Here is a 144,179-nt window from a genome sequence, read left to right on the forward strand (position 1 = left end):
GTAATATAATATTATATATATTGTGTGTGAATGCGAATAAAACAATATAACTAAAACTACCGGTGCTTTTCGGTTGTAGTATTACAATGGATGTGTTTGGAGAGGTAGGGCACACACATATACATACTGTACATACCGACAAAAAATAATATATTATATATATATTACTATAGCAAACATCTGTGTTATGTAAACAATTTTCTCATTCATACACACTTATAATAGACTAAATTTTATTAAATATATATTATATACAGTACTTATTAGAAATATAGTTATACACTATATATATATATATAATCTATGGTATATATATCAGACTAATTTTTTGAAATATATAATTTATTTAATATAGATATTCATCATATATAATAGCACTTGAAATTTGTGGGAAAAAGAGTGGTATTATCTAAAGTGTCGACAAAAATATACTATTTATTAAAAAATAATACAATATTTATAATATTAAGATTAATAAATATTATGTGCGAATTGTATGGTAAACGTTATAATTATACTCAAAAACATATTACTATTATTAGCACATAAAAAGCAGTCAATTATTAAAATACAAAAAAATATATTTAATATATATATATAACATAAAAATTGGTTTTTTAATTAGTTATAATTATTATTATGTGTTAATTATTATATACAGTATTATATTATATACTATTTTAATATATTTTTATGTGAACCAAAATATTCTTACAATATAATAATAATAATACTAAAATATATTAATAATTAAATAAATTAATTTATATATATATGTGTAATATTAGTTGACATTTGTTCATAAAAATAATTGTTATATTACTGCCACACAATACAACTAATACTAATAATATTATAATAAAACAATCGCAATAATAAAAATTATTAATAAATAAATACTTCAATTCTAAAGTAATAATAATAATAATAATAATAATAATGTATTCAATAATTTTATTCATTATAAACTACTATGCGATCAATTTTTGCTTCAACGGTAAGTTATTAACATTTATTATTATTATTAGTATTATTTAAAATAATTATTATACATATATATTTCTAAAATTACCTAATAATTATATTTTATCCATAAATATTAGTTCATATAGTTATGCAACTTTTAAAAAATATTTAAAAATATATAATTATATTTTCATAATTTGCGATAATTAAAAAATGTTTTTATAATTTAAAAAAAATAATATATAATCAAATGAATTTTAAATTGAATATAATATTTTCTTATTATAATATATATGAGTTATATTATAATAAAAAATATATTAAATGAAAAATAACTAGTAATATATATATTTATTGAGTATATATATAAATTTTTATTAATACAGTATATATATAAATATTTAATGATACATTGATTAAATAAAATTTAATTAAAATCATTCCCAAACCAAATATTTCCATATTCATTAGTAGTTTATATTATACATGTATTATTTGTAAACTAATCATATTATTACACAGAGACACAAACATATACAAACACACATACATACTGTACATACATATACAAAGATATAAATAACTAATTTAAATGCATAGATAAAACCTAAATCTAATTTTATAAAAATACCAATGAAATTAAATTAAAAATCTAATTAAAATTATTTTCTCTTATATCGTGTTGTTGTTGTTGTTGTTATTATTATTATTGTATTTTTTGAATTTTATTATTACATTTAATTCCTCTTTATATATATATATATACAACTACTACAGTATATTGTGTATTTGCATACATTCAGTACATGTGTAATACATGTATTAAATGTAGAAAATTCATTGCTGTAAAATAAATTTGTTAAAATATTTTTTGGTACACATTTAGGAATGCCTTTTAATTAGATTTAATTTGGAAAACAAATAATTTAAATGCCATTATAATTAAAGAGCAAAATACTTTATTTAATTCCCTCTATTTATTATTATTTTTGTTTATAAATTAGTATCTATATTATACAATGCAAAATAATAGAGCATTCACTGTATATATATATATATAGAAAACATGTTTGCAATTTTAATTTTCAAAAAAAAAAAAGATTTCAAAGTAAATAAAACAAAAAAAATTTAACTTTTTATATGCAATTTCTATGCAATTAAATTTATTGACTTCATTTCTTCTATACAATGATATCATATATAGATTTTAAAAATAAATAAAAATATACAAAATAAAAAATTTACTAAAAAAATGTTTTGTGTATTTTTTAAGTTAATTTATTATCATTATTATTTTGTGTATGAGTATATTTAATTTTATGTATAAAAAACATTTACTGTACAATTTTAAAGTAACAAATAATTACATTTACATATTTTTATAATCCCACAAAATTTACATTTAAATATATTTGCAGTGTTATAAATATATTAAAATATATGCCTAATAAATTAATAATACTTTTATAAAACAAAAAAAATAACAAAATTTCAATATATTTAAATACATAACGTTATTAAAAGCAAAATAATTATTATGTATTTATTTAAAATAAAATGTATATAAATTGATAAATTTTAAATAATAAATCTATAAAAACCAATATAAATATATACTGTATTTGCAATAATAATTAACCTAATATTTTAGAAAAATTAGTTTTCAGGTCATACTATGAAAAACTAAGAAAATAATTTCACTTTTATTTCAAGTAATATTTATTATAATCAATAAAAACTAATTTTATCCGATATGTTAATACATTATTAATTGACAAATAAGCAATTATTGTATTTTGTTACACTATAATCTATAGTATACTATTTTAAGACATCTAATATGCAAATATAAAAAATAATGAAAACTAATTAGCATACAATTTAAGATTGACATCAAATTAACCATTAATAACATTTTCATATATTATACTAATAAATTTGTATATATACTGTATATTTAAAAAAAATTAACTCTTTATATGTCTATGAAATAAAATTTGTTAAAAAATTACTAATCAATAAATATATTTTAGTTCATATTATAATATTAATAATATCATTTATATTAATATATAGAAACTAATTTTTATTATACAAAGAAAATCACTTAATCTTTTTCTTTGAGATTTTTTTTATAACATTTCATTGATATATATTTTATATTATATAAAATCTTCATGTAATCTAATATAACATGCAATCCACATAACAAACTGCATATAAATATATATCCTACTAATATTAAAATATAAAGCTATAACTTATAAAAATTTATTTATTATATATAAAATTTATTGAAAAAAACTTGATTAATCACTTTTCTAATAAATTGCAGAAAATACATGTTGTTATACATATACTACTATAGCTACAGTATATACAAATTTTTTCTAGTGGCATATAATATAATAATTTATGTTATTTTTATATATTTAATATATATAGAATAATTTTAATATATATATTTGTATATAAATAAAATAAAATATAAGTATTATAAGGCTTATTTATTTACTTATAATAAAATATCTAAATAGTAATAAAAAAATAAAATAATAATTTTTTTATTTATTATATAATAATAATAAAAATTGGAATTTATATATATATAAATTATTTTGAATGAGAATATTCTTTATATATATATAAATATATTTAATATTTTATACAATAGTATTGCTATAATAAAATAGCAGATTTTGAAGTAATTGCTAATAATATTTTTACTGATAAAAATGATTACACTATATTGTTAGTAATAAACATTTACTTTAATATTCACATTGATATGAGATATAATCATAGGTTTGTCTATGATTTATGTTAAGTAATAATCATATCACACAATAAGCCTTTAATTAAATTGAAACACACAAAGAGAGAGAGAGAGAGAGAGAGAGAGAGAGAGAGAGGGAGAAAACTTTTATAACATTTACAATAACAGTAAATGACATGAATTTTTATGATAAAATTTTTCTGTTTATTTTATTATTATTGTTGAGTACTATAGTATTATTTGTTTAATTCATACAAATAGCAACAAAAAAAACTATTTTTTCTTTTTTTATTTTATGTGTTGATGTCATCAAACTAAATAACAACACATTTTATGTGTGAATGTTTTTATATGTTTTTATATCATATATGAATGCCTGGTAATAATTGTAATGTTTTTTGGGATCAAATCAAATGGCTGTCTATTTTTTGTTGTTGATGGGAAATGGGGTGTATAGGACTATATATAACCTGCAAACACATAATAAAATAAGAGAGAGAGAGAGAGAGAGAGAGAGAAAGAGAGAGAGAGAGAGTGGACACACACACACAAACATTGTCATAAAATTTATAGTTAGTATCAATACAATCGACGATATACTACTTGCCCCACAAAATCACATACACATCCCTACAATAAATGTCAAAAAACTATCTATTATTTAAAATTATTGCCTAATCTATACCGGTATATAAATATCAATATAATATAAATGTATGATTAAATACATGCATATATGATAATATAAATATTTTACACTATATTATGTAATAATATTAATGTAATTGTCCATTATATTGAATGGTGGTACCGGGAAGGGAAAGGGGCCACCAAAAAAAAAAGTTATGTACAATGATAGCATTGTCTACTATACTGTATGTGAGTGTGTGTGTGTTTGCAAAATGTTTGGGCAAATAAAAAAAAAAGTCATAATAAATATTTTTTTGGTCAAAATACTACAACCAAGATATACACTACATATTTATAAAAATGGCATTTTTTACGATGTGTTTTCATATATATATATATATATATTATATACTTAGCTATATTGAGAAATTAAATGAATGACAGTCCGTCACGCGCGTCACCTCAAGCGTAGCTCCATTTCCACCGTCAACTCAGACATATAGAAGAGATAGATAGAGGAAAGAGAGGGCACACATACCGTGCGATATAAATAAATATATGACTAGTTTGTGGAGTGTCAGTCCTATCGACACATCTGCATCAGCACTGACATTGTCTGTATACGTACTGTATGTATACAGACATAAAATAAAATATAATGAAAGTCCAGGTGAAGTGCCTGTGAGCTAATCCCTGTGCCGACAATCTGCTCTCTATATCTATTAGCGATATAACAAAACTCTCTCTCTCTCTCTCTCTCTCTCTCTCTCTCTCTCTCTCTCTCTCAAATACACACACTATTGATTGCCCAGACATAAACCATAAGTCTAAACACACCCTTACTATCCATTGATGAAGAAAACTACTATATATTTCTCTATCATCTCTATCTCATCTCATCATTACTTTCAACACCTGAATGCTAGCAAACAGTGTTTACTGTAAACATTAGAAGGAAAGAGATAAAGAAAGAGAGAGAGAGAGAGAGAGAGAAARTGCGACTAATAATATAGTTAATAATAATTGTCATTTATTGTTGTCCTCTCCATAAAATACTAGACACACCGGAAATTGTGACCATTTTTCCGAAACGATACATAAATTGAATGATAAAAATTAAATGCAATGAATAAATGAATGAATGAATTTCTAAAAATTTAGTCAATGTATTCAATGAATGGGAAACACCAAAACATTTTTGTGGTTTCATATCAATAGCTTTGTGGTGAATTGACGGGCACTGGTAATGGTAGTAGTAGTTGGTTGCAGTGGTTTGTTGCTGTTGTTGTTGTGGTTTATGGTTATACTACACATAGATATATGATGTGGTTTTGTGGTTTTATTTTGATAACAATGCTTAAATGGTGACAGAAAAATAGATACTATTGAAACCATACATATACAAACAATTTTAGACTACAGTTCCCCCGTCCATATCACACATACACAGACTCTTACCATTACATAACAAACTTATGGAATATCTCCCGCTTATGTATTCAATATACAGTACAATATTATATATATTAAATATTGTCCGCTATATAAACATAACTAATTTCATTGATATTTCAAGCGATTATAAACTACTATATACTGTACAGTATATACAATATATTTTCTGTATATGACTGTCGCCCCAACTATATGTCCTCACTATGTATTCAGTATTATCTAATTAAAGCAGTGGTACTGTATTAGTCAATTCATACACTAATATATTTATTTAATAATATTAATAATAATATCACATATATTTTTGGATGACTGACAATAAAAAGCTGAGTCTCCGGAAAACAATACTCTCTTTCTTTCTCTCTCTCTCTCTCTCTCTCTCTCTCTCTCTCTCTCTCTCTCTCTCGATGTCTGTGTCATCATAGATATGACATAACATATATTATATCGTATATTATATTTATTATATATATATTTCTATATCTGTCTCTGTATGAGAAAAATTCAATAATAATGATCGTATAGACATAAGGGGTCTCTAACTTTCTCACTCACTTAATAACTCATTCACCCACTCATAGATAGGATGACTTAAAAATTATATATATGTTTCATAGCACAAACTCACTTAATAAAAGGCCAGTAAAACATAAGGATATTAGTGTATATATAAATTTATTATTATTATTATTATAGAAAAATATATAGATTTAATATAAATTGCAATATAAACTTCAAGATTTTATTGCTATATATCATATACACAGTCTATTAAATACAAAGCTGTATATTACACAACATATATATATTGTATATATAAATAGTACAGTTGTATAATATGATTTGATAGTAGTTGAGCAATTGAGTTGATAATAATTTATTGGCCATCAAATGTGACCCTCATATTGATCTAACTTTCCCTGATTTTTGTTGACTGTCTATACTGCATGTATAGTATGTTATATATTTATATATATATGGGAAATAAGTGATTGAATCAGTGGACATTTAATTGAATTTATAGTTTATTCATAGAAATAAAAGTCACTTTATTTAGTGTGTGTTTACTGTATTTATCAGAAAATAAAAATATATTTTTCTTAATGTCTTTATATAATTAATGTTGATTTTATTGATGCTAAAATTTAAAATATTAAAGACAAATTAATTTGCATATATTATAATAAATTTAGATATAGTATATATACAGTATATTCTTAGATTTTTATTGATGAAAAACTAAACTCACAATTTAATTACTAGAAAAAAATACAACTAAAATATAGTATATAATAAAATATACGTTAAGATAGCAATCAATGGTTACGATATATACGCTGATAACACACACACACACACGCATTGTATTAGTATATAAAAATAACATAAAAATAATACAAAAAATTAAAGCAAAATATATTCTGCAGTCGTATTTGTTTTGTTTGTGTAATAAAGTTTCAAAATAAATATAAATAAGACTTTTATTTTTGTCTTTTATTTGGTCACTTTTTTTATATATCATATATAAATTACTAAATAATATTATATTGTATATACAGTACATTGATATTTACTATTAAATAATACACATATACAGCAATCTCCGAAAATTGACTACATTTTTACATCAAAATCAAACAATTAACTTCAATATATATTTATATTTGAAGATAATATATATATATAAAGACTAACAGTATATGATATTAGATAAATACCGGATGACAACATGTAATGTACTTTTTTGTTGTTTTCCTATGTTATTGTTTTATAGTTTATATATAGTGTATATATATATAAAATTGTGACAATTTTATTTTATTGCCCAGAATATTCTCTGCTATATCGAGCGTAACATAACTTATATTAAAATAGTATAACAAAAAAATAAATTACATTTATAGATACAGTATTTAAGGTTTTTACTTATTATATATATTGTATATAAAGTAAGTTATATATATATATTATATCTATTCTGTATATATTGTGGTATTAGTTTTATAAGTTTAAGAATATTCGTGTTATTAATACTTAAGACACGAAACATATATACAATAAATTTGATATATATTTATGTATATATATATAACAGAATTTAATAAGTAATCCGATATATTATATTGTAGTATAGTTTATATATATATATAAAGTTTATTAAACTATATAATATATGATAGATTTATACATGCAATTATTGTTTGTACTTACTCTCTCTCTCTCTCTCTCTCTCTCTCTCTCTCTCTTTATATATATATATATACCGATATAATACACTATATGTTTTTCAAATGTAATTAAGTTTAGCACAACATATCCATACAGTTTGGGGTTTATTTCACATAATAATAGTACAAATGTAGTTGCATGTGATGTGATGTTTAATATTGTTTTTATTGTTTGTTATATATTATATAGAAATGTCTACACAATTCAAGCATTTTATAGTTTGGTGGTATAACTAACTATACACTCAAAATTGTATACAATATAATAATAATAATATTATTATTATTTCTTATATATATATATTTATTACATTTCATTCATTGCATGTCCACAAATGTATTGTGTTTAGTGTGGTATTCAATCTCATAGATACACAGATTCATGACACGACTACTACTACTACTACTACTACTATCATAGACCAAAAAACAACTGTCCTCAACAAAAAATAAATAAATCATCGATTGATATATAGTATTGTAAAATATGGAAAAAAAATTAAATCTAAATAATTTTTATTTGAATTTATTTTATTAAAGTATTTACTGTACATAGATTTTAATATCTTGTCGTTAAACATATTATATAGATATTATCATAAATACAGTAATATTATAATGTAGTAAAAAAGTGAAACTATATACAGTATTGTCTGATAAGGAATTTCATAAAAAAGTTTTTTTTATATTAATATTTAGTAACAATCTTTTATAAATATTTAAAACCACTATATTGTCTGTTATAATAGTGTTGATAACATACTATAATATATATATAAAATTATAGTTTTTATTATATATATATATATAGAGAGAGAGAGAGAATATTGTTAGTATATTAACTATTTTATATATATATATATTTATATACATATTGTCATAATACAGTATCATTATAATAATAATAATAACAATAATGTGTCATATCTTAGATCTTAAATATGTTGAAAAAGCTATTTAAAAAACAAGAAAACATTAGAAATATATTGTCTATTACTTAAATATTTACATAAAAATGATATTATAAATAAATTATAAAAGTTAAATAATGAATTAAATATTAGTTTAGGAATAATACTTTAATATTTGATGACCTAAATATATATATATATATATATATATTTATATACAGTACAATAAAGTTCTAAACATATATTATTACTTAAAAAAAATTATTTAATTAAAATAATCATAAAATAGTTGCCATTAGTATTATAATAAATAAAAAATTTTGTGGACACAATAAATATTGAGTATAATTGTCAAACAATTAATATACAAAAATATATATTATTATTATACTTATTGTAGTAATTTTGAATTTTTTTTTGAATTTTCATATTATAATATATGTTATATATATATATATTGATATATAATATTATGTACATACGTAAAATAAAATAAATATATAGTCGTAAAAATGACATAAAATTTTACTGGAAAAAAATTATATTAATAGTATTAAAATTATACACAGTATTTAAATTAAAACTGGTATTGCATAATAAACTATATACTATATATATATACTTATATATATATATATATATATATATATATATATATATAAATAAATTTATATATATTAATGAGCCATAAATAATTACGGATCCCAACATTAGTAATAATAATAAATAAAAAGTTTATACATATATGATATCTAATATACTGTGTATATATAAAATATATGTCTGATTTTAATAATATTTTCATACAATACATAAATAATATTGATATTACGGTTAATATGAATGTGTCACGATTTTTTGGGGATATTATAAATTATATACTCAATAATAATTTTTAATGTCATTTATTAATTAGTATATTTATAACAATATTCAATATTTCTGTATATATATATGATTTATATGTAGACAAAAATATTAATATTTTTTAATATCAATTTTTGATTTATATATTAACTCAGTTAATAACAAAAAACTTATATAAATTATATAACTTATATATATATATATAAATTACAATATGTTTACAGAATTTCTAAACAAATAACACACACATAGATAAACTAAAATATATATACATTTGATATATTCACTATTAATATAAAATAGTTTTACAAATTCACTGCCAATCAATCATTAAGTTTATGACACATCCAAAACACACCGTCACCTCATATACATAGTATAGTACAGTACATACTGTTAAATATAATATATAATATTACATACTAAGCTAAATTATAAGCTTAAATATGCATATTTTAATTACTTAGCATTTTTATGGGACAACAGTTTTTTCCTGAATCCTATCAATTAAATACACACAAACTGTTAGTTTTATAATGACTACTACTACTACTAGCCAGTGCATATTATAACCGTATATACTGTACATATATTATAATTTATACACAAAACAAAAATTAATTTTTATCATTATATCATCATCATCTCAAATATGCTTGAATGTAATTTTTCTCCCCCCTCTCAAAATAAATGAACAGTCAATGGATATTATACAGTAAATATATTTAGATTAATAAATTATTGAACCAATAATTAAAAATATCTTGAAACTACATATTTGTGTAATTTTATAGATAAACATGTATTTGTATTAATATGTTTGTCTGTGTCTGTATGTGTGTGTCTTTGCATAATTAAAACTTAATTAATTGCAATCAATTATAATTATGTCAACAAAAACAACTAAATATATATTTATATTTAAATGTACTATACCAATATCTACTAAATTAAAATAACCAATAAATTATCTATATATAAATTATATACAAACAAATATAATTTATATGACTTACTAATAGAGAGTCTGCAAATAAATATGTTAGTAAATAATATAAACAAAACATAAAATAACAGAAATATTTTCTTTAGAAAAAAGCAAATATTTAATTTAACAAATGCTTTAAAAGAGAGTGAAAGAGAGAGAGAGAGAGAGAGAGAGAGAGAGAGAGAGAGAGAGAGAGAGAGAGAGAGAGAGAGCGAAAATACTAAAAAATTTTGCCAAAAAATTGATGCAATTTTAGAGAAAGAGAGAGAGAGAGAGAAAGCAAAAAAAAGCTTTAGTGAGGTTTTAAAATTATGGCTAAACTTTAAATTAATGTTAACTTATAGTACAGTATATACAATATATAATAGTTTATGTGAATAGTAAAGACAAACAAAAAAAATATTTGCACACAACAAAAATGCTTTTAAAAATTTAATATATTTATATACAATTTATATAATATATTATCAAATGGTGTGTCACAACAAAAATAAAGTATGTGTGTGTACACTACTACTACTATTAACTAACTAAATGAGGCACTCATTTGTCTATGCTTTTAATAAATTGATTTTTGAAATATTTTGTGTATTTTCTTGTTGTAGTTTTTTTAATAGTCTTTTTACTTTTCGGGAGAAATAAAAACTTCAAATATAAACTAAACAACTATAGGCTAAGTGTGACAATTATTTAGTTAGATTTACTGTTTATATATATATATATATATATATATTGAAGAAAACAAAAATTAAAACACTATATGGAATAATACAGTACACACTTATATTATGCATAAAAATAAAAAATTTACTTAAATTTCTAATGACTTTCTACTAATGGGTGGGTGACTGTTAACTTTGTATGTATGTATGTGTGTGTGAGTGTGTGTGTGTGTGTTTGCATTAAGTTTAAGTAAATAATGATTGCTATTTGCAAATATATGTGTAGTTTAGTTTAGTTTACTGTATTTAAGTCGATGTCAAACAGTTTTCGGGTATCAAATGTATTAATTAATTGATTATTCAACTGTTCTGATCATTAATTATACATAAATTATGATAACATACATACTGTATATTATAAATTAATAGTGTTTTTAAAAATTATGATTATTAACTATTTAGCATAAATTAACAATTTATCATATTTAATTATATCGATGCTTTTTATGGACATAGTAGTATATAATTTTGTTTACATAATTTTTAAAATTGAAATTAATATCATATATCTATAACTAAAATAAACTAGATTTTTTATATATAAAAAATGTGAAAAATATTGTAGATATAATGCTTMAATATATATATATATAAATGTAATAATGATGTTATGATAAATATCATATCAGATATAGTGTATATATATATATATTTAATATATATAAATAATTTAAAAAAATAAATAATTTTATGATTATGATTAAAATAAAAGAGAAAACGCATTATTTTATCAAAAAATAAATAAAAATAAAATGTTTTACATATTATTAATGGATTTTTTCACTTAGAAAAAAATTATGAATTTTATTATTTTTATTATTACTACTAATACTAAAAGTTATAGTCAGCTCATGAAAGCATTAAATTTCATATCACTGTTGAGATCATTAATCAGTGATTGTTTTTGAGAGGTTTACGAGTTGCTTGAAAATCATATTTATTTTCAATGTTTGTGTGTGAGTGTGTGTGTGTTAGTGAGTGAGTGAGTGAATAGTTATTTAAAAGATAAGATTTTATGTCATTTCAAATATCATTAGCACTTTGAAGATAACTATTTTTTATTGACTTTTATTTTGTTGAAAGATATATATAGATATAGATATAAATATATATATATTGTTTATACAGTATATCTAATAGATTTACGAGTATATAATTTTAAATCACATATTAATTTATATATATATATAAAACAAAAAATTTCATAGTATTTTTATGTGTTAAAATAATTTTTTTATTTTCAATTTACTATAAATACTATACTATATAGTATTTTATGTATATTCCCACACAAATAATATAAATTATATCATACATTAACTATAAAATAGATGATATATAATATTTTTGAAAAATAAAATTAATAATCGCTAACACAATTGACCCGAAATATTAACCTTTTAATTGCATTTTTCAAATGAGATTTATCTCTAATAAATAATTTAAAAAAATATAATTACTTTTCATATACACTATATATAAAGTATATATATTTTAGCAATGTTATTATAAAATAAATTACATTGTATATGAAATGTGATAAAATATGATATAACTATTAAATATATGAAAAATTTATTTTCATATAATAACATCACAGCGTTTAACAGTTGACACCATAAATAACATTTATATTTAATTTGCTATATAAATATAATATATATGCAGTATATTTATAACCAAAAAATAAACTGATGTATAAAAATTTATATCATAAGCAATACACACATATATATATATATATATATATATATATATACTGTATATAAATAGATTTTCATAATATTGTGAATGCAATGACAGGGAAAGGGATGCATAGGAAATGAATTTGAATATCAAACAAAATATTTGAACTCAAAGAGTACATACAGTATAATACAGTATATTATTATTATTAATAATATTACAAAATACAGTATTATAATAAAAACATAGAGAAAAATATTTAAACTTATATGTAAAATATGAATATTAATAACAATGATAACGAAATTGTTATTATTATTATTAGAGTTAGAGATTCAAATCAGTGACAAATATATCATATGATAAATAAATTTGATTTTTTAATATATTTATATACTGTATATTAAAATTACATTCAGTGTAGACAATAAATTTATATATAATTTATTTGCATTTCAAGTGATTTCCGTTATTTCAAGCGATAGGAAAATAAATTAGATCTTTATTTTTACATAAAAAATTGTTATAATAATAATATATACTGTAATATATTTAATAATGACAATAGTATTGTTAAATAATATTGCTATAATGTTAACCCTATATTATAGGTTAATGTTTAGGTTAAAAGTCAATAAAAATGTAATTTCAATATTAGAAAATATATTTATTATATTAAATATAATAAATGAAATGTTAAAACATTTTTCTAATTGATTTTAACAATTTTGTTACATTGCATTGAAAAATACTACAGTATATATAGTATTATAGGTTTAAAATATTAATAGTATTTACTTATTATTTATAATAATTTAGAGCATTAGAAACATTATTTTATACTTTCTAATTAAATATATTGAAATTTTTATTAATACAGATTTAGTATAAAAATTTAAAAACTCTAATTAGTACTCTATATAATAGCTATGAGTATAATACATTTTATTTAAAATTATAAATAATATTACTGTAAAACAATTTTTTTTAAGTCGGAATTAAATTTTTAAAAATAAAAAATATATCAATACAGTATATATTAAACTTTCAGTATATAATAAAATATTTAGAATTTGTTGTTTTAAATAAATATTTTTTTAATTAATTATTTTTAAAAACTAGTTTTTATTAATTTTTTTATCATATTACTTACCGATATATATATTAATATTATATCAATAGTTTGGTAAATAAATAAATGTTTGATAAAACTTTTAACACTTTTTATATAAATACTACTTTAACAATAAAGAAAATAATTAAGTTAATTAAACTGTACCAGTTAATTTAAGTGTATTTAAATTTAATTAAAGATATATTCATTATTAATTTTATTTTTATTGGAAAATAATGTCAAAAATATTTGTTACAATTTTTGTACTAAGTATTGAATTCAACAATATAAAAATAAATAATTAGCTGGCTAATCAAAATAAACATTGACATATTTTTGACAAGTTAATATGTATGTGTTTTTTTTATTTATATTATTAATTTAATTTAATTAAATACATAATTTGTGTCTATTAGCGTATAAATAAATTTATGACACTCACTGATTGAATTAATTTTATATTATATATTTTGTGTGTGTGTTTTATTTAAGTACCAATATATACACTGAATATTACTATATACTGTATATATATATATATACCATAACTTTGACTTTATTAAAACAAATTCAATTTCCTTGATTTAGTCTTTAAATATTAGATAACATATATCATTTTATATCATTTTTATGACACATTGAATACACATTTTGCACAAAATTGTAATAACAATAACTAATAAACGTGAAATTAATACTTTAACAATCAACATACAGTAAAAGAAAAAATAATAAATCTATAAATAAAATAAAATAAATGTTTATTAATATAATGTACTTTTATAACCAATCTATGTATGACCTGAATGTCTAATACAGTTTAGATCTCATACATACTGTACATGTGAGCTATGATGATGAGTGTCTAAACACTATGTTGTAAACTAATCAATAGATTGATAGTTGTATGCAATATATATGATATAAGAGAAAATAGTTGGTGAATATTTTTATAAGTGTTTTTATTTTGTGACTAAAAACATACAAAAACTATAAATATATATATATAGTGAAAGAGAGAGAGAGAAAGAGAGACAATCAATAATTTATGTTTTGATTAACGATATTATGACAAAATCAAAGTGACCGTAAAATACCGGCCCATAAGTTATATTAATGCTATTTTCTGTCTATACGTCTAAACAGACACACACACGATGTATGTGTCTGTATATATATAAAATAAATGAGTGAAACAAATGAAAATCAAAATAATATAATAATAAATAATAACTGAGAGTAAGAAAAAATATATAATATCATATATAAATAGTGAGAAAAAATGATACCCAAAAAATTTTTGTTTTTGTTTTTGTGGTCATTAATTATTTCTTAACTATTAGTGTACAGAAAACTAAAAACACAATTAAATATATCTTATATTAACAGACTATAATATCTCAACACATATATATGTATATATAGACACTGTATAACTCCTACAGTAGATATCCCTTTCCTCAATCAACGAGTTTATCATCTATTATTTTGCTCTAGTATTTCATATAAAATATTTGTTTTTTATATTTTAGCCATTCAATCGGCTTATGTAGCTCTCGATTGCCAACACCTATAGTATTGCAGAATATTTTTTTTGTAGAGAATATTCTTGTGTTTGTATAAATATAATAATATATGTTGTATTTGTTGTGTGTCTATGTGTGTATGTATGTATGTATGTATGTGTGTGTGTGTATGTGTTTAAGTAAGTAACTGTATGTATGTATATGATGTTTGTCTATGTGTGAGTGACTGACTCTTGTGAATAGATCTGAAAAATATCCGTTTGTTTTGCCAAAAAATATAAATAAATAAATATAAATAAAATATAGTGAGTATATATATACTTTATATAGTATATAATAAACTACAATTTTATAGACATTGTGCTAACACTACATAATACAGTACAGTACAGTTTATAATGTATATACAATGTTGAGTTATTGTCAATAAAAATTCATTTATCACTGTCTAATATTATATAAACTAACTATTATTAACTAAAATAATAGACACAATATATATATACTGTTTTTTATATAGTTATATACGCTTTCAAATCGTATTAAGCATAGATAGACAAAGTTAAATATAAATTATTTGCCGACAAACAAAAAAATTCAAATATAAGTGAAAGAAATTAGGCATAAAAATAGTTTTTAAAAAACAAAAAACTAATAATAATAAAACAAAGAATTTGTTTAACAGATAAATTTTTTTGAGAGAAAAATTGTTGAAATTATTATTATTTGCAACAAAAAAAATACATTTCATTATTTCAAGAAAAAAATAATAATAAGTTTTTGTTGTATTTCTCAATCATTTGTTGTCATAACATATGTTCAGTAGAGAAAAAAATGTAATGAAATGTTTGGACAGAAAGTTGACACTAATTTTTTGTTTGTTACAAAAATAATAATAATAAAAAATAATAATAAATTGAATTATAAAATACCAACAACAAAAAAATACTAAACTATTGCACAATTTGTTTGAAAAAAACACATTTGCAATTAATAATCATACTATAAATAAATATATTGCATGAGTACAGTATAAAACAAAAATGATAAATGTTTATTTAAGTAAATATCTAACAAATTAGTCGTAAAAATTCATTAAATGTAAATGTTGCATAATAATAATAGTAATAATTTTTAATTATATAAATTTATCAAGTTAATATATATATATATTTTATTTTTGTTATTAAAATAGATTCTTAAAATATCAGATTAAATGCAACATTAATAATAAAAAAATTTAATTAATTATCTAATATTATGCAACATAATTTCCAATTTACGATTATTACGATAAATTTTGTTGTTGTTATTGTTATTATAAGCAATCAACTAAAATATCATTAACTATATAAAATGTTTGTGTGTCTAATAAAGTTTAGCTATAAATAAATTTGAATACATAAATTTATATCTAAATTGATATTTTTTTTATTATTGCATCAAAAAATATAATGATAAACATTTTTCTCAGAGAAAGAGAGAGAGAGAAGAAATTTTTAACAATATTTCTGATATCTTTTAAGAGTTAAGCACTTGTATTGTCTGATAGATTCAATCCAATCGATATCAGAGACCTGAGGCTTAGGTTTTACTTTATTTTTTGTTGTGTAGTTGTATTGCATAATACACACACACACACACACACACACACACACACACACACACACATCCATAGACTAATGGATGGATTGGGCATAAAAATATGGGCTAAACATCAAGTGCTTTATGTTTAAGGCGCTAAACAAATTTATTTTAAGTCAAAATATTCAATTTTTTTCTTGTTGTATATTTATTTGCCAGAAACTATACATATTTTGTAATACATTACATATTATTATTATGTTTACGATATTTGGTTTAGTAATATTCTTAGGACTAAACTTATGTAATTTACATAAATTGTTTTGTGTATAGTAGTAGTAGTAGTAGTAGTAGTAAACCAAACTTAATAAATAATAAATATACTATAAATATAATATATTAGTATTATTATTATTATAAAAGTTATAACATTTGTAATAAATGTGATACAATATAAGTATGGCTTTACTTATAAGTTGACTAATTTTTTTCAATAAATTTTTATTTTATTTTTTTATATACACATTATGGACAATATATTTGTGTGGTATTACTGTAAACACAATATTTGGTGTGCAATAAAAATGACATTTTTTCTTAGGACATAATATTTATAATTTTATAGCAAACATATACATAATATATTTTAAGCAATATAATACACAATAGTAAAATATTATGTAATATATATAAATATAATAATTTAGTATAATATATCATTGAAGTGTTTGATATAAAACTTTTTTTTATTTTCAAACAAAATAATACACCAAAATATTTTTATAAACTTGTATACAGATTTTTTTTAAAAAAAGCAATAATGTGTGTATATGTTTTGTGTATAATGATATAATAGTAGATAGCATATACCGTATAACAGTGCATGAGCTCCGGGAGTGTGCAAAAATAGGGTTGGATAGATAGTGAAAAATTCAATTTAATATTATATTTTTATATTATATATTATAAAATATATATACAGTATATATATAGTATTCTTTAGTTGAGACCATCATCATCAACACCGTTGAAAAAATATATATAACGATATGTTAGGCTATATATACACTATATATACAATATAAATGTTTGATAACTATAACAGATAAGTCATATTATGAGTGCCACCAGCAGTGTGTGTATGTGTGTGTGTGTGTGCTGTATGTGTGACTATTTGTGTACAACATTGCCATAATCATTGAAATCGAGGTCTATTTTGAAAACATCTGCTGAAAAAAATTTGATAAAATTTATTTTTAAGAGAAATCACTGGACACATATCATTCCTATATATATATATATATATATATATATATATATATATATTTAAAATATGATATATTTCTATAGCATATTAATATATATATATATATATATATACAATTTATTCTGTGAAAAAAAACTTTTGTAAATTATTGTGAATCTATTGTATCATTTAATTCAAATTAAATCATATTATTATTTAAATAATTTATTGATTTTAACAGATTTTTATTTATAATAATATTGATTATGTATTGAACTTTGAAGAAAACGAAAACTAATCAATGATCACTAGAAAACTAATAGCAAAAAAAATAAATAAAACAAAATTTATACTATAAATAGTCATTGAATTACTTGATTCAATTGAAAAACAATTGAATACCAACTATACATTATCTGTCGGTGCCGTATATATATAGTATAGAAAATAAGATTCTAACTATTGTGTCATACATTTACAATATGTGTGCAAAACACAACATTTCTCTCTAAAATACAATACAATGATCTGACCTTAATATTATGCGGTAAACACTTTGATACCGGAGCTACTAAAGCCAGTATAGTTTAATATATTGTATAAGAAAAAAAGGAAATACATTATTTGTAATTTTAGTGGACAGGCTTCGGCATCGTCAACATCATCATCATCAGTAGCATCAGCAGCACTGGTAGCTTATAAAATATATATATATATAAATTTATATATAAATATAAAGTTCAGTACCGGTAATGCAATGCTTTTAAAATTGATGATAAATACTCTGTGGATATAAAAAAAATTCTCTCTCTCTCTCTCTCTCTATTTCTGGTGTTATATATGTGTTGTATTATATTTTCAATTTTATAAGTCAAAGTAAAATGATAATAATATAGAGAAAATGTTTGACCAAATAGTACAGCCCTTTAGGATATTATTGGGATTAAAGTATTTTTTTGAATTTATTTTTCAATTATTTTTACTAACATTTTTCTCGGTAACCGTTATTTAGGGTAAAAGTCTTTTCTGTTAAATAATATAAATATATATTTATTTTTTTTCATTTGAACTAATACTAGTTGTATTTATTTTTATAAAATACAAAAATAATATAATACTATATAAATATCTTGTTGTCTGAAAATTTAAAATTAACAAAATAAATATTATAGAAAAAAATTATATTGTTGTAATGCTATTTGTCAAACATTATAAATTTATTATTAATAAAAAAAACTCTAATACTTTGAATGTATTATAATAAATTATTTTTAAATATAATTTATTATTCATATAAATATAACATTTGTTACATTTTCTTAACAATATAGTCAACAACAGTCTAAAATGTTCATTAAATAAAATAAGTTTTCAAAAAAAAGAGATAATATTTATTTTTATTAAAAATATTTTTAACACAAATATAGTATATAATATATGATATGATATACTATATATTTAATCTACAGTTATGCTATATATATATATAACAAATGTGTTTATTTATATTTAAAAAATAATAGTCAAGTAAAAAGACGAAAAAAATAAATTTTTATATTATAAATATAATATTTATACAAAATTTTTTTTATTATTTACAAAAACAAGTTAATAAAGTTTCTAATGTTTAGTATGATATTAAAATGATATATGACATTAAAATATATTTATATACATATAATTATTATTATAAATTATATATTTATGATGCATATATTTATTTGTTTTTTTAAATACAGTATTTAATACGCACACAAAAAAATAGTATATATTGTATAATACTATTTATATAAAATTAAAATTTATTTATTTATTCTATACTATAAATATAATATTAAGTAATATATTAAAATATTTTACATTTACTAATGAATAATATGATTAAATGATTTAAAGTTTTTATAATATTTAGTTATTTAATATTATTATTTATTTTTTTCAATAAAATTTTCTTATTATGTTATTATCTCCATTTGAATTAATTAATTATTTTTTTTGTAAAATAAATATATTATATAAGAAGATTATAAACTAATTATTACATTAGTTTTTTTCCACAAAAAAAATTATTAATAGTTTTTTTATACAAACAAATTATATTAACATTAAAAAATTTATATAAATTTATGACAAATAAATATTTTTGAATTAAATTCAAATAAATTAAACTGAAAATTTTAGAAAAATATTTAAATAATATTATAATACAAGTAATTTGTCATTTGATATAACTATAGTAATATATTAATATACAATTTACAGACATATATACCGGTATATACTGTATGTTAAATGTGCTTTATTTTGCAAATATTTGTATAAATAATTATTTTGTATTTTTTACAAAACAATAATTTCATTATTTAAACTATGACTTTGATGAATGTTATGCCAAATGGCATTACAATAGGGATTTTATAACAACAACATAATATAATATACATATAAAACAGTGTTTAAACAGAAAATTAATATATATTTTCATAGGATTTGCTTTATTTAAAAAAAATAAATATTTTATATAAAGAACTTATATATAAATATAAATTCTTTATATATATGACAAAACCAAATAAAGGATTACAAATCTTTTAAAAACTTTATTATTAAATAATTTACTTAGTATTAAGTCTGACATTTTAAAGAATATATATATATATATATAAGAATATTCTGTACGTAAAATATTTTTATATATAAAATATATAGAAAAGATTTAAATACTTTTATTTAGACAAAAAAATAATATTTATAAAAGAGAGAGAAAAAGAAAGAGAGAAAGAAAGAGAGAGAGATATTCAGATGGCTATAGAGCACCGGGTGATAGCAGACCCATCAGAAAGTGATTTATTATGATTTAACGGCTTTGACAACGTTTGAGGTCAAACATCACAGATCTCTCTCTCTCTCTCTCTCTCTCTCTCTCTCTCTCTCTCTCTCTCTCTCTCTCTCTCTCTCTCACTCACTCACTCACTCACTCACTCACTCACTCACTCACTCTCTCTCTCTCTCTCACACACATACACACATACAGTACATACACACACAAACTCATTATGTGTTTGTATTTGCTTAAAGTGTGTCTAAATTATGAATCATTTATCGATAATCTGTCCATGAAAAAAATCAATTGTTTTTGAATTTATCTTTTAGATCTAACAGTTATCTATAGAGTTGCCTCAATAATAATATTATTTATTTTGAAAACTGAGAACATTTTATATTAGAGTAATATTAAATTAGATAACATTTTACTAAATAATATACAGAAAACAGATTTTAATTTACATTACATTCTATAATACGAATAAATTATTTAAAAAAAAAATTTTATATTAAAACTATACATATTAAACAAATTTAAACTTTAATGTTAAATAGTTTTAGTATAATTTTTTCTTAATGACAATCATTAAAATCATTAAAACATAACAATATATATTTTTTTTTTGATTATAATTTGCTGAACAATCCTTCAAATACTGAGTATATTTTGCAATCCTAGTTATCTATTTAATGATATACTGTATATTCAATATTTAAATAACTGTATAATATTAATCATAGTATATATATATTACGCTAAAGTTATACTTGATTTAAAATGTTATGTTGTTGTTGTTGTTGTCATAAGTTAAATGCTTTGGTAATCAAAAAAATAAATAAATCTCGCCATAAGTCTGGCTAATGTTCAAAACGCCAGTAAAATTTCAAACATGTATTATTATTAAACAAAAACACCAACAATAATGATAATGTTAAAACAATATATAACAACAAAAAAATAGTGAGATTTTGTATCAAACTTTTTATTATATATATAAAGTTTCAAAACATTTAATGTCAACTGAGATTAGTTTAAATATTACCAAAAAAAAGTTTACATTTATTTTAATATTTACTATAAAAAAACTATTATATACGCTATTATAAAAATTTTGAGATATAATGTTATTGTTATATTTAATATATAAACCATAAATATTTTAATTCTCTAGACATTTTAGTATACAGTATAATATTTTATGGCCAAAAAACATTATAAACTAATATTATAGAAAATTATTTAAATATAATTATAGTATTAAAAATTATCTATAAATAAATGATTTATTAGAAGTTCCCTAAATATAGTAATTATTTATATAAACAATACATACTTAAATATATTAATTATAATGAAAAGCACAATAATATAAAAAAAATAATTTGCATAATAATAAACTATTTACCATATTTTATATGCTTAATAAATGAACGTTTGCTTTATATAAATAATTTAAATATTAAGTAATAAATATAGAAATTTCGTTTATTATTTTATTATGTTTTATATTTATACAGTATATACAATGACAATAGTAATTATAATTATCATAATTTTTATATTAAACGTGAAATAATAGAAAATACTGTATAAAAATTTGGATGCGCTTTAATATAAATGATAGAAGTTTTATAGATATTTATATCAATTTATTTGAGAGAAAGAGAGAGAGAAAGTAAATTTATATCTTATTTTATTTTAAAAATAATTTTCTAGTATAATAATATGTATAGTAAATTTACATCATTAATTTTACCTAATAGTTAAATAAAAATATTTTTTTTTGATAATACAGTAATATATTAATAGATATAAGTTTATAATAATTATTAAGTACTTATAATAAATTTAATTGTCAAACAAAGACATGATAATTGAAAAATTTTAAAAATGAGTTTAGTTTTACTAATTAATAATTGCAAAGTTTTTGTTGTATTTATTTTATTTTTCATTTAAATTTTCTAAAACTTTAAATAATAATAGATTAAACATTGATTTATGTCTTACAATAATAATAATAATAAATCAAATAATATTAATAAAAATAAATAAGTAATCCTTAATAAATAAATAAATATTTAATTAGAGATTCATTTACATTGAGTATTAGCAAAATATATCATTAAATTTATATACAGTATATATTTTTTTTATGTTCAACTAAATTAAGTAAACATTTCTACAGTTAATTATCTAGGTATTTACTGTTTATTCACTATACTATTAGTAATGGTCTTATATATATATATACAGTAAAAACTAATGTGAAAAACAATTTTTGTTTTTTTATTAATGATATTTAATAGTAAATAGTAATGTAGTTGTAGTACTAATAGAGCACCGGTAGAACAAAAAAGGTCTATCATTTTTGGGCACCGGGACTATTAATCTAACTACTATTTTTAGATATACTTCAAATCCAATTGAAGTCCAAATTCTCAATTGATATGTAAATATTAGCAATTTATATACAATACAGTAATTTGCTGTTAGGTTAATAGAAAAATAATATACAGTATATATATATATATATATAATTTATATATAATAAAAACATTTATACTATTTATTATTATTATTAAATTTATTAAAATAAGTTAGTTTTTTATTTATTTTTCACATACAATATAAAATAAAATTGTAAACTAATATTTAAAAATATGTAATGTATTGATATACACTGTATTATATACAATATATATATTTTATATTTTATCATAAAAAATCAATAACCTTACAAATTGAGTACTTTTTACATACTGTATATATACTAAACTATTTTATTATATAAATAAATATATTTAGTGAACAAAATAACAATCAAAACATTTTATATCAGACGGAAATTGAAAATCGCTAGCAAAGCAATAGTTTTTTTTTAAATATTTTTTTTATATATTTTTTTAGTAAATATAATTTAAATTTATATAAACATTTAGAATAATAATAATAACAATAATATGATAAAAAAAGGGTAGATAGTAAACTTGTCCCAAAAAAATTTAAAATTCAAATTTAGCAAATAAAATAGTCAATTTATGAGTCAATAATATAAATAGTATTTATTGTATATATTTATTTTTTTTATTCATATAAGGGTTATTGAAATTATAATAATATTCAATAAATTCAATAAATAAGTGCAAATTTGAAAAAAGTGATAAAATTCATTTTATTGATATTTTAGATTTTATTTGTAATATCATACTTAAATATTGAGTACTATATTATTGCAATTAGGATATTAACCTAAAAAAATACTGTTAAACATATGATTATATTACTTTCTTAAATAGTAATGAAATGAAAATTTTGTGATCAATATAAATAAATATGTTAGTTATAAAAATAAAATCTAGTTTACATAATATTTCATTTACTTATCATATGATATTTATTTTAATTATCATATGTAGTATATATATATATATATATATATACAGTATATAATACATGTAAAAAATATATAATGAAATAAGACAAATATATTTGCAATTTTAGCAAAATTAAAATATCTTTAATGAGTTTAAAAAATAAATTAGTTTATATGCCATATTATGTTTGTCTTTTGAATATTGCATATAATGTTGATTATATTTAAAAATTCATTGCATAATAACATAACAAGAAAAATAAATATATTTTGTATTTTCAGCATAACTATACACTTTTCAATATATATATAAATAAATAAATAAGTTATATTTATATAATTTATATAATGCAAACTCAGTTCAATACTCCATACAATAGTAATTCATATATAAGACAAAAATGAAAGAAAAAAACAACAAATTTTTTTTACTGAATTTGATTTTGTTGAAGAGTTAAAAAAGAAATGTTAGTATTATTATTATTATTGATTTATCCACAAAAAATAATACAAAACAATGCAAACTAAACAAATAATGATAATAAACTAAAATATTGTTATATTGCTATAATATATATATAAATAGCAACGCAATTGTTTGCAAATTTTATGACCATATCTTGAAAGATGCTATTAATTTATATATATACCAAATTATTTATATAATTATTAATATAAAATAAAAATTAATTCATAAAATTAAATAAATTTTATTTTATTTTCATTGGCACCGATAGTATGCAATGCAAAAGTGGAGATCCAGTCGCTGTTTGTGCCGCGCTTTGTGGAGAACGGCACCGAAGATTCAGTTATATTGGACTGTGTCTACACATTGGATCCGATAGACGACAAGAATCTGGTAGTCAAATGGTTTCTCAATGACGATCCGGAGCCTATCTACCAGTGGATACCGGAGCTGAATGCCCGACATGCGTCCAAACGGCTGTACGGCCGCATCAATATGGACTTTGCAGTCAATACAGCCGATCCGATGACCAAATATCGGGCACTAAATATATTGAGGCCAACCATTGATTTAAGCGGCAAATACTCGTGTCATGTGTTGTCACTGTCATCACAGGATTCGGAAGAGGAAACTATGATTGTATTTGGTATGTATGACCAGATTAGATACCAGTGCTCTCTCTCTCTCTCTCTCTCTCTCTCTCTCTCTAAAAAAATATTGTTTTTCAACTGTTATAAACTATTTAAATACAGTTAATAAATATATCTTTTGTTATGTTTGTAAATAACTTTTCTAAGCTTTCATATTATTGAATATAAATATATAATATTGATATTTATAAGAAACCCTAAACTTATAAGTTATTTATTGGAAAAAATATAAATATACTGCGCTTATAGCAAATAACATTAAATTGAAAATATATTATACAGTAGTATATTATACGGTAGTTGTTTTGTAGTAATTTTAAAATGAATAATAAATTTAATTTATGACTAAATTTAATGACATTTTACTAGTAGGTTATAGATTTTTAAAGATCCATATTATAATAATAAAATAATACTAAATAATACTAAATAATATCTTTAATATTATAAGAGAGTATATACAGTATTATATAATATATAAGTTATTTTGTATTTGGGTATCGATTTTTTCAGTGATATATAGAATATTCTGTGTTTTTATTTTACTCTTGAGATTCTTTACTTTCTTTTATATCTTATAAATATATTTTATTTTTTTGAATGTCTCTCTCATTCACATTTTATTATATTATTTCTATGACTTCATGAGAAGAGAGAGAGAGAGAGAGAGAGAGAGATGAGATGAGAGAAAATATTTTCTCCAATTTTTCTTCATTTGATTTTCATTTCATTTTATTCATTGCTTATCTTTTTTTATAAATAGTATATAAGTATAAGTTTATATTTATATATTTCTTATATGTGTAATATACTTCTATATATATATATATATAATTTTTCTTTATAATAATAATAATAAATATTAATATAATGAGTGATTCACAAGAATGTCATCAATTATATGACATCGACTATAACTATAGTGTGTAGTGAACCACAACTATACTCTACAGACAGTATAGTTTTAGACTTAATAGTAGTGCGAAAAAAATATTTAAAAAAAGAAATTCAATAAAATATATATATATATATATATATATATTTAATATATATAGAAAAGATTTTGGATAAAATAATAATAATAATAACTTTTTACTAGTTTTGAATATTAGATGATATATTATATAACATATCATATCATATAGAGTAAGACATTGAAATAAAAAATAATAAGAGAAATATAACTTATATACATAACTAACTTATATGACATACACATACATATATAATGACTTAGATATTGAGGAAAAAATGTATTATAAATTTTGTTTTAAAATTATTATGAGATATAAGTTATATATATCTATAATTCTTACTGTATGTCATAAATTGTGAATTTTTTACACTTAACTTATTTCTACTTTTTCTTTAAAAAATGCTGTTTAAGAGGAAACCTTTTTTTAGGACTATGTGTGTGTCTCTGTACGAAATAGACAGTTTAAAACAGGAGATGACATTAAGAGGACAGGGAGTCAGAGAGAGAGAGAGAGAGAGAGAGAGAGAGAGAGAGAGATAAACGGGAAAAGACAGAGAAAGTCATATATATATATATATTAAATATATATTATTCATATATCATATATACGATAAATAAAACATAGATTTTCATACTTAAAGTTATGTTACATAGAAAAATAAATCGGATTTTTTTGTCATTGAGGAAAGGGATGGAAAAACAAATCTCTCTCTCTCTCTCTCTCTCTCTCTCTCTCTCTCTCTCTCTCTCTCTCTCTTGGCAGTCACTTATCACTATTAAGTGATCTGCTAGACTGACTTTCTCCCCCTCTATAATTTTGATCACTTTCCTCCCTTTCCTCAAATTGTTTCTCAAACTCTCATCTTTTTCTCTTTTCCTTCAAAAACAAAACTTATTTAATAATAATAATAATAAAAATAATATTATACTGTAATAATAAAATTTTTAGTATATCATATAACAATATAAATATTAATGTATATCTATTGCACTGATAGCTACACCCAAAACGTTTGACTTTAACTATACGCGAACTAAGGACAAGGAGGAACAGTTGGCGTTACGGACGAGGAAAGGTGCCCATCAGTGGCACTATAAACCGGTCAATGGCCAGTCACCTATGGGACCGATGACACATACACAGGACAATAAATACAACGCCGGCCACTACGGTGAACATCCGTACAACAGCGGCAGTGCTGGAGGTGGTGGTCAACAATTGCCACAATACGCGTCACGTGATCCGCACCATCCGTTTATGGACAGGGATATGGATGACATGGAATGGCAGCCGTCGTCGGCCCAATTGAGCTGTCAGGTGTCCGATGTGTTTCCAGTGCCAGAAATGACAATATATCGGGTGAGCGACGGCGGCGATAGTAAGGTCCAGGTGTTGACCGAAATCGAGCAACGAGTGGACCGTAACGCCAACGGCGCCTACAATGTGACCATCACTAGTGACCTACGCGACTACCAACTGGTCCAACAGTACGGCAGTCATCGAAACAATTACGAATGTCTGCTATTGTTAGCCGACGGAAGCAAAAACAATTTCCAGAGAAAGAAACGCATCACTTATTTAACAGGTTTGTTGTCATCGTTTTTAATGTGTATATGACATCCCTCTGTGTGTATGTTTGATAAATGGACAGTTGTTTTAGTTTTGCTGGACACTCATAAACTCATCATACGGTATAGACATTAGTGGGACACACACACACACACACACACAGTATAATAATGACAATTATTATTATTACAATGCATTAGCGCAAAGCTCCGGGAGTTTTCTATGAGTTGATTAACTTTTTGTTTTGCAGTGCATTTTATTTGTTGTCTTTTTTTCGTTTGTTTGTTTTATTTGGTTTGTCTTTTAGTTTTAGTTAAAGAGTTTACTTTCAAAGAGAGAGAGAGAGAGAGAGAGAGAGAGAGAAAGAAAGAAAGAGAGACTCACTCTTTGTGTTAATAAAGTTTTGGACAATTTATTATCAATAATGTACTCCTAATAGACTAAATTGAGAGTACAGTACTTTATATAATAAACAATATATTATAGTATGATTTTTTTCAGTTAATTTTCTTAATATATCTATATTTAATGTTGTTTTTAGTTTCTTAATTTATTTTTCTTTATACAGTACCATAATATACCAGTGAACCAGATTTTTGTCATACAATTAGCAAAATTATATAAGTTATTATTTCAAACATAATTAAATAAATAGGAAACTTAAGTTATTATTTTTAAACCAAAAAAAAACCATAAAAATAAATTTTAATTTTTAATTATATAAAAGATTAATGTATAGATTTGGAAGATGAGAAAATATATATATATAAGAAAATTAATAATTAAATTTCTTTTCAAAAATTAAAAAAATATTTTTTTAATTATCGCTAATTATATGGAAAAATGTTGTGTTGTTTTTATACAATTTTTGTTTTCTTAATTTCCTATATATTTTAGTCAATGCTAAATAAATTTGTTAAAATTTTCTATATTATATCAATTTATCAGTAAATTGATAAAAAAATTAATTAATTTGCAAAATAACAAATCTTTTTCATTAATAAGATACAGAAGTTTTGCGATACATTAACTACATTATACTGTTTATAAATATATAATCTTATATATATTTATTATAATTATTATCATAGTATTATATAATGTAGTTTATAATTTATATAGTCATCAAATTTTAACTCAAAAATTTTCTACTAAATGTACACTATATTTAATATAAATATATATTAATTTTTAAGATATAATAATTATCAGTCAAGCGTTAAGTCTTAATTAGACGTTATTTTTGATAACAGAATATTCTCTCTCTCTCTCTCTCTCTCTCTCTCTCTCTCTCTCTCTGTTTGTTTGTTATTATTTTCTGCATAATATTGTTAGTTAACGATATAATAATTTTAAGTAAAAATATCAAGAATATGAGATCTAAAATAAATAGCAAATAAAACAATAGATTTTGTTGTTGTATTAAATAGGTTTTTAACAGAGAAAAAAAATAGTTTTAACTTAACAAACAAACTAACAAAAATCGTTAAGCAATGAATAGATAGATAAACAGATAGATAGTTAGTAAATGAAAAGTGAAAGTAAAACTTGTGATAAAAATAGTATAACATATTTTTTGAAATCATATTAAACAACGTATACATTATATATACTCTATATAATATGATATATCTTTTTTTTAAAACAAAATTCTCTGATATTTTATACTTTTCAATTGTTAGACCAGAAAAACAAAATACTAGAAATACTAATACAAACAAAACAAAAAATAAAAAGGTTAAGCACACAAAAACATTGCAAATATTTTTTGTCGTTTCATGTATTTTTTTGGAGACAAATGTTAAACAATATATGATATATAAATAGAGAAACAAAAAAATTAAAATCAAAATATTTTTTTTCACATTCTTCTTCAACATTATCTATCTCTGAGATCTTTACTATAGCGAGAAAACAATAGTTAGATTGATATATAAAAAACCAAAATAAAAAATCCTTTTAGTTTTTTCAGTTACACTGTGTGTGTGTGTGTGTGTGTGTGAAGTGAGATATCCATTAAAATAATTTTTTTTCGTACTGTTGTTTATTTCGGTGACACTCATGACAACATCCCTGTCCTCTGTATATATATATATATATCCTTCTTTCTCTCTCTCTCTCTCTCTCTCTCTCTCTCCTATTCAATGTTATCTAACTATACCGTCAAATAGCAAAATAAAAAGAATTTTATAAAACATTGAAATATATACTGTTTATAATAGATATAGAGATAAAATCTATATATCTTTACAACAATACAATTTGATATGTTTTATATTGTATATAACTTCTAAAAATTTCTATGATTTACTGCATTTGATATGTAATATACAATATATCGATATAACATGAAATTCAATATTTTATAGTGGTATATATATACAGTATAAAAATAGTAAAAAATTATTGCCCAATGAATTATCAATTGAGTAAAAATGTTATTTCATATATATATTATTCTAACAGATGTTTAACACATTTTAAATTTTTTAAAAATATTATACAATTTAAAAAAATATATTTTTATGTAATATTTAAGTTTTATTTTTATTTTAACTTTTATATTATAAATATTTAGTGTTTTTATAAAAAAATATATTTTTATTACATATGTTACACTACTAAATTTTTTGTAATTATTTGATTTTTAAAAATTATTTTCAAAAATAATCTATAATATAAATTACTATATTTTTATAATTATAATAATATTAATATAATTTTTTTGTTGTTTTAATTACAGAGTTTGCTTTATTAAACAACACATTCATCATTGCATCCAAAGATAGCCTCATATTAATGTTAGTATCGTTGATGTCATTACTGTTTTATGGATCAAAATTCACGTAAAATTGTATATACCTATTGTAACACATGTTTTTTGATTATCAAATTTTACACAAATATTTATATATAAATAATTAAGAGAATTAAAATAAAAAATTAATTTATTTACTACTAATAACAATAACAACATAAACAATTTATGTAATATAAACTTAAATTGTTTATATAAAAAAGCAATACTAACTAACAATAATGATAATTAAACAATTAATTAATTGATTAATTAAAAACTAACAACTAGTCGTCGTTAAAATAAATTGGTATAAATTATTACTAATTAAAAAAATACTAAAAGTTGTTAACAACTAGCAAAAAACAAAATGAATAAATGAGCAAGCTAAACTTTTGATGTTTTTTAACATGATAATAATGATAATAATAACCATCTAGTTAACACAAATGTGTATGTTTAAATTTTTAATAAAAATATTTATTATTGTAAATGATTACACGAGAAAAAAAATTTTTCTTTATATAACATAAAATATTTACTTAAAAAAAAGTTTTTAAAATACCTGAAAAATGCTTCCAAATAATACTATAAAAATAAATTTAAAAAAATATTGCTGTTATTTGTGATTAAATTTATTAATTAGTATAATTTAATTTAATTTTGAAACACAGTTTTGATTATTATTATTATTATAAATACTAATAATTACGTTTATATTTATTATTGGCTATTATTTAAAACTACACAAAACTCAAAGCAAAATATAAATCTCATTTTTCTACCCAATAAATAAATAATTTGTAAATACATTGCTATTATAAACTGTACTAATAAATGATAATTTTCAAAAATTTTATGTAAAACCAAACAAATACACAGACAAAAATAAGCATTCAACTAAAAAAATGTAACAAAATTTAAAAATCCTATTAAAATAAAACAAAAATTTTAATAAATATAAATTGTTTTTCAAAAAATAAGATAATTTCTATTATATTATTTAAATAAATTTAAATTTCGATTAAAATTTTAATTACATTTATTTATGGTTATAGATTATTTAATAAATTAAACTTTCTCTAATAAAATAAAAATTAAATAATAAGTAAAACTTTTAAATAAAATTATAAAAAGTAAAATATTTTTATTTTGTTTATATAGTATATAATCTGTATGTAAAATATATATATATATATATATATATACAGAAAAATAGTAAAGATATATATCTAAAGTATTTGGTGACACAGATATACACTACATATATATATATACCGTATATAAGCGATTAGTTAGCAAAAGTGCGGATTCAAAATGATAGACATTATTATGCACTTTATTTATCCGTCAAAATCACATTTTCCTAAACAGTAAACACAATCTCTTTTTCACTAATAATATACGGTATATATACACAGTATATACTGTAATATTGTCAAGTAATCAGTTATAGACAGTTATTGTCAGATAAGCCATTGGAAAATCTGTGTATGTACTGTATATAATGTTGAGTAGATAGGAGGGGGCGAAAGGGGTAAAGATAGTAGTTATTTGTAAGGGAGAGGAAGCGGCAGTTGTCATGTCAAACATATTTGTTGTGATACTAATTTTAATTCCCGGGAGATTTCCGGGTATATGAAAGAGTAAAATAGGATAAGAGAGAGAGAGAGAGAGAGAGAGAGAGAGAGAGAGAGAGAGAGAGAGAGATATCTAAAAACATATATATATTTACTGAAAAAGTCACATCAATTTGATGTATTTATCGTAGTTTGTGTGATCATATTTACATAATAAAATTTATATTACTATAATTTACAAAATAGTAACTAATATTATACTGTATATATATATACTGTATATATGCCAATAATAAAAATTATTAAAAATCTTATCAATAAAACTATGTAATTTTGAAAATTAATATAATAGTTATATATATATATATATTCGTTTAAAATAATAATTTTAAAAATCTTCATTAACAACCAAAAAAAATAACACTAATAGTCAGGCATTTAGGCCCTCTTTTAAATTACATTACATTAAATATTAGTACTAAATGTGATGAAAATTTCTTTTTTTATTGTATACAATATATTGGATATATTTTAGTTTCAAAGTTTCTCCCCATTCAATGTTGGGCACAATTAGCAGATAATAACAGTATGTGTGACATATAAGGCTATATTACTATACAATATATTGATATATATATTATACAACTGGGAAACATTATCATTATCCAAAAAAAATAGCTTAACATTTTGGGGTTAAATTATAAAAGATTGCCACCATTTAATACAAACTATCATTATATAATCACTAAGAGTTTTTCAAATGATAATATATATATTTTTGGATAAAAACTATAAAACTATGCGATTAGTGTGTTTTGATATCAATAACAGTGAGCGTGTGATTACAATGATTGCTATATTTTGTGTGTTAAATTGTTTACAGTATCTAAACACTATTGTGTATATTATAATGTATATATAAAGTTACTGTACTGTATATACACACACTTTTATATAGATGATAAATTTATATGTGTAGTTATAGAAAAATAATAAAATTGAAATACATGGATTTTTGAAAAATAATCAATAAATATAACTTTAAATCATGCATTACTTTAAGTTATACTCTGTAACATATAACTTATAACATAAATTTTAATATCAATAATAAGGATGGCATTGTTTTTTTTATTAAACAAATTGTATGTACTGTATGTTGTTGTGCCAGCAAAACATGTATCTTAATATTAGAAATTTGTTAACAATAAAAAAAAAGGATATAATAATAATACAGTAAAATATAACATATTAATAAATATTTAAAATATTTATAACATATATATATATATATATATATATATATATATATATATATATATATATTGATAGTGTGTATAAATATTTTGTGATGAAAATTTATTATATTACTAACTTTAAAACGTTAAGTGTATATGTTTTTTAAAGACTAGCACACAGACAACCCTACCGGAGCTCTGGTATGTGTATGTGTTTGTGTTTAACTTCTAAACGAGAAGAAAAATCACTTATTTTGTTGATCACTAGCACTGTTATGTTGTTGTTGTTGTTGTTGTTGTTGTATGCAATGGTAAATCCTGTCAACTCATCAATCGATCCGTTCATTTGTTTTATCTTAACAGAAAAAGCTGTGCATTTTTTTTTCTCTCTCTCTCTCTCTCTCTTTCCATGTAATGGAAAGGGATGGATAGGGTATGTAAAAGTATAATAAGTAAGTACTGTAAGTAAAAATGTGTGAGGAAAGGGAGACTATTGGAAGACTACAGTATAAAAATAAGATATAACAGTAATACACATACATATAAACACATTTATTCTGTATATACACACATATATACACACTCAGAAAAAAGTCTACTTATTTCCCAATCCTAATGATTACCAAATTTTTCCTCTCAAATGCCTATTATGTATATACCATTGAATACATTGAATCCGAGAAAAAAATAACTGTTAGACAACCGACAAATACGAGTGATGTCTTGTTTTCTTGCAATGATTTTAGGCAAAAGTTATCCGTAAAAAATCACTGCACTTTTACACCCAATATAATACTCTAGTAGTAGTAGTAGTAGTAGTAGTAGTAGTAGTAGTAGTAGTAGTAGTAGTAGTAGTAGTAGTAGTAGTAGTAGTAGTAGTAGTAGTAGTAGTAGTAGTAGTAGTAGTAGTAGTAGTAGTAGTAGTAGTAGTAGTAGTAGTAGTAGTAGTAGTAGTAGTAGTAGTCATAGTCGTATTTTAGCCGTTAAGCCATTGATACAAAAACGTTCAAACATTAACCATAAATACAACAACAAAAAACAACATTTTCTTATACATAAATCAAATATACAGTATATAAATGATAAAAGTGTTAAATAATAACAAATAATATTATAATAAACTATTTTGTTTGTAATTAAAATTTTATTAGTCTGTAATAATATGTTAAATATATTTTTATATTAAATGTAAAATATATAATTTATTTTTTTCTTATCTGGTATGCATGTTATACATAACCACTAAATTTTAAGACTACATTGAATGTATCACCAAAAAAATGACTGTCCTTTTTATGATTGTCTATTGTCTGATGTCTTTTAGTTTTAGAGACATTCATTCATCGGCTAATCCCTGAGCGCTGACCAACCATTAAATGCCGGAAAAAGTCAAACAATGAGAGTCCAATCAATTTTATTTTATTTTTTTTTGGATCTATCATTGACTATATAATCAATATATCACATAATCATTTATTAATGTACAATACTGTACTGTATATATATAACGGTATAAAAAATTCAATATAAAATTTAATAATAATAAATTTATTTTTTAATCAACAATATTAGAAAAAAATTACTAATCGCTAAATAATTGACTAAAATAAAACTACTACTACTACTACTAGAAAAATATTATTATAATAATAAATTACTAATAAATAAATAACTAAACATTAGTTACGTGTGAATAACTAGTAATTAGATGTGTTTTTGTTGTTGTTTTTTGTTATTTTTTTGTGAACTAAAAGTTGGGGTTTTGCACTGTTGGCTGATTACTATCGACAGTATCAACCAAATTAATAGATGATTAAAAAATAACATATAATTTGTCAAATAACACACACACACACATACATACACTAATCAATACATTGAAAAAATATATTTTACACCAATAATATAAAACCATTGCATTCATTGTATTGGAAAATAAGATTTTCATTTATAGTTGTATGCACTTTCATTATACAACAAATTGTTGTTTATATTAGTCAATTAATGGGGAAATTTTTTTATGTTAAAGGGTAGGCAAAAAGGGTTGTCAAATGTGTTGTCAAATGTGTTGTCAAAATTAATGCAAATTAAATAATAATACGAATAATATAAATTATTTATTTGCCAATCATCTATACTCTCTATAGTGGAAAATTAATTGACAATTAATTTGTGCTCTCTCTCTCTCTCTCTCTCTCTCTCTCTCTCTCTCTCTCTTATAAAGCCGTAATAATAGTAATTATTATTTCTATTTGCTATTTATATTAATACTACACAAATAATAAAATCGCTATAAATCTATAGATACTGTGTATATGAAGTGCCACAATAATAATAATAGTCATCATATGATGTTATTCACGTAATATCGACACTAATAGATAAAATGAATGTCAGTTATATATATACAGTATGTTTGAGTGGGTGAGTGAGTGAGGAAAGAAAGAAAAATTATATAAAACACTAATGAAGTGATAGGTTATGAAACGTTGGGTATATATACAGTATATATATATATATAATCAATACAATAGTATTTTTCGTTGTATTTGTTATGTAAGACTACGCATACCGAGAGAGAGAGAGAGAGAGAGAGAGAGAGAGAGAGAGAGAGAGAGAGAGAGAGAGAGAGAGAGAGAGATCTGATAAACCAACTAATAGGTATTGGTTTGAATAGAAAAAAGACAGTGAAATAAAATTGAACTGAAAGCACAGTTATCTATTAAGAGAAAGGGATGTAAGGCTTGGGTAACAAATTCTTTTACTGCCATTTATCTATCAATTCATTCATTAGTGGTCCTCACTATTACATTCAGCCCTTATACTTGATTTTCGATGCCTTTCCTCTCATCTCATTTAGCTCTTTAACTCTCATTCACTCATTCACTCACTCACCCAATCACTCACTTATATACGTTTTTTGTATTCATTTCACAATTACTTAATTTGTATGCAAATGGAAAATAAAGTTTTTTTGTGTAATAATATGTATAAATTTAATAAAAATATAATAAGATGCCCAACCATTGTCAATTATAATGTTTCAATTTTGATAATATTGATGAATTGTCACATTAATTACTAATCAACTAATTTAAAATGTAAATTAATTCATTAGTAATTAATTAATTATAATATTTTATTTCAAATTTACAAAAAATGTTATTTATGGTGTATTGCTATTAGTTTTGATGAGTAAGCCATGGCAATGAATAGGAAAATATATATATATTTTAAAAATTAATTTTTATCTAAAAAAATGTGGGAGTATTTATTAAATGAATAATATATCATATCTATGATAAAATAAAAACTACAAAAATATGTTAAAATATATTAATAGTTGATTCATTATATATTACAAACACATTTTTAAAATTCATTTACATTAAACATATTGTTTTGTATAACTTTTAGTATACTCTTATGTAAATTGTATAGTAATAAGACATAATTTATCTATTTGTCGATCCCTTATTCAATAATAAATTTTATTTTTATAATGTCTCTCTCTCTCTCTCTCTCTCTTTTGGAAAAAAGCCAACTAAAAACAAAACGACACATCCATTGAGTTAACCATCCATTGGGACAAAACTAACAGTAGTAGTAATCTTACGATTATATAACTAGTGTGCACACAACCTAACAGTGCATTTATGTTGTTGTTGTTGTTGGATCAGTCTAACGATAAGAAAAGACGACACCGATGTATATGTATATATGCTCCTAGAGCCCAGTCGTATAGTGGATTTTATAAGTCAGTTAAGCACTGGGCGGCTAGTAGTGTGTCAGATGCCTAGAGTTCCTGTGCCAAACATTTGGAGCATTAATAATGAATAAATCTCTGGACAGGAATAGAGGGGGGAGAATATATAGATAGTACATACATAAGCACTGAGTAAGTACTAGGAATATACCGAAACACAAAACCGATGAGTAATTCATAGGCCGGGCATTAAATGCTAACTGTGCGGCACACACTTTCCCTTTTTCACATAATAACACCGATTTTTCTCTATTGGTTTGGTTAATACTAATCTACTTGTGCTTTACATACGTATATCATATGTAGTGTTTTTTTCGGAGAAAATTATATTCCAATATTATCTGATAGAGAGATAGAGAGAAAGTGAGAGAAACGTTACATTATTATAATAGACGACATTCCCCAATATATATATATATATATATATTATATAAAGTACTGTATATATATCCCCCTGATATCCCTTGGCTCATACATACATGTAATATCAGTTTCCTATCTAAACTGATATACATATACAGAGACCTACTATAACAAAGCTCTCGACAACAACATCACGAGATGATGTGATGATAAGTGTGGTGTATAGCAAAGTATAGTATACCGTACCACACCATACTCTACCATACTATACCATATAACGTGTTATGTAACACACATTAAACATCAAACAATTAAATAATGAAAACTTTGGTGCTGTAAAAATTATATTTATATATAAATTATATGTATGTGTATGTGGGAAGTATGGGTCAGTGGTGATCACTAGAATACTACATATCTAACATCTCTCTCTCTCTCTCTCTCTCTCTCTCTCTCTCTCTCTCTCACACACATACACATACTCCCAGTGCTCGCCAACAGTTATATATATTGTAATTGAAATGACAATAGATTTGTCGGTAAAACTAGAAAACTAGTGGAAAGTGTTTTATTATTCTAATTTATAGCACCCGACCATTGGGTTTTTGGCTATAATGGCAATAAGCTGCACCTGAGTTCAACAATTTCCAAAACTAACTGAGCGATTGAGAGAGAGAGAGAGAGAGAGAGAGAGAGAGAGAGAGAGAGTGATTTTGATACCAAAATTGAACAATAAATCTGATTAAACATCTTTTAGCTCTCTCTCTCTCTCTCTCTCTCTCTCTCTCTCTCTCTCTCTCTCTCTCTCTCTCTCTCTCTCTCTCTCTCTGACTCATTCATACAGAAACTACACTTTGAATATATATTTAGTGAAAAAATATTTTTAAGAAATAACTATTGAATTTCAATTTATTTTGCGAACGACTTTTTTTGGCAATATTGTGATTGTGTGACTAATTTGAATATATATTATACTCAAGAGATTATATACATAACAATAATACTTTATATATAAAAAGTGAAAAGTTTTTTTGTGGAAGTTTAGATAAATTGAAAGTAATTATAATTATAATAATAAATAAAATAAAAAGATAAATAATTAGCAGTCATTTTATTTTATGATATAAATTATTAAAATTTAATAAATATGAAAATTAAAGTAATTGAGATAATTTATAAAATTATAGTGTATATATGCTTAATGCTAAAAATAAATTATATCTCTAACATTATAAAAAATAAATAAAAATAATATACTTTATATCATTTACTTTTTTTATTTTTTAACTAAAATTTTACTTATTATTGTTATTATACAACTTAATAAATATTTAAAATGTATTATAAAATAAATAACAAAAGATAAAATATAAAATCAAGAAAACATTGTTAGTTTTCAATATTTGTAGTTATTTTTATAAAATTATTATATAATAATTACATTATTTTCATTATAAAAAAACATATATGTAATAGTAATAACATTACTACTAATATTAATAATGATAATGTAAAGTAATATATTATATTTTAGTATAGTATAGTTACTGTATGTTAATAATATACAATCAATCACTGGTTTGTTTTGGGAATAGTAGTCTATTAGTGTTATGTAAATAAGTTCTCTCTCTCTCTCTCTCTCTCTCTCTCTCTCTCTCTCTCTCTCTCTCTCTCTCTCTCTCGTAATGTCTATAAAAGCATTTCAAATGTTTTTACTAGTATTTGCAAAAACAAAACTAAAATTTTTTAATAATGAATTGTTTTTTGAAGAGTGTTTAAAATATTTTTTTTGTATTTTATTTTAAATTATAATAATCATATTTTGTGCGCTTAAGACTATATACTGTATTTAAGATATATATATAAAAAATAACAAGTATTTTGACATATTTTGACATTAAATAAATATTTGTGAAAACCTTATGAGAAAAGATTTGATTATTTTGTAGTACAAAATAATAATAATAATAAATTGTTAGCAATTATTAATTCAAATTTTTTTTGACTAAAAAATAAATTTAAGATTAATATAAAGTTTTATTCAATTAAAAATGGCATATACTATTTATATACAGTATATATAATATAAATTATATAACATTTAAATAACATTGTTTACTTATTAATTAATTAAAAAAGTTATTAAATATATATATATATATATTTAAACTAAACCTGCTTACATAATCTTAACGTCTTAATTATAATTATTTAATTAATTAAACTAAAAACTTTAAGCATAAGAAAAATCTAATATAACATTACATTTTTATCGCATAAATACAGTAATTATTATATTAATATTAGTAATTTTATTAATAAGACTAACAAATTTGAGAAAAAATACTTTACTATACATTGTGTATTATACAGTATATACAGTATTCAACTAAAAACATAATAATTCCCAAACAGTTTCATTTGTTTCTATGTGTTAATACCATACATGAAAATTTCTCTCCCTTTTTTAATTAAGGAAACAAATTCACTGTACATAACATAACACACACTTATACATAGCCGGCACCTCCTTCTACGGGTTGCCTCCCATTCCCTTTGACTGACATCTCATTGCATAGCATTTAGTAAATGAAAGAATTAAAGAAAGAGAGAGAGAGAGAGAGAGAGAGCTATGCAATGGCTAAATGCAATTGAATTTGTCACATGAAATGTGTATTCAATTGGGAATTATTTTTCAATGTTTTTACTGTGACTTCAAATTAAATGAAAGCCAACACACAGAGTGTGGTACAGTAGTAGTAGTAATAGTAGTATTGAAATAGTTTTATTTTGTGAAAAAAATTTATGCTTCAAATGCACAGTTAGTTTTAGATGTCTGAGTCTGAATAGTATTAGTATTCTACAGTAATTTAGTAATAGTAGTCATAATACAGAAATGTATGTTTTATTATAATTTTCGTTTTTTTCTATTTGTTTTTCAAATATTTCTCGTATACTTAAATATATATATTGTATATATTTTTACATTATGTATATATAAATTTGATACTTACGCTATTTTCTACGTTATTTTTAATATAAATTAATATAAAAGAGATTTAAGAAAATCAAAACTAGTGTTAATAAAAATTGTAGGCTTATATTTTTAAAAAAATAGACGTTAATTTATTTCATAGTTTTAATAAAGAAATAAAGAGAGAAAGAGAGAGAGAGAGAGAGAGAGAGAGACTAAAACTGTTAAATAAAATTAAATGACTGAAAATTAATGTCAAGTTTTTTTGCGTTAATATAATAAATAGTATTTTAGTTAAAAAATATTTTCGTACAGAATATTCTGTATTCTGTATATAATATGAAATTTATTTGAGAGATTTTATTACAATTTGCATTTGAATAAAAGATTTAATTTTATTCAACTTATTTCTCTCTTTCTTTTATTATTTTTTTGTCTGTTAATTCTTGTTTAATTAAATCTTTTACTTATTTTTTTAGTAATAAAATAATTTCAATTAAATAAATCTAAATGCTTAATATATATGTACAGTATATTAGGGCTCTTAAAAAAATTAATCTCAATGTTATTAAATATAAAAATAATAAAAAGTTAATATATAGATAAACTACAATATTGTTTTAATTAGTGTGCATTTATTTATTGTTTTACTTAATTATTGTATTTTATAATATTTTTAATATATTTTAGTTTTTGGAATATTAAATATATTTTTAATATAATATAGATTACACATGTATTTATTTGTAATCAATTTTTCAAAAATATATTCATTTTATATAATATTTATACATTATATGTATGTTTGTTAAATAGGTGTGTTTTATTTTAATAATAAATAATTTTTTTTTCATTATTATTATTGTGTTAGAATAACCAATTGTTGTTTTTTTATTAATTATTTTACAATATATTAATGGTATTAATAAAATATGCTGTATATATGCAATGCATATATATATGTATATATTACAATACTAGTATAGATATGAAATAAAATTTATGATTTTATTTTTACACAATGTGTTTATCATTTCAACAACAAAAAATACATTATAAAAACAATAGTTTACTTACTCTAATCTACTATAATATATTGAATATATAGTTTTAAATATAGTATATATATCTAAAAAATACTATTAAACTTTCATTTATTATAATAAAAATATTTTTCTCACTTTCTTTGAGCCCACAATATACTTGATGTGGGGCTATAGTTGACGGGTTTATTACTGGCACTGATATGTCAACTAAACTATATTGTATGGTATATGGATTGGGTTGACACCACTTAATAGAAAGTTGTCTAAATATCGTATGTAATATATTCATGTATTAATATATATATCAAATACTGTATAGAATATAAAGATATTTAATATTTATGACGTGAAATATTCAATGTCCTCTTTATTATTATTTTTTATTATTATATTATGTTTGTGTGTGTGTGTCATGTCATACGTGTCATATAATATTAAAGTCAATATAATATTCAATATTTTCTTGTAATAATAATAATAATAATACTATAGTTGTTGTTTAAATCAATATTTTATGGGTATTTTTTTGTCAACTATTGATATGCAATATTATTCAATAAACAGTATTAAGGTGTATAAATTATATACCTTTATAATTACATATAATAATAGTTTGTTGTTAAATATATATATATATACTATTGGATATTGAGATTTATTATAAACATTTTATTTTTTGATAATATTATTAATAATAATATATTTATTAATATTTATTAGGGTAAATTATTTTCTGACAGAAAATCGTTATTTTATTTATTAGATAATTAATATTTTATAAATTGTTTAGTATTATTATTATTATTAATAATAATTTTTCAATATAAAAACAAAACAAAAATTTAATATATTGATTATTAAATTAAATTACTATAATTTATCTATATACAGTTTATATAATATGTTATTTATCCATTTATTTATTATAAATTACCAATAAATACACAGTATATAAATTATATACAGTTTTATAGTTCATTATTTATTATATCTAATATATAATAATAAAACTTTTGATACTTTAAATTTTAACATTTATTTCTTTTTTTTAATAACTAGAGTTTTTTTTATTATTAAACATTAAACTATAGAGTAAACAATTTTGTTTGATATACAATAAAAGTTAAAAACGTTTTTTTTTTGAAAATTATTTTCAATAAACTACTAGTGCTATAATAATAATAATAACTGTAAAAAATTAATGAATCTTTTAAAATGATGTTTTCAGTTCAACAACAAACGTGTGCACAACAACAACAACAAAATAAAATAAAAAGTTAAATAAAATATTATTATTATTATTGGCTGTCTGTCTGTCAGTCAGTCACTACTATTAGCTATGGATTCTCTTAATAAATAAGAGATACATTATTATCCATTATTTACAGTATATATATATAGTGAACGAGTTGTGTGGATCTGTAGACTAAAAATTATTTTATTTTTAAAAAAAAACTCATCCAATAGTTTATGTGTGTTATAGTCTCCTCTCGTAAAATAAAACTTATTGCTATAAAATTAAACTCAAATTCCCATTAAATTGATTTTTTCTTGTGTTGGGTTTTACTATAGTTTACTATGTATTGTGTATGTGTGCACACAATATATCATTTCATTATCAGTAGTAGTAGTTGTTGTAGTAGTAGTAATAGTAGTATTGCCATTGAGTTCAGTAAAGGAAAACCATTTTGCACAACAACAACAAAAACACAAAAAAATAGTTGAGAAAATAGACACTAATAGTGGAAAGGGAGTGGAAAATGCCTACAATTGTATGCCCGGGTGTCTGTCAAACACATTGGAGATATACTATTGAGTGAAAGAAAGAGAGAGAGAGAGAGAGAGAGAGAGAGAGAGAGAGAGACCTAAAAGTAAAAGTGAGAATAACTAGAAATAAGAAAATAATATAAGAAATAAAAGTGTGTATAAAAACAAAAACAAAAAACCTATTATTAGTTAAAGAGTAGCAAAAATTGTGAGCAAATAATTAAATGTGAATTGTATTGCAATCTATTGTATTGAATTGTATGGCAAACACACACACACACACACACACACACATACACACATACACACATACAGTATATATACATTACACTATTGAAGTGAAAATGTTTATTGAAGTTTTAATGATATTTTTTATTATTACACTAATTCTATAACTAATGTCAACAAATATACTATATTGTAGATTTACTTTTTTTTACTTTTAAAAATTCAATTTAATTTACTAGATTATTATTACTATTATATTTTGTTGTTATTGTAGTAGTAGTACTTTATAATACTATAATATAAATTATCTAGTTCAAATTTGATCAATAACCATGGTGTATATAACCATATAGTTTTTTTTCTTTGTAATAGCAATAGTAAATTATAAACGCAAAAATTATTTAGATAAAAAAATAAATATGTAATATATATATATATATATATATAACATAGATGTTTTATAGCTTTATTGTGTGATATAATAGTATAATATTATATAAAAAATAGATTTTTACAAAGCATTTGCTTGAAAAAATATTAAATGATTTGATTTTTATATATAAATTTAGTGTTCAAATCAAACTATCATTACTAGTGCAGCAAAAGTGATATATATATATATATATAACAGCAAAAAAATAAGATAAATGTTAACAATAATTCACATTTTTGTATGTTTCAAAAATGTATTTTTTGAAAACATTTTTTTATATTATTATTTTTTTGGTCATTTTTTCATTTGGTATTTCATCTATTATATACAAAATATATATAAATACTAAACATAGAGACACACATTTTTTTTGCTGTGGTTTTTTTGTTTCATTTAATTTTATTGACAAATCATTTATTTATCGGTTCAGTGTTTGAAAAATTGCTTACAATTTAATACAATATATCAATAAATAGCTACAATATTTTTAGATACAAATTAAATAACACTTACACAAAAAAATATTTTGTTGTCGTCGGATAATATGAAATGTTTAAATATATAAAAAAAAGTTTTGAACTAAAATTTTTATTGATTTATTAATTGATAGTAGTTACGACATAAGGGTGACGGAAGGGGAAAGCACAGTGCTTTCCCCCATATAACAGTATGACGGAGAATAGGTGACGGAGATCACGTGACTCCACCTAACCTAACCTAAGTGAAGTACACCAATGACGTCACTACTACCTCTACCCAATCTGACCACCTACCCGAACTGACCACCTACCCGATCTGACCACCTACCCGAACCGACAACCTACCCGAACTGACCATCTTACCCGAACTGACCATCTTACCCGAACTGACCAACTACCCATAGTAACCACCTACCCGAACTGACCACCTACCCGAACTGACCACATACCCAAACTGACCACATACGCGAACTGAGCAACTACCCGAACTGACCAACTACCCGAACTGACCAACTACCCGAACTGACCAACTACCCGAACTGACCAACTACCCGAACTGACCAACTACCCGAACTGACCAACTAACCGAACTGACCAACTACCCGAACCTAACCCAACCTAACCTAACAGACCACCTACCTAAACTGACCAACTTACCGAACTGGTCAACCTTCCGATGTATTAGCGGAGAGGGGATAGCGGAAATCATGTGACCTAACATGAGTGTAGATGTAAACAAAATAAATATAAATACATTTATTTTTAAAATAATATTTATAATTTATTTACATTTTATTTATTTACAAAAGCGTTCATTAAATATTTTCTCTCTAAAATTTTTATCTAATACATATGATATATTTTCTTCAATTAGTTTACACTTATATTCATGAATACGTCTGTTAAAAACTATCCAATGCCAGTTAGATATACGAGCCTGTCTTGAAGCATATGACCAAACATACATAGTCTTTATCTGTATTTTGTCATCAAATCTAACTTTCTTCATATTTATTTGTTTATTAAGTAATCAAAGTATTTAAACATAAACTCTTCATATAATTCATTCAATGCTTTTCTAGTATAAACACCAGTCAATATCATTTTCCCTTTTCTAGTGAGAGTTATATGTCTTTTATTACCACAATTGATCCTCAAATGTGGAAATATTTCCAACTCATAATTACTGCTCCAATTAAATTGATTCATCAGTTTCTCTACATTCAAGTCGTTTTTCAGGTTATGTGACGCAGCAATGTTAGTCACACGTAAGTTATGTAATTTGATATCATATCCGAGTTTTTGTATTATGCGAGCAGTCTTTCGTAATGCTATTCGACCATCATTTTTTGATTTTGCACCCACACATACTAGTTTACCAGAGTCGTATATCATAACCGTGGCATTAGGGTTACGATACCGTTTAATTACTCTCACAAATGGGTAATTGTGATATACACAATTACAACAGTTGTTACACAATTTTCTTAAATCAATAAAACCAATCATATCAAAGAGATCAGCAGTCATCGAAACATTAGTTATCACAGGCATATTGATAATGCAAATTGTATTACTATAATAAATGTTGATGTAGTTATAAACTCATAAACTATTGCATCAACTATTACAAAAACAGTTGAAACAAGTTGTTTAACAACTATTGCTTCAATTATTGCAACATCTGTTGCAATAAGTAGTTTAACTACTATTGCAACAACAAATAGTGTATTACACTATCGTAAATCCTGTTTACTCTATAAAATATTAACTTATAAAAGCAAAGTGTATACACTATTATTGTATTAGTGTTTATTAGTTTTGTTATAACTGATTATTATTGTAAATTAAATTTTTCATCATCAAAATGGTTGGCAAAACATTGTTTCAAAAATCCATTTTCACCAAATCTGATGGTGAAAACAAATTTGACAAATTTGTTCGTGTATTGGAACACGAAAACGGTGAAAAATTTGTGGACATCCGACTGACTGTTTGCAATGATGGAGAAGATGTCTTCTACACCAAACATGGCGTTTATTTATATGGTAATGAATTCAAAGAATTGTTGAAAAAGATGGAAACCCAAGACTTTGGTTCTTTTGGAGATCTTCGAGTTATCTCATTCATGCATTTGAAAAAACAATTGTATTGTTTTAGTATCATTAGTAATGGTAACATTAAAAAATTAAATGTCATATTCCCTGAAATTGACATTATATTGTCATTGAAAGATGAAATCATTAAATATCTTAATTAAAGTAATTATTGTATATTATAAAACAAATATTGTAATAAATAAACAAAACAAATTAATTGAATAAAATAAATTTTATTAATAAATAAAAAATGTATAATTATTTACATTTTAATATGAAAACAAATAGTAATTTTTAATCCATTTCCACAATAGCTCACATTTGTGTTGAGCGCATCTCATATCTGATTTATCGGGTATGATACGTTCATGAAAATGACATGAACGGCCTCCATACATTCTCTTTAATGTCTTAAGACTAGGACATCTATACTGATCCAATTCAACGTAAGGTATAGCGCACATGTCCAATATATCCGCCAATTGAGAGCACTTAATTCCAATGTATGGCTTTTCTTTGCTTTTGATTTTCTCATACATCTGAATAATAATTTGTTTGGCATCCATTGTTGAGTTTTTTGTTATCTCAGTGTTTACTGTACGTAACGATAATCCCAATAAGTTGTTGGCCAAATAAAGGTTAGTAATCCGATCTTTCAATTCCATATCTCTATAAGTTAAGTTTGTCTCACACAACTCAGACATTTTACAAGTGTGAGATATTATTGCAATCTCACGGGGGACAAAGATATTGTTATAAACAAAACCTTGTGCGTCCATTACACCACAGATTTGATTAATTTTACTCATTTTACAGATTAAGTTTGTTTACTATAAAAAGTAAATCGTGTTCGTTGTTGAGGGGAAACCCTTCTTCTATAAAATAGCGCTCAATGCGATGTCTATATGTTGACGCAATATTTGCTAACGTACCATTAATTACGTTTACATTAGTCATAACAATAAGAAACTTTTCATTATAAATATCTTTTATTTTAATGTATATTCTATAATAATCACTAAAATTTTTATACACATCTGATAAATGACATTTACCAGTTACATAATAATTTGGCAATACAGTCATTAATGTGAGGGTTAAAACCAAACACAGTTTGGATTTGTTCAAATGATCCGCCATTAAAATAATTAGTTAAAAAATAAATACAATATAATCCACAAGTATTAGAGTATACACTTTGAAAATTAATACAGTTGTAATACCAACCGTTTACAGTATTGTCTTTTATAAAATTTAAGATATCATTATGTAGTGGTTGTAATCCAAATGAATCAAAATATATAATGCTACCATTATTTGTTTTGTATACACTAACCCAATGTTCCCCAGGAGCACTAGCTTTATCTGTATTAATAATAACACCACTATCTTTTGGTATAATATTTGGTAGCATATCTCTAGGATATGTACCATAATATTTATTACAATTTTTAAAATAATTATTTATTTGTAATGTATTCATAGTAATTTATTGAAAATTTTTAATAGCAAATCTTGAGCTCTCTATTTCTACACAACTATCATATTCGCAGAATATGATTGCAGTTACAGTCTCTTGTATAGGGTAGGCAAACTTTAGTTCAACTCGTAAGTTACCTCTAACCACAGTTGATACATAACCACTTTTTGCTACTCCATCAGATAAATCCGGTGTAAAATTGAATCCAAATAGTGTATAACCTTCAGCATACTCTTCCCGTGTTATGTCAATATCTGTTGAGTGTTTGATTTGATTTGCTGTTTCAAATAATCCAAAATATTCACGCATATATTTTTTATTTGCAAAGTCTGGTGTGTATGGTCTGTGTGGATATTGAGTCCCATCAACATAGCATGCAATGTGTCGGATATTGTAATTTTTAAAATAAAATGGGTTCATATTATATGAACCATTATATGCTTCGTTACTAACAAAACCAATATATATTTTTCTAGGAATCACTCCATTGATGACATTATTTAAATAACAATCTAATGTGTCTTTAGCTATAATTGATGTCTTTACTTCCTTTCGTGTAATAAAATAGCGGGCATTAGCACTTTCAAGTGCTCTATTGTGTGCCACAACTACTTGTGGGTTAACAATAGATTTATGCATAAACAATCTTACGTCCATTATTTCAACTGTTGGTATCAATGTTTTATCATAAATTAAATAAAACTTGGGATCTTGTGGGTAAATTTTAATATTCAGTGTGACCCCTCCAAGTAAAGACTTTACTTGCGATGCTAAATCAATGTGCAAATTGCCATACATTTCGACTTCACACCCGTCAGATAATGAGTTACCTGACGGTCGTATACGACTACTTCTTATCTCATTTACCGAATCCATAGGTGTCTCATCTTTATGCCAAAATGCAGTCTCTAAATGTGTATTTCTAGCATCACTATTACTGTTAAGAAGAGTGTCAATATATGACACATATGAATAATTCACTGATGATGTTGTAACAGTTGTTTGACCAATATTTACATCAATTTGTTTAATAAATGAATGCATTAAATAATTGATTGGAGATATTAGTTTCCAGTCTTCTGCTTTAACTTCAGGTGTTGTTGATACAGTAGACTTTTGTAATTTAAATTTTAAACATAAATAAAGTTCACTTTTGCTTAAGTTAATATATTCATTTAAGCCTGTATGTATTTCAAATTCAATAGTATTTGTTGAATTAGATAATGTACTTATTGGACGGTGTTCAGTTTGAACATCACGTTCAATCATTAGTTGTGTTGGTGGTACTCCAAACACATCCATTTCTGGAAGTGTCATTAGAGATGATAATTCGTGTATTGTAGACATTTTTAGTATTTTCTTTGTTTTTTCTTAACTGTTTTACGTCTTTTATAAGATTTTAGTTTAGTTTTAACTTTACGTTTACGTCCTAAACCTTTTTGTTGTCTAACATTAGAAACTTTATTTTTAACATCTGTTAAAATAGTATCAGCTGATCTTATCAACTGATTTGTGCCGGCTTCTTTGAATGATTTACCAGATAGTATATCATTACCAATACCGTTAAATGCATCCCATCCTTTATTTGCTACATATTTTAATGCAGGTTTAATGTGTTTAAATATTTTACCAAATATACCATTACCGGACTGGTATCTATGCCCAGCATAAGATACAATACCGTTACCGGCTTGGATTTTATAGTAATCAATATATGGATTATTCATACTTTAATAAAATGCAATGTTATAGTTACTCTACCAAATTTAAATGGTATAGATAAACCACTATCATCTTTTATAGATATTTCAAGTGTTTCAAATTCATTGAGTCTTACAGGTCTATATTGAGGTCTTTCATAATTTAAATGTACTGTATCTCCAAATTTATATTTACGCGGTATTTCAACTACTCTCAGTAGAGGTGCAAATGTATCACCAACTAGTGATGGGTATACAATATCACTATATAAATATAGTGAATGAAAACCACCACTAATCTCTACAGGATGAAAGCCTTTAATAGTATTTTTATTTTCAATTCCATTGAATACTATATTAACTAAGCTATTGCTACCATAATAATAATTATGTGTAACTTTTCTATCTTTTAAACCTAAAATGTTTTCAATTTCTTCACCCAAGTCAGGAAATATTTTAACTACACTTTCAACTATACCAACATTAATTGTAATAAAATTATTAATCTCATTATAAACTAATTTTGGTGGTTTAATATCAGTAAATAAAGTCAAAATATTGTTAATTTCATTAACTAATTTCTGTGGTGTTTCATAATAACCAGCTTTAAGTGTAAACTTATCATCATATTGATTAGACTTATCACCATATATACGGCCCATTTCATCAAATAATGTAATTTTATGATCATTTAATATATTATACCATGATTTGGTATAAGTTATTTCAGATATACCAACACACCAACTATCATCAAGTTTAACTGTTTTGCCTAATTTTGTTCTAAAATCAGACATTGTATTGTCAAATGTTTTGACATTATTAACTAAAGTAATATATTTACTCATTATTCACAAAGTTTTATTTGTGTATTGTTATCAAAATAACAATTCCAAATAATTTTTTCTTTATCTCTTAAAAATAATAATACAACAACAAATATAATAAATAAAATAAAACACAATATGTTAATTAGTAAACAATTCATTTTTATTTTTAAAATACAGTATCAGAGCCTTTTATAACATTTTTACATAGTTTAAGTTTAGGGTTAGGCATTATATAACCAATACAACTAGTTAAAATAATTGCCCATAAATTTTTGTTGCCAATTTCAAAAGTTAAGTTAATTAAGCTTACAAATATTACAATTGTCATTAATGACATTTGAATAGTAAACAAAATTAATTCAGTTTTACACAATTTATTTAGTATAGACATCTTGAATGCTATCAATCCAACTGTTGTATTCTTCCGGATAGTTCAACCACTTAACAAAATACTGTCTACGACCACGTCTAACACGACTTCTAATAACTCTTTCAATACGGTATAGATTTTCTTTGATCTTTTGGATCTCTTGTGGATAAAATCGCTGTTCAATAATATTTCCTTGTCCATCACTTAGTCTAAACACATATTGATTATCACCTTTTATAGTCTTTACTACAGTAAAGACTTGATCAGTCCAGTTAGGGTAATAACCTTTATCAAATTTAGACATTTCGTACACTTTACGTACTTTATCTCCTGTAGCGACATCTGGTGTTTTAAACTTTTTAGATTTAACATATAAGTTATTGTATACTTGTTTTGTATTTTCTGTAGTCACCTCAATAGGTGACATACCTATAGATCTGTGATATGATGTATTGTATGCTTTAACAAGTTTTTGTAGTACATCTACATATCTTCGCGAACCATTAGCAGTAAAGTATTTAAACATACGTGACTTTAATGTACGATTAAAGCGTTCAACTATAGCACATTTTATTTTATAATCATTTGAGTGAAAGTAGTTGACTCTATTTAATTTTAGATATTTTTGAAATATTTCATTTAAAAACTCTTTACCTTTATCTGTACGTAAAGATAATGGTTTTCTGTTTTTAAATAATGTTTTAAAAGCATTTGTAATGCTTTTTCCTGTTTTAACTTTCAATGGAACAGTAAATGCAAATTTAGAAAAACAGTCAATTACTGTTAAAATATAATTATATTTATCATTTTTATTAGCAAATTCTCTCATATCAGCTAAATCTGCTTCCCATTGCTCATCAATATATGTCACAACAATAGGATTTCGTATAAATTTTCTGTGTACTTGTTTATGTAGAGTATAAGTTAACTCTCCTTTTAACCAATCTTTTACTAATTTTAATGTTATATTTGGATTTAATTGTTTAGCAGTTTTATACAAATTATTTACACCACTAAATGATCCACTATTTTGTGGATCATAATATATTTTATTCAACAACTCATTTATATTTTGATCCATTGTATAGATTTTTTAGATTTAGATTTTTTAACAATCTTTTTATTTACTACTTTTTTAACAACTTTTTTGTTAGGTTTATGAACTTTTGTATTAACTTTGCTTTGTTTTTTAGTTGTATTAATTAAATTATTTTTAATTAAAACTTTTAAAACCATATCTTCTATTATACTTAAAAATGAATTATTAATATGTGGAAAATTATTAATATGTGATAAATTGTTTTTAATATTGCCATCATTTGTAACATTGTCAACAATGTTTTTAGTTACTAATGTGTTTGGTTTAATTTTATCAAACGGTTTACTATCCACACTCATTGTTGAGATATCCATATCGATGTCATCATCACTATCATTAGTAACCAATTCAACTTTTCTGAATGACATTATTTTTTTATTAATTCGTATACAGTTGTTAGTAACGGTATTAACCACATCCAAGCGTTTCCTTTTTGTACAACACTTTTACAAGTTTTTAAACTTTGTTTCCTTTCAAACTTTTTAAGTAAAAGTTTTCTACTTTTATTCAATTTTTTAGTTTTTATATTTCCTTTTATAACATTTAATCCAATTTCTTTTATAGCTAAATATACTTTTGGGTCTTTAGCTAAATAATTCAATAATGTTTTTTGTGTTTTCTTACATTTTATTTTAGAAACAAACTGCAAATCTCTAAAATATTTTTTCAAATTATCAGACATTACTTAGGAATATAGCAAATAATTTTCAATTTATTATTAATTGGTATAATATTTGTTTGTACTCTATATTTTTCAGGTGTATCCTGCTTTAGGTCTACTTTAATATAACCATATTGAACAGATGTGGCGTCAGTATACACTTCTATAAAGTATTTTGAATTTTCCGGATATATCTGTGAAGCTAAACTAATTATCTGTCTTTTATCTCTTGGGTTTTTAAGTAATATCAAATAATGACAATTTAAACTAATTGTTCTCATTTGAGACCCTTGATGAAATATATTTTGTGATATAAATATCACACTTATATTCATATGATGACTACCTTTAGTAAATAAATTTGCTAATTTCACATTATTTCCCAACTCAGTCATCAAATCATCAATAACTATGAGATGAGGTTTAATCTCTTTTACTTCTTCTTCATTGGGTAGGCCTTCAATATACTGTATATCACAATCAGCAATAGATTTAGTGTACAATTCTTGCCATTGACCGTATGCCCACACAATTTTTAACTTATTTGGTATATCAGAAAAATATAAAGTTTGTTTATAATTTTCCAATATATTTCTAAGTAAAACGGTTTTTCCACTACTTGTAGGTCCAGCGACCATACAAGTGAATGGGTGCTTGAATGAAATGTGTTTTCTATCCACTTTAATGCAATTCATTTTAAATAATTAAAACATTGATTTAATAATAAAAATTTATTTTATTCATCTTTTATAAAATTTTATACATTTGATTTTGTATCAAATTTGCATTCACAGGTAGCCAATTCGGACAAGTATTTTACAAGTTTGTTAGTATCTTCTGTTATACCATTTTTATGTCCAATTGCAGTCAGTCTATCGACGATGATTTTCATTCCCGGCTCTGACAACATATAAAATTTCATGTTTTTTAGCCGAATCAATTCAGTTTGAATGCACTGGTCTTGTTTTGGTCTCTTTAACGGTGGCTCTGAAATAATATAAAAATTTTAATATATAATTAATAAAATATATTAATATAAAATACAATACCTTCCAATAATTTTTTCAAATAACTGTCTTTGAAGTGTCGTTTAGCCATAGTTGTAGTGAATATAAAATAATTTTATAAAAACATTGCTTTATATAGTCAATTATGACCTCAATATGTATACTTAGTTTTATATTTAGATATTTATTTATAGTTGATGTAAATAAATTAAACATAAAAATAGTTTTTAATCACATTTTATTTAAAATAATTTCAAATAATTAGTACAATAATATAAATATAAATAGTATTAAATAGTTTTAACATATTATTCATAAAATCCATAGGGGACAGTTTGATATAAAGGGTGTCCCCTAACAATCCTACGTTTTTCAGATACTGCCTGATATATCTTATTTACTTTATTTGTTGTCACGTTGTGCAGTTTATCTGAACGGAAACATAATTGTGGAGCCAGTGTTGTGATTGATGTATTGTTAAAGTAGTGTTGAGCAGTCTCTTTAACTCTTTCAAAGTTTATTTTATGCTTTACTTCTTCAGTGATTGAAATGCCTTTTACTTTAACTTTTTGAATCACACGGCCATCACCAGTAACGACCTGATAGCCATAGTTTTTGGGACCACATGAAGTAAATGAGTTGATATACGACCCTTCTTTGTAATCTTTTTCTATTTCATCGGTCATATCACCCAAGAAGTCTCCGATCGGCGGATCGTACCAGACTTTGGATGGGTCATGTCGGTAAATAACAGAGTCTGTATCAAAATACAATACTCGTCCCTTTGCTGAATTTTCAATGCCGTGTAATTCACGATACAGATGTATACGTGCATTTCCGGTAACCATTGATGCCAATGCAATGTTTGTATTTCCAGCAGATGAATAGTTGTCGTCAATGTATTGGTAGTTGACTAAAATAGTCTCATCATTGGGCATAATTTCTCCTAAAGTATAGTATAATAAATAATTTATATTATTATTTTTTTTAAAATGTATTTTTACCTTTTATTTGTATTTTAGCATCAGATATAATGCTACGGTATGCATCATATGTTTTGCAAAGTTTAGTTTGTTTTTGGTTAGGTCTTTGAGCCAGTTTTCCCCACAAACTATTCAACATTAACTTTGCAATGAAACGAAGACCGGGATTTGGTGACATCTTATCAAAGTCCAAATCCACACCTTCACGACTTTTGTACTCATTGATGTAGTTTCGCTTTAACTCATCATTAGTGCAATTATCAGGCCATCCACTTGCCTCTGTCTTGAGTTTAAGCCATTGTTGTATGTATGGCTTAAATATTTCATTAGTTTTGCGTTCATAATGCAAAACCTCATATATTTTAATAACTTTGTAACCCATTTCAATTGCTAGTTTGAGCTCTTCAGAATACCAAGTACTGCTGAGAGCTCTCTCTTTGTCGTTATGACTACATTTATTTGGATTCATATCCTTTGCGCATTGATTACATAATGCAAATACTAACTTTTTGTTTTCTGATTTTAATGGTAGTACAGGTATGTATAGATCTTTGGGAGGCAATACTTTACATTTGATGAATCCAAAGTAATTGTCAATTGATGTATCGTTGAATTTACTAATTATAGATGGATGACCAATAGGGTATTCGCATTTTGAAAGTACAGTCGGATATAGACTGCACACGTCTTTATATTTGATCACCTCATTACCAGTACAATCAGCGTTGAAGAACAAATTGTTTGTACGACCACCATAAAACGACTCACGAATATTTGCGTGACCTATTTTGTCAATTGTTTTATAGTATGCCATACGTTTTTTGTGGAATGCTTTGAACTCAACATCAGTTGTCAACAGTTTATCGAAGTCGTGCTCCCAAATAGATGTCACTTTGAAACCTCTAGACTTGTAATATGTTACCTAAAAATATATAAATGTAAGTAAAATAGTATAAATACAATTATTTATATAAATACCTTTTCAATTGTTCGTTGATAATCTTTAATAGGATCTACTTGCTCATTGCCATCATAGGTGTTTCTATGACTAAACAGATGGGTACATTTTTGACATCCATGCCAATAGCAACCATTGAACTCAAATATCTCTCCGAGTACACCATCTCGAATACAACCATCAGCATAGTTCTGTCCAATTCTCATCTCTCTACAGATCTTCACACCTCTCTTCTCCTCCATCCAATCAAGCCATACATTGCCTTTGTTTGACTTGTGGCGCCCGTCAATATATCCATTGATGGGTGTGACACCAATCATGTCATCCTTTAGTATTTTAGCTCTAAAATACTCAAGTCCAACACCTGCTAGTGTAAATCTACGTGTGATTGGATCCAATCCGGTGAATCCTTTGAAAAGTTTGCGGAACTCCATGACAGCAATTGTGAGTACAATTACATCATTTAGACAATACTTTTTGATTTGTTGTTCAAAATCCCATAAGTAATTGTTTGCTTTGAAGTCATTGTACCACTCCACACACTCTTTTGATGATCTCATTTCATCAATACCAAAGTGTTTGATATCTGGTATCTGACCCGAGTAGTTGTAGTTTTCTTTTCTGTTGAAGTGATGGGGAAAAATCCTTTACTGACAATGTGTTGAAATCCAAACGATTTAGGAAGTGAAGCCAATGGTTGTTGGAAATAACTCAGTGAGTCGATGAATGACGTGTTGTTGTTTGTAATTTTGAGTATTTTCATACCATTCATAATGATATCACTCGGATCACCAAATTGTCTTTCAAACATTTCCTGGAATATGAAATGACCATCATATCCTCGGAAATTGTGTGCTATGACGTATAGCTGTGCTTTAATTTTTGAAGCTCTGATAGCGACATCTTTGAACAAATAGTCTGAAAACTGTTCAACTACATTATCTTTATAAAATGTACGGATACCATATCCGCACACTTTACACCCATCATTTGGTTCATCGATAGAGACATCGCATCTTTTCGCCATTTGTTGGTAATCCCAACACTTGTCGCAAACACATACTTTGTAATAAAAAAGTAATTTATATATATTATTAATTTTAATATAAATATAATATGTAATAATAACTTACATGAAATAAGAAGATTAGGTTTGTGATCATAAAAACCGTTATTTTGGGCTATTTGTTCACTTTCAATGTCAAAACAAACTATTAGTTTGTTTTCTTTGTCCTCTTTTTCCAACTTTTTTACATTCAAAGGTTTTATATAACATAAATGAGGTGTTTCAGTATAATAAACTTTACATTTATTACATTTGAGGTGATAGCAAACATGTTTTGCTCTTCTATCAGTCGAGTATTCAACATTACAATTAGCGCATGTTTTAGACTTAACTTTGCAGATATTGTTATTTTTATGATTTTGATAACATATATCATTTGCATAACTGCGATTGCATAAATCGCAATCTACTTTATCACCTCCGTTGTCACATTTGGGATAAGTAGAACAGTAGTTACACACATACTTACATGTGTGATTAATTTTTTGATGTTTTGTTAAACAATATTTACACAAATCAGATATCTGTGTGTATGCATTGATGTCTTTAATAAAATTATAATGTCCAGTGTTTTTACTGTAGTCGATGTGTTCAATGAATAATTTGTTGGGAAAGTCTGTAGAGCCTTGAAATAAATAGTTGTCAACATTTGATGAATCAATAATTATTAACTGTAATCCTTGAGAACCGTCAGTCAATGCAATAGTGTTAAGATACTCTTGCATTTGAGCCCAATGTTTTTCTCCGAAAGGTTTGTTGAAATCAAGACCGGCCAAATTACACAGCTTTTCAGATTCTTCTTTTTGATATTTGTCTGAATATTTGTTTGCAGTTATTTTTTGCCATTTTCTATTTCCATGAAGTTTTTGATTAGAATAGCTTTCGAGAAACCACATAACTCCAACCCAAACAGCTCTATAACCGCAACCGACATCTGAAATTATATTAATAGAAATATTTGTAAATATAAATTAAAAATTAATGAATAATCTTTTAAATACCATTTTTGTTATCAATCCTAACAATGCATTTTATACGTTTACTTCTTTCACTTGATGTTTCCGGTGGTAGTTGTCTTTTGTTTTTCATATTAGGTCCAGATCCTTCTAGCGATTCAGTTACATAAACTTTCATTTTAAATACGGAGAGCAAAAACTCTGTATTTGATTGAATTAATCCAAATATTCTGTTTGCAAACTCATTTTTATCAAACTGTGAGATTGCTTTACCACCCATATATAGTGGTTTATTCAAACCCTGTGCTTCAATTACCACACTATAATAATCATTTGGTGAATGATTACGGAACGCCGGTCGTACCAACGACTCATACATCTCATTTATTTGGTCATTTAATTGAAGCAAATTATCTATTGAACCCAAATTATGTTGAAATCGGATGTCTTTACGGTGCTCTTGTCTCTTAAGTTTAATGTATGAATGGGTAGACTCATTCAATACATGAAACTTGACTAATTGTTTAACTAAACAAAAAATTTAATTATAATAATTGCATAATAAGTTATATAATTTTTAATACATACCTGTATTGTCATTGTTGTCATTGTTGTCATTGTTGTCATTGTTGTCATTGTTGTCATTGTTGTCATTGTTGTCATTGTTGTCATTGTTGTCATTGTTGTCATTGTTGTCATTGTTGTCATTGTTGTCATTGTTGTCATTGTTATCATTGTTGTCATTGTTATTGATTGCTATGTAATCGGGTGGTGTATCCACGAGTGAGTCCTGACTTTGATTATATGACTCATCAGCACCAGCACCCTCTTGTACTGGTAAACCATAATTATTGTTGACCAATAAATTAAGGTTCACGTAGAAGTCGTCAGTGAAATCATCGCTAAACATGTCGTCCATTACATCAGGTATTTCGTCATCCAATTGTTCTCTAGGGTCAGGTATTGCGTCGTCCATAGGGACATCCGACTCGACCGTTGACTCTGGGATATGCGCGTTGTCCATTGCGTTGAATTGATCGATAAAAATAATAGTTGAAATACTGTAAAGTATACTTTTATAAAATTTGTTAAAATATTAGATTTTATAGAATAATTTATTATTTTATAATTAATTAATAAAAATAATTTTTATTTTTATTAAGTAATTATTTTTTAATTTTTCTTAATATTTTTCTATTTATTTTCTGAATTCTGAGTTTTTTAAAATTATTTTTTTAAATATTTTAAAAATATTTTTTTTTGAAGTTTTTTTGAAAAGTTTTTTTTTTGAAGTTTTTTTTGAAAAGTTTTTTTTTTCAAAAGTTTTTTTTGAAAAGTTTTTTTTTTGAAGTTTTTTTTTTGAAGTTTTTTTTGAAAAGTTTTTTTTTTGAAATTTTTTTTTGAAAAGTTTTTTTTTTTGAAAATTTTTTTTTTTGAAAATTTTTTTTTGAAAATTTTTTTTTTGAAAAGTTTTTTTTTGAAAGTTTTTTTTGAAAATTTTTTTTTGAAAATTTTTTTTTTTTTTTTTTTTTTTTTTTTTTTTTTTTGAAAATTTTTTTTTGAAAAGTTTTTTTTGAAAGTTTTTTTTGTGCTTACTTTATTTTTTTTTATAAATAATCACAAATTATAAATTCAAGACTCAGTTATACACTGATATCTTCCACTGGCGAGTTAATTTGATGTATGTTTGAATACAATGCTAGCCTCAATCCAATGTATTCCGTACTACAGTCTATAAGACACTAATTTGTTAATTTGACCGCTTAATAGTTAATTTTTCATAATTATTTTTTTATTAGTTTAAACATCATATTTTTAAGCATCTTTTAAGAATAAAAAATTTTAATTTTAATTACAATTAAAAAAGTTATTAACAATTTAAGTTAATTAATATATACAGTATATGTAATATTATTGCAATACAGTATGTACATATTATTTCAATACAGTGATGTCATTATATTACATGTATTGTATGCAATAATTAATGTTAGTTCGGGTAGTTGGTCAGTTCGGGTAGTTGATCAGTTCGGTTAGTTGGTTAGTTCGGTAAGTTGGTCAGTTCGGTAAGTTAACCAGTTCGGGTAGGTGGCCAGTTCAGGTATGTGGTCACTTCGGGTGGTTGGTCAGTTTGGGTATTTGGTCAGTACGGGTGGTTGGTCAGTTCGGGTATTTGATCAGTTCGGGTGGTTGGTCAGTTCGGGTAGTTGGTCATCAGTACGGGTAGTTGGTCAGGTTAGGTTCGGGTAAGGTTCAGGTAGAGGTAGTGGTGACGTCATTGGTGTAGTACACTTAGGTTAGGTTAGGTGGAGTCACGTGATCTCCGTCACCTATTCTCCGTCATACTGTTATATGGGGGAAAGCACTGTGCTTTCCCCTTCCGTCACCCTTATGTCGTAACTACTATTGATAAATCAAAACTAAATCAAAATATTATGAATTTTATAAACTAATAATAATTATTCCCATTAATCAAAAAAATAATATTAGGCCTATTGAATGACTATTGAAAATCTAGACTAATAATAGCACTTGAATTTTACTGTTAAATGGAAACCCTAATCAAAATTATATATTTAATATTTTTTATTATATGATAACACATACTACGGGCATAAATTGTGATTATATTGCAATTATATAGGATTTATTAATAACAAAAATAAAAATAAATTGTTTGTCACAATATATACTGACCCTATGTGGTGGTCAGTGAGCTAAACATAACAATAATAAGATTTCTCTCTCTCTCTCTCTCTCTCTCTCTCTCTCTCTCTCTCTCTCTCTGTTGTCTTTTATAGGAGGTATTAACCGACAAAAATATGTCAACAACTGATCTCTTTATATAAATAATATCGGCTTTTAGTCTTATATTATATTTATATAATTTATATATATATATATATATATTGCAAAGTTTTTTCTGTAGTATTTATTTATCGATTTGTCAATCAAAACCCTTATATATATATTGTATATAACTTATATCAATAGTCCAAATCCAAAACACAAAATTGTTGTATCCATTGGTTTGCTGTCAAACTAATGTTTTCATTGGCAATAGTATTGTGCTGTTTGAAACTATTGATAATATTTATGATAATATTATTAGTTTATTTTATGGGAAGAGTGGGTGAGAGAGAGAGAGAGAGAGAGAGAGAGAGAGAGAGAGAGAGAGAGAGAGAAAAAGTTTGAATTAATAACATTAACAGTATATCAGAGATAAAAATATAAACACATTCACGTATTTTTATATATTATAATTTATAAGTATAATTGAATTCAATGGGTAGGCACTGCTATTATTGACTATAATGGTTAATATATTTTAAGCAATAATAATAACAAACTTAGTCTAATGAAAATTTTTGCCAACAAATCATAACAAAAATTTCATTGTATAATTTTGGCACAGGGATTTATTATAGAAAGAGGACTGGGATCTCATATATATATATATATATATGATATTAAATAGTTAAACATAAAAATTGATTAACCATTGACTCGCTTAGTGATTAAATATAACTGTTTTACACACATACACACACACACACAAACACACACAAACACACACACACACACACAMACACACACATTCATTCATACATATATTAAATCAATTGTATATAAATATAAATTTTCATTTATTTCAAAATATCAAAATTATTATTATTATTATAACTTTTATCTAATATTACTATCTACCCCCTAATCTTTATATACATGATGTAGTGTTAAAGTCCCCAATGCATAGTGTTAAAACAGTTGAGCAACAAATAAGCATTAATCAAAAATGTATATATATTTATATATATATATAACATATATATATGGACACAAAAATTTAATTATAATTTAAATTAATATATTAAATTAATGTACAATATGTACGATATGGTACATTATAATACAGTTTTGTTTTTTAAAAATTTTATCTAAAAGTCTTTCAAAATATACGGCTTTAACGGCTATTTCACAGCACATAACAATAACACATCCCGTTCCCCCTCAACTTATCCAATATATATACTGTATATACCGGTATATTATATAATCTGCTGCCAGTTCTCCCACTTTTCTATCAAATTTCTCTCATGAAACATGAATTTTTAATTTGAATGACCAAATGGCATATTACAACATATAATAGACAATAACAACAACAACAACAAAATAACTAAATATTTAAAACCATCACATTGTATGACAATAAAAATTTGAGTGAAATTTTTTACTCAAACAAAATGTGTGTTCAGTTAGTATAGTTTGATATATAATATAATTTTTTTATTTATATACAGTCAATGTTTTTATTTTTAAAATAAATATATATAATGTTTTTCTGTACAATGGTTTTGTTTTGAATGACATTTTGTTTTGATATTTAATATATAAATGTATTTTTTCTATAATATTTTTTATGCCCAATCTCTCTCTCTCTCTCTCTCTCTCTCTCTCTCTCTCTCTCTCTCTATGTCTCTCTATTTTATTTTTAACTTAATATTCAAAACACATTTAAAAATAGGCGACAATAAAAACACAATTTTTATTTCATTTATCCTTATACAGTATCTACAGTATATAAAATATATCTATTTTTTATATATATTATATTTTAAGTTTGATTTTTATTGACACTTTTCAATATACTTATAGATACAATTTTAATCTATAATATATCGACATTTTTTTAGACAAAATACAATAATTTTGATTTAAAATTTGCTTTAACTTAATAAAAATGCTAAAATTTATAGCAAATACTTTTTAATAAAAAATAAATATTTAGATAATTCATATTAAAAAAATATTTCAATATCTTTTATAATTCATTTTATATATATTACATTTAAATGTAATACAGAAAAAATCAATATTTTAATATAGATATTGTATATAAATATTTTTATTATAATTCATAGCTTTATTGCATTGAACAGAAAAAGGATTACCAGTCATCCCTTACATCCCTTTCCCTTAACTCCCAAATAACATATATATATATATATATATATGTTTATACAGTATATCCGATTTGTTCATGTATTGTAAAAAATATGACATCACATAAAATAGACATTCAAATTTAAATGTTTATAAATATAAATATATCAATCTTAATATTATTATTATTATTAGCATAGCTTATAAGTTATAACTTTAAATGAGATATTCAGACTTATATATATTTGATTATAAATAAATTACAATATATATATAAAACACTTTAAGCTCCCTATGCTATCATATGTACAGTAGAGTTATAGTTTGAAAATAACCCATTCCTCTGTAGAATACAATACTACTGTACTGTATATATGTATTGAGCACCGGTAGTTCCCTGGAGTTGTACAGTTAAGTTGGCTTTAAGTAATCTATAAAAAAAATTGAAACAATTTTCAAATTGGTTTTAAAATATATGATGATAAAAAAAAACTATAATTTTAATATAATAATAATAACATAAATATTTTATATGACACATAATATTATAATTGATATTATTTTAACTATTAAAAATATTTAGTATTTTAATTGCTTGTAAAAATTTACTATACCATAAATTTTAAGCATGTTTTTGAAAACAAAAAATAAATTATTTAATTATATAATTATTTGTTTAATATATTATATAATGTGTTGTTTAATAGCAATAATAAAACACTATATGTAAAACATATTAAAAATGTTAAATAAAAAATATACAGTATATATACAATAATATAACAACTTAAATAGTAAATCATTTGAGTTTATGTTTATTGCATAATAAAAATTATATCTCTCTCTCAAGTTTTGTATTGTTTAAAAATATATATATATTTTGAAGATTTACATTAAATAAAATTTATTTTATATATGTATAATACACTTTGTGTTTTGTAGATAATGTATACTATACTATACTATACTATATCGTCCTTAATCTTTGACTACATAATCATAATAATCATAATAATGATGATAATAAAAGTGTACATAAAAGTAAAGTCAATTTAGTGTAAACTTTTTTACACACAAAAATATTATACAATATATATATAGTTTATATACTGTCTCGCTTTTAAAGATATGGTTTATTTCACAAACACTTTCGTAGACAACAATATACTAATAGACATAAACAACAACAAACATAATACACTGTTAACTCAATCGTAAGTCATATTAAGTTTAGGATATAATAAACAACAAATTTTATTTAACATTATTATTGAGTTAATGCCATTTACTATAAACTATTAGTATAAAGTTATAATATTTATTTATTTTTTTATACTAAACTTTTGACTATAAGTTTCTCTTTCATAAAAATATATTATAAAAGTGTAAATGTTGTGTAAAATTTTTATGGTTGTATTATTTGTTGTTGTTGTTGTAGTCGGTTTTAACAACAATAATAATACCCATTATTTTTATTTATCTAAATAATTTATTTTTTTTAAATAACTTTTTTATGTAAAGTATATACAATTTGTAAGATAGTTATTAAAAAATATATAATAATATAGCATTTTTATGATTATAATTAATTTTTATTCAATTATTTAAGTACAATATAATATAATTGTGCCAAATGTGATGTAAAAATATTATATATTAATATATTTAATAAAATAATTGTTGTCATAAATGGCATACTGTTTATACAGACGAATAGACTTAAATAGAAAATTACAGATAAATAAGTGACAATTATTTGTGTCATCAAATTTACTGTCTATATACTGTATATATATATAATATCAATATAATGTTATAAATATACTGCATATTATACACTATATTTTTCATATCGATTTGATACTATAATTATATCCACAAAAATATGGCATTAATTTACTATCACTTGAAACGGGAAGTAAATATGAAAATTCACTTTTCCTATGCTTTTCACTATAGATTACCCATTCATTCAGTCATTCATTCATTTATATCATTGAATTACTTTCCATTGCAATCAGTCATTGATATATACAATATATTTTTGAAGTCATTTATTAAAAATACTTATTTATTGTACAGTATATATACATAATAACTGTGTATATATCTATACTATACTACTGTATATACAGAATACATATATTTCAAACCATTTTATCGGTGATTCATTTGATTTGATTCATACAGTACAACAATCAGTCGGTTTTTGTGGAGACTTATAATTGATGACATTTGAGAGCTCATTGAGATAGTCGACCATTTCATCTGAATGGCAACATTGAGAGGGAAATGGAGGTAATTGTCGAGAGAAAGAGAGAGAGACTATCAGTGGTAATGAAAAAGTGGAAAAACATACATAACTTTTGTGAACACACATTACAAACAGTATATGTACTGTAATTCATATCATTATTGGCCGCAAACAATACTATATGCAAACTATTGCCCCCATTGTATACACAACATTGTGCCCATGAGATAGACATTTATACACACAATTTCATATTACTTTATATATAAATTTATATACATTGATATAGTTTCTAATATATATAGATGTATGCGATTATTGAGGGCCAGAAAAAAACCATTAAATATTATTGCAAGAAAAAGGGAGAGCTGTGATAGAGAGCACCGATAGTGTTTGGGAGGACCCACATGTTGTTGGCATCGGATATACAGCTATAGTATCCTACAGTACAATGATAGGGGAAATACAGTATCTATCAATATATATATATATATTGATGTGACTCTCAAAAATTGTAAACGATTTATATATTATATATATTGTATATCAATATATTAAATGGGAGACAATACTACTACTACTACAACGACAAAAATTTTGGAGCTTATGTTTCACTATTTCTCTCTCTCTCTCTCTCTCTCTCTCTCTCTCTCTCTCTCTCTAAAACATCATTGTGTTATGACATGTGGCCCTGATTTATGGTCCTCCAGAAGCTCACACACACACACACACAAACGGGTCATACCATTAGGTCATACCATAAGTGTGCGACTATTGTATTAAAAGTTGAATTTTATTTTTTCAAAAACCCCACCACCGTAAAGCAATAAACATTACGGTTTTGTATTATTGTATATTAATTTATTTTATTTTGACAAAGTTTTTGTAGTAATAGTTTATAAACTTTATTTTTTTTTGTTTAAAAAAACGTACTGTACTTTCATAGTTTAGTAATAAAGTTTTGTATATTGACTGTCAAATATATTTAATAAAATTTAATTAATTTGTTTATTAATAATTTCTATCGGTTTATTTTAAATTAATCAAATATCAATTTTTTTTTAAATAATAAAATATCTAAAATTATTATAAATTATTTTTTTCCTGTAATATGTGTTCACTTTAACATTTAATAAATATCTAAAAAAACATATTTATATAAAAAATTAATTTATCTAATATTAATAAAAAAAATCCAGCAAAATTTAATGTTTATATTTTGGATAATATCAAAATAATATGAATATATTATAATATGTAACTTATTTAAAAAAAAGATTTTTCTTAAATACAAAATATCTTAAAAATTTTAAAGATTTTTTTCAAAGTTTGTTTTGCCTCCGAAAGAGAGAGAAAGAGAGAGAGAGTTGACATAAGTTTAGTTAATATATTTATTATATCTATATATACAGTATATTATATGTGAAAATTTTTTTAGACACAAAAAAATTAAGTCATCAATCATTTGACTGTCGGATGAAAAGTTTGTATACGTTTTGGAAAAAATAAATATAAACAACAAAAATTGCAAAATATTTTCAAAAATGAATATTTTTCAACTATTTTATATATAAATAACTGACTGACTATCATACTATTTATTTAGTGATTTAATAGACCATAATTTATAATTAATAGGATTGCATATTAAATATTCATTAAGAGGCTAAAAATATTTAATATTTATGGCACACACAGACACATATTTATCGATACATTAAATTAAGTACTATATAATTATTGTCAAATATGATAATAATTAATATGTATAAACATAAGTAACAAAATTGCATAGAAATTATGATATGAAATTAAACAATTATTAAATGTGTGTGAGTGAGTGAGTGAGTGAGTGAGTGAGTGAGTGAGTGAGTGAGTGAGTGTGTGTGAGTGAGTGAGTGAGTGAGTGAGTGAGTGAGTGAGTGAGTGAGTGAGTGAGTGAGTGAGTGAGTGAGTGAGTGAGTGAGTGAGTGAGTGAGTGAGTGAGTGAGTGAGTGAGTGAGTGAGTGAGTGAGTGAGTGAGTGAGTGAGTGAATGAGTGAGTGAGTGAGTGAGTGTGCAAAATTTTAATTATAAACTTGAAAATACAATTTCTAACAAATTAATTAATTCATAACACACTATGATATATCAGTTTATTTAAATGTTATATTTTAAATATTTTATAATATAATAAATTGATTTTTAAAAATAATAGTATAGTATTGACAGTAAGATATAAAATCAAATAAAAAATTGTTTTAACAAATACTTTACACTAAATAACAATGCTTAAATTTTGTATTTCAATAATCAATAAATTAGCAAATAAATGAAATATATTAAATAAATAAATAAACTGTATAAAACATTATATGATAGATATTAAATCATTTTTAAAAATATCGCTATTAATTGTTGATTTAAAACAGGTTGGCCTGTAACTGAACACCTGCCAAATAGCTTAGTCGGTCCAACTCAATGACAAACATCTTGAGATTACGGCACTGGTCGGCAACGTTTGGTTGGCTTCGTGAACACCGTTCAGCGTCAGTATAGATGGTTCGGTAGAGTTGGGCAATCTGTAAACATATCAAACAATTACTTTATAACTAAATTAAATTTTAAGATCCGATTGATTGATGGATGACATACATCGCCGACCACTTTTGACATAACATTATTTTTGAATGACAAACCAAAGCTACCGGCCTTCATTGTGCCCAATAGTAGCTCCAATTTAGGTCTAAATTTAAGCAAATCCATACCAAATAATGTCACCCTTTCTAGTGTTGAACAGGTAGCCTGTTTGACTGTTTCGTTGAAGTGTTGGGCCCTCCAGTCCTCATCGCATCGCATGCCTTGCGTAATACCTGCCAGTCCTTTGACGGCAGCCGACCTGACCTGAGGTGAACTGGCAGTGTCTAACTGTTTGATTTCATTTGCGCCCAACAGTATGGCCTCCAGACCTTTGGTATAATTGTCGTAAAATTGTTGATAACATACCAGACCACTGGCATTGGCAATGGCGGCCCTCTTGAGTACCATTTGTTCACCAATTTGTAGGTTCTGTTGTGTCAAATCAATCAGTTCCTGATCCGACTTTCCCACCAAAGTGTTTGAACCATTTTTCAGACATTGAATATCAGCCGATCTGTCGCTAATAACTATATATTTTTTTATAGATATAGATTTAATAATAAATAAAAAATTTTAATTTAATCTAATATTATTGATTGCAATAACTAACCCAAAGTTATATATAAAAAGCTAATTAAAACAGTTGCTAATAATTGCATTGTTTTTTTAAATTAGTTTAAACTATTAGTTAATAAATTGTTATTTTTAACTAAATACTGTATATTTTTTTATCTCCTATTGAATTTTGTTTGTTATATACTAGCAATTTTAAAAATTGAATTTGTTTTCAAAACAAGTGTTTTGTATTTCAAAATTTATGATTAATAATAATCAATGACATCTAATTTTATTAACGCACTTAAAAATTTAAAGTTAAATTAAGGAAACAATAGATCAAGGTAATTAAACGTTTAAATAGATTTTTTTAAATATGATAAATAATATATAATAATAAATTGATTTATTAGTAAAAACAGGTTGCACATGCTAAATAAAATAATATAAATCTATTTATTAAAAAAAATATTAGTAAATAACATTGAATTTGAAATTAATTTGACATGGTTAATTGTATTTACGTAGGTTATACTGTATAGCTTACATTTGTACTTGTTAATTATGAGCAAAATGTGCAATTTTATTATTAATAAATATTTTAACTATCAATTTTTTATAATAAAATTTATATGTTACAATTATATAATATTAAATAAAAATTATTATTTAAAAATGATACTAAACTTATAAAATTTTGAATATTATATGAAATATATATATATATATATATATATATATATATATATATATATATATATATATATATATATATATATATATTTAAATGCAATTGTTTTAACTAACTAAAAAATTTTATAGTAACCTAACTTTATAACCAATAAATTATATTAGTAATTATAAATTTACATTTTCTACTTAAAAACTTCTAAATATAATATTAAAGTATTTCAACTTATGATAAAAAGTTTATATAAATACAGTATAAGTAAAAGTAACTAAAATCTTTAAAAATAATTGTAATATAATTAATTCATTTAACAAAAATAATTTCAATATTAGTCTAAATTCTAATCATAAAATCATTTTTAAAATACAATAGACTTTGTTATAAATAATATTTATATTTTTACTTATTTTTAACTAATACTAAATTTTAATTATAATTTTTATATACCGGCAAATTAAATGAATAGTCATATATTTTTTGTAAACAAAACATATTATTATTTTTACAAATATACACAAAAATAAAATAAATAAATGTATTTAATAAATAATTTTTAAAAATAAACAATAAAAAATGTAAAAATAACTTTAAAAATATATAGAATATAAACTGTAGATAACATTAATATAATTTATAAGACATAAATTAATTTAAATTAATATTTTTTGAAAAAAAACTAAATAATTGCAATAAATATATAGACAGATATTTGAAATACAATAATATTAATACTAATTATTATTTTTTTGTGGGAAAAGACTTCATATAAATCTTTCGACAACTCATACAAACGCAAAAACACCGGATTATTTGCCAGCCTTTGGTTTTTTGTTAGGTGTGATCGCCTTTTTTGGCGCCGATTTCGGCGGACTCACTGGTCGGCCAGTATCGGAGGCCACTGTCATAATGGAGTCGAGCGACTTTCGGCTGTTGAGCGCCCGCTTTTTCAGTTTGACGCCCGACTGTCGGGTAAACAAGTATATGCCGACCGCACCGATTAGGGCGACCACCACTACTGTGGCCACTGTGACACCAACGATAATCATCGTAACGTTGGATTTCTTGGGTTCGGCACCACCACCACCATCACCTGCACCGTACTGGCCATCGCCTGCTGGTCCGGCTATCAACCCTTTTGGCCGCTTATTGTTGTTGTAAAGTGAAGTCTGTGTACTTGTAGTATATTTGGTCTTTGATTTGACGGTCATAACGTAATAATCAAAATTGCGAACATTGAGACCCGTTTCCTCCAATATATCGGCTACCGGTTCGTACTGTTTATATATATATATATATATATATATATATATATATATATATATATATATATATATATATATATATATAGTAGTATCAAAAATAAGTGATTACAATAATTGTAATATTTAATTATTGGCTGATTGGTTGTCATATAAATAAATTGTTAATTAAAAATACTAACGTCTTCTTGACTGTCAATTGGATACTCAAGAGATTGTTCTGTGCGGTTGTTATTGTCTTTTAAACGATTATTATCTTTAATATTATTATTAGTATTATTAATATTATTACGATTATGATTGCTATTGTTATTTGTATTATTATTATTATTGCTATTATTATTGAAATATCTATAATTCAATTTAGTATTATTTTGATTGACAGATTTTGATGTGTTAATGGTATTGTTGTTGTTGATTGGATCAGATACCACCAACTTATTAAACAATAAGACAACATATATTAGCTTTAAAAATAACATTATTTTTGCCACATATACTGAATTAATATATCAGAAATTGAAACAAAAAACAAATAGATATTTTTTATGAGTGTGTTTGTAAACTAAAAGTTTTAAATTTAACGAATATTTTTTAGATAAACGAATAAATATAATTATATCAAAAAAAATCAGTTTAAACGATGATATATTTAAAAACAAAAAAAATCACGTGAAATAATTATTTATATCACTTTTTTATTGTTGTGCTGTATATACTGTATATATATAACATTTATTTAATTTAATTTCTAAAAAGTAAAATACATTTATAGCCAATTGTATGATAATATTATCCCAACAATTAGGAAACAATTAGAATAAATGATATAAAATAATAACAATAATAATACACTTTTACGCGCTTATCATATCTGAGAGACTCATATTAGACTCAAATAGAAATCTATTTTTTTTTATTGAATGAATTAATTGAAAAAATTGGTAAAAAATTTTCTAATTTTAAAACTGTATGTTTTGTTGTGTTGTATAATAAAACAAAACAAAAATAGTCTTCAGCTATGAATGGACATGAAGTCATAAATGGACAGCAATTCCAGTATATCTATAATTTATATCTACTATTAATTGTTGTAGTCATCAGCATTGCACTGGTATATCAAACTATGGCTGATTCACAGCTACAACAGCCAGATCTGTACTGTTTGAATCGTTTGGACTCTATTGAGTACATACCGGTCAAAGATATGTACTTTATTACTAGTGGTGGCTACTATTGGTTTATAGCGGCTAAAAGTTTTCCACCAAAAGGGCCGACTGGCAAACTGCCGGAGCCGTTCAAACGAGGAGATGCAGCCATCTTTTTGGACAAACAGACAGTTTGCCAAAACAATGCCAGAGCGCCGAAAGTAGCCAAAAGTCTCACTGAACAGGTCGTACTGGTGATGGAGAGACGGGAGGACGGCTCCAGACAAGTGCATACATTTGATACGAAAACCAGCAAATGGTCGGATCAGCCGAAAAACTTTAATACCAATGATATATTGAAAAAAATCAAAATAGACTCGAAAAGCATTGTTAAAGACATGTTCGGTATCCGGATGTCCCAGATATATGTCATGCTTGACAATCGGTACGCCGGTATCGAGTGGAAGGATGTCTGTTTGGCCGACGGTCAGGTCAATGGCTATCAACAACAAGACAGAGGTACCATAAATCTTCCGTTTTCAGTAACGGTGGATGCGGTCACTGTTGTCAATATGAATCAGTTGCATATATTTCATGGTCAACAGTTTAGGACGATAGATATTGTGGACACACAGGCCGATGAGGGCGTACTCGGACAGTCATCGTCATCAGGCGATAGTCCGTTGCGGCAATTCTTCAAATTCGGTGACAATAAGACAGAGACCGACTGTTCCAGTAGACCTACCGGCGGCGTTGGTGGCGTTGGCGATAACAATAACGATGACAATAATGGTAATCCAAACCAACTGAAATCTAGTGGTGATTCAAATACGGCGACTAAGAAAGGTGATGGCGGCGGTGGTATATCTGGTTTGACAATTGCGTTGGTAGGAGTCGGTGTACTGATAATACTGATAGTGATGGCCGCTTCTTTGACCTTTTTCTTGAGCCGTAAAAAGTCGTCGACTGCTAGTAGTGGTGACGGCGATGGTGGCCACGCCCCTTCAGCCAAAGGTTCCGCCAGTGTTGGCGGTCACGACCTTCCAGCAAAAGTTGCCGTCGGTGCTGGTCACTCCCATCCAGCCAAAGGTTCCGGCGGTGTTGGTCACACCCATAAAGCCAAAGGTGCCGCTAGTGGTGGTCATGTCCATCCAGTCAAGGGTAAACAGCCGCCGCCGCCGCGACCACTCAAGTCGTCAACTGTTGCCCCGAAAGTTAAAGCAAAAGCAGCGCACAAAAAATAAATTGACTGTCAATAATAATATCAGATAATTATTTAATAATATTATTTAACCACTAAATTGAAAAATTATTTTATTTTTTATTATTTTTTACGTATTTTATATTATACTAAAAAATTCAATGATATCATTAAAGTATATTTTAATTTATTTATTATATATTTAAAAAATCATATTTATTTTTGTTCATTTGTTTATTTGAATTATTTATTAGTAAACACATATTTTTTCATTGGTTTTTTGTTAAAAAAAAGTTTAAATCTGATATACAGAATATATATAAACATTATTTGTTATTTTATATTTACTAAAAAAAATACAGTAAATATTTATTACTAATTTAATATATAGCATTTTTTATAAAAATTAATTTAATTTTCTAAATATTTAACAAAATAATTAATTATTTTTCAATTTACATAATTCTTAATTTTAATTAATTAATTGGTTTCTTTTGAATTCAAAAATAAAAACATTGAAAATAATTGCACAATAAAAGTACAAATTTGTGCAGAAAATAAATAAATAGATTTTTTATGAGTAATTGGAAACTAAAAGTTTTAAATTTTATGGATAGATAAATATAATTATAAAAAACAGTTTAAATGATGATATATTTAAAAAAAAAACAAAACACAAATTCACGTGAAATCATATTATTTAATTTGAAATAAGCTATAAAATACTGTAAAATAATTGATATATAAAATGCTGAAATAATACAGTATTCACGCGCTTCTCATATCTAAATAGATTCAATCAAATAGAAATAATAATTTTTTTTTGAATTAATTAATTAATTGATAAAAAAAATTGGTACAGAATTTTCTAATTTCAAAACTATATTTATCGTTGTGTTGTAAAAAAAACAAAAAAATATAGTCTTCAGCTATGAATGGACAGCAATTCCAGTTTATTTATCATTTATATCTACTGTTGACTGTTGTGGTCATTAACATTGCACTGGTATCACAAACGATGGCTGATTCAGAGCAACAACAACAGCCCGATCTGTACTGTTTGAACCGTTTGGACTCTATTGAGTACATACCGGTCAAAGATATGTACTTTATTACCAGTGGTGGCTACTATTGGTATATAGCGGCTAAAAGTTTTCCACCTAAAGAACCGACTGGCAAATTGCCGGAGCCGTTCAAACGGGGCGACGCAGCCATCTATTTGGACAAACAAAGCGTTTGCCAAAACAATGCCAGAGCGCCGAAAGTTGCCAAAAGTCCCACTGAACAGGTCGTACTGGTGATGGAGAGACAAGAGGACGGCTCCAGACAAGTGCATACATTTGATACGAAAACCAGCAAATGGTCGGATCAGGCGATAAGCTTTAATAGCGATGATATACTGAAAAAGACCAAAATAGACTCGACAACCAACGTTACTGATATATTCAGTATCCGGGTGTCCCAGATATATGTCCTGATGGAAAACCGGTACGCCGGTGTCGAGTGGAAGAACATCTGTTTGGCCGACGGTCAGGCCAATGGCTATCAACCACAAGAAAGAGATACCATAAATCTTCCGTCTAGGGTAAAGGTGGACGCGGCCACTGTTATCAATACGAATCGGTTGTATGTATTTCATGGTCAACAGTATAGGACGATAGATATTTCGGACACACAGTCCGCGGAGGGCATACTCGGACAGACAACGGCATCAGGCGATAATCCGTTGCGGCAATTCTTCAAATTCGGTGACAATAAAACAGAGGCCGACTGTTCCAGTAAGCCTACCGGCGGTGACGGAAATGGCAACGATAAACCCAGCAACGGTGCTAATGGTGACAATACTGATAATCCAAACAAACCGGACTCTAGTGGTGATTCAAATACGGCGACTAAGAAAGATGATGGCGGCGGTGGTATATCTGGTTTGACCATTGCGTTGGTAGGGGTCGTCGTAGTAATAGTACTGATAGTGGCGGCCGTTTTGTTGACCTTTTTCTTGAGCCGTAAAAAGTCGTCGACTGCTACTAGTGGTAATGTCGATGGTGGCCAAAACGGTTCAGCTAAAGGTGCTACCGGTGCTGGTCGTGTCCTTTCAGCCAAAAGTGTGGCCACTAAACAGCCGCCTCCGCCGCCGTCACGACAACTCAGGTCGTCAATCGTTGCCCCGAAATCTAAAGCTGTGCCCAAAAAATGAATTGACTGTCAATAATATTATCAGATAATTATTTAATAATATTATTAACCACTAAATTATAAAAATTATTTCATTTATTATTATTAATTTTAATTATTTTATTTTACAAACAAAACTTCACACATATCTTTGAAATATATTTTTTAAAACTTATTTATTATATATTTAAGAAACTATTAATTTTTTTAAATTTCTTTATTTCATTTGATTTATTAGTTAACATATTTTTGATACATATTTATCTGCTTTTTGTTGTAAAAAGTTTTAATCTGTATATATCTTATTTGTTATGTTATATTTAATAAACAAAAATACAGTAAATATTTATTAATTACATTTTTAAAAATAAAATAAATTTAATTTTGTAAATATTATACAAAATAATTGATTATTTTTCAATTTACATAATTTAAATTTTAATCCATTCTTTGGGTTTTTTTTGTATTCACAAACAAAACATTGAAAATAATTAAAAGTATTTGTTTTATCTCTCAGTGATTACTACTTCAAACTTTTAATCCTTTTAGTAAATTTCAACAATATTTCATACATTTAGTTATACAATAATATCTAAACTTCAAAATAATAATAATAGTAATAAACATAAGACTAGCAAACAAATGTTATTACATTATAAATAAATTTAAATTTATTTTTAAAGCATTTATGTCTATATGTATTATGATATAACATAATATTAGTTTATAGTATTAGGGTTTTGTTTACAAATAATATTTCAAAACCAGTGTTTTCTAATATAGTCTTATGGTTTCTATAGATTTGATAACTTTTTTTTAATGATAATTTGATTTAATTGTAAAATTGTAATAATGTAATAAACATATTACTAAAATTTCTGTTTTAAATACAGTCCAAAATAATAGTGTTTTTAATATTTTATTGATTAGACAGTAGATATTTTTCATGAACTTTATTTTGGAGTAATTAATTAACATTTAACTATTAATATAAAAATATAATTAAAATAATTGTTTCTTTTTTATTAATTTTATAACTTATTTTATAACTTATATAATTAATTAAATGCCAGTGATATTTTTAAAATTTAATCTATCATTTTAAATTAATTCAGTCAACAAATTATTCTACAATATATTGTATTAAAAATAAATTTTTTATTTTTATTATTAAAAAAATAATATCAAAAATTTATTTAATTTTATCAAATAAAGTGATAGAGTATTTTAATTTTATTGAATGCATATCATGTATTGTAATAAATAGATATATCAATAGTACTGTATATATATATATATATATACTGTATATATGGTATGGTATGATCAGCGCAGACCTATTCGTCACTATTTTTTTTATTGTTTTTATATAACACTTTGATTGATGATTGTCTGCAAATAGCATTGAAAACTATATTATTTCCCTAAAGATTGCAACAAAACTATTAAATATTAAAGTCTCTAATAGTTTCCCAGTCTTCTTGACTCTCTCTCTCTCTCTCTCTCTCTCTCTCTCTCTCTCTCTCTCTCTCTCTCTCTCTCTCTCTCTCTCTCTCTCTCTCTCATTCAATATCAACAATACTCTACACAATACAATACACTAAAACATTTATCAGTAAAATTGAAACCATAATCTGAATATTGGTGTTTCACATTCAGCACCGGTATTACTACTCACATACACACTTAGCAGACATACATAGGATCTCCCTTTCCTTTATGATAGTATAGTCAGACAAATGATTTTCTGATGCAAATAAGTCTCTCTCTCTTTCTTTCTTTCTTTCTCTCTGCAGACAATATGATACAGTATGTGTGCTTTATATTAATTTGGTAAACACTATGCAATTTAATAATATTATGTGTATAAGTATTAGTAAAAATTTTTGCTTAAATAGGCATAAATCTATAATATATGGACATTAGTTTTAAAATGTATATATAAAAGCAAACACATTATATATTAATATTAAATATATATACAGTAATAATATTCAGAATATGTATATTAATATATAATATCTATATTAAAATATTTGTGTGTACAGTATATCTGTTATGTATGTGTTTGATATCTCAATCATCATTTAAATTATGATTGTATTGAATATTATCTTCAATTACTTATGTCTCGCCACCTAATAGATGGATATTTATATTATTGCATTTATATATCGTTATAGTTATTATTATTATTATTTTGGTATAATTTTATATTTAAAAAAATTAATAAAATAATAGCACATAGATTATTATACAAAATATACTAATAGTTATGACTTAATGTTTGTCTTTTTATTTTATCAATAAAACTATTATTTTACTAATATCTAATACTATACGATAAAAATGACATTAAATTATTTTTTATAAAAAAAATTTCTTATAATAAAATGCAGATAAATATGATAAAATAAATATTTTCAATTTACAAAAAAATAGAAAATAAAATATAACATATTTTGATTTACAGTCAAACAGTTTACTTTTTTTAATATAAAATATTTTAACATTATCAAAATGCTTTCTCTAAAAATTTAATATTCAATTTAACGTATATATATATTTTTATTTTTTTAATAATCTAAATTTTATGCATACCTTTAAATAAATAAAAAAAATTATTAACTAAAAATAAATATAAATTCAGTGATAATGTTTTGCATTGAATACAATTGAATATTTTAGATTTAATATATATATATATATATAATATAAAACATAAAGTTATACAATATGATTAAATTATAATAATAATTACTCTATTATTACTATTATTATTACATATACTGTATATATATTTTTATGTGTATGTATATACAGTATATGTATATATATTTTTTGCTAAACTATTACAAGAATTTCTATATTAAAACACTAATAAATTTTTCAAATACTTGGGTATAAATTTCAAATGCTATATTAGAGACTTATAATAACTGCTGTTTATACTATTGATATATTAGTTACTAAATGTTTTAAAACATTTTAATCTATTATACACTGACATTATATATTTATTTTCATATATAATATTATTATTTCTTAAAATACTTTAAAATTACAAGTATTTCAAAATATACAGTACATTACATTATATACAAATATACTACTGTATATGTTAATAAATAATTTAAACTTTACATACAATATATTTACTGTCATAAAAATGGTTTTTTCAATTTCTCTCTCTCTCTCTCTCTCTCTCTCTCTCTCTCTCTCTCTCTCTCTCTCTCTCTCTCTCTCTCTCTCTCTCTCTCTCTCTCTCTCTTTCTCTCTCTCTCTCTCTCTCTCTCTTTCTCTTAAACAAACATACCGTATGGTTTTAAAATAACTACCATTTTTTAATGATGCATAATATGTTAACATAAATATTTTAATTAATTTTGAAAAAAATAAACAACATTAGCATTACAATATTTGTTATGTATATATATATAAAAAATTATTTTATATTATTTTATTGTTTTGTTTTTAATTTTTTTTGTATATAACATTAATGATGATAACAATGTCTCAGTCTATAACATATTATTTCCGATACATAGCCAAACATATCTATTGGCTATTAATAAAATTGTTGACATTATTAATAACATTGGGATCGTATTACGCTTACGCTGAATATACAATAGTCATACTATTGATTCAAATATTCATTAAGTCCATGTGCTCCAGGCAATTTTACATTGACTGTGTCGATAGTATTTATCAATTTTATTATCGATACGCATGTTTGCTCATTGACTATTGGGCTAACATTAAGGTATGTCGTTATAAATATATTTTTTTAGATAACCAAAATTTTTAAAATAAAATAAACTACTTATAAATTATTATAATATAAGTTATAATGCATTAACTAGAAAATAAAATAAAATATTATTTAACCTTGACACTGGCACTGGGATCATTTTACTTTCTCTCTCTCTCTCTCTCTCTCTCTCTCTCTCTCTCATGTAATTAAAAATAAATTTATTATCTAATATATAAATATAGATAACACTTTATGGTGACATTGAACTGGTAGACAAACTACAGGCCAATAACGTACTGGCCTTATGTAACCATCAGTGCGGGGTTGACTTTTTTAACGTACATTATTTGCTCAATAGATTTGGCAAACTGTCCCGGGTCAGGCATGTTACTACCGAACCATTTCAGTATATACCATTGGCGGGACACTCATTTTTTATGGTATATTCAAAATCAATTGTCAATTTGATAAACAAACACTATTATGTAATCTTATATATATATATTTGTATTATATATATAATATTTTATAATAAGATAATTCTATATAGCATACAAAACAATTAATATAATTACAGTATTACGATATTTAGTAATTAATTATTAAGTAATACATTATCGAAGACCAAACATTTAAACAATTTATCATTATTTTCTACAGTATTTCTATATATATTTCTACTGTAAGTGTGTGTGTATTATATTATTTAAACAAATATTATATACAGTAATTTGATGACATATTGATTAATAGACCACTAAAATTTAATATACAAATAATTGATTACAATTGTATTGAATACAAGTTATACACTCTATATACTACGGTATAATAATAATAATACAGTATTGTATATAATATAAATTATAATTATATTATATATTTGTTTGAAGCATTCATGTATTTATCTGAAAAGAGGAAAGGGAGATAAATTTGATCCGACACAGATGATCAAAACGTTGACATACCTCGAAACCAATAATATACCGGTGAGTCTAATATTGTATTGTTGTCCACCCCAACCCATTTACCCCATAAACTTAATATTAAAAGCATTATTGCCATTTATTGTAGTAAATAATATTAATTAATTAAATAAATAAAAATATACTCACCTATACAATAAAAATAGGCTATGTATACATGTACATTTAAAAAATACCAAAATAATAATAATTAAACAATAAATTAGCTCGGTCAATTAGCCTGATAATGATAGCATATAATATAAATAATGCATTTATTATATACTGAATATTGAATTATTATAGAGTTGGATAGTACTATACCCTGAGGGAACTTTCTATGATAAGGTCTATACTGATGTGTTGGCCGATAATAGACGATATATGAATAAAATTGGTGTCCAGCCATTCAAGCACCTGCTTATGCCCCGTTCCCGGGCACTTAAAACCATACACAAACAATTTGGCCACCGATTCGATGCCGTCTTAGACATCACAATAGTCTATCCTAATACCAGAGCTGGCAATGGATTGAGACGATCGACGCCGTCTCTTATCGGTAAATGTTATTAAACATAGATTACAGTATATATATATATTTATTTATATATATAAATTTTTGCAGAGTATTTCAGTGGATATCATAACTTAGTGGACATACACGTGCGGCTTATCGATGTACGACAGGTGCCCAAAGCGGAGGAGGAACTGGACAACTGGTTGTACGAGTTGTACCGTCAAAAAGATGGTCAACTAAGCCAATACTACGAACAGAATAGGTCCATAAGCGAAATATTTGACTGTCCACCGGGACAGGAATATCGTAGCGATCCCCGGACTACCCTACCCAGTCTGCTGGGCACTAGTATTGTTATTGGATTTTTAATACCGAACCCTTTATATATTTATAATATAATTGTGGCAATAGTTTTAATCATTACTCTCATTGAAGTGTTTATAAGTTTTAATTTTATTAAAACTTATTAGTAATAAATTATAGATTGTTTTATTATTAAAATATAAATTACTTATCAATAATATCTGTTATTTAAAATTTATATTTTTATTTGTTAGTCTTAACTAAATGTTGATAATTATAGTTAAATTTTAGTATATTTTATGATATTTAAAAAAACATTTTAGTATTATACTTAATATTATAGTCTAGTTTTTAAAAAATTTATTTTAAAAAAATGATTTTTCTTAATTAAACTACATTTTATAGAAATAAACAAATTAACTGAAAACATTAAAACAATATTATTATAAAATTAAATAAAACATTCATAAAAGTTTCACAAAAATAATAATTTTTATTTTATTTCAAAACAACAATTTTGAATACATTTACTTGAGTTTTAATACAACAACAAATATATTTAATATACTGAATCTAATACAGTAAATGAATATTTTTTTTATCTAATAATTTTATAAAACAAAAAATTTGTAATATAAAATAATAATAATAATAATAATAATAATGTTATACTAAACTACTAGATGTTTAAGCACCGATAGTCAATGAGTTTGAGTCAAACTATATTTATTTTTTCCAACCATTCCAGCCGTTGTTCCACGAGTTGGATCCGAGACCGCTTCTCCAGCCACCACCCAATCCTCCTTTAGCCCAACCATTAGTCCAACCGCCACCCAAACCGGAGCCGTAGTAGACACCGCCAGTATTACCTGACCATCGGGTGGTCGGTGCTGCCCAAACACTTTTACCAGTGGTCCATCGGGTGGACGGTGCTATCCAGGCACTGTTGCCCGACCATCGATTGTTACCGTTCCAGGCCCAGGCATCGCTATCCCAGCCGTTGTTCGAACCCCACGATTGGCCACCGTTCCAGTTGTTCCATGCAATCGGTTGTCGGCTCCAGCTGCTGCCGGTCCAACCGTTACCGCGACCCCAACCCAGTCCACTCAATCCCTGTCCACTACTCCAACCGTTACTATTCCAGCCATTATTCCAACCATTATTATTCCAGTCATTATTCCAACCGCCGTTACCTCTCACTACCCAATTGTTGCTGCAAACAGCTATACCCATGAGAGCCGATAATAACTATTTTTTTTAAAATCAAAAATTAAATATATAATTTATATATATATAATTATATAACATACCAATATTTTATATGACATATTTTTTTATAATATAAGCACAAATAGTAAATAATAAACAATTATTTTATATTATTATTAAAGTTTGTTGCAAATGATATGGTTTCTTATTCAGACAACCCCTTTATATATACTCAAAAAATATACAGACATTTGAGCCTTGAATTTGAATATATATATAAAAAAATCATTTTAATTTTTTTGTTAATCATAGAATTATAATAATTTTTTTGGGTACATGTTTTCTATAATAAAATATATATTTTATTTTAAAATATGCATTTATATTACAAGTATATACCACACATAACCTCATGTACTTTCACTATCTATTGCCTTCAAACAAAAACAAAAAAAATAATAATAAAATTCAATAAAAAAATTATGATTTAAATAACTCAGTGAAAGGTGATATGCTTTTATTATTATATAATAAATTTTTATATTTTAGTAATCTTATACATAAAGATATTATCAATGGGAAAAGTCTTCACAAAAAAACCACACAAACATTATCTATTTAATTAATCCAATGATAATCACCTAACAATGTCATATCATATATGCTCATTGTCACATATATCAGTACATACCCGGGTTTGTTATCTAACTGTGCATTTACTTAGTGTAATACAGTAGCTTATTATTAATATTATACAAAACTTATATATTGTGTATGATATTCAATGAATTTTAATTAATTAAATTATTTTACTACTATATCAATTAAATATAAATTTTATTTTCAAAAAAAATATTATTATAAATAATGTAATACTGTATTAAATAAGTTTTTTTTAAAAATAATTACAATCTAATTTACATAATAAGTTTATTTATATTTATATTAAAATACATGAGTATTATTTTTTTTATTTGTATTAATAAATTTTAATTAATAAAAATCAGAGTCATTAATTTATTAATAATATAAAGTACAGCCAGAATATTTAAATAATTGGTTTTAAATATAGTATATATTTACTGTATTTAAAAACATTATGTAAATTGTGTAATTTAATGGCATAAAAAATTAATTAGTAATTTATAAATTCAAAATAATAAATAACTTATTAATTAACAATATTATATAACTTAATTTGTTTAAATTGAGCAATTTTTACACAATTTTTACATCATGCAACATAATTTTTCGTATAAAAAAAATAAAATAAAATCACAAAATAAGTTAATGACAATTTTGATTTATTTTATTATCATAATTCAAATAAATTTAATTAAAAAAAACAATTGAAAACAATTTGTTTTTACAAATAAAAATAATACAATCATATAAATTAAATAAATGAGGTTTTTATTTGTCATTAAAAAAAATTTTCAATTAACATTTGACATTAGAAAAAAGTATTTGTATTTATAAATGACATGACTTTCAATATTTTTTTTTTGGGAGAAATATTTTTTTTAGTATCGTTGGGTCAGCACCAGTAGCAACAAAAAAAAAATTAACGGATGCCAATTGGTGTATCTATTTCCAGGCCAAACGGTTGTATCCAACGTTGTTGAGTCCGTAGGTGTAACCACGGTTCAGGCCGAGACCGCCTCCGAGACCAGTGTTGTAGACGACGCGGTTGGTGGTATACGGGTAGTAGCCGCTGTAGCCGGTGTTCGGGTACCATCGGCTAAATCCATTGGCCCAGGCGTCCGAGTTCCAGCCGGTATTGGCGCCCCATTGTTGGCCACCATTCCAGCCGGACCAGTGCGAGCCAAAGTTGCCATGATCGCCCCAACCGCCCCAACCACCATTGCCGCTCCATCCGCTACCACCGTGACCTCCGTGTCCGCCGCTTCGTATTATAACCTGGCTCATGGCCAAACCCAATAGGGTAGCTAAGATCTGGACACCAAAAAGAGAGAGAGAGAGAGATTTTAGTTAAAAAATTATTATTATATTAAATATCAAACATTTAAGCAAATAATTGAATTTTCTATTTACCAATAATTTCATCATTTTTTTCTATTGAAGTTAATGTAAAAACTTTAGACACAAACAACAAATGCAACTATTTATTTGTGGACTCGGATTGTGTGCCTCTTTTATATTTATAGTAAACACAACCGAACCCATCAAAAACCTTGGCATTGGGTTTTTGTCTCATAATTTATTATATTATTATTATTATTATTATTAGTTTTGATCTATAATCTTAAGTAATCTCTCTCTCTCTCTCTCTCTCTCTCTCTCTCTCTCTCTCTCTTACCAATCATTTTAGGAGTCAGAGACTATTACTACTACTAATACTACAACTATTTACTACTACTAGTACTAATACTACTACTACTACTACTACCCCCTGAAAACCGGTGACAAAGATAGAGTAAGTGAAAGCTTTACTTTCAAATTAATTGGCTATAGAAAGCTCCGGGATGTGAATCATTGACTAATGTATAAATTATATTGACTGTACATACAGTATACTATATATATACTGTATATAGAAATAAGTGAAAGTAAATCTTTAAACCACATATTTTATTGTCCAACCAATTGAGTTGTTTTTTGTTATTTTATAAAAAGTAAGTTTAATTAAATCGCTTTTTTTATTATTATCTGATAAATAATTAATAATAAATCAAAAATAATTCGATACTAATGTCGTGCAAAATACTGATAAAGGGTTTTTTTAACCAAAAAAAATACATTTAAAAATATATTATTGTATTTTTTTTTAATATGCAATTTATATACAATTTTAATAAGACTTAACTTTCTTTTAAATAAAAATAATTTAACGGCTAATTGAAGTCATAAATTATTTATTGTATAAAAAACTGTCGTTTAGTGTCAAACACTTTACTTATTTTAAATTAATTTTTAAATTTGTTTTTAGCCCTTTTTTATTATCTTTTAATATATCTTAAAATTTACCTGTATATAAATGTATACAGGTGCAATGAAATGAAATTTTAGTATTAAAAAAATTATGATTATCAAGGTAATATACAATGAATAATCTAAACTAGCTATCTTAATATTAAATATATGTACGTGCCAAATATATTTTATAAACAAATGAAAAAGTTTATATATATATATAATTTAAGTCTTAAATATTTAAAAAGATTATTTTATATTTTAGTTTAGTTTTTTATACTTTAAATTACATATAAAACTGATTTTTATCATATATTAGTATATAATGTATATATATATATTTATCGTACAAATAATAATGAAAGCAATTAATCTATATTTATGGACACACACACACATATATACACACAAATGTATTACATAAGTTATCTGTCAGTCACATTAGGTTAGGTTAGAGAGAGAGAGAGAGAGAGAGAGAGAGAGAGAGAGAGAGAGACTAAATGTTTCATTATTATTGTGTATTTGGAACCGAAAATAAATTTTCTAGACGTAATGCTTTAAAATTTTTATAAATATATACCAATAAAAAAATAAAATTTACTATATTTGACATTTTATTAGCTCACCTGTAAGGTAAATGTCATATTCAAGGCTAGAGACGACTCTACTATTATATACCTGTCCTTTTCTGTATTTCATTAGTTAACTTTATAGTTATGGGTATCCCATAAGTAAAAGTGATTTATATTGCAATCAGTTAATTACAAAAAAAATGACCAGTTTTTGTGGGGTTAAATTATAATAATTTATAATTATTTTTATAAAGTTAACTAAATGATTAATTTGTAAATAAATTGAATATTCTTATACAGTGATAAAATTATTTATAGCTTATTTTATTTGTGCTAGTTAATTAGTTAATTATTTATTTTTTAAAATTTTGTTACATATAAATCCAAAAATTGTATTATAAATTATTTAAATATTACTCATAAGCAATTTTTTTTCATATATAATATATTTTTATTAATATTTAATATAAAATGCTTAACTATTATAAAATTTTAATCAATATGATTAAGACATTTATTTGTAAAAATAGTTATACTAAAAAGTAAATATAAAAATTGTTTTTAAATTTAAATTATAAGATAAATCAATTTCTCACATTTTAATAGCTACTGTATTGAAATTGCCCTGAATTTTACAATTAATTATAAATTAAAATTTTATTTTCAAAACAAAATGTTTATACTATAAAACATTAGTATAGTTTGTTTATATAAACTACAGATACTGTATTGAAACTATGAGAGAGAAAGAAAAAACATTGAAATTGTTTACAACTTTGTTGACAATAAATGACAATTAAATTAATACATATAATATATATATATTTTAAAATAAATTTTATAAGATGTTTGTTATGACCTTTAATTTTTGTGTTCAAATAAATTGTATAAAATAATGATAACCTATTGAAACCTTTGAAATATCATTAAAAAAAGTCATTTTAATATTATTATAAAATTCAATAAAATTCAAGTTTCAATCAGTTTTATCTTAATCCAAATTTTCAATCAATAATAATATTTTTTTTATTTATTAAAATATAAATTATTTAATTTTATTTATGATAACATCTTTTTTAAAAAATAAAATAAAATAATAAGAGAAAAATAACTTTAGAAAAATATGGTCATAAATATTAATGATTTTTTTTGTTTCAATTGTATAATATTGAAATATAATTTGTTTAAGCAATAAGTACAAAAATAAACTATAATATAAAATACCTGTATAATAAATAACTATTATATTTGATATTTTAAAATAATGTATTAAGTTAAACCGTAAAAAAATACAATTATAATAATAAAAAAACTATATTGACATTGAAAAACTTAATAATATTTATTATTTATACATATAATTAATATTACTTTCTATGTTTAAATACAACAATAGCCAGCACTAGAAATATGGCCATCCAAGCAATAGTGGACAGGTAGCCTAAAAATACCCACATATAGCCAATATGATAGCCTTTTAGCATAATGTTTCGCAACGCTATGATGGCCAGTGTCTGAGGTAGACAGTAGCTGACCAATCTGAGTTCGTATGGCATTCCCTCCAATGGCCAAATGATACCCGATATGAGTAGAAACGGGTAGAAACAGCCCAACGCTACCATAATTGTCGAGTTTTCTGTCTTACAAAACGCCGATATTAGCAAACCTTGGGATTTAAAAAAAATACAATTAATTGAAAAACCAAAAACATTATTTCGCCACCCGATGGGTGCTCTTACCAAATGACATGCCGGCCACGCCCTGCATCAGCACCAGTACTATCACGTATAATATGTTACCATTGTTTGGCACTTCAAACACCAGAAACGTAAATATCATTAACAATATTGTCTGGAGTGTGACTATGAAAAACTGGACGATCACCTGTGCGACCAAAATTTCCGTCAACTTAAGTCCGGCTACTATTGATCTTTCCATTAGGCCTTCTTTGCGCTCAATAACCAGAGTCATAGCTGTCAGTCCCAATGCCATAAAATAGATACACGACATGACAATACCCGGTGCAATGTAGTCACGAAACTTCGGGTCAATCGAACCAAATACAGGCGGATCGACAAACTCGACCAACGGATCAAAGACACGGATCTGACGTTTGGCCTGCGATTTGCTGACAACATATTTGTTGATCACTTCGCGCAAGAAGTCAAACTCGGCGTCGATCAGCACTTTGGTTATTGTTTGTGTTATTATCATATCTTGACAGACAAACAGACAAACAAAACAAAAATATATATAAATATAAAACAATTATTTTTTTAATTATTATTAAAAATATCTGTGCTCTTGAAGAAAAAAATAATGATAACAATAATTACCGCTAAAGTCACCATAAAATTTAATGGTACTTTTGTCGATATCTTCATCACTGGTCAGCTCTTTATTGTTAAACCGTTTGGCCAGACTTGCGGTAAATCCATTTTGAATGATAATAGCGCCGTAGACGCCATTGTCGTCGTGGACAGTCTCCAGTGCCGTCTTATTTGATCGGAAATGTTTCTACAGTATCGATATATATGATATATATAGGGATAGGGATAACAATCATAGATAACACAGATAATCACAGTTGTGATTGGGAACTAATAGACACACAATTAGCTATTCACAGGAGACTACAGTACCGGTAATTGATTTAAAAAAAACACTTACAAATGTGATTGTCTTGTTGTCCACTTGTCGGAGAAATGCTGGACTCAAAATCATTGTCGATAACGATGAGTTGTCGGCCGATACCGACTGATCATATTCGCCGTTATAGACGGCAACCGGTAGACCATAGGGTTTTGTACCGATACACAAGCAAAATATTATGATAATAATAGTTGGCAATATTGTCTGAAATATTAGTAGACTATTGGAAGCATACAAGTGGTGGTAGTGGCAGTAGGAGGGAACGGTATGTATAAAAAAATAAATAGAAAATACTGTAATTAGTCATTAGTAAAGAAAATGAAATAATTTTTTTAAAAAACAGTTTTCGTTTTACGGTTTGTTTCGCATAACTCTCAAAAAGTTTTTGTGTGTCTGTGTCTTCACCCGTTGCATAGTCGACACCGATGGCAGACTCTTCATTGGCTGTCCATTGACTGTCATCACTGTCTTATCTATCTTAATCATTGTATTGCCCTGACTGTCGTCAGTGTAGACATCATCAACAGTGTTAGTCATCTTATTTCTTGTGATTAGATAGCTTTGTGGCAATTGTATGCCATCATCGTTGCTGTTGTTAGTATTGGTACACATCTTGAGAAATACCTGTTCTAGTGTACTGATCCCGAAATGATTGAGCAAATGTTTGGGCGAATGCTCGACAAGTATTTTGCCGGATCTCATCAGTGATATCTGATATACAATAAAAATAATAGAAAAAAACACTGATAGGAACTGGATATTAAATTATGACTCTGGACTGACCATATGAGCCCGTCGGGCCTCTTCAATATAGTGAGTGGTAATTATGATTGATGTCGACTTTTGTTGAGATAATATCACCAAATGTTTCCATATCCTATAATCAAAATAACAGTTAGTTATAATAACTAAGACAACATCGACAGTAACGGTATAAATATTTTAATACCGTTCCCTTAAGACGGGATCGGTGCCCACTGTCGGCTCATCCAATATGAGTAGCGGAGGATTGTGTACCAGCGATAGTGATAGAGAGACCCGGCGTTTCTGTCCACCACTTGATTTTGTTTATAATAATAATTAGATAAATATAATTTCAATTAAATTCATACCTTAAGGTATCTATACGTCTTTCCGGATCAGGTAAGTCCAAGAAGTCGACCAAAAACTTAATACTCGATAGTGTCTGTTCATCAGTCATACCATAGATTTTGCTGAAGTATTTGAGCGCCTCATTCACTGTTATCTCCTGAAAGAGAGCTAAGTCCTAATTAAATTTAATAAACAAAGAAAAAAAATTAAATTTTTTAAATACATTTTCAACAAATATATAATTTTCAAATACTTGTGGCATAAATCCGACCCCTTTGCCCGGTATATGATTAAGAGGATCGCCATTAAGTTTATCATTGACTTTGACGGTACCCGACTTGGGCTTCAATATACCCAAAATCAGTTTCAATAGTGTAGTCTTACCGCAACCACTTGGACCCAGTAAGGCATAACTGTTTGGTTTTTATTAATTAAAAAAAATACAAAAAATACTACCCTCCCGCCGCCCCCGGCTTAATCATACATACATAGCACTTTTAGGTATCGACATATCTAGCTGATGGATGAACTGTTTGTTGCTTCTGCCATAGGAAAAGCATAGCTCCCGTACCTTAACCATCAGGTGATCCCAATCTAATGATCCAATCTTATCAGACATGTCCTCCTCCTCTGATGACGGATCGTCGTCTTTGTCGGTCACCGATGAGGGTTCCTGTCCTTCACTGTCCACCACATTGTGTTTCTGTTGATAACATACCGGTGCAAATGAATCATATGAGTTATTAATGCCGTGCAATGTTAGCCGCTCTCTACTAGAGTTTAACATTATTTTTTTTTATTTGGCAGAGATTATCAATTCATACAATTATATAATCAATAAAAATCTATTTTTTCACTGTTTTTTTGTTGTTGTTGTTATCTTTATTACATCAATAATAATACTAATAAATGAATTAATAATTATTAATTACCAAAAATTTAACTAAAACTGCTTTAATAATAAAAAACACTGAAATTATTTATATATCATAACAAATAATTAAATATATTTAGTAGTAAACTATTAATAATAATTATTTGTTTTGAAGTGTGTTTTACTGATTAGATAATTACTTAAATTATTAGTTTATTTTTGCATTATATTATCTTTCTTTATACTGTATATTGACATACAAAACATATTTTAAAAGTTCAACTATTATTGAAATAATAATATTAATTAATTAGAATAAATAATATATTTGATAATTAATATTTCAAATTTTTATTATCATTTATATATTAAAATATTTTAATAATTATCTTAATTTATAGTATATATACACTGTATTAGTGAACAAAATATTATTAATTTAGGCTAAAATACTGATACCATAGTGTGTTTAAATCTATTGAGATAATTGTTGTTTATTTTTTTAACTAAAAATATTAGATATCTTAATATATTTTAACTGTCAATATACTGTACTATAATATATTATACAAAATATAATACTTATATAATACTATATACATGTATTTTTTTTATTTATAACAGATAAAGTGATTTAAATTTGTGTTTTTCAAACAATTACTATTATGTAATACTGTTATATTTCTATAAAACTATTTAAACCTTGTTTTATTTCATAACATTGATAATATAACATAGCATTTAACAACAAAAATAAACTTTATATCTAAAGAGATATTTAACTTAATTTTGTATGTGTGTGTAAATAATATAACTTTGTTTTTTCAATAATTATAACAAATTATTATTGGTTTTCTCATAACTTTAGGCAATGTATCTTATTATAGTTTAAAATGATGTATACTAGTTATAATTTTTGGTAAAATAATATGCAAACATACACAATTTAAACATTATGTAGTATACAATGTATATATTAATAATTTTTTAAAAAAATTGAAGGTTATTTTCAAATATAAAAATAATAATTTATATTTTGGACAGCATAGAGATAAACTGTATAATGAGTGTTGAGAGCACAGGTATGCTTTGTCGATGAAATTGTACATTAGATTGATTATATGGTAAGATTAACATAATAATTAAATTTACCGTACAATCAATCTATTTCAAAAATAATAATAATAAAATAAATAAAACTATTGCTTAAAATACGAGTACATGTATATAATTTTGTTTATATATATATACGGTACTGTATAAACTACTATATTAGTGAGGACATACCTTTCGAGCACCGATAGTGTGCACATTAATCTCGGTATCAATTTTGTCGCCCAACTTTCGCTGTTGTTCCACATCAATGACAACCTGTTTATTGGTGTCGGTATTGTCGGCTTGAATTTTGTCAACAGTTTGTCCGTACGGATCGTTAAGTTGTTGTTGAGTTGTCGTCATCATCGGTGTCGTCATGTCTTTCATTTTCTTCTTATTTTTCTTATCTTTTTTCTTCTTTTTATTCTTATTGTTGTTGTTATCGTCAATATTATCTAACAGTTGTTTCTGTCTGACACTGAACCGTATCAATCGCCTACCGGTCCGCTTATCGGTATGATTGGCGGCCGACTGTTCGGCCAATTTGATAGTAGTGGCCGTGGCCATTGTCGGTAAATTATTGGTCGGGTCATCATCGTTTCTGGTCTCCATATATTTATTATATATCACATATATACACACACACAATTGATAACTATTTTTTTAAATTATTTATTTGCCACAATTATAACAAAATTAATTTTTGTTTTGGTTTATAAATCTAACAAATAAATAAATATTTATCTTATAAAAACATATTGTTATATCAATCGATTGTCTTGAAGTCAAGTTATATAAATCACATTTTTATATTTATACACAAATAAAATAATAATACAATACAATGAAAATTCAAATTAATTTTTTTTGTTCAATTTTTCATAAATTTAATTAATAATAATCGCGCGATTGATTCAATAATTTTCTTATATTTTTATATTTATAATATTTTTTTTAATCTAAACAACTAATACAATATAATCGCGTGATTATCTTTAAAAAACAATTAATTCTATCATTTAGTTTATATATTTTTAATTGATTTAAATTTGAATTTAGTTTTTAATAATAACAGTAGTATTAATTATAATTAAACGATTTTATTGGCTATAAAACTCTTAGAAAAGTTGAATACAGTAATTGATAACATCAGCACCGGTTGGTTATACTGTACTTATAGTTGGTTTCACTAATGATTAAACCATTGAAAACAGTGGCCAATAAGCCAATGGCCAATCAAGTGTCATCATCTACTACTACATCAACAGCGACGGCGACGACGACAACGACAACAACAAATGCATTTCGATGTTACGTTGAGATCAATCAAACCAATCATCGACTGATATTTCCCGAAGTGATCGCCAACAAAGGTCAGTGCATATCGTTTGACCGGATTCTGGCCAAACTTGAATCAGTTGTCGGCGATGTCGTTGACTTCAGGACTCATTTGTTTGGCTATTTGAACTCAAATAAGAGCCGACAATACTTGTCGATCACTACGAAACGGTTCCGAGTGGCCAATGCCTCGAAAATTTTTGTAAAACCGATTCACAGCAAACAACACAACAACAACAATAATAACACCACCAGACCTGTGGTTGTGGTTAACACCTCTGGTGGAGATAATAATCGTAAAGCTGACAGTAAGCTTAGTAAGCTTCGGGATGAGTTACAAAAAGAGCTTAATTTGTGCGAAATAATAGCCCTGGCATTGGCCTTACATCCCGATGAACAGGTCCAGTGGCCGACAATTGCCAGTGTTATGCGCGTTAAGGGACATCCTATCAGATCAGATCAACACTGTCGCCAACTGTTTATGTATGTCATCGACCGATACATGATTTCACTGTCCAAGAGATGCTTTAGTAAACAGTATTATTTTTTTGGTAATAATAAGTCATTGAACGACAAGAAACAGGAGATCATCAAAATCTTGGACTCGCTATCACTGAAATCGCTGGTCAAACATCACACTTGGAAATCGATTGAACGCTTGAAGACTATGGCCATCGTCCGCGAGACTGTCCAACAGCTGGTGGACCAAACGTCCGACAAATTGATTGATTGTTGTCGGCCAACAACTCTCACTGGTTGTCGTCAGCATTTGCCGATGATGTCCGGCGACCACTGATATATATATATAGATATATATGAAGACAAAGTTATTTATTCAATCAAATCTTATATGAAAACTCTGAAATATTTACTTTATATTTTGTTGTTGTTTTTAATGATTTATTTTGATTTACTATTAATTAATTATTTTTAATTTATATATATTTTTTAAAAACTTTTTAGTTAACTTTCTTATATAAGTTTATATTCATTAATATACATATAATATATTAATTTTTATCATTTACTATTATTTTTGTTTTGTTTAATAAAAGCTAAATTGAATTCAATTTGAATGCAATAACTTTTAATAATTAGTATTATAATTATTTTTATATTTAGAAATTAAATCAATGCTTTTTAATACTCTATGTGTACGAGTTTTTAAACAAAATTTATGACATAAACTATAATATTTTTGATTAAAAGTTTATAAATGTTTTAATATATATATATAAATTAAATAATTTTAAATTTTAATATTTATTTTTTTTATATTTAATAGTTATATTTATTTAATTAATGATCAAACAATTGAAATCTACTAAATTAGTTAAAACCAAATATAACATCATTTACAGTATTAATCATCGTTTATCTTAATTATTAGGATATATCTAAATCTGTATATACAGTATAAATACTTTTGTGACTAATTGCAATTTATTGTAAATAATATAAGATAAATATTAAAAAACAAAAATGATTAAAAATTGTTGTATTGCACTGTCAAACATAAAGTTATAAATCATAGTTTATGACATTATTTTATTATGATTTTTGTAGAGATAGTTGGAAATTATTTCATTACATAGTATAAAATAATAACGGATATAAAAGTTTAGTAATAATAATAATAATAAAATGCATATATATATTAAATTGTAGTTTCCTTTTATTTTTTAATACATTTATAAATATGAAAAATATAAAAAAAATCTAATTCCCATATTAAGTAATTTACAACAAAATTTCAATGTTTWTATATATAAAGTATAAGTAGTTTTTTTTAGAAAATACTAATAAATAAAAATAATTAATTTTATGTAATAAACAATTATTTAATCAATTAATCAGTTAATCCAATATTATGGCTCAGATAACCAGTGATCGTATAGTCCAGAGTAAGCTCAGTCTCAAAGAAGTTCAAAACAATGTCTATTTGTCGACCTTTTTGTTGGGACGTCTACTACAACACAAAGACAAACAACTGATCGTAAAATATATTTTAAATAAAATCAATGAAAAATTATTATAAATTGTTTTTGTTTTATTGTAAACGTCGCCCAAAAATAACAAATAACAGGTCGACTGTCTGACGGGCTGCCAATGGACGGGCAAAGAGCTATACGAAGTATGTCTCAGTTTGGCCGACGCTTTCATCAACGAGTTTGACCTGAATATCGGCGATACGGTTTGCTTTTGGTGTCCCAATAGTGATGTCCACTCGATTGCCTTTTTGGCTACCATTGTCTCGGGCGCCACATATGTGGCCATTGATCTTAATTATTCATTAAGTAATAATAATAATAATAATAATGTTATTAATATTCAATAATTGTCATATAATTATAAAATCAAAAATTTCAGTAATGTCTTCAAATGATTAATGATAAATATAATATAATAGATGACATCCGGAGAGTCATAAAACTAAGTTCAGCCAAATTTCTTATCTGTTTGTCCGACAATTCACGTCAAGCGCTGACACTGTTGAAGGAATCGACGACATTAAAAGTATGACCTATCCGTATAAGAGATCTGAAGATATATAATAATTTTTCCCGACAGCACCTGTTCATCATCGATGGTAATACTGATGATTGTGTCTACGAACAGATAAACTGTAATTTTCTGATGCAATTCATGCGATATAAGTACAAACCAGAAGCCGATTCACTGACCAAACCGGTTCCGATACCGGTGCCGGTAGCGGCCACTGATATCTGTTGTATGCATTTTGTCAAACAGACCCGCGACGGTGTACCCAATCAATTGATACCAATCATCAGAACCAATGCCAATCTAATTCAATCGGCCTCACAGTTGCACGACTCGCAGATACTGGCCCTTACGGATGACGACTGTATTGTTGGCCAACATTTTGCCGACTACTTGGGTGTCGTACTATTTTGTCATACATTAGTTTCGGGCACTAAAATTGCATTCACCAATAGCTACTTTACCCGTCAGAAAGCACTGGGATTTGTTGGCAAATATCGTATAACGTGTGCATCAATTGATTTATCGGAATTGCTTTATATGTTGCGAAACGATGTGGATATTCATAATTATAGGTATAGTTAAACATTATAACTAAAAAAAATTTAGTTATTTATTATTTTTATCAGTAAATCCAGTATTGATTTCTCCTCATTGACTGATATACTACATACTGGTTCACCATTGCCTCACTCGGACTGTATCGTTGAGGAAGTGTTCAAAAAATTGTGTCCAAAATATTTCAGATCAAGTAATAGTAAATTAGTTTTTTTTGTGTTAACAATATCGACAGTAATTATATTTTATTAGTCTACGGGACGCCTGAAACGGGAGTCATATCGTGTAAGTGGCGAGTGATGGCCACTGAATGTGTCTATGTTTGTCCGACCAGTTATTTTAGTGTCGGATATCCAGTTCCCGGCGTTCAGATTAAAGTAATACATCCGCAAACGGAAAAGCCACGAATGGCCAACAAAATCGGCGAAATTTGTGTGAAAAGCGCCCAAACTATCGATAAAACTCGTAATCTATCGGTCGTTACGCGCAACGCCTTTACGATTGACGGCTTCTACAAGACTGGCGACGCCGGCTATTACGACAGCGATGGCCAGTTGTATGTCGAGTGTAGAGTCAACGAACTGATCTACGAGGGCCAGGATGTGGTGAATCCACAGAATATTGAGCGACTATTCAAACAACATTACGCCGTCAAAGAGGCTGTAGTTATCGGTGTCGACAACACTTGTGGTGGCCAGGAATCCGACGGACAAATTTGCTGCGCTTTTGTCGAGTTAGCCAACAAACATACCGTAGTTACTGGACAGACATTGAAAGAGTTTGTGGCCACTAAGGGACGGGAATTGAAAGGCGACGTAATATTTATCGATGAGATACCACTTACATACCGATCTCAAGTAAACCGTATGGCATTGCGTGTGATTTATAATAATTTGCACACATATTCACTCATTGAAATGCTATAAAAATTTTAGCAATTATTTAATTTTTAAAAAACTATATATTATAGTGTAGATTGAAGTTTAGGGATGCGAATAATAGGAGGGGAGGAGTTGGGATTGTAAGGTGTAATTCAATTGATAGGGACTCGACTATCGACTAAACTATAAATATAATAAATATATAACTGATACCATATAAAGGATTTAATTGCTAATCAATTATTTGTGCAGCAAAAAGAGATAAATAATTATTTTTAAAAAACAAGTTATTATCTTTTTTAAGTTTGATTTGTTTATGTGTGTGTATATATATATAATATTTAAATAATAAAAATATTTATTTTTTTAGTTGATTACTATATTTTATTTATAATATATCATATATTATTAATATTTGTATACCTATTAATACTGTATATAATTATAATTGAAAATATGAATACTAAAACAAAATTGTCAACAAATAAACAAACAATTAATCAATTTGTCAATCAATAAAACAAATCAATTGATAGGCTATTTCTTTTGACCAAATGGTTTGGTGAGCTTCGGGTCGGGAAATATGATACCATTTTCATTGATTCTGTTGTAACGTAACACCAGATTAGGGCCGACGTTATGAAATTGTTTTAATACTTTTTGATTGATTTGAGGCAAATAAATGTTTTGGTAGTTGTTTTTAAATTTAAATGCCGGTAACGAAAACTTGCCGCCGGCTTTCCACTTGTAATCCTGTTTGCTGGTCAGTTGGGGTATCGGAAATATCGGATGATTTGTATCGTAGAGATAGATAAAAGGTCGACCCAAATGTTTGCCATCCCTGTCGAAGTTGTAGCGGATTTCGGCGGTTAGCATATACTGATAGATAGTATTGGGATCCGAGTATCGGCTATCATCCAAACAGATGAATACGTTGTAGAAATCGACAAAATTTTTGTCGGTTATATAATTGTCGGTAAGCGAGAACAGTATATATCCGATGATGTCCTGTTTGTTTTTGTGTCCAATAATCAGTGCGTCAGTAATGGCCGTCAGTGGCATCAGTGGACAAACTGTGGCCGGTAAGACTATTCCATGTGGCTCCACATCCTGGCATACCTGTGCCCAATCCATAGAGACAATATTGGTGGACAAGTCGGACAAACGGAAATAGCCGGATACGAATGTCATGGTTTTGCCGACATCTTTAGTTAAATCTCTTCGACTGATTTGTATATCATTGACACCTTCGGCAACAATAACCAGAAGCTGATAGTAGGGATAAAACGATGATTTTGGGACAAGGTTTTTAAACTCGTCCTTAATTCCCGTAGCAATGCTTATAGTTCCCTCACATATACAGAAGCTGTCCGTTTTGAGTAAGGATGTAAAAAACGATTTGTCTGAACCAAATTCTGTGACCGCCAATAGGGCGTCGTTGGCCACTAGAAATACATACCGATTTGACAGCGAAGGCCCAGTGCTTACGCCAGTCGGATCATCAGTACAATCCTGAGCTATACGTTCGCCTATTGGCATATTATAGGGGGCGTACAGACCGCACACACTATGTGACTGTCGATACATGTCGATAACACGTGCAATATAGCGATGAATATTGACCTTAGTCTTATCGGTACGGCTACTACACACGCTTAAGTAGAGTGAGGCCGCATAGGTACTACAGGTAACTACAGGAGCCGCTATATCTTTATAGTCGATAAATCTAACGGTTCGTTGGGAACGTTGTTTTTCTTTACTGATCAATAATTCCAAATAAATACCGTTTCGATAACTGCTTGGTGTTGTGTTAATCGGTAGGCAATCCGATGTCATTAATACAGGAAATATTGAGTCCCTATACAGTGTTATCATTTCAATGTTGCGAAATCCAGAGCTGACACTCGCAATGTCTAACAACACCAGAACCAGTGTATTGTTTTGCTCTTCTGTCCAACCAATGACAGCACCGGCCACGAAATTAGCGGCTAATTGTGGCAAAACTACTGTACGATTGATCATAGCATCGGTAGTCAGTTCTCTGGGCTGTTGTGTACCAAATACCGGTGCCACCGGATCTATATTTTGATCGTAGGTTTGCTTGTATGGATCAACTGTTTGGCTGTCTCTCAACATTAACACTGGTCTACCCGTACTATAGGATACTGCTCTCGGTTTTGGATATAAATCTCGTATCGCACCGGTATCTGACATTTTTTTTAGCTGTTTATACAAATAAATTGTTTAATTTGCTGATTAACTGTTGATATACTGTAAAATCAGATTTTTAAATTTAAATCACGAGAGTATTAAACAATACGTTTCAAAAAAAAATACTAGTCTTTAGTTACTTTTGGGGCTTCGCTTTAAATAATGTTTACATTACATAACATACTGTAGTTACTGGACAGACATTGAAAGAGTTTGTGGCCACTAAAGAACGGCAATTGAAAGCCGACGTAATATTTATCGATGAGATATCACTTACATACCGATCTCAAGTAAACCGTATGGCATTGCGTGTGATTTTTCATAATTTGCACACATATTCACTCATTGAAATGCTATAACAATTATTTAGCGATTATTTAAATTGAAAAATAAATAACTGTATATTACAGTATAGTTTAGATAAGTTTAGGTTTAGATATGCGAGTGTTATATGGGGGTTAGGATTGTTAGGTTTAATTCAATTGATAGGGATATCGACTAAACTCTACCTATTATAATAAAAATATAATTGATACCATATAAAAGATTTTAAGTGCTAATTAAACAATTTGTTTGCGCAAATAGATAAATAATATTTATTTATTTTTTAAAAAACAAGTTGTTGTTTTAAAATATTGATTTTTATCTATTCATATAACAATAAAATTGAAATTTTGGAATAACTATTTTTTTGATTGCAATTATAATAAGATATAAATAAGTAATAATATATTTTTATTATACTATTTAATGTTATAAATATTATTGTTTTAATAACTAATTTATTTTTCATCTACTTTTTTATTTGACATTTATTTTTTCTTTTGTGTTATGTTTAATTTTATGGTTTTAGTTTAATTTTTAATTTATTAATTAGTGGTAAATATTTTAATTGAATTGTTTTTAGTTTTAATTTGTTGTTAAATGTTTATTGTTTTTGTTAAATTTAAATTTTGTTTTATATTAAGTGAATTTTTTGTTTAGTTGAATACTATATACAGTATATATATTATTTGTATTATATATTACAAACATTTTTATTAATTAAAAACTATTAAATTTTTTTTGGACCATACGGCTGTTGGATGAGCTGCCGGTCAGGAAATATGAGACCATTTTCAACGATACGGTTGTAACGCAATACCAAATTGGGACCGACATTACGAAATTGATCTAATGTTGTTTCATTGATTTTTGGCAAATAAATGTTTTGGTAATTGTTTTTATATCTAAATAACGGCGACTCAAACCTGCCGTCTGCTCTCCATTTGTTTTCCTGTTCGCCGGTCAGTTGCATCACTTGAAACACACTGGTATTGTGCAGATTGATGACCGGACGGCCTAAATGTCTGCCATCATTGTCTCTATTGTAGCGAATTTCTGCATTCAACACAAACTGATAGATAGTACTGGGATCGGAGTGTTGGCTATCATCCAAACAGATCCAGACATTGAAGAAATCGATAAAAATTTTGTCGGTTTTATAATTGTCTGTAAGAGAGAACAGTAAGAATCCTTCCATTTTGTATTTGTGTTCAATAATTAGTGCGTCGGTAATGGCCGACAATGGCATGTGTTGGCTAAATCTGGCCGGTAAGGCTATGCTAATTGGTAGTAAATCATCGCATACCTGAGCCCAATCTAGAGTGGCAACATTGGTGGACAAGTCGGACACACGGATAAAGCCGGTCACAAATGTAATGGTTTTGTTGACAACTTTACTGTAATCTTTTCGACTGATTTGTAGATCATTGACACCTTCGGCAACAATAACCAGCAGTTGATAATATGAATAAACGGCTGGTTTTGGGTAAAGTTTTTTAAACTCCTTATTAATTCCGGTTGAAATATTTGCATTGCCCTCAATGATACAGAAGCTATCAGTTTTGAGTAACGATGTAAAAAACGATTTGTCGGAACCCGATTCGGTGACCGCCAATAGGGCGTCGTTGGCCACTAGAAATAGATAGCGATTTGACTGCGAAGGCCCGATACACATATCAATCGGATCATCAGTACAATCCAGTGCTATACGTTCGCCTATTGGCATGTTATAGGGGGCGTACAGACCGCATACACTATGCGACTGTCGATACGTGTCGATAATACGTGTAATATAGCGATGATTATTGACCTTAGTCTTATCGGTACGGCTACTACACACGCTTAGGTAGAGTGAGGCCGCATAGGTACTACAGGTAACTACAGGTGTCGACTTTAAATTTTTATAGTCGATAAATCTAACGGTTCGTTGGAAACGTTGTTTTTCTTTGCTTTTCAATATTCCCAAATAAATACCGTTTCCATATCTGTCTGGTTTTGTATCCATTGGCTGACAATCCCATGTCATTAAAACGGGAAATATTGAGTCCCTATACAGTGTTATTACTTCAATGTTGCGAAATCCGGTGCTGACAATCGCAATATCTAACAACACCAGAACCAGTGTATTGTTTTGCTCTTCTTCTGTCCACCCAATGACAGCACCGGCCATGAAACTCGCGGGTAATTGTGGCAAAACTACTGTACGATTGACCATAGCATCGGTAGTCAGTTCTCTGGGCTGTTGTGTACCAAATACCGGTGCTATCGGATCTATATTTTGGTCATCGGTTTGCTTGTATGGATCAACTGTTTGGCTGTTTCTCAACATTAACACTCGTCTACCCGTACTATAGGATACTGCTCTCGGTTTTGGATATAAATTTCGTATCGCACCGGTATCTGACATTTTTTTAGTTGTTTATACAAATATACAATTATTTAATTTTGCTGATTAACTGTTGATATACTGTAAAAATCAAATTTTAAATATAGTTTTTCAAAATCACGAGAGTATAAAACAATGTGTTAAAAAATAATATTTAATATTGTAATATATTTTATTAATAGTTACCAATTATTTTTATTATTATAACTAATTTTTCAATATTACTAATATAATATTTATCTAAATTTATATTTTATATATATAGAAAAATTTATTTTTTTAGTGATTAATTAGTTAATTAAATTTTTTAAAAATTAATAAAAGATAATTGCAATTAGTTTTTCATTGCATTTTAATTCAATCTTAATATATCAATATATAAGTAATTTTTGATGAAAAAGTTATTATTAAGTTATTGTCATTGACTTTACAGTTGATTAGCTTCTCAAATGCTATTAATTCATATTTTTGTTATTTAAAAACAAAATTTATTTAAATATAATCTAAATGATATAAAATAATTTATTATTTTACATACATAAATAATTTAAATAAAAATTCATTAATTAAACTAACTAAATATTGAATCAAAATTTTTTAATATAAATAAAATACTATATATATAGACAGTACACACGATATTTAAATACAAAAACAAATTATTAGTACTTTTTCAAAACAAAGTTTATTAAAAACTTATGAACACATGTTTGTAAACAATTTTATTATGTTTGCGATATCACAGTCTTGTTATTTTTATATTTTGTTTAAATATTTATTAAATGTAATTGTGTTTAATTAGTAACCAACACTTTGGTGGTATGAAACTTAACAACAAAAATATCCGTTAAAATGTTAATTAGATAACAATTATAGTAATAAAAAAAAATAATTAACATATTTTGTTAGAAAAACTACAAAATTTAAAAAAAAAATAATATATCAAAATATATAACTTTTTCACTTAATTTATAAACCAAATTTGATAATAGCTCTTGAAATAAATAATAACTTATTTTTAAAATTATTAATTATTTCTTTTTAAATTAAAATAATTTATTATTTAAAAAAATAACAATAATAAGTTGTCAAAACTTTACTAATTAGCAATTAGACTAAAGTGTATGAATGATAATTTTTATCGATTTTTACAACACAAACAACATTAATTATAATACATTATATTTACATAACTTTTAACTTAAACGAAAATAAATTTTTTCGACAAAAAAATAGTATAAAAAGCAAATACTTTTACTTTTTTTATTTATCAGTTGCATTTCATTTGCTTAATATTTCATTTGATTGATTTATTTATTTGTATTATACATAAAAAAAACAAAAATGTTGTCAAAATGTTTGTGTCTCTTAGCTGTTATTGTGGCCATCAGTGGCACCCACTATGACGGCGGATACTCGACATCGCACCGACAACAAGACAATCATGGTTTGTATATACTGTATATATAAAATTATGCCATATTTTTACATTTAAAAGTTTTTAATAATTTATAATATTTTTAAGGAAATTACAAGTTTGGCTATAATATAAAGGACAAGGAGGGCGGCGAAAATTCACGAGAGGAAAAGGGTGGTCCACACGGAGGTGTTGTCGGATCATACAGTCTGTATACTCCTAAGGGTGGCAAACGTACTGTTCACTATGTGGCCGATAAACAAGGATTTCGAGCACATGTCGATACCAATGAGCCGGGAACTGGTCATCAGGACGCCGCCGATGCCATCTATAACGGTGTAGACAACACTCACGGCTATAATAACGGCAATCAACATACATACAATCAACATCAGAGCCATAATGATTACAACAACAATAATAATAATAACAATTTTAATGGTTATAGTGCTCAGGCATACCTTGGAAATGGTAACAATAATTATAATGGCCAGGGTAGAAACTTGAACAATAACAACAACAACAATAATAATAATAATAATAACTATGATGGCCAAGGACCTTTGATCAACTTCTAAATTATCCAAATTGATTATATTGTTAACAATTATAATGACATTACGGTAATAGTCTAATGACTGACTAACTAAACTAATAGTGTATTGATTTATTTATTTATTTTAAAATAAAAGTATAAGATTAAAAACATTTTGTTATTATTATTATTAAAAACTGTGTATTAAAATATTTATTAAAAAAAAACAAACGAAATAAACTAAAAATTTATGATCAATATATGCTACTAATAATTCTAATTAATTCAAGCGGTAAAAATTTATTGTATTAAATTTTTTCCAATTATTTTTACTATTATTACTACATTAATAGATTTTCTACTGTATATTAAAATTTATTATTTATTAAAATGTAATTTTCTATATTAAATATATAATTGAAACTATCGGTAATTGCAATTGTCTCGCCCCAACAACAATTGATTAAATAAAATTTAAATTATTTTAATTAATACATTTAATTTTTATATTTTGAATATATTATAAATAACATAAAATCATATATAAGTTACTATAAGGTGTGCACTAAATATTCATAATTGACATAAAATTTGGTGAACTATTATTATAATAATTATTATTATTACTGTATTTAGCAAATTATGCTACTATTGATTGCCATTATTTTGACTATAATTGCTTCAAACGTAACTCAAGGTCTACCGTATTGTGACATCAAATCGTTGGACAGTGTCTTCAGTGTCGGTCATCTCATCTATTTTATTCGTTGCGGCGAAGTCTGGACTTTTGACGATCGCATTGATGGAGGACAGGGAGCTTTTCTCAGGGACTACTCGATGCTGGCCTATGCGAGACATTGGTTTGGAGGTCAGTATTGCTACTAATAATCAGTTTATTAATAACAATAGGTGTTTATCCAAACAACAACAAAAAATAATTAATTAACTAAATTAACAGAAAATGTGGCCAAAACTGATGGGAAATATTCGGACGAAAAACTACTGTTCAATGGCTTTTCGTTTCAGGGAATCAGTTGTCTGACACATGCGGATGACTTTAACAAAACATGTTTCCGATCGACACAGGCCTGGGATCGACTAACCATTATGTTTGACCGGACACATGCCGTTCCCTTTTACTATCGTTATATCATCGAAACAGATGACGAATTAGTCAATCCGTTAGGTTTTAAGAAACGACAAGATTTACGAGAAAAACACGGATTTTTGCCGCGTGTCGACCGCTTTTTCGGTATCGGCAGTGATCCGACAAAACGTGAGATTGTCAGTGCACTGTACGACAACCTACTGGACATCCTATATATGGGTTTGTTTTTTTTTGGTTGCACTTTCAATATCTAACTTATAGTTTACAACAATAATCGGTTTACATACCTGTCCTCTCTTCCTTTTGTTCAAACAATAAATAGGAATAAAATACAACAAATACTATTGTATAACACATTTAAATATGAAAAAAATGATTCACGATATCCGCGAATGGCCTAAAGTTAAAGACCAGGACTGGGAGGCTTACTGGCGACTCGGCAAATGTTTTACCGGCAATCTTATAGGTATGTTTGCCTATAGGGGCCAGTCGTACGCTGTCGGACGTATACTATACACTTCACGGGTCTACGAGGATCAGGTGTACACTATGGAGACCAGCGAAGATCAGGAGATGATTGAAATTCAATCGTTGGTCAGTTTGTATAAACTGTTTTTAATAAATAATGAATAAATTTTTATATTTATTTATCAACAGTATTACTCGTACACCGACAACGACAACAAACATCGGGTCGATGTTCACAATCTGAGGACATTTTTCGGATGTATTAACGATAGTGTAAACAATGTCAAAGACAAACAGACACTAAAACGATCGGTAATCGAGGAGTACATACCCGGCGATGACCACTACTGGATGAATGATGTGGTCGATGACGACGACAACGACATCGGCGAAGAAGTAGTCAACATCTTCGGCACAATCGGTGTCACCAGTGATGCCATATACGAGACACTGACACAGACGGCCATCATTTTTACTGTTATTTTGTTTGTGTTGGTAGTGATCAGAGTCTGGTTGAGACACACCCTCCGATGTCCGCCGCCGACCATTGATATGAAAACAAAATGATTTTTTTAAAAATATTAAATGATTTATTCAATGTATACTATTTATTTGATTTATTATTTATAGTTTTAGTTAACTTTCTTGTTATACTAAGTTTTTCTTTATATTATTTTTTTTATTAATATATATATACTGTATTTTAAAGTAAAATTAAAATTAATTTGAAAAAAATAATTGTAAATAATTTTAATTGATTTGTTTATATTAGTAAATTTAATGTATAAATATTTTTATATAAATTATAATATTTATCTATTTGTAAAAATGTGATTTAAAACAAAATACTATAATAATAATAATAATAATAATAATAATAATAATAATAATAATAATAATAATAATAATAATAATAATAATAATAATAATAATAATAATAATAATAATAATAATAATAAAATATAACAAAATTTACAAATCGATACAATATATATTAATTTTTTACTTTGTCTTAAACGATAACAATTTTAGATTAAAAAAATAGTATAAAAGCAAACACTTTTACTTTTTTTGTTTATTAGTTGCATTTCATTTGCAAAATATTTAATATTACTTATTAACTGTATTTCTATTACACTTAAAATCAATTGTCAAACAAACAAAAAATGTTTTCAAAAAGTTTATACCTTTTGTCGGTTATTGTGGCCATCAGTGGCACCCACTATGACAGCGGATATTCGACATCGCACCGATTACAGGACAACCATGGTTTGTATTATATATATATATTATATATATATATATATATATATATTATAAATAATATATTATGCCATATTTTTACATTAAAAACAATGACTGTTTTTGATAAATAATGGTGATTAATAATTTATATATATATTTAAGGAAATTACAAGTTTGGCTATAATATAAAGGACAAGGAGGGCGGCGAAAATTCACGAGAGGAAAAGGGTGGTCCACACGGAGGTGTTGTCGGATCATACAGTTTGCACACTCCTAAGGGAGGCAAACGCATTGTTCACTATGTGGCCGATAAACAAGGATTTCGAGCACATGTCGATACCAATGAGCCGGGAACTGGTCATCAGGACGCCGCCGATGCCATCTATAACGGTGTAGACAACACTCACGGCTATAATAATGACAATCAACATAACTATCATCAGAGCCATAATGATTACAACAGTAACAACGACAACAATAATAATAATTATATCAATCTTAATCATTATAGTGCTCAGGCATATTTGGACAATGATAACAATAATTATGATGACCAGGCTCAGGGTTTAAATAATAATAATAACTATGATAATCAAGAAACATTAATCAATTTATAAATTATCAAAAATTGTATAAATTATTACTAACAAAATTGTTACACAATATTGTAATAATTTATTTAGTTGTTTTTAGTAGTTATTTAGTTTAAATAAAAGTACAGATTAAAAAATTATTTAAAAAAATATCATGTTTTAAAATACTCAAAAACAAAAAATTTGTTATGCTAATTATTATACTGTAAAAATTTGTCGATTAAATAAAACAAAATTTAAATTAATAGTATTTTATATAATTTATTTATTTACGACAACAAACATCGGGTCGATGTTCACAATCTGAGGACATTTTTCGGCTGTATTAACGATAGTGTAAACAATGTCAAAGACAAACAGACACTAAAACGATCGGTAATCGAGGAGTACATACCCGGCGATGACCACTACTAGATGAATGATGTAGTCGACGACGATATCGGTGAAGAAGTAGTCAACATCTTCAGCACAATCGGTGTCACCAGTGATGCCATATACGAGACACTGACACAGACGGCCATCATTTTTATTGTTATTTTGTTTGTGTTGGTAGTGATCAAACTCTGGTTGAGTCTCATCCTCCGATGTCCGCCGCCGACCATTGATATGAAAACAAAATGATTTTTTTATTTAATATTAAATGATTTATTTCAAAATGATTTATTCAATATACTATTTATTTGATTTATTTTTTATTAACTTTCTTGTTATACTGTTTTTTTATATTATTTTTTATTATACTTACATACTGTATATATTATAAAATAAAATTAAAATTAATTTGAAAAAAATAATTGTAAATAATTTTAATTGAATTGTTTATATTAGTAAATTTAATGTATAAATTGTTATTTTATAAATTGACATTAAATAGATTTTACATAAATAGATGAGATTGTTTAAAAATTTAATTAGTGTCTAAATACAATATAAATTAGAGCAATTAAACAACTTTTTGTTGTTTTTTATTAGTTTTATTAACAATATTATAATTATTATACTGTATATACAAAATTTATAGATTAAAACTAATTAGCAATTAAACAAAAATAAAATATTTTTATATAAATTATAATATTTATCTATTTGTAAAAATGTGATTTAAAACAAAATACTATAATAATAATAATAATAATAATAATAATAATAATAATAATAATAATAATAATAATAATAATAAAATATAACAAAATTTACAAATCGATACAATATATATTAATTTTTTACTTTGTCTTAAACGATAACAATTTTAGATTAAAAAAATAGTATAAAAGCAAACACTTTTACTTTTTTTGTTTATTAGTTGCATTTCATTTGCAAAATATTTAATATTACTTATTAACTGTATTTCTATTACACTTAAAATCAATTGTCAAACAAACAAAAAATGTTTTCAAAAAGTTTATACCTTTTGTCGGTTATTGTGGCCATCAGTGGCACCCACTATGACAGCGGATATTCGATATCGCACCGATTACAGGACAACCATGGTTTGTATTATATATATATATATATTATAAATAATATATTATGCCATATTTTTACATTAAAAACAATGACTGTTTTTGATAAATAATGGTGATTAATAATTTATATATATATTTAAGGAAATTACAAGTTTGGCTATAATATAAAGGACAAGGAGGGCGGCGAAAATTCACGAGAGGAAAAGGGTGGTCCACACGGAGGTGTTGTCGGATCATACAGTTTGCACACTCCTAAGGGAGGCAAACGCATTGTTCACTATGTGGCCGATAAACAAGGATTTCGAGCACATGTCGATACCAATGAGCCGGGAACTGGTCATCAGGACGCCGCCGATGCCATCTATAACGGTGTAGACAACACTCACGGCTATAATAATGACAATCAACATAACTATCATCAGAGCCATAATGATTATAGTGCTCAGGCATATTTGGACAATGATAACAATAATTATGATGACCAGGCTCATGGCTTAAATAATAATAATAACTATGATAATCAAGAAACATTAATCAATTTATAAATTATCAAAAATTGTTAACATTAAAATTATTACTAACAATATTGTTACACATTATTGTAATAATTTATTTAGTTGCAAATAAAAGTATAGATTAAAATTATTTAAAAATACAATGTTATAAAATACTCAAAAAAAATTATGCTAATAATTATAGTGTAAAAATTTGTCGATTAAATAAAACAAAATTTAAATTAATAGTAATTTATATACAATTAACTTTAATGTATGAATTATTGTTAAATTTATACTAATTAAAGTTTTTTATGAAATCATATAAACAATTTTTGTCGATAATTGTATAGAAATGCATTAAATTTTATTTATAAAACTAAATAATAATATTATTAAACAGTAAATATTTTATTAATACCCTATAATATTATATTATACTCTAGTTTAATATACAATAAATTTAGTTTAACTCAAATATAGTAATTAATACCAAATTATTTAAATTAAAAATATTATTAAATTAATTTTTAAATTCTGCAAATAAAATCATAATTAAAATAAAATAAATTATAAATAACTATATTAATTTATAGAGTGGATTAATTATACACAAAAAAATATAAATAAACTGATAAATGCAAAATAATTAAGTAATTAATTATTGTAAATTACAATTTGTAATATAAATGTATAAAATTTATTTACAGATATAAGTTTTGCGGTATAAAATATACAATAATTTTATTACCCTTATTTGTGATAAGATATTTTTACAATTTAGTATAGATTGAAAGATATGAAAATTCCGGTAATTATATAATAAATATGCAAATAATAATTATTATTATGACATGTATAGTATTTAAAAGTATATTAATAAAGTATTATTGTTATATCAATTTATAAATTTTTTTTAAAATATTGGTCATTAAAAAATAACAATTAATACAAAATAGTTTAATTTACTATATATTTAATAAAAAAAATACATCAATATTTAGGAATATTCGCTAAATAGGAAATTCGTTTAATTAATTTAATAACAAAAAAATCAATTATATAATGAAATGTTTATTTAAATTAAAATAACCTATTAATTAATATAATAATATGTTGTCAAAACTTTACTAATTATCACATAGACTAAAAATTATAAATGATAATTTTTATCGATATCTACATCAAAACAATTTACTACTAAACATAATATATGAATATTAACATAATTTTTAACTTTGTCTTAAAAGATAACAATTTTAGACAACAACAAAAAATGGTATAAAAGCAAACACTTTTACTTTTTTTTATTTATTAGTTGCATTTCATTTGCAAAATATTTGATTTTATTTATTACACTTTAAAAATCAATTGTCAAACAAAAATGTTGTCAAAAAGTTTGTGTCTCTTAGCAGTTATTGTGGCGATCAATGGCACCCACTATGACAGCGGATACTCGACATCGCACCGATTACAGGACAACCATGGTTTGTATAAAAATATTTTTAAATTAAAAACTATAGCTGAATTGATAATTAATATGATTAATAATTTATAATATTTTTAAGGAAATTACAAGTTTGGCTATAATATAAAGGACAAGGAGGGCGGCGAAAATTCACGAGAGGAAAAGGGTGGTCCACACGGAGGTGTTGTCGGATCATACAGTTTGCACACTCCTAAGGGAGGCAAACGCACTGTTCACTATGTGGCCGATAAACAAGGATTTCGAGCACATGTCGATACCAATGAGCCGGGAACTGGTCATCAGGACGCTGCCGATGCCATCTATAACGGTGTAGACAACACTCACGGCTATAATAACGACAATCAACATACCTATCATCAGAGCCATAATGATTACAACAATAATAATAACAATCTTAATGGTTATAGCGCTCAGGCATATTTGGACAATGATAATAATTATGATGGCCAGGGTATGGGTTTAAATAATAACAATAATAATAACATTGATGGTCAAGGACCTATGATAAACTTTTAAATTATTAAATTGCAATAATTATAACTGATACTAACTTTAAATTATTAATTTTGTAAATAAAATCAATATTAAAATAAAATATTAAGTATAAATAACTGCATTAATTCATAATGGTACGATATATACAAAAATAAGCTTAATAAAATTTATTTATAGATATGTGTTGTACGATATAAAATATATCATTTTATTACATTTATTTGTAATAAAATATTAGTACAATTTATAAGTTGTTACGAAAATATACCAATAACGGTTATTATAATATATATATATATACTGCATATCAAAATACAAATTAAAAAATAATAATTATGACATCTACGGTATATAAATATATTAGCATATATTAATACAGTATCATTGTTATATCATTTGATAAAAAAATATCAAAATATTCATCATTAAAAAATACTATTGAATACAAAATAGTTCAATGAATTGCATAATAAAAATATATAACAATTCATTTAGAATAATACATCAATATTTAGGAATATTCGTTAAATAGGAAATTCGTTACACAAAAAAAATAATAATTAATTTAATTTAAAAATAGGAATCAATTATATAATGAAATGTTTGTTTGTGTTTATCAAATAAAAAAATGAATGAATAAAATTGTGGTGAAAAAATATGTTTAAAAATTTTGTGCAATAACATCAATGTGTAAAAGACAAGTCATAAAAAATAATATTAATCAAAATTAATAATAAAAAACAAACAATAGTTTTGTAAATATATAAAAAATTATTAGATGTATAAATGCAATATAAATTAGACAATTCAAACAACTGTTTGCTGCTTATTATTGATAGTTTTATTATTATTAGTAATCTTATAATTATTGTTGTTATTGTTATGTTGTTGACCACCGACTTTGTTATCATCGGTCAACATATACAACAAGTGTTCAATTGATTCGCAATTCTTATGGCAATCTGGAAGTGACTTCAAGGTATCGATTACGTGATCAATCATTTCATCCAATTTTTTAATTTCTTCATTGGCTTTCACTTCATTTTCTTCCCAAACCTTTCGGTTTCGGGAATATTTTGAACCCAATTTGTCAATCATTTCTTCTTTGACATCAATGGACTTCTTCAACGAACTGTTCTCACGGTTTACCCGATAGAGAGTGTCTTCGGTTTCCTTAAGACTGTCGGCCAGTATTGTCCGCTCAGATGTCAAGAATTCAATCGTCTCTTTTGACTCTTTGATATCTGATTCCAGTTCTTTGATCTTTAGTTCGCATTGTTTTAATTTCTTTTCCAATTCAGACACTCGCGAGTCGTCGACTGATGAGTTGGTAGGACTTACGTCTTATATATACAAATAAAAACAAAGTAAAAAAATTTGTTAGCAAATTGTCATTAAATATAAACTAAAACTACTACTACTTATATAATGTCATAAAACTACTGGCAATTATAATAATAATAATACCGGTAATATTATATAATTATTTTGTTTGTCAAAATGCAGTATCAATCATTTACAAAACTATTATTTGAATATTATATAGTCATATAATAAAAGCTATTAACTTTTAGCTTTAAGTTTTTAAAATTTATATAATACATATATATTTTACTAATACATATACATGGATGGCATTTAAAATCCACTTATTTATTGTTGTTTTTTATAATAGCAAACAGGTATATATATATATAATATATAAAATATATGACACATACCTGTGCTCTTTTATTGCCTGTAAAAACATATATAGCCTAACTTTTTTTAATAATGTAAAAACTTGTAAAATGATTATTAAATTCAAAAGTCGTGATTATTTTAATACATAAGACGTGAACTGCAATACAATAATGTTTTGTATGTTTTTTTTATAAGTTTTATAATATTATATATATAACACAAAACAAAATTAAAACAAAACCCAAAACAAAATAGCAAAAAAAATCTGTTTTTAGCAAAAAATTAAAATTAATGTAAAATATTTGTGCATTTAATTAAACATTGTTTATATGTATGTATGTTTCACATAATAATAACAATATTATAATAAAAAACTATTTTGAATATAACACATATATACTTTACAATAATACCCTGAAAAACAAATCATAAATACAATTATAAACATAACTAAATTTATAATAATAGCTAAAACTTTTTTTCTTATCAATTGTGTGAATAAATACATAAATAAATAAATAAGAGAATAACACAAAAATGCATATTAAAAATATTTGCTAAATAAATTCACATATTTTTTAAATATCACAATAACAACACAAATCATGATTTATAATAATAATTTAATAATTATTATAATGTAAATACAATACACGGCACCACAGTGTGTATATTATTTATCTATTTATTTGCAAATTAAATTATTGATGGATTGGCTAATAATAATTTTTTGATGCATAAAAAAAATTAATGAATATAAAAATATTTTAATGGTATTTTTTAGATATCATATACATTTTATACTTACCATAACTTAATAACTTTATATATATATATATAAATAAATAAAATCGTGCCAAACATATGATAATCAATACAAGACAACCGCAACTAATATGTCATGTCATAACTTATAAGTCAATTACTAATAATCTAATTGTAAATGCATTATAAGTTATAAAATAATAATAAAAAAAATACATCCCAAAACATAATAATAATAAATTATTAATAATACATCAAACCATATGTCTAATAATGATTATCATATGAATGTCCAATCAATTGGTGTATTAAATCTTAACTATTATGTTGTTTGGGGTTATTCATCATACCATGACTCCTATCATAGGAACTGGTCGTCATATAGTTTCTTGACCTCTGCGGTAATCGTAGACTTCGAGTACGGGTCAGATTTGTCGTGCGGCGCATAATAACTTCATGGCCAGCGCCGGTACCATTGGTAGACGTACTGAGACCGCTGTCGCTGGTGTCCCATCGGGATAGTGCTTAATATATTAATACAATACAATAAAATATCAAATAGAGGTTAATATCGATTGAATTATCAAAAATTTATTTATTTTCTATTTCTTTCGTTCAAAAAAATTATAAAATAAGAAAAGGATATATAAATTAACATAAATTAATGCCATTCATGTCATTCATATAGATATATAAGTTAAATAGTTTTATTTTTTTTCATAATACCTTTTCAGTAAAATTATCAGTAATTTATTTAATATAAATTATACTGTAGTAAACCTCAATCTTATACAGTAGTGTTTCAAAATCAATATAATTTATATATGATATTTATATCTTATTATATTAATTGTAATAATAATAATAATAATGACAACTTAGAAAAAAGATAATTATAATAATGTTATCAATACTATACTAATACAGTATTTCATAATAACAATACACTTTAACATTTTCAATAAAAAAAAAAAATTATTATAATATGCTTATAGTTTGTGCAACTAATAAGTTATTGAATTTATTATATTACTTATAATTTATTAAATAATATATAATAAGATATTTATTTCCTGATATATAAGTTTTAATATTTTCATTATATATAATCAAATATATATATTAAAAAAAATTATACAACTTTTTCCTCCCATATTATTATTACGTTATTTAAAAAATACACAAAAAAATTGATTAAATAATGTATTAAAAAAAACTAAATACAATCTATTGTAGGACTGTATTGTAATGTATATTATATATTATAAACTCTGTATAAATACAATGATAAACAAATATAAGTAAAATAATAATAATAATAATAATAATAATAATAATACACTATATTTAATGAAACATATAATTAATCAATCAAGATCATTTAACTATATTACGATTAACTTTTTTTATTATTAAGTGATACAATCATATATATAAATATTAATATCATATTAATCATTCAAAAAAAATAAAATAAAATAAAAACATATATAACAAACACACACAACATATAAAATAAAATACAACAACAAAACTATCAAAAAAAAACTTTTGTTTTTAACATACAATTAATCATATCATTGATTAATTCATTCATTCATTCAATGATATCCTAATCATTTAAATAATTTGTTTAAATAAAATATTAATACCCAGGTCATCATCCACACAATACAAATATATATATATATAAACATACCTTTTTGTTTGGCCAGTGAGCTAATAGTTGAGGCCATTAGCCGAGAGGACGGCGATATGTGCGGCGACAACGGCGGGTGCGCGCCATTGCTTAGCCTGTTATTAGTCGACGGCATTGTCGTTGGTGTTGCGGTTGGGTTTGGGTTTACTGGGAACTGGACTTTACAATAGGTTTGGCACACAACACAAAACATACAGTCATTCAATAATAATATTAATTATTATTTCGTTTCACAATAAAGACAATATGTTATTAATAATAAAAATAATAATTAGTTTATTATAATTATTACGTTATTATTATGACTGAAATCAATTGTCGATTGTTTTTGTTTGACTCTCTCTCTCTGTCTTTCAATATGTGTTTGACTACTATTACTACTACTATAATACTAACTCAATGTATTTAATAAGTTTTGTAAGTATACAATGCATTCATAAAATATTTGAATACATTTATTAAGAGTAGAGTAACTGAAAGCAAGTGTCCAACACATGCATGCATTGAGTGATAGTAAGAGAGAGAGAGACTATAGTGTGTAGTGTATAGTGTATTGTGTGTTAACTGTTGTTTGGGTTTCATTAGCGCCTATGCATTGATGTGTTGTTTATTATTATTATTATTATTATAATTCAAAATATATATGTCATGCGTACTGCATATATACATAGTATGTGTATGTACTAGACGTTTATGTGTGTATATGTATATACTATGTATGTCTATGTATGTATGATGTATGCACTGAGCTATAATTGATATGATATTTACAGATATTACGTGTGTTTTTTTGTTACGTTTGTATGTTATGGTGAAAAAAACATGAATGTATTGTGTAAAGTGATATTAATTTTTTTTTATTAGAGTACAGTAACAGTCAAATGGTTTGCATTACATATGCATTACATAGTATTAAATAAAATAAACTTACATAACATTACAAAACTTAATTAACTTTTTTTTAGAAAAATAGAAAAAAAAACTAATTTTCTTGTTATTGTTGTTATTGTTTAAAATGTTGTTAACAACTAAACTATGCTTTTTTGTAGAGAGAGAGAGAGAGAGAGAGAGAGAGAGAGAGAGAGAGAGAGAGAGAGAGAGAGAGAGAGAGAGAGAGAGAGAGAGAGAGAGAGAGAGAGAGAGAGAGAGAGAGAGAGAGAGAGAGAGAGAGAGAGATTGTTAAAATTATATTAAATGCTTAGAAAAACAATAATAATTAAAAAGTTTTAAAAATTAACATGGACATTAACAAACAAACAAACAAAACATATTATTATATACAATGTAGATAAACAAAAACTATAGATTAAAAAAATTATATTTTATCTTCTAATTAATGGCTCTATTTTTGTAAGCATTTAATTGTGAATTTTTAAAAAAATAATAATACTAACAGTATATAAATAAAATAAATAAATAAAAACTATTTTTAAAAAAGTTTATTTAACTTTTTCTATTTGATAAAAAAAATAATTAAATAATAATAATAATAATGTATAATTAAAACACATAAATAAATACAAAATGTATCGATCAATTTGTTGTTAGGCAAAACAAAAATCAATTTTTTTAATTATCATAAATTATTATATACTATCAATATTAGTATCAGTTAATAAAATCAAATAAAAGTAGTTTTTATTTATTAATAATAATAATAAGAAGAAATAAAACTATTTTACATTTATTTGTAAACATTAATAGTTTTTATTTTATTTAGTTTTTATCGAAGAAAAAAAATGTTTAATTTATTTAATATTAATTTATTTTTTTACACTATTTATATATCCATATAATGATAGTTATTATTATTTCAAAGTAAAGGTTTTAAATTGTTGTGGTTTGACATCAAAAATAGCTATAAATAACACATTATATTCTTCAAACTTTTATATTAATAACTTGTATTATATTATTATTATTATTATGGGATGTGTCTCACTTTGCTATCATTAAAACTATCTTTTTTAAATTAAATTACTAAATAATTTTATTTATTATTTTTTGTTGTATTTTTTGATGCATTAATATTTTTATTTATTTGTTTGTTTTATTTTTTGGTTAGTTTGTTTGTTGTTTATTCAATATCACTGCTAACTTGTTGTCAATATAATTTAAACATTTATTTTTTTAAATAAACAATTTATTTGTATGCAATTTATATATTTTTATTAAAAAAATATACCTGTATTTTTAAAATAGGCTATCAATATAGCAAAAATAATATAAAATAATATTAAAAATACATTAATAATAACATCTTATAATAACACAATGCATATCCTTAAGCGTGTAATAAAAAAATTGTTTTTCATTGAACTATTATTATTATTATTATTGAATACTGTATATAGTATACTACTATTATATTATATTATTTTTTTGCTTTATAATTGAAAATAGTGTGAAATTTTTTATTTGAATGCAAAAAAAATAGTTCATTATAATGTGATTCAACATTTTGATTTAATTTAATTTTTTTACACACACACACACACACACACACACATACATACATAGTATTACATGTATTACATACACACCATATAAAGTATATTATAAATTATATTATGTATTGGTGAACATCATATATTATAATTTAGTATTGTTTTTTTGTTGTTGATGAGGTATTGAATTTATCAACAACAGCAACAAAAATGTTAATTCATAATTACTGTATTATCATAATTGTTAATATACATATAAATAATTATTATTTATTAATTTATTAAAATTTCTAATAGTATGTGTATGTATATACTGTATATAATATTTACTATAACTGTATAAGTTGTGTAAATTAAAATTTTATTAAAAAAAATTTTTAGGTGACTGAATTTCAAGTGAATTTTAAAACAATTTTTTATTTTGCTGAAAAAACTCATTTTGTATATATCATATATTGTTATTATAATTATAATAATTATAATAAAATATAATATAAATACTTATATATATATATAGTTTATCCCTTTTAAAAATATTTTTGTGTAAAAGTTGTTTCTTTCGGATAAAATATTAAATGCGATGACTCTTTTTGGGGTCAATTTATTATTATTTATTTTTTGATGGCTATATAATGTACTAAATATATTGGTTTTTCAAAACAAAAGTTTTTAAAAAAAACGGATAACTATATGGGAAAGGGCTAACAAACAAACAAACAAAATGTGGTGCTTATTATTATTATTATTATTAGTATTATTATTTTGTTTTGTTGTTATTGTTAGAAAACTAAAAGATTTTATTTTATTAGCTCACAACTCACAAGTTATATATAAATAATCACTTAATATAAAACTTTTCAGTTGTCTCTGAAAATTTTTATTTGAAACAATAGCCCAACAAAACACATACAGTATTTTTTTTTTGTTAAGTATTATCTTTTAATACATATGTTTCTATTTTTAACATTATTATCATTATTATTAGTAGTAGTAGTAGTACTGCAATAGTTTTTGTATTAGTGTTATCCTAATAATACTAATAATAATAAAAACACTGGGATTTTATTAAGTACTGGTTTTTTTTGCAAACATAATAATCAAATATAATAATAATAAAAACAACAAGTAATGGGTTAACTAACTGTTTCTCTTAGTCTTTAAGTAAATAAGTCTTTACTGTATATTAACATACAGTATAATAATGATGAAAAAATGATTATATAAATTATTATTAAACAAAACATAATAAAAAAAAACTTTCTGCACGTTAGCAATGTTTGTATTTTATTTTTAAATATATTTATTATTATTATTTTTACTATTATTATTAATAATAATAATATTATTGTTCAATAAACAAATAGTTTTTATCATATTTGCATAATCAAAGTTCAAGAATTTGCATATATATTAAAAATAAAATTCATAATTTATTCTCAAAATAAATATTATATTTAATCTTTTGACAACAAATACTACAATTTCAAATAATTTCATTAATATATTAAGTATTTTAAGCTTAAAGACATCGATGACATATTTTTTCTAGAGATTTATCTATCATATTATTAATAATAATAATTTATAATTTTATATATTATACAATAAGAGTTGTCTGTTTTTATTATCTATAGGCGCTTTGATGGACTGATAATTAACTTTAATTTTTATTTTAAATTTAGTTTTCTCTTATTTAAAACTCAAATCTTATCATAATTTGTAATTTAATATCATATCGATTAATAAACTATTAATATTTAGTAGTTTAATATTAAAACTTTTTAGTTAAAAACTTTATTTCATAAAAAAACTAACTTTTAATATCATTTATCACGGTTTATAAATTAAATATTAATATTTTTTATAGTTATTAATATATATAATTATAATTTATTTTAAAAAACAGATAATCAATAAATAGAAATAAAATAACTTTGAATAGGAAATAAGTAAATAAATCAATAATTTTTAATTTGTATTAATTTATACTAATAATGTAATATTAAAAATTATTTTTTCTATTAAATTTGTCTTAAGTAAAAATATATTAGTAATTTAAATAATTTTTTTTTATAAATTTGTGGACACATTAGAAATACAATATTTAGTTAATTCAGTTGATTTAGTTAAAAGATTATTATTAAATACATATTACTGATTAATATAGTTTAATTAATTATATAATTAAAACTAAATAGTGTATAAACCTTTTATTTTTTTGATGATACCCCGAATAAATAATTTTTTATTTAATTTAATAACCATTTAACTAATCAATTTTTATCTTTAATTAGCTTTGTGTTACAGTAAAATTATTTATTTATTTATTTAAAAAAAACTAAATTTTATTATTATTTTTATTAACAGATTAACATATTATAATAACATAAGTTTAAATTTATAGCTTAATATTAGCATATTTGATGCCCTATTGTGATTACAAATTGATGCTTTAATTGATAATAAATACAGTATATATATATTTAAAAATTGAAAAGTATAAATTTGATTAATTTTTTTTATTATTTTTATTATTTTAAAAGTAATTAATTTTCCATAAAACTGCTAACATATAGCAACATATTTGTTGTTTTTAAAAAATTAATTTTGGTATATATTTAGAAATAATTTTTTTTAAAAAATATAATTATTTTCTATTATATTATTATTACTTCTCATTGGCATTGATATCATTTTTTGTTTTGTTGGGTGTGTATTGCTTGTTTAGGTGTATATGGTGTGCCATTTAAATAAAGGTATCAAACAACTCAAATAGGGGGGTCAACCATGACTGATGATGGATACGATCCGGTGCTTCATCGGTGGGCGACAAATCAGTCTCCTCACAGGCGGCGCTTCCCAACTTAAATTTGCCACTATATTTGAGGAGGTGAGGGGTGAAAGGTCACACAAAATGGACAGAAATTTAATATAACAATTTAAAAAAAAGTTCAATAAGCTTGACAGTGTGTTCAATTGAAACTAGAAGGGGGGGGGGTAGGAGATGAGGCGGTATTTACCAGAAAAGTAGTTCACCGATTCCGTATAGCCGCCGGAAATAAGTGGCTAAATGGACAGCCGCTTCGGGCACCTCTTCAATAGATTTTTGTCTCCAGTGGTTGAAAGCACTAATTTTTTTAGAGACAACACAAACAAAACACATTTTAATCATTGTTATTACCGGTATATACAATATATATATATATATATATATATATATAGTTATTGCCATTCCCTAATTAATAGACTACCATTACCACGTATAGACACACATACATACATATGGACTTACCAGCAACAGTACATTTGTCTGTCCTCATGTTTTGCGTGATCGGTAATCCAAATGAGACGTTTGTTAAGTTGTGTTTTATACCAGTGCAGCCTTTCCAGATGCATATTGACTCTCATGTTTGTACCGGTAAAGCCCATTATTTCAATGGGATTGATACACCAATTCATATATGTAAATATATGGGTCATACCTCCTGATATGACCATCACTTTGACCAGAATTTTTAATGGATAACGAATCAATATATAGAGAAACGAATAGAGACCAGAATAGACCAGTTGTCTATTGGATATATATATATATGGGAGTCAAATAAAAGTAACAATTTTAGTAATATATTAATAAATATATAGTTTATATTTTTTGTAGTGACGGCAGTGTGTGTGTGTGTGTGTGTGTGTGTGTGTGTGTGTGTGTGTGTGTGTGTGTGTGTGTGTGTGTGTGTATGTATGTTTTTCAGATATATGATACATACGCGCAAAATAGGAAATGTGCGAACAAATCCTGCGGCAAACCAAGATATGGACTGCCGACCCGATCGATTTGCATGAGTCGTTCATCGAGAGCTCTGGCCAGTCCACTCAGTGTACCCTTTTTGATTTTTCGTGACCCGGTGCCGATAACATTGCCAATTTTGCCGCCAGCTTTATACAGTTTAGGATTGCCCTCTTCATCATAACCATCGCCTCCTTTCTTTTTCTTTCCTTTTCCGTTTTTACCCTTTTTGCTGCTATCATCTTCTTCATCGCCACCACCGCTGTCACCATCATCTTCATCGTCTTCGCCCTTCTTTTTGCCTTTTTTGCCCTTTTTGTCACTGTCTTCATCCTCGTCGTCGTCACCGCCTTTGCTCTTGGCTTTGGGTTTCTTATCTTTTTTGCCTTTTTTATCACTGTCTTCATCGTCATCGTCGTCGCCATTTTTTTTGCCTTTTTTATCGCCACCATCTTCATCATCATCACCGCCTTTGTCTTTGCCTTTTTTGCCTTTTTTGTCTTTCTTATCACCACCATCTTCGTCATCATCACCGCCTTTGTCTTTGCCTTTTTTGCCTTTTTTGTCTTTCTTATCGCCACCATCTTCGTCATCATCACCACCTTTGTCTTTGCCTTTTTTATCTTTTTTATCGCCACCATCTTCATCATCATCACCGCCTTTTTCTTTACCTTTTTTGTCTTTCTTATCACTGTCTTCATCGTCATCACCTCCGCCCTTGTCTTTACCTTTTTTGTCTTTTTTATCGCTGTCATCGCCATCACTGTCGGCATCTTTTTTTGCGCCCTTTTTATCATCACCACCACCATCTTCATCGTCATCTGGTTTGCCCAGTTTGGCTAAGTTTACAAAAAAATAAATAAATAATATTAAAAATAATTTTTAATTAATAGTATTCATATTTATGTTTTATATATTACACTCTATAATATCACTATAAATATCTATATCAATATACAATATATAATTTTATATTAATTTAAATAATAAATTTTTTTAATTAATAATTAGTTTGTATTTAAGTTAAACGGACCTTGTATCAACAGTAAACATATTAGTAATAAAGCAAATATATAGAATTTAGGCTTAAAATTAAAAACCATTTTTGTTTTTCAATTTTTAATGATATTTTAATAAAATCATTTTTTTTAAAAAGCAATCAAATTGTGTAAAAATATGGTATTCAACAAAATGGTTGTCCCTTTAGTACATATGTATGTGTTTTTATAGTGTAACTAAATTATATATTATATAAATATAAATACTATAATATATGTTGAGATATAATTTACTTAATAATTATTTTAATTGATTAAAATTGTTTACAATAATTAAAAAAAATTTAATGATAAATGCGCTAAATTTAAAGCCATCGACAGAAATAGTAAAACATATTACTTACCACTTTTGCCCCCTTTTTTCTTAAGGCCTCCTGAACCACCTTTTTTATCAGAACTTCTTTTTTTAGGTTTATCTCCCTTTCCTTTATCTTTTCCATCTCTTTTACCACCCTTTCCGTCGCCGTCTCCATCTTTATCTGCTTTTCCATCCTTTTTATTGTCATCTTTACCATCTTTTTTATCATCTCCGCCGCCATCTTTACCATCACCACTGCCTTTGCCTCCTTTTCCATTTTTATCTGCATCTCCACTGCCATCATCTGCCGCTTGTCCTTCACTATTTTCCACTTTAGGTGTGTGCTGGTATTCCAACTCTATTTCCCGTTCACTTTCACTATTATCTGGTTTACCGTAGATCGGGATAAACAGTTCGCACACTAGAAAAATACATAATACCAGAGTCCAGCTATGCCGGCATCTAATGTCTTGGAGTGACATTTATTTATATATATTTTTTGTTGTTCACTAATTTTTTTTTGGTGGATAATACATACATTTAATTAACTAATTTGTATGTATAGTACAATACTGTATATTTATAAAGCAGCCATTATTTTATTCAATATATAAATTTATATACAGTAAATATATTTAATTAATTAATTATAGTGACCAAATAATTTATATATATATATATATATATATAATTTTAGCATATTCAATTAAATAATATTTTTTAAAATTGAAATATTATGATACATAACATTTTTAATAATTTTGTATAGTTTAACAAATTTATTTTTTAACAATAACTTAGTTAAAATATAGTGTAAATTACTGATAATTGCTGTATTTTATTTTAGATATAATTTTAAAAACATAACTATAGATATTAAAGTTACTAAATAATTCAATATTTCATATATAATTAGAAGTATTCAATAAATAATAACTACAATTTTGATATATCTATATTCTACTTATATTTTTTTAACTTATAAAAAAATATTTAAAAATATATATATCTTAACTATTTTATTTTTTACATAATTTATAAAAATAAATTTTTATTACATTAATTGTAAACGTTTTGGTCACTATAATAATTAAAACAATCTTTATTTACAGATAGGTTTAATGGCAGTATAAAATATTTCAGATATACCTATATGTATGCAAAGAGTGTAAATTAATTTGCATTAAAATTTTATTTTATTATAATTTTTTAGTTAAATTTACTGAATTTATCAAAGATATAAATTATATAAAAAATTTCATATATATATATTAAGTAAAATTATTTTTTATTAATTAAATTATAGAACATTTATATTATTTAAACCCATAAAAATGTCAGTAAAATAAATAATTTATTAAACTCTCTAAAAATTCATATAAATTGTTTTTTTTAAATATACAATAAATTTTTGTAATAACACAGTAATCAACAACAAAAATATAGTTTTATTTTTTTTAGATATATTTATCAAACAATTCAAAAACAACGGTTCCCATAGACTGTGGCACCACTCGGTCCGGTTCTTCGTTGGTTGGCTTCAAGTCTACACTTTTACATAACTCTAGTGATCTGTAGCTCCAACTTATATATATATTTAAATAAAAATAAGTAATAATACATTAAAAGATATTAACTATTTTCATGTATAAACTTACCAATAAACCCATTCATCAATTTTGTACAATCGGTTAAAGTATGATTCAACAAAACTTTGGGCCTCCGGTACCTCTTCAATACTCTTGGACTTGTAATCTTGCCATGCACTGGGAGTATGATAATAATAAATTTTTTTAAACAGTACAAACACATTAGAGGGGACAGTCATATTATTATTATAGGACTGGGTAGGTTAGTATACATACCAGCATGCATATTTTCGTCTTTCATCGTGTCGGGCCTTATCGGTGATCCACATAATCCTTCTAATAAACTCTGTCTTAAACTGTGCCAATCGTTCAATATGTTGATTAATTTTGCGTCCCTCACTGGTAAAGTCTAGCCAAGCTATCGGATTTATACACCAATTGCCATAATTGGCAATATAGCTTATGCTTACCAATAGTAACATTGTTTTGCTTAACAATTTGAACGGATATCTGATAATCAAATAGATCATTGCGTACAGTCCCGAGTAAATCAATTGTCTATAAAATAATAATAATAATAATAAATTAATGCAAAAAATAATAACTACTTTTTTCCTAATGATAATTATAATTGTTTGTTTTTTTCTTGAAACTATACTTACGTACAAAACAGTATGTGACCGGGCAGGTCCTCGGGCATAGACAGATGAGGATTACCAAAATAGTCAACCTGTGACAGCCGATCGTCCAGTGCACGGGCCAGACCGCTTAGCGTACCTTTTCGGATGGTTTGCGTACCAGTGCCCACAATGCTGCCAATTGGACCGCCCGATTGGTCAAAATTTCCATTATTTTGTAGACCTAACTCATTGGGATCAGTGCTACCAATGATGAATTGGTCGATCAATAGGAGTGCACTGAATAATAGTGATAGTCTTTTCAATTGCTGTTTGAACGCCATTTAAGTATCTATTTATTTATTAAATTATTTTTTTTAATTATATCATTTTGTTTCATAATTTCTATACATATAATATATTTAATATTATTATTATTGCAATTAGTTAGCATATGGCTGTAATAGTTTCATTCATTTTTATTTAATATAGTTTTTTTAATTAATAATAAAATGAAACAAAAAATGATAAATTATTAGTTTATTTTAATATTCTACATAAAAATATGAATAGAGTATTAATTTTAGTTTTGTTAGATTTATTAATTTAAAAATAATAGTTTAGATACTATTAAAAGTGTAATTTCTATACAGTTTATAAAAGTTAATTTTTAAAATATAAAAAATTTATTAAAACTAATATACAAATATTTTTAATTATATAATAATAAAAAATTTTAAAACATTCAATAATACAGTATTATAGATGATATAACTCAATACAATATTTTTTATATATTATTACTACGATTATAATATTGCAAAAATATACTCTTATTTTTTTGAAAAATTTATTTATTAATACAAATATTGATAGATAAATACAATTAAATTATTATTTTTAAAAAATATATAATAAGTAAAATATACTTTAACAATATTATCGATAAAAAAAATATTTTATCTGAATATATTTTTAATTTAATTTAGTTAATAAACATAATTATGTATTTATCTAAAAAAATTAAAAAAATTTCTCCCCTCCCCTCCAAAAAATACAATAACATTAAATTTTATTATAGAAATTCGGTAAACATTTGTAGTACTAGTGTGGCCCATGACCGGGGCATCATACGACTTGGCTCCGAATCTATAGTCAAACAAAAAAAAAATTTTTTTTTAAAATTTATCATATATTTTTTTACAAAATTAAATATATTTGAATTACCATCATATTCAATATTATCGCAATAATCATCTTGTTGTTTTGTAGTAAATTTCCAACAATAAACTAACTAAAATTTACAAAATAATAATTAAACAATAATAATATAAATTAGTAGCCTGTTATTAATTAAAATTAAATAATCTATAAATAAATTTGATAATTAAATTTAAGTATATTAGCGTAATTATATAAATTACACTTTAAATTTTAAATTTAATTTTCAAGTGAAAGTTGATATTCACACATATATACACAGTATATACTTTATATTTTATAGATTAATACAAACCTCATGTAACTTAAAGTATGCCAAAAACCATTGTTTTAGGAAATCCTGTGCTTCCACGGGTACTACCTTTATGGACTCCTTTTTCCAATACCAATAGGAGCTACACACACACACACACATACACAATCAAATAAAAATAAAACCGTATTAATCAATTGATGACTACTACCAGTGCACCACTATGTGTCTACTAACCAACAACTATGGTGCTGTATCTCTGAAAAGGACTTGGGCTTATCCATGGTGTTGGCCAGTCTTATCTGAAACTGCCGGTGCAGTCGTACCAAATCATCCTGTTTGCCATTGATTATACGACCCTTTTTAATAAAGTTAGCCATACTGAATGGATTCAGACAAAACATGGCGTTTGTCGGTACAATAGTCAGGGCGGCGATGGCTATCATCACTTTTAACAGTATTTTATGCGGATATCGTACAGTACTGTAGATTATGCCAACCGCACCCTTGACTAATGTTTGGCTAGAAATAATGATAATTATTATTATTATTTATCACATCAATTACAATATATTCACTTAATTAACTTACACACAAAACAATCCCATCGAAACAAGACTATAATAATAATAATAATTATTAAATATCTGTATATCAAAAGGTCTATAAAAAAATTCAAGCATTTTTGAACACATACTTGTCGGGTAGTCCGGCATATTCCTCGCCAATCGGAAAATAAGAGACAACAATGTCATCAAAAAAGGACAGTCCCGCCTCGACCGGTCGTTTCTGATAGTTGGTCGGTCCTTTGGGTTGGACAGCGCCGGCAATCTTGGCCTCTTTGGCCGTATACTTGCGCTTTCCTTTCTGATCTTTGCCCAGTTTTTTCCAAAACTGTTTGGCAAACTCTATCTCTCGCGGACCATATTTTGGCGATTTTCCCGACGACGACGACGACTGGACGCCATAGTTTCGCGGTATAGGTCGTCGCTTAACATTTTTATGATCATCACTGTCCGATTGTCCGCAAATTAGGACCCAAACCGGTAATAGTAATGTTAGTAACAAAATATTTTTATATAACATTCCGATAATATGTATTTGGGATTGTATTAGTAAAATACTATCATTTTTTTCGTTTATTATTATTATTATTATTACACCTATATTTTATTACTATATCTAATAATAATTTTTTTTAATATGGTGGTGAAAAATTAATTTAGTATTTTAGTTGTATAGTAAAAATTCAATGGTAGTGTATTACATATAATTTAGAATTAATGTTAATTTAATAAAAAAAACATTACTTATGAATTTATTTTAATAAATATACATAAAATTTAATTGAAATTATTTATTATTACATTTTTGCCAATAATAACAGTAAAATTATATTCAATGGTTATTAATAAATATAATTATTTAATTAATAGTAAGTCATCTATAATATACAACAATAACATTTAATAGATAGTTAACGATAGATTAAAAACATTAGTACTATTGATTACAGTTTATACATAATATTTTTAAAAATATGTGTATAATTTATATGAACAAAAATTTTTTCCAACTATTATTTACCTTACAATAAAAATGACCATAATCATTTTAACATATAATACAAACAACAATAAAAACAAACAAAAACACAATTATCTATAGAAATTCAGTAAACATTTGTAATACAAGTGTGGCCCATGACCGGGGCAACATGCGAGTGGGCTCGGAATCTGTTAATTTTTTTTTTGGTAAAAAATAAAATATATAATAATAAGTTTTTTAAAAAAAAATTCAATTAATAATAATTTATAGACCACTGACCATCATATTCAACAGTATCGCAAAAATCATTTTGTTGGGCTACTGTAAATTTCATACAATAAACTATCTGAAATTAATTAGACATTTATTATTAATCCATCTAATTTTTAATTATAATTATCAATCACAAACATTAACAAACCTCATGTAACTTAAAGTAAGCCAAATACCATTGACTTAGGAAATCCTGTGCCTCTTTGGGAACTGCTTTTATAGACTCCCGTTGCCATTGCCAGTAGGCGCTAGACATACATTACATACATTAGGTGAAAAAAAGCAAATAATTATTTATTTATTTTTTTGGGTGAACTACATGTGCGACAAACTACATGTTTCGTATACAACAACAACAACTGACCAACAACTCTGTTTGCGAATCTCTCCGATTGTTTTGTACTTATCCATGGTGTTGGCCAGTCTAACCTGAAATTTTTCGTGCAGTCGTACCAAATCATCCTGTTTGGTATTAATTAAACTACCTTTTTTAATAAAGTTTGCTATACTGAATGGATTCAGACAATATAAGGCATTTGCCGGCACAATAGTCAGGGCGGCGATGGCTATCATCACTTTTAACAGTATTTTATGCGGATATCGTACTGTAGTATAGATTACGCCGATTGCACCCTTCACTAATGTTTGACTTTTATATATATATATATAATAGTTAACAAAATAAACAAACAAACAAAATATCCACACAATTAGTATCAGTAATTTGAATAGTTACTTACGGGTTAATAAAAAAAAACAATATATATATTACACGCAAAACAATCCCATTGAGACAATACTGAAATGGAGTAAAATAATAATTAATATTTTTTTTTTAGTTATTATAAGATATTATTAGGTAAATATTATTTAGCTATATATTCAATAATATTTAGCTATATATTCAATATTATTTAGCTATATATTCAATATTATTTAGCTATATATTCAATAATATTTAGCTATATATTCAATAATATTTAGCTATATATTCAATAATATTTAGCTATATATTCAATATTATTTAGCTATATATTCAATATTATTTAGCTATATATTCAATAATATTTAGCTATATATTCAATAATATTTAAGTTATATTAAACTAAAATCAACAACAAATAATAATTATACAAATTGATTATAACAATTAACTGCAACTTACTTATCGGGAGCACCGGCGTATTTGTCACCTATAGGAAAAAATCCGGCCACAATGTCATCGAAAAACGACGTTCCCGATGGTGGTGACAGTTTCTGATAGTTGGCCACTCGGAATTTGCCAGCATTGGCCGCCTCTTTGGACGTATACTTGCGCTGTCCTTTCTGGTCTTTGCCCAGTTTTTTCCAAAATTGTTTGGCTATTTCTATCTCTTTTGGCCCGTATATCGGCGATTTTCCTGACGACTGGCCGCCATAGTTGCGCGGATTAGACGGGTTTCGTTGTCCATTGATTTCCGATATACCGATCAAAACTAGTAATATAATAATTAAAATGTTTATACATAATAATATCCTGATATCCATTTTTTATAGATAATTTTGTTTGACTTTATTTGATTTTGAAATATCCTATCATTTTGTTTAATTACTACAGTGTAGGTATTAAATAACAATTTTTAATATATTTCTTTAAAATAAAAATATTTAGCATGAATTATTAACATGGCTGTTGTAATTTAATTTTTTAATTAAATTTTTTAATTTATTATAACATTCAGCGTTATCATTGTATAATCATTTTATTGTAAAAAATATATATTTAAGTCATATTTGTTTTTTATGAAAAATTATTTAACTTAATATAAATTTGATTAAATTATAGTTAATAAATTTTATTTATTTAAGAAACAAATAACAAAAATTTAAAAAACAATTTAATTATTTATTATTAATTTTTGTCAAAAAATTGATCATATTATTTATTTATTTATTTTATACACGGGAAAAAAATTTGCAAATAATTTTTTTGCACACAAAAAAAATCTAAATCTAGAAAAATTTGGTACATTTTTCCAGAAACAATGTTATCCATGATCGGGGTAGTACTCTAATTGGTTCATCATCTATAAAAAAATTTAAAAAAATAAAATGAGATAAATTATCATATTAAATTAATATAATTGTTTTGTTAATTATATGTGTATGTATGTGTGCCGTATGCACCGGGATGTGATTATTATTATTATTATTATTATTATTACCAATATATTCAATGCCCTGGCACAAATCCGATCCATCTTGATAATCAGAGCAATATACAAGCTATATACAAATATATATATATAAATATATTTTAAAATAAAATAAATTGTTTAAGTATAAATTAAATATATATATATATATATATATAAATGACCTGGTGCATCTTGAAGAAGCTGGCAAACCAACGGGCGGCAAACTCTTTGCCCTCATCGGCTATGGCCTCAATTGACTTGCGTTTCCATTCGGCAAAACCGCTGTTTGGAGGTCACCAACAACAACAACAACAACAAGAAAATAAACAAATTTTACAATTAATTAATATTTTTTTAACTATATGGGACATCATCATTATCAGGAACACCCAACCCACCCCATCCCACATGGGAGTGCTTATAAAGTAATACCTACCAGCAAGCAACTTTGAACATATCCTCTTTTTTGATAACCTTATCCAATAGATTAGCCAATCGGATCTTCCATTCCTTATGTATTTTTGCCAATTTATCGTGTGATCGGTTGATTATTTTACTTTTGGCAATAAAGTTGGCCATAGAAAACGGATTGGCACAGTAGATAAAGTTCATCGGTATCCAAGTTAATGCAGATATGGCTATCAGCATCTTAAGCATAATCTTGTGTGGATAGCGGACAGTGGTATACATGATGCCCAGTGCACCCTTGATCCAGAACTCTCTGTATATTTATGATGATAAGTGATGAACGATTAATTGGTGGGAAGAGATAGTGATAGGATGGGTGGGGAACGGGTAGGAAATATATTTTTTGTGGTTAACATACTAATAGATAAGTTATTAGAGATGGGTGTAGTTTATAATAAAATAATAATAATAATAAACACAATTATATAGACATTTTGGAAATATTTTATATCATATTCAGTATATAATAATATAATAAGTACTTACACACACCACTTGCCCATTGATAGTAAACTATAAGCAAATAACAATAATACAGAAACAAAAATTAATTCAATCAATCGATGATTATATATTATAAAATAATAATAATAATTAATATCTCAATATAATACAGTAATAATAATAATAATAATAATAATAATAATAATAATAATAATAATAATAGCAACTAAAATAAACAAATAGTCTACCCATCAGGCATTCCTCCATATGGATCACCCATTGGTACATAATAGTGTATAATCTGGTCGAAAAACTGCATACCACCGCTGGCCGCCATCTTCATGCCACTGGCTTTTGGCGGAAGTGTTCCCATATGGTCAGGACCATTACCGCCGCCGCCACCGCCGGACTCTTGAGCTTCTGTTGGCTCTTCTTCCTCCTCATTAGATCTAGACTTAGGCTTAGACTTACTCTTAGACTTTTTAGACTTGGACTTAGGTTTGGGCTTAGACTTAGACTTAGACTTAGATTTTTTAGACTTAGACTTGTCTTCTGAGTCTTCCTTTTCTTCACCCTTTTCCTCTTCTTCATCATCTGCGTCATCGGCCGACGCTTTCAGCATTTTATCTTCGTCTTCATCTTTTTTGGCCACTTTTTTGGCACCTTTTTTGCCGGAGTCGACATCCATTTCCGCAAACTTTTTGCTCTGATCTTTCATAAGATTGGCGTAAAACGCTTTGGCAAACTCGACCTGTTGTGGTGACAGTGCCTTGAGTTTGCCCTTATAGGGCTTAGGTTTAAATGGTTTGGGATCCGATTTGGGCGGTCCATCATCTGATTTTTTCTTGGCTGGTTTATCAGCAATGACCACTGTCAGTATCATATGAGTGATCACTATGACGGCCACCATAAAACGGTAGCTAAACATATAGGTAAATAACATTTTTTTGATGACACCGGGGAGGATGGCGGAGGGGTGGGTGGGTTATAGTTAAGAGTTTTTTTATATATAATAAAATAATAGATGATAATACTAAACAATAAGTTTAATTAACATACACAGTATGTGTTGTCAACCATTTATGTAATTAATTTTTGTTGAGTAATTAGTTTTTTTATTATTATTTAAAGACAGCAAAATGAGTTGAAAAATATTGCTATTAATTAATAATATATATAGAAAACTAAATAATAAATCAAGTAATTTGAGATTATATTTAATAATATATTACAACTATTAGTAATTAAAAAATTTATAAATAATTAATTTGGCGCAATATTATAAATTTTATTATAAATAGTTTAAAATCGAGTTTATAATAGCAATTAATATTTAACATTTTTAATCTCAAATTTCATCTAAAAATAAATTCATTAAAAAGATATTAAATATGCTATAAATTAATAATTAAAAAGTATTATCTCATAATTAAAATACATATAAAATTATGTATTAAATAACTACTGTATTTATAACACTATTAATAACAAACATGTATTATACAATAAAATTATTTAATATATAAATCTAATATACAATATTCAGTAGCAAAATAAATCCACTAATAAATTGTATAAATTATTTATTGATAATTATTACTAAACAAAAATATTTAAATCCTATTAAACTCATTTTATCAAAAACTAATGTACATATATAAAGGATCATCACTTGTAGATCAAAACTATTTTTTGATATAAAACACTAAAATTTTAACTAAATTTTTCAAGATATTAGACATCATTTTCTAAAATAACTGTTTGATCAGCAAAAAAAATAAATAAATAAATAATAATTAAATTATGTTTAAAATATATGTTATTTTGTTGATAACAGTTGTACTGTTAGTAGTCGTACAACAGATTAGTTGTTTGAAAAAAATGATTCCCAATAGACATGAATGTCTAGAATTAAGATCAGCCGTCGAAACATCGGGAGGTGTGGGAGGTATTAATTAAATGGTTATACTAATGAAAAAAAATACTTTTTTTATTATATTAATATATAAATATAATTATGTATTTAAATAAATTATTAGCTGGTTTTGATCGATTGGCAACAATCAATGGTGTGGTCGTCGATGTCATACAAAAGCTCTACAAAGACTGTATGTTGGCTGAGGAGGGCATCCGATTCAAGAGGTATCGCAAACATAACTTTTATCGATAATAAATATATGTAAATAATTTATCAAAATATCTATTTAAAAATATATATAAATTATTTTAATTTAAAAAGTCAAAAATTTATGTCTAAACTAAAATATAAATGATTATTATATAATATTCAGGAAAATATTATAACAAGATATTTAATGATAAAAATTATAAAAAAATAAATTATATATAAAAAACATAATATAATAATTATGTATTTTGGAAAAACATAAAAATTAATACAATAAAATTAATTAAATATTTAAATTAAAAAAAAACAAAATGATGATAAAAATTATATATCATTTATTTTTAAAATATCGTTATTACTACTATTATTATTGTTGTTGTTATTAGTATTGATAGTTTGATAGAGACATATATTATTTTGTCTTTCAATGACTTTAAGTTGTATTTCATTAACAATTAGTCTTTTTGTCAAACTATTTGCCAAATACTTTTGTAACTCAATTATAGGCGATTCAAATAATACATAAAATACAAAACCAGTAATATATGACATGACTGTAATGTGAGTGAAATTTATCAAAATATTATACTGAGATACATCAGTCAAGTGTCGTCGGGTACCGACATAATACCATATCAGCCAAGCGTGACATAAATACACTGAATATGTAAGCCGTCCTAACGGTATGAACGGCTTCATTGATAGCAATTGGTTGACCAGACCTCCATTGCCAGATACACACAGCCATATCATTAGTGATGTACACACCGACCAAATCAGTTGAAACATTTGATAGCCAATAGTACCGACTAATGGCGTGTAGTGGCGGCCGTACATCCAATAAACTTTGTCCCACAATGGCATACAATAAGCCAATAGTATTGTTATCCATATCAGTGTCAAATAAGTCTATTGCCATAATATTTGAAAATAAATACAATTACATATAAATAAAGTAAAATAAATTTAATTAAAAAATAGTTAATACTTTATTTATTTTAACAGCTTTATTAGTATATATAACATAACCAACTAAAGTACCAATAAAGTAGACTGTTCCGTACGACCCGGGTATTTTATGTATTGTAAAACTAAAGTATCGTTCAAAATATTCACTGAAAACAAATTATATATATATATTTAATTCAATTCAATTGATATTTATTTTTAATTGTAAATAACTCACGTGCGACCAGTGTTTATGAGAGCCGGAGGCAGTTCATAGATATACCAGAGTGTCGATGAAATTACTAGAAATGTCATAATAAATATCACATTCAATGTTATACCAAACTTTTTATTTGCCAAAAATGCCAAAACTATTAAAATTGCTATTATGTGATATTGATAGTCAAGTGCTATGAACCACGTATGGATAGCGCACTAAATTAAATTAAATTTGTATTTTAATTGTAATTAACAGGTAATTATTTATATATACATACCATGCGATCGGATCTATAGAGGTTCTGTATTAGCAGCATATTTAGCCACCAATTGTCCATACATTTGCCAACAGTGTCGCCCACAACCTCGGACCAGACGGGACCCAAACCGGTCAGTGGCAACAAAAATGTCAACAATATAAATATCATTAACTGTGGCCAAAGTCGGGCCAAACGTAATACAATGTATCCAATGATTGAAAAATTTTTACGATTATTGTTTGTAACAGTTAAGCATATATAGGTTGTTAAGATAGCACTAAAAATATTAAAAATTAATTTATTATAATTATTTTATTACTAATTATAAAGTATAAACCTAATCAATAGGAAAGTGGCGATACCATAGACTCCATTCAATAAGGGTTGAGCCATGAATTGTGTTAATAAATGTTTTCCGTGAAAACTTTGGGCTATTTTTAAAAATAAATACACAGATATTTTAAGAAAATTTACTAATTTTATAATATTATAATTTTATAAGTAAATAATAACCGGCCAATTGGTTGTTATTCCACAGTATGGTGTGTCCATATAATATCCAAAGTATAGACAAGACTCGTATACCGTGAATACACGACAGATCCGATGATGAGGTCGGAGCTAGCAATCGATGAACAGATCGATTCAATGAAAATATTTTTATAAATTTATATCCATTTGAATTCTCTAATATAATATTTATAAAAAAAATTATATATTAGAAATTAGTTAAAAAAATAAAAATAATAAAACAATATAAAACCAGTATTTACTTTGAAAGTCATTAATTGTACCCAAAGTACACATCACACAGAAAATAACTATAAAAGATCTAAAATGTTGGAAAAAAAGTTAAATTTTTGTTTTCATTAATACCAATTGTCTTACATTGCAAAAACATGTATAGGTTTTAAAGATAATTTGGATTTTAGTTCACAATTAACTGACTTTAGTTGAACTCCTGATTTAGCTGCCACTGTATTAATACATATACAGTAGTGTTTACTATTTTTATTAATCTTATTTTATTACTAATATTATACCATATTTAGCCATTGATGAGATCTCATTAGTATTACATTTATTTGGCGTACAAATGCCTAATCGTAATGAAATCCAATAGAAAATTGACGCCTCTTTTGCAATAATATTCAATGCATTGTTTGTTGTGTTAATTTGTGAACTATTATTAGCCGGAAGTAAATCATTAATTTGATGAAACAAATTGTGTTGTTTGGCCATCGGTTCGGGTAATGGAAACTTGAAGTCTAGCAAACAATACTGAGCTGATCCTAACACCTCATTATCAACAATAGCCAAACATTGATCATAGGCTCCTAAGTCGGTAACTGTTCCTTCAAATATACCTATTATTTTCATCAAAAAATAAAAAGATTTTTAAAAAAATTAATATTTAAAATCATTTTTTATCACTCAATTAACCTATTGGTGGTATTGTTGGCCAGGAATTGGCCATCAATAGTGACCAGTCTTCTAGTCTAACGATAGCATCCAGAGTTGCAGATAAACTTTGTGAACAACTATGCGATACATTACTTGATTGAACTACTTCTTCGACAAATGGCTTATGAATTGCGACAAATTCTTTACTCCAATTGTTTGCATATAGACTCAGATTTTGCCACAAATATAGCGATTGATTTTTCGGTTGATTTTGTGACACAATTACTAAAGTATTATTTAATGTCACAAAAAATCCTATCAGTAAAACACTGTTAAGAAACTTTGTAAACATTTTTTTTTTTTTGGTTTTCTAATTTCAGATTTTTATTACATTAAACTTAATGTTAGTTTAAAATTTTGATAAAAATATATTTTTTGATAAAAAGTGAGAATTTTTATTAGACATATATATATGATATTTTTTGTAAAAATATTTAAGTACTATTGACTTAAGCATGTTTGCCAAACACTCAAGTAGACAATTATGGTGTGGGAAATACCCTAAATGACATTTACTTATCGCAACTCATCTCAAATAAATATAAAAAATATTTATACAAATTGTCTCAAAAAAATAAACAATATTTAAATTTATTACAAATAAAATCTAAACCCACTTACAAGTTAGCATTGATTGTGGGCCGTACTTAACACTAGCTTTACAGTTATTGTTATTGATATCTAATATATTGTATAATATTAGTAATAATTGAAAACAATTGATGAAAAGATTTCACACTAGTTATGAAAAAAGTTTTTTCGTATACAAAAAAAATTACAACTAAATTGTAATTATTATTTCATAATAATTATAAAAATTATAGTAACATTGAATGATAAATAAAAATTATATTTAAAAAATAGTATTTATTAATAAGATATAATAATTCTGTAAATTTTGTAAAAAAATATAAAATAAGCAAAATATTTAAATATTTAAGTAATGAAATATTTAAATTAAACTAAAATCAAAATAGTTTCTTTGAAAACTATTTATCATTTATTTTAATTATATCATTATTATTATCGTTGTTGTTGTTAGTATTGATAGTTTGATACAGACATATATTATATTGTCTATCAATGTCTTTAAGTTGTATTTCATTAATAATTAGTCTTTCATTTAATTTTGTCAAACTATTTGCCAAATACTTTTGTAACTCAATTATAGGCGATTCAAACAATACATAAAATATAAAACCAGTAATATATGACATGACTGTAATGTGAGTGAAATTTATCAAAATATTATACTGAGAGACATCAGTCAAGTGTCGTCGGGTACCGACATAATACCATATCAGCCAAGCGTGACATAAATACACTGAATATGTGAGCCGTCCTAACGGTATGAACGGCTTCATTGATAGCAATTGGTTGACCAGACCTCCATTGCCAGATACACACAGCCATATCATTAGTGATGTACACACCGACCAAATCAGTTGAAACATTTGATAGCCAATAGTACCGACTAATGGCGTGTAGTGGCGGCCGTACATCCAATAAACTTTGTCCCACAATGGCATACAATAAGCCAATAGTATTGTTGTCCATATTAGTGTCAAACAAGTCTATTGGGATAATATTTGAAAATAAATACAATTACAGATTAAAGTAAAATAAATTTAATTATTTAAATAGTTTATACTTTATTTATTTTAATACTCTTATTAGCATATATAACATAACCAACAAGAGTACCAATAAAGTAGACTGTTCCGTACGACCCGGGTATTTTATGTATTGTAAAACTAAAGTATTGTTCAAAATATTCACTGAAAACAAATTATATATATATTTAATTCAATTCATATTTATTTTTAATTGTAAATAACTCACGTGCGACCTGTGTTTATGAGAGCCGGAGGCAGTTCATAGACATACCAGAGTGTCGATGAAATTACTAGAAATGTCATAATAAATATCACATTCAATGTTATACCTAACTTTTTATTTGCCAAAAATGCCAAAACTATTAAAATTGCTATTATGTGATATTGATAGTCAAGTGCTATGAACCACGTATGGATAGCGCACTAAATTAAATTTAATTACTATTTTATTGTTTTTTTAATTCTAATTTAACGGTAATTGTCTTTATATAAATACCATGCGATCGGATCTATAGAGGTTATGTATGAATAGCATATTTAGCCACCAATTGTCCATACATTTGCTAACATTGTCGCCCACAACTTCCGACCAGACAGGACCCGAACCGATCAGTGGCAACAAAAATGTCAACAATATAAATATCATTAATTGTGGCCAAAGTCGGGCCAAACGTAATACAATGTATCCAATGATTGAAAAATTTTTACGATTATTGTTTGTCACAGTTAAGCATATATAGGTTGTTAGGATAGCACTAAAACAAATTCACAAAAATTATTTATTATAATTATTTTCTAATATTATTAATTAAACAGTATATACCTAATCAATAGGAAAGTGACGATACCATACTCTCCATTCAATAAGGGCTGAGCCATGAATTGTGTTAATAAATGTTTTCCGTAAAAACTTTGGGCTATTTTTTAATTAAATGCAAAGATATTTTTATAAAATTTACAAACTTTATATTGTTAGTAAAAAAAATAATGACCGGACAGTTGATGGTTATTCCACTGAATGGTGTGTCCATATAGTATCCATAGTATGGACAGGACTCGTATACCGTGAATACACGACAGATCCGATGATAAGGTCGGAGCTAGCAATCGATGAACAGATTGATTCAATGAAAATATTTTTATAAATGTATATCCATTTGAATTTTCTAACATAATATTTATAAAAAAAATTATTTATTTTTATTGATTAGAAATTATTTAATAAAAAATAAATAAAATAATATTAAGTAAAAATTTACTTTTAAAATTAGTTATTGCATCGCAAACTGTACCCAAAGTACACATCGCACAGAAAATCAAAATAAATAATCTAAAAATATTTGGGGAAAAATATAGGTATTTAATATATAATAATAATAAAGTAATACTAAAAATACCAATTGTCTTACATTGCAAAAACATGTATAGGTTTTAAAGATAATTTGGATTTTAGTTCACAATTAACTGACTTTAGTTGAACTCCTGATTTAGCTGATACTGTATTAATATATATATATTACAACAATTTTTTTTAAGGAGAAAAATGTATTATTAATTTTATTTTATTACTAAAATTATACCATATTTAGCCATTGTTGAGATATCATTAGTATTACATTTATTTGGCGTACAAATGCCTAATCGTAATGAAATCCAATAGAAAATTGACGCCTCTTTTGCAATAATATTCAATGCATTGTTTGTTGTGTTAATTTGTGAACTATTATTAGCCGGAAGTAAATCATTAATTTGATGAAACAAATTGTGTTGTTTGGCCATCGGTTCGGGTAATGGAAACTTGAAGTCTAGCAAACAATACTGAGCTGATCCTAACACCTCATTATCAACAATAGCCAAACATTGATCATAGGCTCCTAAGTCGGTAACTGTTCCTTCAAATATACCTATTATTTTCATCAAAAAAATAGATTTTTTTAAAAAATTAATATTTAAAATCATTTTTTATCACTCAATTAACCTATTGGTGGTATTGTTGGCCAGGAATTGGCCATCAATAGTGACCAGTCTTCTAGTCTATCGATTGCCTCTAGAGTTGCGGATATACTTTGTGAACAACTATGCGATACATTACTTGATTGAACTACTTCTTCGACAAATGACTTATGAATTGCGACAAAATCTTTACTCCAATTGTTTGCATATAGACTCAGATTTTGCCACAAATATAGCGATTGATTTTTCGGATGATTTTGTGAAACAATTACTAAAGTATTATTTAATGCCACAAAAAATCCTATCAGTAAAACACTGTTAAGAAACTTTGTAAACATTTTTTTTTGTTTTCTAATTTCAGATTTTCATTACATTCTACTGAATGTAAGTTTAAAACTGAAATAATAAGATGTTTTTTTAGGTGAAAAGTGGAAAACTTTTAGACAAATATAATAATTTTGGCCAAAAATTTAAGTACTATTGACTTAAACATATTTGCTAATATTCAAGTGGTCAGGTATGTAGGGGGGGGGGGGATCACCCTAAAAGTTAAATACTATTGTCTCATCGCATCTCAACTCAAATAAATATAATGTTAACAATATTTTATATGAATTGTTTGAAAAAATAAAAAATTATTTTAATTTTTTATTGTAAAAAAATAAATAAAACCACTTAACATTGACTGTGGGTCGGACTTAACACGAGTTTTACTGTTATTATTATTGATATCTAATATATAATTTATGTAATAAATTAAAACAATTGATGAAAACATTTCACACTAGTTTTCAAAAATTATAACTAAATTGTAATTATTATTATTAAAATTACAGTAACATTTATGAAATAGTATAGCATTTGTGTGTTTTTCAAGTAATAAAATTTTTTAATTTTTTTTTGTTTAATAATTATTTATATATTAATTAATAATTTATGTTTGTATATGTAATGCCTGTAATTTACAGTACATTTAATATTCACATCATTGTGTTTTATTTTGTAGATTTTCATTAATATAATGTTTATTGAATAATATTATTGTTTTTATTTTATTTTATCTATTGTTAATGATATGTAACACTAAAATACTGTATATCATTAATAATGTATAAACAGGGAAATTTCTTTTAACTAATGGGAAATATATCATTAAATTTCAACTATTTCCTAAATAAATGGGTGATTACTAATAAAAAAAAATGTCAACTAACTATCAATAGATAAAATCATATTACTAATTTTTTTTAATAATTAATTTCTTAGAATTATTTTTGATAGTACACATAAAATTATGTAATTTAGAAATTATTTAATATATTATTATTATTTAACTTATATAATTATGGTTAAAAAATAGTAACCAAAAAATAATAATAAATCTAAATATTTATTCATAATTAGCTATACATAAATACGATAATTAAAGTATAATAAATCAATTGATATATATTTTTATATACAGTATTTGTTGTTCATTTGCCAAATATCATACTATTAAATATATTTTTAATATTTATTACGGGATGTATAGATAAAATAACACTAAATATGCAAAAAACAAGTATTGATGATATTTTCTGAAAAACATGTAATTCAATAGCAAATACAAGTATGCATTTTTGTATATTCAGTATATATATATATATATATATATTATTTAAACAAAATGTTTATTAATTTTGTTTTCAAATACAACTTGAAAATTATAAAATTAAAGAAAACAACATTTATATAAAAATATTGAAAATTACTAATTCAATTAAAAAAAGATGAAATACAATGTGATTATAAATCACATCATTTTATAGGTCACTCTCTCTCTCTCTCTCTCTCTCTCTATATATATATATATATATATATATATATATATATATATTGTCTAATATTAATGAATAAATAAAAAATATATTTTTCATATTAACTATATAATTATTTGTATTAAATTCATTGTGTATTTAATTTTTATTTAAAAAATTAGCAAAACAATCAATCTTAATCAAAAATATGGGCACAAAATTATGTTAAAAATTTTAATTGTAAATTAATAAACCGTATAGTTTTAATACAAAATAGTTTTGCTTATTATAATATTTTTTAAAATTAATTAGAAGATAACATATTATTATAGTATATGATTTAATATGTAATATTGATATTTTATATCATTATATATTTTTTTTAAAAATAACATTTAAAATCAATAGTTTATCAATCATTAACTAATAAATTTAATTAACTATATATTTTTATAAATTTAGTTTATGATTTCAATTATAAAATATCATTATTTATAATAAAATTATTTCACATTTACCATAATTATGAGATTTATTACAAACAAACAAAATAACAAAAAATATGTGTAATTCAATAGACTTGAAACAAAATGCTAAAACATATTGATTGAATCATTAATTAATTAATTGCTTAAAATAATTGACTAAATAATTGAATAACTGATTCAATAGAAATGATTTAGAAAGAAAAAAAAATTACCGGTAATTATATATATCATAAATATAAATATAAAAATAACAAATAATGTTATTAAATAATAATAATAATAATGAAATGCAATAATAATAATTAAAAAAAAATAAAAATATAATAATAATAATATTTAAAGCATACTGTTATACAGTATCACTAATGACACATAAAGTAAGTTTTTTTTTCGGTTAACTGTCCATCAAATTACATGTGTGTGTGACCAACACTGAGATGTCGGGATCAATACTAACCGCTGCCGTAGACTCTTTAAAACTTATCTCCATAGGGATTATCCGTCGGAAAGTAGGCGGGCGGCGGCTGCTGCTGTCCAGTGGCACCGGCAGGCGGATACATATGCGGCGCTGTAGGATTGCCCATTAGCGGCTGCTGAGCCGGTCCCATCGGGTACTGTAGCGGCGGATACTGTTGTTGCGGCTGATTGAGTACAACATTGGTCGATCCGGGCTGATGATGTCCCATCATCGGCGGTGCAACCACTGTAGTGTTAACATAGACAGCGTGTTCGTGACGATCTTCGTTGACCACACAGCAAGCGTGCAGACAGCCGGGTATACAACCGAATAGTGTTAGACACATATTCAACCAGAACTGGCCGGAACAGCCCCGATGCCAGAGTACGGCACACGGGGGACACGTGCACGCGCACACCCATTTGCAACACGTTGTACAGCAGTCGTCTTCGCCCATCTTCGCACTGGTGGTAGTGGTGTCGGCGGCGGTGGCGTTAGGAATAGAGTAGTGTATATATCAATGGATCAGTTGTTTTGGATACAGTTGTTGAAGTGACCGAAAAAAAAATAATTTATCGACGACTTCGTTGATGACAACCCTTCACACACACACACTCTCTCTCTCTCTCTCTTTCTTTACTCTCTTTTAGCAATCAATTGCTTCCCAACAAATCAATGCCAGACTCTTACACAAGCAGTCATTCAGTCATTCAAAAAAAAAAAAAAAAAAAAAAAAGGTTTTAGTTGTTAACGTGTGTGACGTTTGACTGAATAATAATAATTTTTTATTTTAGTTTACAGTTTGTGTACTTTTTATTATTATTATTATTATTATTACAGTCACACTATTTACTGGCAAACAACCAATGGCTGAAATAGCAGTCAAACACATATTGAATGTTTGTATTTATAATATTCTAATAGTAATAGAGTGACCAAATGTAGACATTTATACCGTATATATAATATTTAATATTATCTATAATTTGTATATAATATTAAATATTATTTGTATAATACAAATACAGCATTATATGATAATGTATTGTCAAATTAGCAAATTTTACCATAAATATTATGTACAGATTTAAAAAAAATCATTCTATTAGCAAGATCAATCTAATCATAATTTTATCATGTTGATTTATTTATTTATTATAGTATTATTATTTTATGATTTTGCATAATTATTTTGTGACAAACATATTTTTTTAGAAAATTATTAGTTACAAAAATTGTAAATTATAGGCAAATATTTATAATTAATTTTTTTAGTGACTTAATTTTAGTTTATATTTTATTTATGTTTAGAAAATTTGTGTTAGTAATGAAATTAATTTCTATATAAACTAATTGATAATATAATAATTCGATGATAATTTTTTTTAAATCAAAAATATATATGTTATAATTAATTTTTTAATAATAAAAAAAATCTATTTGGTAATCCTAGTTAATTTGATTACATATATTCTGTATGTTATCACTAGTAGTCTAAAAGCATTTGCATTTTTATAGCACTGGTATTTATGTCTGATACTGACTAACAACCAATAGGGTTAACATTACAACTATCAGACAGTTATTGTGAAAAAAAACTAAAATTACATTTGACTAACAAAAATATTTTCACAATTTTTATCGTTTATTTTTAAACTCTCTCTCTCTCTCTCTCTCTCTCATTTCTCTCTCTCTTTCTTTCTTTCTCTCTCTCTCTCTCACACACTCACTCAGTGTCTGTGTGCGGCTA

The 144,179-nt window shown here is 25.3% G+C and overlaps 22 protein-coding genes across 22 annotated transcripts in view; 7 read left to right on the top strand and 15 right to left on the bottom strand.

Moving 5' to 3' along the window:
- Positions 1 to 948: 948 nt before the first annotated feature.
- Positions 949 to 31,434, top strand: LOC128951650 (uncharacterized; the record flags this gene model as incomplete). Its single annotated transcript, XM_054296900.1, has 4 exons — positions 949 to 997; positions 25,637 to 26,011; positions 27,990 to 28,577; positions 31,305 to 31,434. Coding segments are annotated over 4 exons (1,119 nt in total), but the record flags the coding sequence as incomplete, so codon positions are not given.
- Positions 31,435 to 46,243: 14,809 nt separating this feature from the next.
- On the bottom strand, positions 46,244 to 46,786 carry LOC128951660 (TATA box-binding protein-like 2). The gene has a single exon (XM_054296911.1). It carries the CDS (start codon positions 46,784 to 46,786, stop codon positions 46,244 to 46,246), a length of 543 nt encoding a protein of 180 aa, XP_054152886.1.
- Positions 46,787 to 48,820: 2,034 nt separating this feature from the next.
- On the bottom strand, positions 48,821 to 50,158 carry LOC128951671 (uncharacterized protein F54H12.2-like). Its single transcript, XM_054296922.1, has one exon. It carries the CDS (start codon positions 50,156 to 50,158, stop codon positions 48,821 to 48,823), a length of 1,338 nt encoding a protein of 445 aa, XP_054152897.1.
- A 17,861-nt stretch (positions 50,159 to 68,019) lies between these two features.
- Positions 68,020 to 68,997, bottom strand: LOC128952494 (uncharacterized). Its single transcript, XM_054297903.1, has 3 exons — positions 68,872 to 68,997; positions 68,277 to 68,788; positions 68,020 to 68,203 (listed from the first exon to the last, which is right to left on the bottom strand). Exons 1-3 carry the CDS (start codon positions 68,918 to 68,920, stop codon positions 68,045 to 68,047), a joined length of 720 nt encoding a protein of 239 aa, XP_054153878.1. The 5' UTR covers positions 68,921 to 68,997; the 3' UTR covers positions 68,020 to 68,044.
- A 1,262-nt stretch (positions 68,998 to 70,259) lies between these two features.
- Positions 70,260 to 71,007, bottom strand: LOC128952719 (uncharacterized). The gene is made up of 2 exons (XM_054298158.1): positions 70,949 to 71,007; positions 70,260 to 70,781 (listed from the first exon to the last, which is right to left on the bottom strand). The coding sequence occupies exon 2, from the start codon at positions 70,713 to 70,715 to the stop codon at positions 70,314 to 70,316; it is 402 nt and encodes a 133-aa protein (XP_054154133.1). The 5' UTR covers positions 70,716 to 70,781; positions 70,949 to 71,007; the 3' UTR covers positions 70,260 to 70,313.
- Positions 71,008 to 78,797: 7,790 nt separating this feature from the next.
- LOC128951681 (1-acyl-sn-glycerol-3-phosphate acyltransferase epsilon-like) lies at positions 78,798 to 81,103 on the top strand. The gene is made up of 6 exons (XM_054296933.1): positions 78,798 to 79,056; positions 79,290 to 79,487; positions 79,941 to 80,036; positions 80,319 to 80,571; positions 80,638 to 80,973; positions 81,087 to 81,103. The coding sequence occupies exons 1-6, from the start codon at positions 78,802 to 78,804 to the stop codon at positions 81,101 to 81,103; spliced, it is 1,155 nt and encodes a 384-aa protein (XP_054152908.1). The 5' UTR covers positions 78,798 to 78,801.
- A 455-nt stretch (positions 81,104 to 81,558) lies between these two features.
- Positions 81,559 to 83,879, bottom strand: LOC128951691 (uncharacterized transmembrane protein DDB_G0289901-like). The gene is made up of 2 exons (XM_054296945.1): positions 83,700 to 83,879; positions 81,559 to 82,080 (listed from the first exon to the last, which is right to left on the bottom strand). Exons 1-2 carry the CDS (start codon positions 83,877 to 83,879, stop codon positions 81,559 to 81,561), a joined length of 702 nt encoding a protein of 233 aa, XP_054152920.1.
- A 3,035-nt stretch (positions 83,880 to 86,914) lies between these two features.
- Positions 86,915 to 91,872, bottom strand: LOC128951700 (ABC transporter G family member 20-like). The gene is made up of 11 exons (XM_054296957.1): positions 91,453 to 91,872; positions 89,780 to 89,994; positions 89,545 to 89,704; positions 89,312 to 89,466; positions 89,149 to 89,256; positions 88,983 to 89,076; positions 88,555 to 88,910; positions 88,218 to 88,419; positions 87,884 to 88,064; positions 87,287 to 87,763; positions 86,915 to 87,213 (listed from the first exon to the last, which is right to left on the bottom strand). The coding sequence occupies exons 1-11, from the start codon at positions 91,870 to 91,872 to the stop codon at positions 86,915 to 86,917; spliced, it is 2,667 nt and encodes an 888-aa protein (XP_054152932.1).
- Positions 91,873 to 94,459: 2,587 nt separating this feature from the next.
- On the top strand, positions 94,460 to 96,663 carry LOC128952161 (uncharacterized). Its single transcript, XM_054297509.1, has 6 exons — positions 94,460 to 94,594; positions 94,685 to 94,895; positions 95,009 to 95,115; positions 95,170 to 95,675; positions 95,730 to 95,851; positions 95,911 to 96,663. Exons 1-6 carry the CDS (start codon positions 94,469 to 94,471, stop codon positions 96,582 to 96,584), a joined length of 1,746 nt encoding a protein of 581 aa, XP_054153484.1. The 5' UTR covers positions 94,460 to 94,468; the 3' UTR covers positions 96,585 to 96,663.
- Positions 96,664 to 102,804: 6,141 nt separating this feature from the next.
- Positions 102,805 to 103,455, top strand: LOC128951709 (probable serine/threonine-protein kinase clkA). Its single transcript, XM_054296969.1, has 2 exons — positions 102,805 to 102,907; positions 102,986 to 103,455. The coding sequence occupies exons 1-2, from the start codon at positions 102,805 to 102,807 to the stop codon at positions 103,453 to 103,455; spliced, it is 573 nt and encodes a 190-aa protein (XP_054152944.1).
- Positions 103,456 to 103,946: 491 nt separating this feature from the next.
- LOC128951718 (uncharacterized) lies at positions 103,947 to 105,555 on the top strand. Its single transcript, XM_054296981.1, has 5 exons — positions 103,947 to 103,970; positions 104,049 to 104,280; positions 104,371 to 104,739; positions 104,843 to 105,114; positions 105,178 to 105,555. Exons 2-5 carry the CDS (start codon positions 104,055 to 104,057, stop codon positions 105,553 to 105,555), a joined length of 1,245 nt encoding a protein of 414 aa, XP_054152956.1. The 5' UTR covers positions 103,947 to 103,970; positions 104,049 to 104,054.
- Positions 105,556 to 107,240: 1,685 nt separating this feature from the next.
- LOC128951726 (GATA zinc finger domain-containing protein 14-like) lies at positions 107,241 to 108,837 on the top strand. The gene is made up of 3 exons (XM_054296993.1): positions 107,241 to 107,365; positions 108,261 to 108,316; positions 108,434 to 108,837. Exons 1-3 carry the CDS (start codon positions 107,241 to 107,243, stop codon positions 108,835 to 108,837), a joined length of 585 nt encoding a protein of 194 aa, XP_054152968.1.
- Positions 108,838 to 110,170: 1,333 nt separating this feature from the next.
- On the top strand, positions 110,171 to 110,791 carry LOC128951737 (cuticle protein 14-like). The gene is made up of 2 exons (XM_054297005.1): positions 110,171 to 110,273; positions 110,355 to 110,791. Exons 1-2 carry the CDS (start codon positions 110,171 to 110,173, stop codon positions 110,789 to 110,791), a joined length of 540 nt encoding a protein of 179 aa, XP_054152980.1.
- A 786-nt stretch (positions 110,792 to 111,577) lies between these two features.
- On the bottom strand, positions 111,578 to 115,097 carry LOC128951746 (uncharacterized). The gene is made up of 4 exons (XM_054297016.1): positions 114,918 to 115,097; positions 113,569 to 113,742; positions 111,671 to 112,113; positions 111,578 to 111,595 (listed from the first exon to the last, which is right to left on the bottom strand). The coding sequence occupies exons 1-4, from the start codon at positions 115,030 to 115,032 to the stop codon at positions 111,578 to 111,580; spliced, it is 750 nt and encodes a 249-aa protein (XP_054152991.1). The 5' UTR covers positions 115,033 to 115,097.
- A 4,922-nt stretch (positions 115,098 to 120,019) lies between these two features.
- LOC128966311 (cylicin-2-like) lies at positions 120,020 to 123,084 on the bottom strand. The gene is made up of 5 exons (XM_054313161.1): positions 122,554 to 123,084; positions 121,132 to 121,990; positions 120,657 to 120,938; positions 120,385 to 120,492; positions 120,020 to 120,240 (listed from the first exon to the last, which is right to left on the bottom strand). The coding sequence occupies exons 1-5, from the start codon at positions 122,987 to 122,989 to the stop codon at positions 120,111 to 120,113; spliced, it is 1,815 nt and encodes a 604-aa protein (XP_054169136.1). The 5' UTR covers positions 122,990 to 123,084; the 3' UTR covers positions 120,020 to 120,110.
- Positions 123,085 to 123,930: 846 nt separating this feature from the next.
- LOC128952444 (uncharacterized) lies at positions 123,931 to 125,077 on the bottom strand. Its single transcript, XM_054297847.1, has 4 exons — positions 124,759 to 125,077; positions 124,373 to 124,654; positions 124,166 to 124,273; positions 123,931 to 124,091 (listed from the first exon to the last, which is right to left on the bottom strand). The coding sequence occupies exons 1-4, from the start codon at positions 125,055 to 125,057 to the stop codon at positions 123,965 to 123,967; spliced, it is 816 nt and encodes a 271-aa protein (XP_054153822.1). The 5' UTR covers positions 125,058 to 125,077; the 3' UTR covers positions 123,931 to 123,964.
- A 608-nt stretch (positions 125,078 to 125,685) lies between these two features.
- Positions 125,686 to 127,340, bottom strand: LOC128952386 (uncharacterized). The gene is made up of 6 exons (XM_054297782.1): positions 126,885 to 127,340; positions 126,779 to 126,805; positions 126,425 to 126,709; positions 126,230 to 126,329; positions 125,941 to 126,007; positions 125,686 to 125,862 (listed from the first exon to the last, which is right to left on the bottom strand). The coding sequence occupies exons 1-6, from the start codon at positions 127,271 to 127,273 to the stop codon at positions 125,789 to 125,791; spliced, it is 942 nt and encodes a 313-aa protein (XP_054153757.1). The 5' UTR covers positions 127,274 to 127,340; the 3' UTR covers positions 125,686 to 125,788.
- A 313-nt stretch (positions 127,341 to 127,653) lies between these two features.
- LOC128952288 (uncharacterized) lies at positions 127,654 to 129,600 on the bottom strand. Its single transcript, XM_054297654.1, has 6 exons — positions 129,174 to 129,600; positions 128,781 to 128,807; positions 128,373 to 128,657; positions 128,157 to 128,256; positions 128,015 to 128,081; positions 127,654 to 127,923 (listed from the first exon to the last, which is right to left on the bottom strand). The coding sequence occupies exons 1-6, from the start codon at positions 129,533 to 129,535 to the stop codon at positions 127,850 to 127,852; spliced, it is 915 nt and encodes a 304-aa protein (XP_054153629.1). The 5' UTR covers positions 129,536 to 129,600; the 3' UTR covers positions 127,654 to 127,849.
- A 327-nt stretch (positions 129,601 to 129,927) lies between these two features.
- Positions 129,928 to 132,208, bottom strand: LOC128952115 (uncharacterized). Its single transcript, XM_054297455.1, has 6 exons — positions 131,346 to 132,208; positions 131,140 to 131,166; positions 130,622 to 130,906; positions 130,368 to 130,467; positions 130,213 to 130,273; positions 129,928 to 130,074 (listed from the first exon to the last, which is right to left on the bottom strand). The coding sequence occupies exons 1-6, from the start codon at positions 132,038 to 132,040 to the stop codon at positions 130,001 to 130,003; spliced, it is 1,242 nt and encodes a 413-aa protein (XP_054153430.1). The 5' UTR covers positions 132,041 to 132,208; the 3' UTR covers positions 129,928 to 130,000.
- A 1,441-nt stretch (positions 132,209 to 133,649) lies between these two features.
- Positions 133,650 to 136,408, bottom strand: LOC128951756 (nose resistant to fluoxetine protein 6-like). Its single transcript, XM_054297029.1, has 9 exons — positions 136,096 to 136,408; positions 135,696 to 136,019; positions 135,541 to 135,628; positions 135,426 to 135,484; positions 135,166 to 135,339; positions 134,990 to 135,083; positions 134,671 to 134,929; positions 133,713 to 134,134; positions 133,650 to 133,656 (listed from the first exon to the last, which is right to left on the bottom strand). Exons 1-9 carry the CDS (start codon positions 136,406 to 136,408, stop codon positions 133,650 to 133,652), a joined length of 1,740 nt encoding a protein of 579 aa, XP_054153004.1.
- Positions 136,409 to 137,196: 788 nt separating this feature from the next.
- LOC128951767 (nose resistant to fluoxetine protein 6-like) lies at positions 137,197 to 140,023 on the bottom strand. The gene is made up of 11 exons (XM_054297040.1): positions 139,711 to 140,023; positions 139,313 to 139,636; positions 139,142 to 139,229; positions 138,992 to 139,062; positions 138,725 to 138,898; positions 138,556 to 138,649; positions 138,229 to 138,487; positions 137,959 to 138,155; positions 137,768 to 137,894; positions 137,269 to 137,690; positions 137,197 to 137,203 (listed from the first exon to the last, which is right to left on the bottom strand). Exons 1-11 carry the CDS (start codon positions 140,021 to 140,023, stop codon positions 137,197 to 137,199), a joined length of 2,076 nt encoding a protein of 691 aa, XP_054153015.1.
- Positions 140,024 to 143,526: 3,503 nt separating this feature from the next.
- LOC128951776 (uncharacterized) overlaps positions 143,527 to 144,179 on the bottom strand; it is a 3,777-nt gene continuing 3,124 nt past the window's right edge. Inside the window, exon 4 of the mRNA XM_054297052.1 lies at positions 143,527 to 143,531. Within this exon, the coding sequence (XP_054153027.1) occupies positions 143,527 to 143,531 (5 nt within the window). The remainder of the gene's footprint in view (positions 143,532 to 144,179) is intronic.

The sequence above is a fragment of the Oppia nitens genome, unplaced genomic scaffold (assembly GCF_028296485.1).
Source record: "Oppia nitens isolate AA-2021 unplaced genomic scaffold, nextdenovo-longstitch-racon4-pilon3 scaffold11_pilon_pilon_pilon, whole genome shotgun sequence".
Lineage (NCBI taxonomy): Eukaryota > Metazoa > Arthropoda > Arachnida > Sarcoptiformes > Oppiidae > Oppia > Oppia nitens.

Bases quoted from the DNA above. Each gene is read 5' to 3' on its own strand.
- LOC128951709 (XM_054296969.1), top strand. From the start codon at position 102,805: ATGTTGTCAAAATGTTTGTGTCTCTTAGCTGTTATTGTGGCCATCAGT. The intron at 102,908-102,985 runs GTTTGTATATAC...AATATTTTTAAG, and splicing joins CCGACAACAAGACAATCATG to GAAATTACAAGTTTGGCTAT.
- LOC128952444 (XM_054297847.1), bottom strand. From the start codon at position 125,057: ATGGCGTTCAAACAGCAATTGAAAAGACTATCACTATTATTCAGTGCA. The intron at 124,655-124,758 runs GTAAGTATAGTT...ATTATTTTATAG, and splicing joins GGTCACATACTGTTTTGTAC to ACAATTGATTTACTCGGGAC. The intron at 124,274-124,372 runs GTATGTATACTA...TCATACTCCCAG, and splicing joins AGACGAAAATATGCATGCTG to TGCATGGCAAGATTACAAGT.
- LOC128951700 (XM_054296957.1), bottom strand. From the start codon at position 91,872: ATGGAGACCAGAAACGATGATGACCCGACCAATAATTTACCGACAATG. The intron at 89,467-89,544 runs GTATTTGAAAAT...AAATTTAATTAG, and splicing joins GGGTCGGATTTATGCCACAA to GACTTAGCTCTCTTTCAGGA. The intron at 88,420-88,554 runs GTAAAACGAAAA...TGCTTCCAATAG, and splicing joins AGAGTTATGCGAAACAAACC to TCTACTAATATTTCAGACAA.
- LOC128966311 (XM_054313161.1), bottom strand. From the start codon at position 122,989: ATGTCACTCCAAGACATTAGATGCCGGCATAGCTGGACTCTGGTATTA. The intron at 121,991-122,553 runs GTAAGTAATATG...TTGTAAACTTAG, and splicing joins GAAAAAAGGGGGCAAAAGTG to CCAAACTGGGCAAACCAGAT. The intron at 120,493-120,656 runs GTAAGTCCATAT...TAAAAAAATTAG, and splicing joins AGACAAATGTACTGTTGCTG to TGCTTTCAACCACTGGAGAC.
- LOC128952719 (XM_054298158.1), bottom strand. From the start codon at position 70,715: ATGACCGTCAAATCAAAGACCAAATATACTACAAGTACACAGACTTCA.
- LOC128951681 (XM_054296933.1), top strand. From the start codon at position 78,802: ATGTCTCAGTCTATAACATATTATTTCCGATACATAGCCAAACATATC. The intron at 79,488-79,940 runs GTATATTCAAAA...ATTTGTTTGAAG, and splicing joins CGGGACACTCATTTTTTATG to CATTCATGTATTTATCTGAA. The intron at 80,572-80,637 runs GTAAATGTTATT...AAATTTTTGCAG, and splicing joins ATCGACGCCGTCTCTTATCG to AGTATTTCAGTGGATATCAT.
- LOC128952386 (XM_054297782.1), bottom strand. From the start codon at position 127,273: ATGTTATATAAAAATATTTTGTTACTAACATTACTATTACCGGTTTGG. The intron at 126,806-126,884 runs GTATGTGTTCAA...TTATTATTATAG, and splicing joins TATGCCGGACTACCCGACAA to TCTTGTTTCGATGGGATTGT. The intron at 125,863-125,940 runs GTAATTCAAATA...GTTTGACTATAG, and splicing joins CGATAATATTGAATATGATG to ATTCGGAGCCAAGTCGTATG.
- LOC128951746 (XM_054297016.1), bottom strand. From the start codon at position 115,032: ATGCCGTCGACTAATAACAGGCTAAGCAATGGCGCGCACCCGCCGTTG. The intron at 113,743-114,917 runs GTATGTTTATAT...TAATATATTAAG, and splicing joins CTCACTGGCCAAACAAAAAG to CACTATCCCGATGGGACACC. The intron at 112,114-113,568 runs GTATGATGAATA...TGTATATATAAG, and splicing joins TTCCTATGATAGGAGTCATG to ACGTAAGTCCTACCAACTCA.
- LOC128952115 (XM_054297455.1), bottom strand. From the start codon at position 132,040: ATGTTATTTACCTATATGTTTAGCTACCGTTTTATGGTGGCCGTCATA. The intron at 131,167-131,345 runs GTAGACTATTTG...ATTTGCTTATAG, and splicing joins TATGGAGGAATGCCTGATGG to TTTACTATCAATGGGCAAGT. The intron at 130,907-131,139 runs GTAAGTACTTAT...ATAAATATACAG, and splicing joins TCAATGGGCAAGTGGTGTGT to AGAGTTCTGGATCAAGGGTG.
- LOC128952288 (XM_054297654.1), bottom strand. From the start codon at position 129,535: ATGGATATCAGGATATTATTATGTATAAACATTTTAATTATTATATTA. The intron at 128,808-129,173 runs GTAAGTTGCAGT...ACTCCATTTCAG, and splicing joins TACGCCGGTGCTCCCGATAA to TATTGTCTCAATGGGATTGT. The intron at 127,924-128,014 runs GTCAGTGGTCTA...AAAAATTAACAG, and splicing joins CGATACTGTTGAATATGATG to ATTCCGAGCCCACTCGCATG.
- LOC128951660 (XM_054296911.1), bottom strand. From the start codon at position 46,786: ATGCCTGTGATAACTAATGTTTCGATGACTGCTGATCTCTTTGATATG.
- LOC128951737 (XM_054297005.1), top strand. From the start codon at position 110,171: ATGTTGTCAAAAAGTTTGTGTCTCTTAGCAGTTATTGTGGCGATCAAT. The intron at 110,274-110,354 runs GTTTGTATAAAA...AATATTTTTAAG, and splicing joins CCGATTACAGGACAACCATG to GAAATTACAAGTTTGGCTAT.
- LOC128951756 (XM_054297029.1), bottom strand. From the start codon at position 136,408: ATGTTTACAAAGTTTCTTAACAGTGTTTTACTGATAGGATTTTTTGTG. The intron at 136,020-136,095 runs GTTAATTGAGTG...TGAAAATAATAG, and splicing joins GCCAACAATACCACCAATAG to GTATATTTGAAGGAACAGTT. The intron at 134,930-134,989 runs GTTTATACTTTA...TAATATTTTTAG, and splicing joins GCCACTTTCCTATTGATTAG to TGCTATCTTAACAACCTATA.
- LOC128952494 (XM_054297903.1), bottom strand. From the start codon at position 68,920: ATGCAATTATTAGCAACTGTTTTAATTAGCTTTTTATATATAACTTTG. The intron at 68,789-68,871 runs GTTAGTTATTGC...AAAAATATATAG, and splicing joins CTTTTTATATATAACTTTGG to TTATTAGCGACAGATCGGCT. The intron at 68,204-68,276 runs GTATGTCATCCA...ATATGTTTACAG, and splicing joins TGTCAAAAGTGGTCGGCGAT to ATTGCCCAACTCTACCGAAC.
- LOC128951691 (XM_054296945.1), bottom strand. From the start codon at position 83,879: ATGGCAACTTTGGCTCGCACTGGTCCGGCTGGAATGGTGGCCAACAAT. The intron at 82,081-83,699 runs GTCTCGGCCTGA...TAAAAAAAATAG, and splicing joins CAACACTGGTCTCGGAGGCG to TTATTATCGGCTCTCATGGG.
- LOC128951767 (XM_054297040.1), bottom strand. From the start codon at position 140,023: ATGTTTACAAAGTTTCTTAACAGTGTTTTACTGATAGGATTTTTTGTG. The intron at 139,637-139,710 runs GTTAATTGAGTG...TGAAAATAATAG, and splicing joins GCCAACAATACCACCAATAG to GTATATTTGAAGGAACAGTT. The intron at 138,899-138,991 runs GTAAATTTTTAC...ATATTATGTTAG, and splicing joins TGCAATAACTAATTTTAAAA to AAAATTCAAATGGATATACA.
- LOC128951726 (XM_054296993.1), top strand. From the start codon at position 107,241: ATGAATGATGTAGTCGACGACGATATCGGTGAAGAAGTAGTCAACATC. The intron at 107,366-108,260 runs GTTTGTGTTGGT...TGTGGCCATCAG, and splicing joins ATCATTTTTATTGTTATTTT to TGGCACCCACTATGACAGCG. The intron at 108,317-108,433 runs GTTTGTATTATA...TATATATTTAAG, and splicing joins CCGATTACAGGACAACCATG to GAAATTACAAGTTTGGCTAT.
- LOC128952161 (XM_054297509.1), top strand. From the start codon at position 94,469: ATGGCTCAGATAACCAGTGATCGTATAGTCCAGAGTAAGCTCAGTCTC. The intron at 94,595-94,684 runs GTAAAATATATT...AACAAATAACAG, and splicing joins ACAAAGACAAACAACTGATC to GTCGACTGTCTGACGGGCTG. The intron at 95,852-95,910 runs GTAATAGTAAAT...ATATTTTATTAG, and splicing joins TCCAAAATATTTCAGATCAA to TCTACGGGACGCCTGAAACG.
- LOC128951671 (XM_054296922.1), bottom strand. From the start codon at position 50,158: ATGTCTACAATACACGAATTATCATCTCTAATGACACTTCCAGAAATG.
- LOC128951718 (XM_054296981.1), top strand. From the start codon at position 104,055: ATGCTACTATTGATTGCCATTATTTTGACTATAATTGCTTCAAACGTA. The intron at 104,740-104,842 runs GTTTGTTTTTTT...AACAATAAATAG, and splicing joins ACTGGACATCCTATATATGG to GAATAAAATACAACAAATAC. The intron at 105,115-105,177 runs GTCAGTTTGTAT...ATTTATCAACAG, and splicing joins TGATTGAAATTCAATCGTTG to TATTACTCGTACACCGACAA.